The sequence below is a fragment of the Schistocerca serialis genome, chromosome 2 (assembly GCF_023864345.2).
Source record: "Schistocerca serialis cubense isolate TAMUIC-IGC-003099 chromosome 2, iqSchSeri2.2, whole genome shotgun sequence".
NCBI lineage: Eukaryota > Metazoa > Arthropoda > Insecta > Orthoptera > Acrididae > Schistocerca > Schistocerca serialis.
In genome coordinates, this window is record NC_064639.1 from 441913556 (window position 1) to 442057734 (window position 144179).

The window sequence follows — 144179 nt, forward strand, 5'->3', positions numbered from 1 at the left end:
ATGCTCTGTTGCCTGTGTCTATGTGCCTGTGGTTCTGTCAGTGTGATCATGTGATGTATCTGACCCCAGGAATGTGTCAATAAAGTTTCCCCTTCCTGGGACAATGAATTCACGGTGTTCTTATTTCAATTTCCAGGAGTGTAGTTAGAGACAATGATTAGATTTACTACTGGTATACAATACTTTTTTTACAAATAACATATTAGATAATGTAATGCCACACCGTTCACTCATATCTATCAGTCACTGCACACACTATGCACACATTGTTTCATAACACTTCACTCATTACACACACAAAAACATGAACAATATATATAATAGTTATGGGTGGCCTATCAAAAGACGAATGTAACAGGGTCTCACGTTGTTTTGTGGAACTGGAAGATATCTTCCCCCCCCCCCCCCCCCACTCTCTATTTATCGAACTATCCTATCATTTATTCCGTCGAACAGAGACCGCTGTTATTCTGATTTGCCAAACTTACTTTATTTAACTTTGAGGTCGGTTGTCCTTCCTGTAGCCACAGTGGTCACTTAATCTAAGGGAGGGAAGGCGCGTGCGCCTGCTGTCTGCGAACCGCGTGAACTATGCTCTTTGTGTTACCGTAACCGTTTTCTGCATTGTACTTTCATTAGCCAGAGACTGGAGAGCCACTCAGCTTGTGCCTAAACAAGCGGGTGCGCCAGACCAATCGTCGGTCATCCGGCGCGTGTTCGATGCGCGTGAGGCTCGCCTCACAGCCTTCCAAGCAGAGCGTGCAGTGCGTTTAAGCTGTGCGAGCAGCCGCGAGGGATTAGCCGGGGGTCTCGCCGGCACGGTAGCTCAGCGTGTTTGGTCAGAGAGCTGGTTGGCCTCTGTACGAACAAATTGGACAAAAACAAAAAAACAAAATAACAAAAGCGGTCTAAGGCGCCACAGTCGTGGACTGTGCGGCTGGTCCCGGCGGAGGTTCGAGTCCTCCCTCGGGCTTGGGTGTGTGTGTTTGTCCTTAGGATAATTTAGGTTAAGTGGTGTGTAAGCTTATGGGATGATGACCTTAGCAGTTAAGTCCCATAAGATTTCACACACATTTGAAAATTTTTTTCTGTGCGAGCAGCTCCTCAGAGGTCACAGGTCAGCAGTACAAGAAAATTCTAGTTTCCGCCTTACAGTGACCATAGTACAAACCAGTGTTCGTCAAACATTTTTATTGGAGAGTAAGTACTGACACTATGGGGCTGCATATGTACATACCTTATTATTAATTGGTAACCTACATTGCTAAGTGAGCCCCGATGGACTAATCATCGTAAGAGGGTGAGGAGTTGGTAGGTTGGTTGCCTGATGTTCAGCTACTTCCAGTCCCATCAGATTAGGGAAGGATGGGGAAGGAAATCGGCCGTGCCCTTTCAAAGGAACCATCCCGGCATTTGCCTGAAGCAATGTGGGGAAATTACGGAAAGCCTAAATCGGGATGGCCGGACGCAGGTTTGAGCCGTCGTCCTCCCGAATGCGAGTCCAGTGCACTAACCACTGCGCCACCTCGCTCGGTTGATAAGTTGGCCGCCGGTCCTCGAGTACTAGTCATCAAATGTCGGCCCCATTCGGAATACTTCCTGTCAACTGCTCTCTGTTTCAGATTGCTTCCAATCTCAGCGCCCCATAGTTGTGACACGGTAACTGCTTGTCGAAGTGTTGTTGGGTTGTCTGTCTGACTACCGGCCGGGGTGGCCGAGCGGTTCTAGGCGCTACAGTGTGGAACCGCGCGACGCTACGGTTGCAGGTTCGAATTCTGCCTCGGGCATGGATGTGTATGATGTCCTTAGGTTAGTTAGGTTTAATTAGTTCTAAGTTCGAGGGGACTGATGACCTCAGAAGTTAAGTCTCATAGTGCTCAGAGCCATTTTTTTTTGTCTGTCTGATTAATAACAATAATCGATTAAATGCATTATGGAATGTGAGGTACGATCAAAAATGTTTACTAAAAGTCTTGAATAACGTTGTTCTGCTCATTGCGTTGTGCTACAGCATCCTTAATTTAATTTCGTAATCCTTGCTTGTATCGCATTTAAGGATAGCCATCTCTATAATGATCCACGCTACCTCCGTTTGAAATTTATACTGTAGCAGCTGATCGATACGAGGTACACGATCCAACGAGTTTTATGCGCTGGCAGACAAACAACAAAACGTTTCCCCTTCTCACATCCTTTAATTCCGCAGAGGCTGCGCTACTTACCCCTCTGCCCTTGAGGTAAGCGACCAACTTTCTTAGCTCGTGGGCGAATTCACCAACGTCAATTAAAACCAAGCACATCTTAAAAGTGACTGTGTCTTTAGGTATTTGTATTTTTTACCGAGCAAGAAGATTACTGCCTTTGAGGTTCTTAACATCAGTTGACGTTTTTGGTTTCGGCTGTTAATTGCTGGATGCATATTATTATAGAAGAAAGGCTGAGAATCGGTTCGGCACCAGTACTTGATTAGGGCCGTTTGACGACAATCAGTGTAGACAGTGAAACAACAGAATTCACAGAGTATGTACATAAGCTCACCGGACGAAATGTTGACCATCCTCTTGAAAGAGCTTACTGGTCTCTTTGGACCGCTGTAGATGGCGTAGATCTGTACCAGTAAGCCATGTGACTCTCCAGCGTTGACGATGGTCATTGTAGAAGAATAGTGTATACGTGCCAGTCAGTTCTATGGTATCAGCACGGTGAGATGTGGGGACGCGACACAGTGGCAGAGAGCAGCTACTGTGTCAGAATGTGTCCATAACCATACTGTAGTGAAGTTGCTCCATTTGTTGATGTGTCAACACGGACTGTCGAACGTGTCCGCGAGGCACTGCTTACCACAGGGAGCCATGTAACGCGGCGTAAGAACAGCGGTCGATCTTACGCGACAGGGCCAGAGATGACTGTCGCTCCTGGCCAACGACAATCGTTTTCAAATCGGATAGGAATTCTTGCTGTCACTTGAAACAGATTCCGAGCGAACGTTGCGGAGAAACTGCAGGCAGTGGATATTTGGAGACGGGCACCTCGCAAAAGGACGTTGATGACAGCACAAAAACGGGTGCACAATGGTGCAACAAAAGTTTTTGATCACTTACCCAATGATACAAAAGTCTGATAGACAGCAAAGTAAAATTTCAAAATAAACTGAGAAATTTCCTTCTTAACAACTACTTCTGTTCCGTAGAAGAATTTCTATTATTATAATGTGTAGCCTAAAGGGTGATGGGTAGGAATCACTAACTACCGTTTGTACATTAAAAAATATAAAAAAACTTATAAATGTTCAAAATGTAGCCGTATTCACTAATTAATTTGCGGTGGAATGTAAAATGACTCGTTCCACATCATTACGATTATCGTGCGAAATGGTCCATGGAACATGAAACTAACAACACACAGACTGAACAGTAGCTGACTGGAGGCGTGTAATGTGATCCCATGAATCACGGTGTTGCTTCTTTTCAATTGATGCAAGGTGTCGAACGCACCACAGGACCTTTGAGGCGTGTAAGCTGCACTGGCGTAGTTGAGCCCGGAGATGGTCCCATGATGTTTTGAGGATGTTTACCGTACCACAACTTGGGCCCGCTCGTTTGTGTCGCTGTGAACGTGAACCAGGATATTTATTTCAACGTTCTCGGTCACCAAATGCTGCCCTATCTTCTGCATTTTAATGATGAGTATGCTGTAGACGCTGTCGTCTTCCAAGATACAGCCGCACTCGCAGGGCTGTATGCATACATTCTTGGTTTCACGAACTCTCGGACACCCTAACGCCCCGCGGTTGGTCCGATAATTTACCGGATCTTAAGGTTTGGAACAATTCGTAACAGAGGCTGGAACGCGACACCCGACATACCCGCAGTTTGGTAGATATGCTGGATTAATCATCTGTGAGTGGCTTCATATAAATGTGGCATACCCGGATAAACTTTGGGATTCTCTATCTCGCCGAATTGAGGTTCGTACCAAAATCAGAGGTGGTGTTACGCGGTATTCGCGTGATTTATCCTGGGGTCACTAGTTTTGTGTCCGGAATGCTCATGGCACACCTCACACAGGCGGTGGACGGAAGTTTGGAAACACCGTGAGGAAAGCGTGTTTGAACATAACTGTAGATGCTAGCCAAGCCTGCAGGTTGCGCTGTTGTATTTGAACACGAACTCGACCAGTGCAATGTCCTCAATACATTGCAAGCGTCAATCGTGGTCAGAACATTGTTATGTGCAGTTGCCAGTGCATTATGTCGGAGCTAAGTGAAGACGAACGTGGACAAACTTTGGTGCCCGTATAGTGAGTGCTTCCGTAATCAAGGTAGCCGAATTGTTTGGTGTTCCAGGAGGCACAGTATCGAAGATTTGTACAGCATACAGGGAGAACGGAAAAACATCATCTGCTTGGTCGCGATGCGGATGAAAGTGTGTGTTGAGTGATCGTGATAGACTGTCATTGAAGAGGATTGTGAGGAAACATTAGAGAACGACAACTGCAAAAGTCAGTGCAGAACTGAATGTCACACTCGTGAACCCTGTCAGCAGCAGAACAACACGAAGGGATCTCCTTAAGCAGGGAATTCAGGGAATTGCAGTACGAGCTATACCGCTCAACTGTTATGCAAATGTCCGTAACAGGAAAACGTGGTGCCGAAGCCATAAAACCTGAGCTATGGCACAATGGAAGTCTTGCTTCACAATGTTTCCCACTTCTGGCCCTGTTTACGTCTGACCTACGCCGTCCCAGTCCTGCGAAGCAGACTATTTGCTGCGAAGTGTGAAACATGCCGGGGTTCGGAGATGATTTGGGCAGCCACATCGCGGTATTCCGTGGGCTCCAAGGGTACTATGCAGGATCGCATTACTGCCAAGGATTATGTGACCATTTTGGCTGATCAGGTCCATCCCATCTACATCTACATGAATTCTCTGCAAATCACATTTAAGTGCCTGGCACAGATTTCACTGAACCACCTTCACGATAATTCTCATTTATTCCAATCTTGAACAGCGCACGGAAAAAACGAAAACCTATATGTTTCCGTCAGAGTTCTGATTTCCCTTATTTTATTACTATGATCGTTTCTCCCTATGAAGATCGGCGTCAACAAAATATTTTCGCATTTGGAGGACGAAGTTAGTGACTGAAATTTCGTGAGAAGATTCCGCCGCAACGTAAAACGACTTTGTTTTAATTACTGCCACCCCAAATCCTGTATCATTTCAGCGACACTCTCTCCCCTACTTTGCGATAATACAAAACGTGCTGCCCTTCTTTGAACTTTCTCGATGTACTCCGTTAATCCTACCTGGTAAGGATCCCACATCGCACAGCAGTACTCCAAAAGAGAATGGAAAAGCATAGTGTAGGCAGTCTCTTCAGCAGATCCGTTACATTTTCTATGTATGCTGCCAATAAAACGCAGTCTCTGGTTTGCCTTCCCCGCAACGTTTTCTGTGTCTTCTTTCCGATTTAAGTTGTTCGTAATTGTAATTCCTAGGTATTTAGTTGAATTTACGGCCTTTAGATTTGATTGATTTATCGTGTAACCGAAGTTTAATGGACTCCTTTTAGCACTCGTGTGGATGACCTCACACTTCTTGTTATTTATTCTCAATTGCTCATCTCTGCACCATACAGACATCTTTTCTAAATCGTTTTGCAATCTGTTTTGATCTTTTCACGACGTTAATAGACAATAAACGACAGCATCACCTGCAAACAACCTAAGACGGCTGCTCAGATTGTCTCCTAAATCGTTCGTCTAGATGAGGAACAGCAAAGGGCCTATAACACTACCTCGCGGAACGCGGAAATCACTTCTGTTTTACTCGATGACTTTCCGTCAATTACTGTGACCTCTTCGAGAGGAAATAACGAATCCAGTCACAGAAGATATTCCATAAGCACGGGATTTCACTACAAGTTGCTTTTGTGGTACAACCTCAAAAGCCTTTTGGAAATCTAGAAATACAGAATCAATTTGAAATCCGTTGTCAATAGCACTCAACACTTCGCATGGTAAAGAGTTAGTTGCGCTTCACAAGAACGATGGTTTCTAAATCAGTGTTGACTGTCTGTCAATAGACCTTTCTCTTCGAAGTAATTCGTAACTTTCTAAAACAATGTATGTTCCAAAATCCTGCTACGTATCGACGTTAATGTTATGGACCTGTAATTTAGTGAATTACTCCTGCTACCTTCCTTGAATATTGGTGTGACCTGTGCAACTCTCCAGTCCTTAGGTACGGATCTTTCGTCGAGCGAATGGTTGTATATGACTTAAGTATTAGCAGCATATTCTGAAAGGAACCTAACTGGTACACAATCAACACCAGGAGACTTGCTTTTATTAACTGATTTAAGTTGCTTCACTTCTCCGAGGATATCTACTTCTAAGTTACTCATGTTGGCAGCAGCTGTTCTTGATTCGAATTCTGGAATATATACTTCGTCTTCTTTAGTGAAGAAATTTCGGAGGGCTGTGTTTAGCAACTCTGCTTTGGCAGCACTGTTGTCGATAGTACTTCCATTGCTATCGTGCAGAGAAGGCATGGATTGTGTCTTGACGCTAGCGTACTTTCCATACGACCAGAGTCTCTTTGGCTTTTCTGCCAGGTTTCGTGACAAAGTCTTGTTGTTGAAACTATTATAACCATCTCGCATTGATGTCCGCGCTAAATTTCGAGCTTCTGTAATAGATCGCCGATCTTGGAGATTTTGCGCTCTCTTAAATTTGGCATGCTTTTTTCGCCGTTTCTAAAACAGTGTTCTCACTCGTTTTATGTACCAAGGAGGATCAGTTCCATCGTTTGTTAATTTATTTGGTATATCTCTCTCAATTGCTGTCGATACTGCTTCTTTCAACTCAAGCCACATCTGGTCTACACTTACATTGTTAATTTGGAACCAGAGGAGATTGTCTCTCAGGAAGGCGTCAAGTGAATTTTTATCTGATTTTTTGAATAGGTATATTTTTAGTTTATTTTTGGAGGATTTGGGAGTTACAATATTGTCTCGCTACGACAACCCTTTGGTCACTAATCTCTGCTTTTTATCACCTCAGGATTACTTGTTGCGAAGCGGTCATGGGTATTTTCACAACCGTTTACTATTCGCGTGGGCTCATGAACTAATTGCTCGAAATAGTTTCTGGAGAATGCGTTTATCACAATTTCGGATGATGTTTTATGCGTACTTGCGGATTTAAAGAATGGTTCAAATGGCTCTGAGCACCATGGGACTTAACATCTGTGGTCATCAGTCCCCTAGAACTTAGAACTACTTAAACCTAACTAACCTAAGGACATCACACACATCCATGCCCGAGGCAGGATTCGAACCTGCAACCGTAGCGGTCACGCTGTTCCAGACTGAAGCGCCCAGAACCGCACGGCCACACCGGCCGGCCCGGATTTAAACACGTATTTTCGCCAACATATCGAGGGTAAATTAAAGTCACAACCAACTATAATTGTATGAGTCGTGTTCGTGTTGAAATTAAACTCAGGTTTTCCTTGAACCTTTCAGTAATTGTATCATCTGAGTTGGGAGGTCGGTAAAAGGATCCAATTATTATTTTATGCCGGTTGCCAAGAATGACGTCTACCCATACTAACTCACAGAAAATATCTACTTTAGTTTCGCGATAAGGTAATCTACTTGTAACAGCAACAAACATGCCACCACCAACTATGTTTAGCCTATCCTTTCGGAACATCGTTACGTTCTTCGCAAAAATTTCGGCTGAACTTATCTCCGGCTATAGCTGGCTTTCAGTGCCTATAACGATTTGAGCATCACGGTTTTCTGTTAGCGCCTGGCCGGCCGGTGTGGCCGTGCGGTCTAGGCGCTTCAGTCTGGAACCGCGTGACCGCTCCGGTCGCAGGTTCGAATCCTGCCTCGGGCATGGATGTGTGTGATGTCCTTAGGTTAGTTAGGTTTAAGTAGTTCTAAGTTCTAGGGGACTGATGACCACAGATGTTAAGTCCCATGGTGCTCAGAGCCATTTGAACCATTTTTGTTAGCGCTTGGAGCTCTCGTACTTTCCCAATATAGCTACGACAGTTTACAACTGTTATACCGACGATTCCTGTATCTGCGTTCTTCCTGTGTTCGGCCTGCACCATTTGAGACTGAAGTCCTTTTTGTGTTTTCCTGAGACCCTCTAACCTAAAAAAGAGCCCAGTTCACTCCACACATCCCATGCTACCCGTGTAGCCGCCTCTTGCGTATGGTGGAATCCCATGGTACAGTGTGATGCTGTGTTGCAAGACGACACGACTGCTGTTCACACAGCTCGCATCATGGAGGACTGGTTTTGTGAGCACGAATATGAATTGTCGCACTTCCCATGGCCATCACAGTCATCCCATCTCAATGTTATGGTGTCCTTGTGGGTTATTTTGGAGAGAAGGATGCGTAATAGTTATCATCTCCATCGTCGTTACCTGAAATCACCACTATTTTGCAGGAAAAGTGGTTTAAGATTACCTTGAAAACCATGCAGGGTCTGTATTTATCCACTCCGAGACGACTGGGAGTTTTTTTGAAAGCCAATGATTTTCCTACACCCTATCTGTCATGGTATTGTGCTCTATTTCCATATTTTTGTCGACTACCTGTAACTGTAACGACAGTTTCCAATTACAGTATTATGAACTCAACGACTGTATTAAATATAAATAATTTTGTACTGATGTGCTGTCCCCAGCCTTAGGTGAATTTCTGTTTTCCTTAAATTGTCCAAAGTATGGTTTTATAACAGCACAGTATTCCAGTTTACCCATTTGAACGGAAAACACAGAACATGGCTGCTTTAAAAAGCCATACAAGCAAAACTATTCCACAAATTAAGTTGAGAATATTTACGTAATTTAATTGTCTAACAATGGCAACATATGTAAACGATCAAAGAAGAAAGAGCTGTGGATTTTTAGTCGGACACGGTTAACAGGATGGGGAAGTTGCTTTACGGGAGGGTGTGGATCGTGACGAGAAACAAAATGGAAGGAACTGATAAACTGGTAGCAGAGTGGGCAGGAGATGATAATTGAAGGCGAAGTGAATTGCGTGGTATACGTGGATATGTGAAGGGTGCTGGAATTTAGGGGTGAACTGTAATTCTAGCTTGGACAATCAGTGAACAATTTCGTAGTGAATGCCACCTTTCCCAGTACAAAAAATAGCCGCCGTGGATCCGGAACTGGATCGTTATTCCACTGTAGTGATGTGTTCGCACTGTCGGCAACACTGCAATTCACTTCCGCACTTTGCAAACAACAGATGCGGTCACTTCCTGCTGACCTGCTTCAGCAACACAACAGGCGAACAGCGCCACCTGCTCAGCTCGCGGGGTCTCGGACGAGGACACATCCATTACTCTATAATTTAAGGCATAGGCGGCACGTTCCAGGCGGCCTCTGCGCGCACGTTCTCTAACGTTACGAAAGACTGCCGCACAGTAATTATTTCTACACGAGAAATGGTAACGACAACGTTGTCTGGCTTAAAGCCTGTTGCACGCCTTAAGAGACGACATCAGTTCACCCTTAGCCTGTTCATGTCGTCGTTTATGTATTTCAGGCATCATCTTATTTGGCCTTACGACACCTAGAGCCAGGGCAACCTACTGACCAGGGCAACAGTCGAAAATCCTCTATATACAGGGTGGTCCATAGATCGTGACCGGGCAAAATATCTCACGAAATAAGCGTCAAACGAAAAAACTACAAAGAACGAAACTTGTCTAGCTTGAAGGGAGAAACCAGATGACGCTGCCATAGGTCAAACGGATATCAACTGCGTTTTTTAAAATAGCAAACCCCATTTTTAATTACATATTCGTGTAGTACTTAAAGAAATATGAATGTTTTAGTTGGACCACTTTTTTTCGCTTTGTGATAGATGGTGCTGTAATAGTCACAAACATATGGCTCACAATTTTAGACGAACAGTTGGTAACAGGTAGATTTTTTAAATTAAGATACAGAACGTAGGTTTCGGTTGTTCCAATGTGATACATGTATCTTTGTGAACCTATCATTTCTTAGAACGCATGCTGTTACAGCGTGATTACCTGTAAATACCACATTAATGCAATAAATGCTCAAAATGATTTCCGTCAACCTCAATGCATTTGGCAATACGTGTAACGACATTCCTCTCAACAGCCTTCCGTAATGTTCGCACATGCACTGACAATGCGCTGACGCAGACGTTGTCGGTGGATCACGATAGCAAATATCCTTCAATTTTCCGCACAGAAAGAAATCCGGGGACTTCGGATCCGGTGAACGTGCGGGCCATAGTATGGTGCTTCGACCACCAATCCACCTGTCATGAAATATGCTATTCAATACCGCTTCAACCGCACGCGAGCTATGTGCCGGACAACCATCACGTTGAAAGTACATCGCCATTCTGTCATGCAGTGAAACATCTTATTGTAACATCGGTTGAACATTCCGTAGGAAATCAGCATAAATTGCACCTTTTAGACTGTCATCGATAAAATGAGGGCCAATTATCCTTTATCCTTCCTCCCATAATACCGGAAGGTCACTGATGTTCCACTTGTCGCAGCCATCGTGGATTTTCCGTTGCCCAATAGTGCATATTATGCCGGTTTATGTTACCGCTGCTGGTGAATGACGCTTCGTCGCTAAATAGAACGCGTGCAAAAAATCTGTCATCGTCCCATAATTTCTCTCGTGCCCAGTGGCAGAACTGTACACGACGTTCAGAGTCGTCGCCATGCAATTCCTAGTGCATAGAAATATGGTACGGGTGCAATCGATGTTGATGTAGCATTCTCAACACCGATGTTTTTGAGATTCCCGTTTCTCGCGCAATTTGTCTGCTACTGACGTGCGGATTAGCCGCGACAGTAGCTAAAACACCTACTTGGGCATCATTATTTGTTGCAGGTCGTGGTTGACGTTTCACATGTGGCTGAACACTTCCTGTTTCCTTAAATAACGTAACTATCCGGCGAACGGCCCGGACACTTGGATGATGTCGTCCAGGATACCGAGCATCATACATAGCACACGCCCTTTGGGCATTTTGATCACAATAGCCATACATCAACACGACATCGACCTTTTCCGCAATTGGTAAACGGTCCATTTTAACACGGGTAATGTGTCACGAAGCAAATACCGTCCGCACTGGCGGAATGTTACGTGATACCACGTACTTATACGTTTGTGACTATTACAGCGCCATCTATCACAAAGCGAAAAAAGCGGTCCAACTAAAACATTCATATTTCTTTACGTACTACACGAATATGTAATAAAATAATGGGGGTTCCTGTTTTAAAAAAACGCAGTTGATATCCGTTTGACCTATGGCAGCGCCATCTAGCGGGCCAACCATAGCGCCATCTGGTTTCCCCCTTCAAGCTAGACGCGTTTCGTTCTTTGTAGTTTTTTCGTTTGATGCTTATTTCGTGAGATATTTGGCCCGGTCACTATCAATGGACCACCCTGTAGAGTTAGGTCATGACAGCATGGGCAACATGTGCTCTTGCGTTATCTTCTTGAAAGATAGCGTTACGAAGACCTCGAAGATAAGGTACGACCACCAGACTTCACACATCAGAAATGTGACGGCTGCTGTCCAAATTACCAGCTATGCGAACCAGAGGTGATGGAGATGGGTACCCAGGGGCACACCATACTTTCTACATCTACATCTGCAATCCGCAAGCCATCTTACGGAGTGTGGTGGAGGGTACTTTGCGTACCAGCGAAACTTCCCCGTTTTCTGTTCCAGTTGCGTATGGTTCGGTGGAAGAACGATTGCTGGTAAGCCTGCGTAACTATTTTCAAGGTCTTTTCGAGAGATGTACGTAGGAGGAGGCAGTACCTTGGTTGACGCTTCTAGGAACGTTCACTCGCGGAACTGCAAATGTGGACTATAAAGTGATGCGGAAGGCCTCTCTTGCAGCGTCTGCCACTGGAGTTGGCTGTGCACTTCCGTGAAAGCTTTCTTGCTAAATAAACCTGTAGCGAAACGTGCTGCTCTTCTTTGGATTTTCTGTTTCCTCTGTCAGTCCTATCTGGTACGGATCCCATATTGAGCAGTATTCAAGTGTTGGTCAAGAGTTGTGTTTCGTAAGCTACTTCCTGAGGATTTTTCCAAATAATCTCAATCTGATATCTGCCTTACACGCGATTAACTTTATGTGGTCGTTCCACTTCAAATCGGCCCGTACGCATACTCCTAGATATTTCATGGAAGTTACTGCTGTCCGCAGCTCGTGGTTGTGCGGTAGCGTTCTCGCTTCCCACGCCCGGGTTCCCGGGTTCGATTCCCGGCGGGGTCAGGGATTTTCTCTGCCTTGTGATGACTGGGTGTTGTGTGCTGTCCTTAGATTAGTTAGGTTTAAGTAGTTCTAAGTTCTAGGGGACTGATGACCATAGATGTTAAGTCCCATAGTGCTCAGAGCCATTTGAACCATTTGCCAGTTACTGCTTCCAGTGATTGCTCTGCAATCGTGTAATCATACAGTACGCTACATTTGTTTTTGTTGAGGGTTAATCGTCATTCCCTGCGCCAAGCGTCGATCCTCTTCAGGTTCAAATGGCTCTGAGCATTATGGGACTTAACTTCTGAGGTCATCAGTCCCCTAGAACTTAGAACTACTTAAACCTAACTAACCTAAGTACATCACACACATCCATGCCCGGGGCAGGTTTCGACCCTGCGACCGTAGCGGTAGCGCGGTTCCAGACTGTAGTGCCTCTTCAGGTCTTCCTGCATTTCGCTACAATTTTCTAGCGTCGCACTTCCCTGTGTACAATAGCATTATCCCCGAAAAGCCTCATGCAACTTCCCACGTTATCTACTAGGTCATTTATATATATTGTGAAAGGTAATGGTCGTATCATTCTCCTCTGGGGCACGGCCGAAGTTAATTTTAAGTCTGAAGACTTCTCTCCATTGAGAATGACGTTCTGTTTGGCAGAAACTCTTCAATCCGTTACACAGTTGGTCCGATATTCTGTTCACTCGTAAACTGTTCATTAGGCGATCGAGTGGAGCTGTAACGAATGCCTTTCGGAAGCCAGGAGCACCCTATCTACCTGGACGCGTGTATCTACGGCTTTCTGTGTCTCGTGGGCGAACAGAGCGAGCCGTGTGTCACCATCATTGTTTTCAGTGTCCAGAAATGTTATAATACGCGAGCATAAATAATGTTCCAAAATTCTACAACAGACCGACGTCAGTTTTTTGCGCCTACTCGACGACCCTTCTTGAAAAACGGTGCCAGGCCCGTATGACGGTGACGAATGCAATTTCCTCCAGAAATCTCCACACACGGATAAGTCAGTAGTGAGGCTTTACGCAGAATCAGAACTCGTCTGAGAAGACGACGTTGTGCCGCTTCTGCGTCCAGTCTTGTTGGGCGTACCGCTCTCTGCGTGCCTCTTTCTGCTGTCGTGTCAAGGGAAGCCGTAGCAAAGATCACCGTCCTTGACATCTTGCTGCAGGTAAGCCTATTTCCTGACTCAAGATATTCTGAGGTCACAAAGGCCATGGGATAATGATATACACATATACAGAAGGCGGTAGTACCGTGTCCATAAGGTATAAAAGGACAGTGCATTGGCGGAGCTGTCATTTGTACTCAGGTGATTCAGGTAAGAAGATTTCCGATGTCATTATGACCGCACAACGGGAATTAACAGACTTTGAATGCGGAATGGTGGCTGAAGCTAGACGCATGTGGCATTCCATTTCGGAAAACGTTAGGGAATTCAATATTTAGAGATCCATAGCGTCAAGAATCTGCCAGAATACCTAATTTCAGACATTACCTTTCACCACGGACAACGCAGTGGCCGACGGTCTTCACTTAACGACCGAAAGCAGAGATGTTTGCTTAGAGTTGTCAGTGCCAACAGACAAGCAGCGTTACGTGAAATAACTGCAGGGACCAATGAGGGACGTACGACGAACGTATGCGTAATGACAGTGAGGAGAAATTTGACATTAACGGGCTATGGTACCAGACGACTGACGCGAGTGCCTTTGTTAACAGCACGACATCGCCTGCAGCGTATCTCCTGGGCTCGTAACCATATCTATTGGACCCTACACCACGGGGAAACCGTAACCTGGTCAGATGGGTCCCGATTTCATTTGGCAAGAGCTGATGGTAGAATCCGTTGTGGCGCAGACCCCAAGAAGCTATGGACCCTACAATTTTGGTAAACATTTTTGGAATCCGTTGTGGCGCAGACCCCAAGAAGCTATGGACCCTACAATTTTGGTAAACATTTTTGGAATACAGTGATCAAAAGATTATTATATTTTGACTAAAGTTCAGTCTTGATCACACCATTTATGTTTCAGTGTCATAGGTAACCGGTTTCGGTTATTTTTACATAACCATCATCAGACCCATAGCTCCCTTAGGATGGTAGGCGGAGCTCTCCTCAGCTCAGTTGACTTCGTAGCAGCTGAGGAGAGCTCCGCCTACCATCCTAAGGGAGCTATGGGTCTGATGATGGTTATGTAAAAATAACCGAAACCGGTTACCTATGTCATTGAAACATAAATGGTGTGCTCAAGACTGAATTTTAGTCAAAATTAAAAAAAAAAAATATGGACCCTAGTTGTCCCCAAGGCACTGTGCAAGCTGGTGGTGGCTCCACAGTGATGTGGGCTGTGTTTACATGGAATCGACTGTGTCCTTTGGTCCAAATAAACCGATCATTGACTGAAAACGGTTATGTTCGGCTACTTGGAGACCATTTGCAACCTTTCAACGCCACAGTTGCTTTGAAGAACATTCTGGACAATTCGAGCGAATGATTTGGCCACCCAGGTCACCCGACGTAAATCTCACCGAACACTTACAGCGTGTATACGCGGACAAGGAAAGAAAATTCCCGAATTCTTCCCGGATTTCCAAGTTAAAAATACACTTTCTCCCGGGTGAGTTAAGTGACATACTTTCCCTCGGAACTATAAAACGTATCAGCCCTTTGAATGGTTTTGGTTTTATACACCAGGGTAGAATTTCCCGGCAATTTAAAAAGCGAAACTCAGACGACAGGCGTCACCGCGCTTGTGCAGTTACTATAACGTAGGAAGGCCGTATGTTCGTACGTGTAAAACATTAAGAGATCTGACATTATGTCACAAAAGAAACAAAATATCAGAGGATACCCCAACAGCATCGGAATTTCGTGAACCATACTAAAATGCATAATTCGGCGTAAAGTACACATCCGTATGTACTAATTCCCAATGAAGTAGGCCTCGACCTGATGTTAAGCTTTTCAGTGTGGTTTTCGGGATGTAAATTCTCTTGGAGTACCAATACTATATTATCTCATGTTTGATTCTTTATAATGGCGTAATGCCGTATGTGCAGGACGATGAAAACGTGCACTTGAAATGCAGCGAACAGTTGAAACTAGCCAATATGTGGAATTAAACACTTGGTTTCAAATACATTGACTGCCTCAGCGGAAAAGATTAACAGAAGCCTATTTCTTTAGCAAACCGACAAAAATAACTTCACTGTTCTGCAAGGCGATTAATGCTTGACTGTCAAAAAGGATGAAATAAAATAAAATCTGAAACTAATAACGTATTTTAGCCTTCCGTAATTTTGCGAATGTATTTTAATTCAATTGACAGCTGCCGGCCACAGACATCCGTTTTGTTTTCATTTGCCGGCCGGAGCGGCCAAGCGGTTCTAGGCGCTACAGTCTGGAACCGCGCGACCGCTACGGTCGCAGGTTCGAATCCTGCCTCGGGAATGGATGTGTGTGATGTCCTTAGGTTAGTTAGGTTTAAGTAGTTCTAAGTTCTAGGGGACTGATGACTTCAGAAATTAAGTCCCATAGTACTCAGAACCATTTGAACCAATTTTTTGTTTTCATTTGACGTGAGAGCTGTACACGAAGAGGAAACAGCAAAATCACTAACTGTCAACACGGGTCATGTGGAGACTACCTACCTCTCCACTATAACTCAGACTGCTCTGCGCATCAGCCCCGGATCTACGATATTTCCGAACCGGAGCGATATTAGATAGTGGCGCCCCCCTTCCTTGAGTGTTTAATGGTTCAAATGGCTCTGAGCACTATGTGACTTAACATTTGAGATCATCAGTCCCCTAGAACTTAGAACTACTTATACCTAACTAACCTAAGGACATCACACACATCCATGCCCGAGGCAGGATTCGAACCTGCGACCGTAGCAGTCGCGCGGTTCCGGACTGAAGCGCCTAGAACCGCTTGGCCACCGCGGCCGGCCGACCGTTTGAGATGGGACGTCAAAAATTTACAAAAATCGACTTTTCAAATATATGTTCATTTTGTAGCGCACATCTTTCTGAAGAGTCTGATACATAAAACATATATGTTCGATGAAATGTAAGACATGTTATTTGGTCTTAAGTGTGCCAACGTGCAGTGCCGCGCTTCTTCACACACCATTCTTCTACCGCATGTCACTGACAGGACAGTGGAAATTAAAATGTCGTGTGGTGCCTCTCCTGTTCCCAGTCTGCGGGTTTGACTTCCTGCCCTCTTAAAAAAACTTGCAATTAATACTGGGTTGGATAATTTGTAACTGGGAGAGCAAGAACTCTTCAGAAAGTTAGCACTCTTTATTACCTATTAGCTAATAACTTGCTGTTTTGTGTGACATAAATTAAATATAGGATACATAAAACCAGTGAAGATAAGAGACAAGCAACACAATACACATTTCTTCAATCCTTAGGTCCCAGAATTTTTTTCTCTCTAATCTTGCTACAGCTTTTCATGGTGTGCTTTCCTTTCTACCAAAGAATCAATTACAAAATCAAAATTCGTAAAACGTTTTCCAAATGAAAAATCGAAATGTTGTGGTCTACTACTAAAAAGGCTGTTAATAGAAATAGTACCCAAGACTGGTGTGGTTTCTCGATCTGATAACGTCTATTTTGTCACTGTCTGCTACATAAAACAAAATAGGCCTTTCTAATATTGCAGCGGTTATAACACACACACACACTAAATAAACGAGACTTTTGGCACAAAAGGTCATTTCTGTAATACGACGGAACATAACTCACAAAGTACCAATATCAAATGCCTATAAAGTCTACTATAAGCAAAAAGCTTCAAGTTAGAAAACAGTTTTACATTTTGTTCATATGCTCCCGTTTCTCAAGCATGAGATCGAAAAGAAGTATTATGAAATTTTTATATAAATTTGTGTGATGTCCCCGTTTCTTCTCCCTCCCCGTTCTAACAAACAATCTTGTCACCACTAATTCTGTAACTATTCCTGCCATTGTGAAAACTTATTCCCCGGTTAACTTCACTAACCATGCCAGAATCACCGTTAGGCGTTATTACGTGTTCGTACAACGCGTTTTCCGCGCTGCTCTCAGCATAGAACGTAAGCGGCTGCTAGCCGGGGACTGTACAACTGACCCTTACTAGTGTAGCGATCTGGCCAAAAATTTTTTGTCAAAATTTCATTTTCTTGGATACACGCAGAAGATAATACGTAATCTTTCTTACCTGTTATTCCTGTTAGTCGTTTATTTCCACTCTGATAGTCTGACTCTGTCGATTTCGTAAGTAATTATAAAAAATGCTGATCATTCGCAAACCCAGTCAACTACATAGACAAACAGCGATTGGCATTCATCCGTTCGGCTTTATTTCGCTCAGCTCGTATAGCCCCATCCCCTTTTGTCTGCAGAAAAGTTTATTTATAGATACGACGAGGATTCCCCTGACAGAGACATCAAGTACACTATGTACGCATTCAGAAATCAATTTAGAATGTATTCAAAAATGTTCAAAAACCAACAGGGATGCGTTTAAAATCATATGAATAATCGATAGACCAACGTGCACTAGATGCTACGCGAGCTCCCCCCCCCCCCCCCCCCCCCCCCCCCCCCGCTGCTCATGCGTGAATCTGGCAGCTTGGGCGCGCCAAATTTCGATAGCCAGAATTGGGAGAAGGTACTGCTCACACACAACTATGCATGAGCAGGATCCCGCTCGTAGCTTCTAAAACGAATCTAATGTAAACAGTTGTAACGTCACGCTCATGGAGCCAATTTGTTGTTATGAAGCATTGCATAGTCTTCCTAAAACCTTGACACATTTTGCTGTTGGCAGACACTTGTATGAGCAATGTGTTTTGTTGTTTTATATGGCACATTTCCTTTGCAATTTAACTTTTATTTTCGTTTTTTTCTATCGTTCATGTTTTATTGCTGCAGTATTATTCTGCAGTAACGGGATACAGTAATATCCTTTGTCTGAGTATCAGTTCTCACCAGTCAAAATTACAGAAATTTAACTGAAAACTAAAACATTGAAAAATTCCCGGAATTCTAAAAAATTCCCGGGTTTTTCCCGGTTTTCTCCCGTATGAAAAAACTCCTGGGTTTTTCTCGGATCTCCTGGGTCGTATACACCTTTTCATTTATTTATAGGAGATAATGGAGAGGTCAGTTCGTAAATAACATCCTGCACCGACAACGCTTTCGCAATTATGGACGGCTATAGAGGCAGCATTCAATATTTCTGCAGGGGACTTCCAAGGACGTGCCACGCCGAGCTGCTGCACTACGCCAGACAAACGGAGATAGCTCACGACTTTTATCACCTCAGAGTATGTGTCGTAGCTGTTAAGATCGTGCGCGGCTCAGTGAACATTTCTGTGCTCTCGGCTAGTCTCGCGAGGCGTCGAGTAAGGCCCTCCTGAACGCGTAGACTCCATCTTTGCCTGACAGTCATAGTATCCCATCTAGCACGAGCAGGCATACCGTGGAATGATATCCTGACGCTATTGAATTCCGACACGTGCTAGTGGACGTTGCTCGTTCTTGCACGAGGCTTAACACCGTCTTCTCACCGGTAACCAACATTCCAGTGCGATTACTGAATGAGAAACCGGCTGCGTAATCCTTCATTAAACAGAGAATATAGATACGTTACTCCTAGCTGCATTGTGCGGTTGTACTTAAATGCTAATCATTTGTGTACATGGCGGACAAAAATATGGAAACACCAAAAACAAACATTGGACATTCAAGACGGCCTTCAGTCGTCTCGGAACCGATACATTCAGTTTTCAAGGGAATCTTATATCATTCTTCCAGCAAATTAGTGGCAAACTCAGATAATGATGATCGAGGTGGATAGTGATCACGAATTCTTCTCTCCAAAGTAGACCGGAAGCGCTCAACAATATTGAGATCTGGTGACTGGTGGCCACGGGAAATGCGAAAATCAAACTCGTGCTCACAAAACCAATCTTGGTCAATGCAAGATGTGAGAGCAGGGGCCCTGTAGTCTTAGAGAACAACATTGCCATTGTGGAACAAAGGTTGTAGCATGAGAAGGACCTGATCAGCCAAAACAGTTGCATAACCTTGCCAGAAATGTGGCCTTGCAGAATAACCATAGGGCCCAAGGATTACCACGATACGGCTGCCCAAATTATTGCTGATACCCCGCCATGTTTCACTTTTGGCACGTAAATGCAGCCAGAACATGGCAATAATGTGAAACAAGGTCCATCCGACCAAGTTACTTTCTTCTATTGTTCCTTAATCTAGGTTTTATGATTTCGGCACCACGTTTTGTTGTTACGGACATTTGCATCCCTGATGAATGGTTCTGGAATTCCAGCTCGTTTTGCAGTTCCCTGCTTATGGAGCTCCATTTGTGTTATTTCGGTACTGACGTTCAGTTCTGCAGTGACTTTTACAGCCGTCGTCCTCTCAGTTTTCGTCACAATCTTCTTCAATGATCGTCAATTACGGTCACTGAACACACACTTTTGCCCTCGTTCTGACTTAGCGGATGATGTTTTCTTCTTTCCCTGTATGCAGTATGAATATTCGATACGGTACTTGATGAAACATCACACACTTCGGCTACCTTGGTTACGGAAGCCCCACCATACGAGCACCAACTCTTGGGTCCAACGTAATGCACCAATAACTGCACGGAACGCTGGCCTGACCACGTATTGAGGTGGTCGCACAGGTGCCGTTCGTGGTCAAATGCAACAGTGCAACCTGCAGACTTAGCTAGCATCTGCGTTTATCTTCAAAAATACATGTGTCGAGCTGTTTCCATATTTTCGTCCAATACTGCATGTCCATGCATTTAGTATATTTCATGGCAGTTTGACGGTTGTTGCATGTCGTCTTCCTGATATTGTAATTTTAGTAGTTAGCGGTGCACTTTTCAGCCTCCTGTAGTGAAGAGACACAAAGCTGGATTCTACTATACAAAACTGTTAATTGCCTGAGGTCGATACAATGCTACATAAAAAAGAAAACCTATTCGATTTTTCTCCCTCCCACTCCGTCCAAGAACTGATGCGGAAATATACATTTATCTGCGCTGCCAGTGAATACCAGCAGTAATGAAAACTAGAGATACTGCCATATTAGATAATTTATGCAGTTACTTCCTCGCCTGTTAGGTAGAGATGTCGTAAGATGGAGCCAGCACCTCGGAGAAGACTAGTCAGAAAGAGCTTGTTATTGAGGGTATGCATTGCCGTGTCTCCTGATCAAGTCAGAGTACGCCACTTTGGATAACCTCCCATGCTCATAGTCTCTTTTCAGCGATATGTAAGCGTTAAGTAAGAATTTCGCACATCTTTTTCGTCGTAGTATCTATTTCTTCAATCGAATGTCAAGAAAGAGCTGATCGTAAAAGAAAGTTTATCAGATCGAGGGGCGGAACGATGTTTGTGATCTGTTTTATGGCCTATTACATTTGTAGTCATCAACACAGTTTGTGCTTCTAAGCATCACCTACACGTAGAAGCTGATGTCCTGATAACATGTATAAGTAAAAACTGGAACTTGATTTAGCTGTGCGTACAAGTGGGAAAAAAATTGCTTATCATACAGAACGCCTCAAGTGCTGCAACTAAATAATATAACATTAGATGATAATGTGATGAAACATCACTGGTTCGCAGGTCGTTTTGGACGAAAGAAAGGAAAAAAAAAGTCTGAAAACCGGACACAAGTATCTACAGTATGTAGAAAAGAAATGCGTCGGGGCTGACAGCCTGTTAAAAAATCTTTGATAATGTTAAAACACAGTTACAGCAAGTCACTCTCCAAAGAGTTTCTAATTCAATAATGCAAGTTTTTAGTTGTAGCAATACGTTTATGCTACCTGCTGTTGAGAAATACAGCTCCACATTACATAACTGTCCTCGCGAAGAACCTACTGCGAAAATTAGGAACATCACTTCAGAATTTTTTGGATTTGTTTATAAAACTTTTTTTCTGTGACCAGTCATGAATTTCTTTTTAATTATATTTCACACGAGGCCTTTCGGGAAAAGATTCCCATTTTCAAGTGCATTTTTTTTTTTTTTTTTTTTTTTTTTGTACGCTGTGACATTTATTCGCGATGTTTTCGATGAGTGAGGAGCTGCATTGTTGTATAGGCTTTGCTTTAATGTATAAAAACTCGCAGTTTTTATTCAGTGATGGATTTTAATACACGCGAATGGGGAGAGAACTTCCGCTTTTCTTGTAATCCGCTTACGTAGAAACTCTAACATATTTAACACGACATACAATTTTCTGTGCACAGTACACAATGAAAATAGCAGACGTACAATAACTGCTTTGTGTTTGTCGTATAACCTGCTATTTTCGCCGTGTACTGTGCGCAGAAAATTGTGTTTTACGTTAAATATGTGTGAGTTTGCACAAATGGACCACAAGAAAATCGTAATTACTAGTTCTTTCCGACTTCGCCATTAACTCTACATAAAGATCGAGCATTAATTAAAAACAGGAAGTGTTTTATGCATTACAGTAAAGACAGCACAACAATGCACCATCGCACACTTCGAAAACATCACGAATGAACGGCAGGACACTTGAAAAACTCCCATGAAAATGGGAATCGTTTTCCGACACAAGTCGTGCAAAATGCGATATAATTAAAAATATAATCCATCTGATAGCAAAAACAAGTTGTTTTATGAGCAAATCCATTGTTTATACCCTCGAAAGCTTTCACCAATCATTTTTAGTGCATGAAATCAAAAGCAGCAATTTTTGGTTGCAATAAATTTTACGGATGAATAAAAAATTAAACTAATGACGGAATGGAAAAATTTCTCTAAGAATCCTGACAGATATCGTCTCTGAAGTGAATTAAATGCACTGGAATGAAATGAAAGTATCGGTGGGGACGAAATTAGTAAAGACGCAATGACATGAAACGCTATCAGTGCAAATCAGTCAGAAATCTGTTAAGTTCGTTCATATGCACAACCAAGAATGCGACAAATTCACCTTTTGATACGATCACGAGATGGCGCTATTGAGATATGACATCACTAGTATTTCTTTTTTTACGATTTTCGTAAACGCCTAGCTCAGTAACAATTGTTCTAATATCTTTGGTCAGCTTTTGGTGATGAATCACCTTCACAAAGATTATATACAATTGGTTTGCAAAATTCCACTATCGTCGTATTTGATCAGCTATGAATTTCGTGAAGGTCGGCGAAAATCCATTGCTTAAAGTAAACTTTGATGCTATGCGCAGCGTGGATGAAGACGATAAACATACGACTTACCGGTACCGGTAAACAAACGCACCTGCAGGTCTAAAGAAGACTACAGTACATTCGATTTTGCGTGAATGTTTGTCTGTGAAAAAGATATGTTCTCGACGGATCTCGCACAATTTGACAAAAGATCATAAGCAGGCTCGTGTCGGTTGGTACAAGAAAATGTTCGAAAAACTTGACCAAGGAAATGGAAAATCCGTTTACATCATTGCGACAGGAGACGGAACTTACTTAAGCTATGTTCGCACGAGCTGTAAACTAAGCAACAGTCAACTGTTTTGCTGTTGCAAGATGAACCGAAACTAACAAAAGTGGTTCGTTCACGAAGTACTTTCAAGCAAATGATTGCCTTTTTTCTTTCGTCACGAACGTTGCTTTGGAAGATCGAAGAAGATAATTGTGCATGGTATACCACAATGTTTGCTACAAGTCACGATGGAACCAAGGAAAATAACGCAAGACATCACAACATTGTCCCACATCATGCCAAACAATTTATTGGACGGAGAAAAACATCAAGTCACTCTCATTATTCTAGTAAAAATTTAAAATGTGACCCTTGCATAAGTGAAAGAGCAGCCTTTTGTTTATCAAAATATTTATCTTTTGAGCTAGCTGCAGTATTTTCGTGGTTTAAAGGGCCTTTTCACACCGAATTAGGGTCAATGTCATGTAACAATGAGACCAAATCCTTCTGACACGTCTTTCAATTCTGCTCTTTATAGACAACGTCCCTGATCTAGAAGGTATAATTTCACCACAGAGTATTTCGAGATTCAAAGTGTGAGAGGGTCTCACAGGCCAACTGAACTTACTGATTCGAAGTAGTTTCAGTTCAGGGCGCATCACCTGAGCCCGCTATACTAGAACTGGACATTTATACGAGGATCAGTCCCAGAATTCATGGCAACTACATTGTGCGAACGTGTGGCGTCACCGTAACCGCAGTAAATATACTCGAAAGCCCGTAGCAAACCTACTCAGCAGACCTCAGTTCACGCGACTTCGACTTCATTCCACACCTGCGGAAACCACTGCGTGGGAGGCGCTTTGCAAACCGGACGAATGTTCTCACGGCATTTCTGCGACAGGGGGCACACACTGATGGCAATGCCAGTGGCATTCAGCCCTTCCCCGTTGTTGGCAACGATGTGTGTATGCACTGGGTAGTTGATTTTGATTCATTTTTGTTCCATTTATACTCGTGCACAATAAATTTACACACAGTTTCAATGCGTGTGTTTCATTTCAGCCTTTACCGTGACGTCCTGTCTTGGAACTCTTTATTTTATGTTGGCACGGAAATACATACGTACTGCCGTACGGGTTCAGTGCAAACCGTTGAATTCTAATGTATTATCGCAAGATATACCACAGTTGCTATGACTTATGGAATGACCCTCGTATGTCATGCCTACCTTGTTCTGTGACCTCGTTTGCGTTTTTGACCTCTTCATTCTGATTCAACATTAATAACACATTTTTCGGTGATTGAGATGTCGAGGTTTTACCTAGCGATATGGCCCAGTTCTGAGCCAGATTTAGGTTTTACGTTGTTTCCCTATACCGGTAAGGCGAATGCTGGGAGGATTCCTTTCAAAGGGCACAGCCGAATTCCTTCCCTGTCCGCCTCAGATCTGTGCTCCGTCTCCAAATGGCCTCGTCATCGACGGGACGTTAAATCCCAATCTTCTTTCCTTACTTTCTCTCCCAGATGATTCCGCTGGACGTGATGCGTCATTACTGACATCGGCGCAGTGGTGAAGGCAGGTCCGTCTGATTTCCGGAAGTCCCAGTCACCGCTGGAGGCGCTGCCTTCTCAGCGGCCTCCCGCGTCCTTACCTCACTGTACACAGGCGTTTCTTTCTGTCCTTGACCTTGTTTACCGTTGCTTTCAAAGAACCACGTCCCCATATACGGCGGCAGCTATTATCTTTACTGGTAACCTGGGCCATTACTTCAGCTGTCGACTGCCACTCCCAAACAAAACGAAGTGTCTCTCAGAACCAGCATCACCAATATTTTAAGGAACACAACTTTCTGTGAAAGGAGATTAGATCTAGCGTCCTATCGATGATGTCAATACAGAAGAAGCAGATTTTACAAGAATCGGACAAAATATAAACCACGGCAGTTTTGTAGTTCCGGCTGCATGGGAATAAAATACAAGATTATTGACGTTTCTGTTCTGACTTACTGCCGAACTTCCTGTCAGCACATATTGTTATCCCCTTGTCGCCTGTTTATATGTCATTGTTGACTACAGCAGTGACTTATTGATCTGGTAATCAAAATTTATACACTGATCAGCCAGAACATTATGATCACTTATCTTATAGCCAGTTTATCTACCTTTGGCACGGATAACAGTAGCGAAACGGCGTGGCTTGGAAACAGTGAGGTCTTGGTAGGTCGCTGGAGGGTGTCGCCACTACATCTGCACACACACGTCACCTAATTCGCGAAAATTTCGGGGAATAGGACGGTGAGCTCTTACAACACATTTAGTCACGTCCCAGATGTGTTTGATAGGGTTCAGATCTGGCGAATTGCGGTCCCAGCACATCATCTGGAGCTCGCCAGTGTGTTCCTTAAACCACTCCATCACATTCCTGAGCTTGTGACATGGCGCAATATCTTGCTGAAAAATATCAGGACACATGACCGTCATAAAGGGATGTAAGTGGTCTGCAACCAGTGTACGATACTTCTTAGTCGTCATGGTGCCTTGCACAAGCTACACTAGATCCTTGGATGCCCACGTGAATGTTCCCCAGAGTAAATGGAGCCGCCGCCAGCTTATCGCTATCCTGCAGTACACGTGTCAAGAAGCTGTTCCCCTGGAAGACAGCACATTTTCACCCTCCCACTGGCACGATGAAGCAGGTATCAGGATTCATCAGACCAGGAAATGCTCTGCCACTGTGCCAACGTCCAGTGTTGATGGTCACATACTCATTTAAGCTGCAGTTGCCAATGTCATGGTGTCAACTTTGGCACGTGCACGGGTTGTTGGCTGCAGAGGTCCATCGTCAGGAGTGTTCAATGCACTGTGTGTTCAGACACACTTATGTCCTGCTCAGCATTAAAGTGTGATGTTAGTACCTCCACAGTTTGCTGGCTGTCCTGTTTTATCAGTCTGTCCAGCCTACAACATCTCTAATGAGGGATGGCCACCCAGTCACATGACATCTGCACGTGGCTTCACCATTTGTTGAAGACACTCACCACAGCACTCTTTGAACACCCGACAAGTTGTGCAGTTTCCAAAATGCTTGTGCCAGGCCTCCAAGACATGACAATCTGCCCTTGCAAATTGCACGCCTTTTCCATTTTACACATGGACAGCAGGCTCACTGATACCACATGCACCGTGCATGTGTCTGACCAGCAGTCGTTCCTCACCAAGTGACACTGCTATTGCCTGGATGGGTTTATATTGATAGTACATTGGTGGTCACAATGTTCTGGCTGATCAGTGTCTATACTGTGCATTTTTACACTTCAGGTTATACAAACCACTACATTTTCCTAATCTCTACCTACATAGTTACCAGTCTCTAGCACCCCTCTCAGCTTAGCACCACACATAGTTACGGACAACACATCCTCGTTGAAACCAGAATAAATATTTTAGTTTGCGATAGGATGTGCACTGCAGAATGAAGTATTCATTCTGGAAATATATCCTAGATTGTGGCTAATCGACTCACTGCCATATCCATTCGTTAAGGTCTGCTAGCCCAGCAAGGAATGTGGAACAGATGCTGACAGAATTGACACTTTGAATTCTTGGATGCTTAGCTGATAAAGGAATTGCAGTGAAAACTACGTCCGGCACACAGTTTTAACCTTCCAGAAACAGTCACTTTCTCACTGATAACCACCTCTTCAGCTTGATCTAAGATTGCAACTAATTCAACATTAACGTATTACATTAAAGCAATGATCATTTCACAATTACCTGGAGCATAACGAAAATTACTTCCATCTCTGTGGATAACTGTTCATCCATTCATCTCTAAATACATTCTATGTTGTGCTAGTCAGGAAATTTTCAATCCAATTCCAAGTCGAGATAAATAAGGATTCAAATGTATTTTCTTAAGCAGAATTCAGTGTTCCACTGAATTAAAAAATTTTCCAAACTGTGGAAATACCAAATCTATCTGCTTACATCTCCACGGGATATTAGGATATATGGTATAGGCACAGTTACTATCAATGTGTAGAAAGAGATTCACACAGTGAGAGCATGCTGTTCTTAGAGAAAAGGATCATCAGTATCCCAGATGTTCAAACACAGGCTGAATTCTCAATGTTGTTGTACTGTTTTATATATTCATCTCTGCCAGTGCTTTGTGCATGTAAATTATCTGTGGTGTATGGAAATTCAAAAAGTTAGAGGAAGGCAAGGACTTCCAGTCTCCTATACGACAATGCCTCATAAAGCATAGCAGTGTTCAAATCAACCTTCAGGTTGATGACAGGTTAGCTTTGCACCAGACATCCAGCAGCACATGTCTGCTCATTCAGTTGTATAGAAGGCCCAATTTAACTCTAATGTACACCATTGACACTGGACTCTGAAGACATGGATGGCAGTAAGTCATCTGCATTAGAAGTGTAGAGACATCCATCAAATAGAAAGGTAAATGGACACTGAGGAAAAGCAAAGACGGATGACTGATGGTTGCAGGGAGGCGGTAACAACAATTTCAAATGTGGCACCAGTCCTACCACCACGTGATGTCTCTCAGTCCCGCAGTGTGCCAGAATTGCCTCACTTGCTTTCCATGCATGTGTCACTTCGGCACCCTCCGAAATGTTACAGACACTACTATCACACTTATATAATCAGAACACTATGCCAGTCCCAGCAGTCAGTGACTTTAACTCTTGATGACAATGGCGGAGACATCTATCGAAAGCTCAAGTGTTTCATTCGAAGTGATGCAGTTTGTAAAAAGAAAAAAAAAAGTATTGAAGAAATGTAAATAAATTTCATCTAATCAGTTACAACCAATAGCTCTACAGTTGTGTGATGATCTATTTGATTATTTTTTAACTAAACTTTTTTCATTACATACCAAATAATTTTTTCACCACTCCTCAAAAAGTCTGTCACATTCCAGTCATTTTATTAATAAAATTTAAGCCCTCTCATGAACAGAAGTAATTCTGTAGACTAAGTGGGTTAAATTAAATTGCTCAATTAGGTAAGAAACTGGAGGATCAGTGGATGCAACTTAAAGCGTTGCATGGAAAACAGTATGTGCTGGGGACAAAACTTTTAGTGCGAAACTTGACATCAAGACATGAGCCAATGAAACATTTATGTTACAACTTACTTATATACATAATGAAGGCATGATAAAATTAAAGGAACTGTGATATAAACTGCAAATGCCCAGACAGGAATTGTTTTCAAATTCTGACCTGGATGAGAAGAATATGCCAATGATACTGTTATTTCATGTCATCTGTCACACCCCAAACAATGTTGCCAGTTTTCAACTTCCCTACAATCCTCCCCAAAAGGCTGAATCATTTATAGGTCATGTCATCGCTCTTTTGCAAGATTCTTATGGTACAGTTGTGGCAATGATCATAACTATTTAAATGAATTTCTATGAAACATCATCATTTTGCTGACAATCAGCAGCATTGTCTACATAGTGGGACAAGAATGTAGTGGGACGAGGATGTAGCAAAAGAGATATGGTAAAAGCATAAGGTCAATAATAATGTCAAAGATAGTTAATGTGTTTCACTGCACTTCTTCATGGGGCAGACAAGTTGATAATATTCTGGAATAATAAAATTATTTACCAATTTTGGGACAGAATATAATTATGGAAAGGTGATAATCGATATTATAACAAAACATATGTTGACGATATCTCACAGAACAAACACTACAGACTATGAAATGAGCCAGTGCAAACATTTCTAAATAGAAGAACATCTCTAATTAATGGACCAATATGACAGGGAAAGGGCATGGAATGCCAAAAAAGTTGTAAAAAAAGAAACTGGATAATTATTAAAGAACAAATTCAAAAACTTAACAAAATTAAACCAACAGAAAAATAATCAATACTAAAATAATAGTTAATGCTACTAATCAGGTGACACAGAAGTGGGAGAAGTGTGGTGCTGCAGTCACAATTAACATTACAGAAAATTTTGATAATATTTGGCGGCCTTCCAGATTTATGTCATTACCAGAAATTCTTGATCCTGCCACACTATCAACTGAAATAAATTCACTGAAATGAAATAAATGGTTGATGGAGATGAAATCAATATAAATGTAAAAAAAGGAAGATCTGAATCCCTATTTAATGAAAATTTGTGCCACACTGAAATCCAAAGCTGGATTTCATGCCATTTCGAGCAAAATCCTTACTCATTATGCTAGATTAGCACACTTTGAGATCTAATAAACTTCCATTGTCAATTATGTTTCCACCTATGATTTCTGAGAGGTACTATAAGAGGCTCTCCCACAGAAAATGTGCAAATAGCACCACCACTGAACTCATCAATGACTACAATCACTGCATAATAAATAAAAGTAAAAGATCTCATTCTGAATGGAATGCTTTTATAAATTCATGGTCAGCTTCTATCAGTGCAGCTGGTTTGGTGCAAGACATACCTTAATAACAAACACTGTGCGAATACAATAGAATTAATTCAAAATGAATAATTTTAAAAGACTTATTTGTTTAAGTAAAAACTAAGTATTTTTTAAAGGTATCTGCATATTTTATTAATTATGTACAATCAGTTTGGCCTTCGTTATGTGAGATTCCTTACAAACATAGAAAAAAATTACAAGCAGTGTTAAAATAATATTTAAGATGCAAAATATTTACAGAGGCCACAGCCTTTTTAACATAAAATGATACATTCAGAGTCCTTTGTATTCAGTTTGGGAAATACTGCATGTAACAAATTATATAAGTATGATGTGTGCTATATACATCTTTCTGTTCAACTTGTTCAACATTGGCATAAACCACTTGTTCAGTTATTGCTGATTTTGCAGTATAATTACATCAGTGATCCTTACACCTCACATTTTCATGCACTTCATGTAACACACATCTTATGAAATTGTGAAGCAGGTGTTCTTTCAACTGCACTGTTCTCAATCTTCGGGAACAAGCAAATTAATGTTTCCCTCAGTTTGATGTCCCAAGAAGACTTCCTCACCACCCCTCAAGCACAATGGGGTGGTAAGAGATGGACCACGTCTCTCCTGCAACAGAAAGTTCTTTGTGTTATGCACCATGTAGGACTATACTTACTCTTGATCTGACAGCTATAGATTTCTTAGATAGCAGCAACAGCAACAACATTCTACTGAACAAGACCCAGATATTGTGCAATTAAAAAAATTGCATATCAAATATAGTGTTCTTCACAGAGTTTAAGTTTACTAATGTAATGTGCACATTCAGTTAATTGCATCCCATATGCAAATTTTTAAAATGCTTGGTTTTCATATTATGACACACATTAACTTTTAAAACAGTTGTAAACCTTTTATCTTACATGATTTGTAACAAAATTCTTTCAACTTTTAGCAGTTTCATCTCATTTTTTAACTGTGTACCATTTCTCCTTACATGACATGTAACCTTTAAGATGTTCATTGTGTCACATTATGCAGTGCCCCTAGAGTGTCACGCATGACAATCACTCCAGAAAAGACTCTCTCTTTCAGTTCGTTAGTGACAATCATTTTTTGTCTGCCTCTTGACTTAAAAAATGCCTTTTGTTCATTATGTGTGGAATTTACTGTTCAGTCTATCATTGTTTAGAAACCTTTTGAAGTTTCACTAGATTGGATAGCTCACTGACAACTGTTACTCTCATAAGGACTGTTGCCGAGTGTCTCTCAGGACCTTCATTTCTGGAGTTCTATAAACCATGAATTAGTGCTCATTGCAGTCTCAGTGCGTGCAAATGGGTCACCATCCACATCACTGAGGATCTACCAGCTGGCATAGTGGGTCACTGTTACACCACATACAATCTGGGTACCAGAAGTAGAGACGGTCATTGAAGTGACACTGATGTCACTAGTCACAGAATGCGAACTTAGATAGACCTTGAGAACTGAGGAAAATACCCACGACCCTATGACAGAAGCATCAGGAGCAGAATAAATGAGATGTGCTACTGATGCAAACATTTAAGTGACACAGGATATAGATTCAGATGATTGGCAATACTAGCACTGATTCACACATACCACCACCACCACCACCACAACAAACAATTTAAGTCACAAGTGAGAAAAAGAAATTATTTTTTGAGTAATAACTTTTGCCCAAATGGATAAAAACACAGTACAGAGCACACAAGTGAGTAGTGGAGCCTTCAGTTAATATAACAACAAGTAAGGCACCTGAACAAAACATTATTAACCTTCAGGAGACATCACACTAATACCATGTAACACTGTTTCTAGCCTTGATAATGACATTAATTTGGCAAAGAAGAGAATCCATCTGAATTTACTCAGTGATTATTGATCATGTAGTGCTTCCGGAAATACTCTTCATGAATATGTAAAAGAAGGGGCAAGGCTTGGCCGCTGAGAATACTGAAGTCAACATCCTGGTTTGTATGTACAGTAAGCTGAAGTCATGGTACAAGAAATACCCCCTAAACATCACAGAATCAACTGTGGCGCGAATTGCACACTGCAGATTAAACACCTCATTGTATCATTTGAAACAAGGCAAAACTGTGACTCATTTGACCACACTACATGCCTCCAATCAGCTGCTGTCTGATTACTTTGTTGCTTTGGTCCACTGAAGACACGCAGGTTTATGTATCGCTATGAGCAAAGGCCTTTTGAGAGGTACTGCATGTCACCTTTGCTACATTTGCTCGGAAAATGGATGTCACAGACCTGGATTCACTGACAGCAGTAATTCCTCTAAAGTTGGAAACTAATTGTCATTGTCATTGACACACTTGTCATTGATCTTCATCAGTTAAGATATTTTTATGAGTACTTCACTTATTCTGCATTACACAGCTGCAAGTTGCACACTGTTCCCTTAGACACATCGCACACACCACACTGATACAACAATAAACAGGGCAACTTCATTCACAATGTACTCATGGGCATGTTCAAACACAATAAATCTTTTCTGCCACTCTGTAATGTCTCCTCATCTTACTGTAGTGATTCCATACAACTGACTGGCAAATAGTAACCACTTCACTGCTATGGCTTACACCAGCAATGGATAGTCACATGATTGCCTGGTACAAGTAGTACACCACCTGTAATGCTCTTAAGTGACCAGCTTGCTCATTAAGAGTGTCACTAATACTTCATTTGTTGAGCTTACTATTGCACTCTTGTATATAGTTGCACGTTTGTGTACACTTATAATGGGTCTTTCGCCAGCCATCATTCTCATTTTAATAGATGTCCAATTCTATTTCTTACCTTATTATTTTACCATTTAAACATATTAAAATGTCCCACCCACTTCTACAACATTCTGAAATAATTTTACATTCAATAACTTGAAAACATCAAGAAACAAACAACTTTTTCTTATTCAATCTCATTAGTACAACCACTGGAGCATTTTTCTGAAGCACTCTACACAACCGCCACCATGTGGCATTTCTCTCTAGTGGCCTTAATTCACTCTCCCAATTTTAAATTATTTTCCTACAGAAGTAGTCCATACTTATTTATATTGTGTGTATTTAAAACACACACAGAACTTTGGATGCCATTCTCTTACAGGAATACGTACTTAAACACGAACAGTGATATTTAATGGACACACACTTAAGGAGAATACTTTCACAAAATGGGAACATAATGCTGACTGTGAGAAATGCAGACACAGTAGCAAAAGCTATGAAATTTTAGAAACAACACTTTAAACATATATTGAAATGTTGATAGGCACATAAAAAGAAGACTGAAAACCTGCCTAAGCATCCAGACAACATACTCAGGATATATATGTGGTAAATGAGAAAAAATTCACAGATTTCCCAGTTAAAAATACACTTTTTTCCAGGTGATAATACACATTTTCTGTGCTAAGTGACAGTATATTTTCCCTCAGAACCGTAAAACTTATCAATCCTTTGAATGGTTAAGGTCTTATACACTGGCATAGAACTTCCCGCCACTTTAGAAAACAAACTCCAGCAAAGAAACGTATTTTGGAAAGATCTTTGATGTACAGCAACACGTACGCTGCATATTTTTGTATTATAATAGCCCACATATTTCTGTACTGTGAAAGTAAATATTCAAATTCCACCAAACACAGCATGTTAGCTTCCAAAGCATTGAAATTGAGGTTGCAATGTGCTTTTGTAAGTCAATCACAGCTCATGTCACATGATCTTGCAAGCCACTGATAGCAGATATTCAGAGCACAGGACACATGATGAAGTCAGCCAATAGTAACATCCCTGTTAAGTAGTACGAATACAAAAATAGGAAAAGTTAATGGGTTAAATTAAGATGCATAATGTATCTACAAGAAAAGCTAAGCTTTCACATATAATATTGGTCTTTTTTCTGTATGTGTTCCACTTTAAGATACATCAGACAAATGTGCTGGTAAAATTTTAAATGTATGGTCTTCTGGGCTCAAAATTCTTATAAGTGGCTGACCTCCGAAGTGTTAAGCTTGAAATAAGAATCAAATGCTCTGTGATTTAAGAAATTCAAATCACATTGACACACGTAACATAATTTATCTTGCGTAAAACGAAATTTACTTTGAAAGTAATGCTTTCAAACCACCATTCGTAGTACTTTCTTGTGACCTGTTAGAATTCACTTCAGCAGTTGTCAAGAGTGCGCCAGAAAACGCACATTACCGCCCGTGCACAGCTATGATGATGTAGGAAGCCCTTATGTTTGTATGTACATATACAGCATTAAGAGATCTTCTATTACATCATAAACGAAACAGGACATCAGAGAATATTCCAAGAGCATTGGAATTTTGTAAACCACACTAAAAATGTGTAATTCGCCTTAAAGTGCACATCCATATTTCCAGATTCACAAAGAATATAAACCCCCAGCTTGATATTAAGCTTTTCAGTATGGCTTTTGGGATGCAAATTTTCTTGAAGTAGCAGTACTGCATTATCTCATGTTTGGTTTTCTATTATGGCAGAAGAATAGCCCTCGAAATTCAGCAAACTGTTGACACTAGCCAACAGTGCTTCAAATAAATTGACTGTCTTTGCGGAAAAGATTAATAAAAGCCAAATTTCTTTTGCAAATTAACAAAAATAACTTCAGTGCTCTGCAAGTCAATAATGCCTGACTGCCAAAAACACTGAAATAAAATAAAATCAGAAAACTGAAACTAATAACATATTTTAGCCTTTCATAATTATGTGAATGTATTTTAATTCACTTGATAGTTCCCAGCCACAGAAATCCATTTTGTTTTCATTTGACGTGAGACATGTAAATGAAGAGGAAACAATAAAATCACTAAATGTAAACAGGGGTCACGCGAAAACTATCCCCCTCCCCGCTATAGCTCGGACAGGTTTGCACATGCATGAATCTGGCAGCTTGTGCACGCCAGAAATTTTTTTCCAGATAACATCCTGCTGCTCGTTGCTATTGCCAATACAGCTAACAGCCACACTTCAAGTACCCAGAATCAGGAGAAGGTATTGCTCATACGTTGCTCAACTATGGATGCACATGAGCCCACTGACAACTGCCCAAACAAACCTAATGTAAACTGTTGTGATGTCACGCTCTCCAGAAGCAGTATGTTGTTATGAGGTATTTCATAGTCTTCATCCTAAAGCCTTCGACACATTTTGCTGCTGGCAGATGCTTGTGTGTGCACTGTGTTTTGTTATTGTAAATGGCACATTTTCTTTGGAACTTAAGTTTCATCCCCCCCCCCCCCCCCTCAGTGCAGTGTTTTTCTGCAGCGGCGGCCTAAAGTAAAATTCTGTGTTGGAGTATTAGTTCTTACTAGTCAAAACAACAAAAAGTTAACAGAAAACTGGAACGAAAAATTCCCTGGGTTTTTTTCCAGATGAAAAAATTTCCAGATTTTTCCAGGATTTCCCAATGCGCATATACCCTGTATACTCCTCCAGAGCTATCACAGAATACACATGACTGGCGTCTGTGTCAGCTGACAACAATATACCAGCATTATAGTGCTAGCTCCATCAGAGATAGAACTCAAGCTCAGACAGGACAAGGATGAGAAACCAAACTAGCCATGTTCTTTCCATAGGAACTTTTCCAACATTCATCTTTTAGGGAATCTATCAAACCCTAAAACTAGATGGTCAGACAGATTTGAAACTAGTTCTTCCAAAGTGCGAGTCCAGTGGTCTGACTAATGTGTCGCTTTGCTGTTCTCTGATATGTGAAATGGCATGAACTGTCACCTTATAAGTATTGTCACCACGCATTATCACATCTTATTCAGTAAAGAGATTACATCTACTTCCAAAAATCGTATCTGAAACATGCATACTGTTTACTATTGAGATGAATCATAATTTTATTAAACAAATGTCAACTAACAGAAATCATTGTTGTCCTCTTCCATCGAGAGCCGTTACAGCGGCCACATGTCTGCGTGGGCACTAAGCTCAGACTGATAGTGCGATTGCCACAGTCTTTACACTTGAAGAATCGTTTGCAAGTCTCAACTACATACACCCGATGTCCTTGCGAACGACAAAATTCTGATGCCTGAAGTGCCAGGTACTTGCACTGGAACACAAAAAAATTAGTTTAAGTATTTAGAAATAAATTATTTTATTATGCTATTAACTTAAATCTACAGTGAAGGTAGATCACTCACCTGCAACAGACCCAAGTTCAACAATAGTGCTACTGCACAAAAAAGTAAGTGATACTAAAGTGAAACATAAAATGTGAGACACTTTAATGAGACAAAGGAGATTGATATGGCAGATACTGAAATGAGACTCAAAACCTTATTTTTATCTACATAAAAATAGTAACACACCAAAAAAGCCAGTAACCCGAAGACTAGTTTGAACACCAAGGTGTTTTACATAAGAAAGCCCTCATGGGAGGTAATGTTATCTCATTTGTTCTCCATCTGGCCACTGAACTACCCCATCCAAACCATTAGACAAAATGTGACTGGTGATGGGGAGAAGGGTGGAGGGGATCAACATTATAATTATGAATTCACACCACAGTCAAAATCTGTGTTTATTGCATGCAAAAATGATTGCACAATTGAAAGTCAAGTCAAGCAACAGAAAAAATTTTGTATCAACCAACAATCAGATGTGCAAAAAAAAAAAAAAGACCAGAGGAAAATATCAGTGAGGAGAAACTGTACTGATCCTTCATGTCTACCTCCTGAAGAAATACTATTGTTTCCTCTGTCTTAATGACAAATGAAGCACAATTTTACCATTTTTACTGATCTACACTGCAACACCATACATGACCCCAAACCTTCCAGATTTCTCAAAACATCTGAGCCCATCATGTTCACTAGCCAAAGATATTTTGTCATAAAGTAATTTACTGTAATAAAATGAAACAACATCAGAATTTTCCAATTATACAGCAAAGTATGGGATTTTACTTTAATAAAAATAACACTCGTGGCCACAAACAATTATTTGGATACTACTGTTATGAATGATATCCAGAAGAGACAGACGGATTGGCTGAATAGAAGGTCATACTGAAAGAGATCCACATTTCTGAGGAAGAAAGGAGGCAAAGATGGAGGATAAAGTATCAAAGATAATACATGAACTGTGCTAACTATTCCGCAAATGACTGATGACAGTGAGAAGCATAGAAGAAAATGGGGGGGGGGGGGGGGGGGGGGGCAGTGAATAGACAGAAAAATGAGAAGTGTTGCGAATAGTGTAAATTGGGGTTTGGTGGGCAGGGGGTGGGAGTGCACACCACTGTAAAAAATGAATAATAAAAAATAAAAAGAAATAACAATTTCATTAAATACAAAAATGGGTAGCATGCTAAGCCTTGGAGGGTGAGGGTGATAGCACATGCTGAAGAGGAGGTTCATATCAGCAGAGTTCAGGGAAAGTCATGCTAGGTTGGAGGATACAAATGGCTCTTGCAGTACAGCACACATTTGGATTTGGGTATCCTAGGCCATTCATCACGCTCAGCAACTACGTACTGGACATCCTCAAGACACAGACACTTCACCAGTGCCCACTAATGCATTCTACATGTTTTGCGGTTATTGTTCATATACAGAAAAATCACACAATGAACACACTTAAATTGGTAAATGTCATAAATAGTTTTTCACATTTGGACTGCCTTCCCTTTGGTGTTGCATTTTCTGAATGTGAGATGCTGGAGCAGGATGTAATTCGAGGTGTGGAAGGGAAAGGGGTTGTGTGCATTGGGGCAGATTTTACTCCAGGAACATTTCCAGAAATGGGCATCTTGGTGAACAGTTGGTGATTTGGAAATATCGTGAAGTTTTACATGCATATTGTGAGGGTTACAAGGCTAAAAGTATGCAACTCTGAATGTTATGGGGAGGATAGCAGGAAGTGATCTTATCAAAAGTCTTCACTGAAAAAGGTCATAGTCTTAATGAGCAATCTTTTGAAACATTCAACACTTACTTTATACTGAATAATGAATGGAGATTGCTCAAGAAATTTGGGTTTCAACAAGGTTAGTGGGATAGTCGCAGGAAAACAAGACTGGGTGTAGATCACTGGTGGTAAGTGCTGAGAGATTCATTTTTGAAGATTGTACCTTTCCCATGGATATCTAGAATGTTAGAAAGAGAGCATTAGACACAGACAGAGTGGAATCTGTTAAAATGGAGATGGTATTTTTTGTTGGATAGCTTTATGTGGGACACAGATGGGGGAGAAATACAAGACAAAAGTAGAGATAAATGGAAGAGCCATTTGGAAGAATGTCAGAGTAGCTACTACCACCAGCCATGAAGTAATTGTTGAAAGTGAAGGAGAAGAACAAGAAGATGATGATGATTAGAATTTGGATGCTAACCTCAACATCTTGAATATGTCAATATTCAGGATGGTGGCATGGGATTTGGAAAAGGTTGTGATCTGTTTGTGAATTTCATAAATTTCAGAAAACAATTTAAAAATTATACAATTTCATCTTAAGATGTATTTGTGCCAGCCAAACCAAAACAAAACATTAAAGTAAATAACACACTATTGAACAATGAAATACATGAAGTCAGCCAAAAGCAAATAATCCAATATGAAGGCCAACATACAGTGGTATGGTACACATGCTTGTGTGTGTGTGTGTGTGTGTGTGTGTGTGTGTGTGTGTGTGTGAGAGGGAGAGGGAGAGAGAGAGAGAGAGAGAGAGAGAGAGAGAGAGAGAGTCAACTCCACAGCATACTGAAAAGCATCTGGAATACACATGCATTGCTGAACTGCATGTTCGAATTGGATGTGCCACATAAAATTGATGTCAAGTGAGCCTGAAGAAGCAACTTGATACATGTCTAAGCTGTATCTCTGCTTAATCATCATAGACGATCACTGTCTTAAGTGACTATCCATCAAAACGGAAAGTACCATATATGGTGACAGAAATACACAGCAGCTATGAGTCAGTTTTTGTACACAGTTCTATTTATATGGTATCAAACTCTGGTGTCCCCTTATTCGCACTATGAATACAACAGTATTTGTATGGGAACACAATGTTTCATATATCAGTTAGAGCAAGCTATGGAGACAAGAATAAAGATAGCAAAGGATGTCACGAACAATGAAAAACTGGTAACTACAATCAACTAAATGCAGCAGCACTGTCATTACCAGTAGAATATCACTGGTCACAAAAATGAGAGGAGGCAGTACTTCGTCTAAATAATGTTCCTGTATCTATGCTTGTAAACAAGTTACCACAGTGTCTAAATGCCTGTATCAGCCCTCAAAGGAGAGCTGATCATGTGGCCTCTTGCATGTTGACAGCATACATTAAACCTCATCTTCAGCTTACATATGCTAATATGGCACTATAGCAGTTAATAGCTCATGAGAAATGCTAATGTCTCTTTTTCAGTCTGTGTTATAGCATCTTTGTGCTTCACAGGCTGGCAAAGAGTATCCTTTGCCTCTCTCATTGTTGTGATGTCATTTCAACTTCCATTTGACAATTTTACAACGAAATAATTAAATTTTGAACATCTAAGTAATACCCCAAAGATTCACTTTTACACCTGCTGTATGGCAGCACAGTAACTAGCAGTCTTCAATATCACCAGTCACTGTGTGTGGGATATAACCTTCAGTGACTACATGGAAGAGTTGCGACAAAGAATAAAGGCCAAATAAATAATAATTATATTTCTAGTGTTCACATTTATTGCAGTATACTTAAAGTTGTGTTATTATATAATGAAGTTTACATAATTCAGTGATCATTTTGTCACTGCAAACTAAACTGATCTATCTGGCAATGGGTGACTCCTTGTAGATGGAGGGATTTTTTCATCTGAAGCTGTAATTGCAGAAGCAACACAAGCAGTTGTGTCAGTTAACCCTATTTCTCAATATACAACCAAACAAAGCAGATGCAGCAAAACTCATCACATGCTCTCACCTTGGCATTATCACCAATAAAATTTACCTCATAGGATTAGCCAGCTAATAGATTACACAAGTCATAATCAACTAAGAATTCTTAGTGTATCCAAGCCAGTGAATTAAATTAATGCAGATCAAAATACACTGTGACACTGATACCTATTTTATCATGCAGGCTACTTGAGTTCTAATCTCCTTCAGATCGAAATTTGTCTACAAGCGTGGCCTTGTTGTCTAACACAAGAACAAGGTCAACTTGCACTAACCTGCCATTATCACCTTTTTTCATTCATCATTCTACCAATTTTAGTTCATTTCAATGCATTCACATTTCTTCAGATTTATTGAGTTTCCTACTTCTGTCTCTTTACTACATTTTGTGGCTTCCTTCACTGTGTATTGTTCTCTGTTTGAGGCCCATTATTTATTGCTTCTTTCCCCCTTTATAGTTGCATCAACTAGATGTCTACTTTCAAGTTATTGTTAACATATTTTAGTCTCATTTACTGACTTTGGTGGCATTTCATTGTTAATATTCCTCTCATCTTACACAGCTGTTTCTCATTCGCTTAATTGTGAAATGGCAATGTCCCTCAAAGTCATTTTCCTTTTCCAGATGGGGACCCTCTCTTTTTGTAGTCCAAAATAATTGATCTATGGTGAACATGGTATTTTCTATAAGTAATTTCAATTTGAAAGTGGGTACCCCTGAGAGATTAAAAGCAAGTTAACAAATTTAGAGCCTAATAGGTATTTTCTACATGCCATTAACATGAAGTGTCACTCAGTTCCACAAAGGGGGAGTTTTATTTTTAGTTTGTCCTCATTCCAGTCGGTGAAAATATTTTTTCAACAAATTTCCATTTTCATGACTCCATGTTATTTCTAAAATAAAAACAAGTACGCAAATAATAATGTAAAAATTGCCTCAGTCCTAGGTTAAGAAATTCAGAATACACCAAAATCAAAAATAACAATTATTCAACATTCAAGAATTGAAGACCAATACAAGGACACAAAGCTTCACACTGTATTCCCATTACAATTCATGATGATGAAGTACAGGTAAGTCTGTCTCTATAACTTTATAGGTTGAGCAATGAATTTTCTTACCTTGGGGCAGCGCACAGCCTTACAAGGCACCTTGTATGTAGTGAGCATCTTCTCTTCTAGTTGTTCCTTCTTTTCCAGGTTATTGAAGTATTCTGCTTCAGCTTCCAAATCCCTTGCTTCTATCAGTGTAGTATGTTTGGAACACACACCCATCAGCCGCCTAAATTTTTCCATTTGAGATACACGTTCCTTTTCGGACTCTTTTTCTGCAAAAGTTAAGCCTGTTAGAAGTGGAAGTGTGTGTATGTGAAGAAGAGGGGCATGGGGTGTAGGGGGGCAGAGGAGCAGGGGTGGAGTCGAGGGAGAGAGGGGGGAGAGAGAGAGAGAGAGAGAGAGAGAGAGAGAGAGAGAGAGTTTCCCTGAGTATTATCTAAATATTACTTCTAAGGAACTTTTAAAAATGTTTTTCCTGAGGAAATAAGTAACTATAGTAGGCAGTCAATGAAAGGAAATTGGGAGGAGGGGGGGGGGGGGGGGGCAGGAAATCATGAACAACATACACTGTGGTCATAGGAGTCTTGAGATAGCGATATGCACAGATATGGATGGCTGTAGTATCATGTACACAAGGTATAAAAGGGCAATATATTGACAGAGCCAAGATTAATACTCTGGTGATTCATGTAAAAAGATGTCTGACATGATTATGGCCGCACGACGAGAATTAACGGACTTTGATCAGGGAATGGTAGTTGGAGCTAGACAAATGGGACATTTCATTTGGGAAATTGTTTAGGAATTCAATATTCCAGGATCCACAGTGTCATGAGTGTGCAGAGAATACCAAATTTCAGGCACCACCTCTCAGCATGGACAATGCAGTGGCCGATGGCCTTCATTTAATGACAAAAAGTAGCATCCTTTGCATAGAGTTGTCATTGCTAACAGAAAAGCAATGCTGTGTGAAATAACCACATAAATCAATGTGTGACACAACAAATGTATCTGTTAGGATAGTGTGGTGAAATTTGGCATTAATGGGCTATTGCAGCAGACGACAACTAACAGCATGACATCACCTGCAGTGCCTTTCCTGGCTCATGACCATATTGGTTGGACCCTAAACCCTAGAAGACTGGATACCTGTGGCATGGTCAAATGAATTCCAATTTCAGTTGGTGAGAGCTGATGGTAGCATTCATTCAAGTTTGTCGCATACCTCATGAACCATGAACCAAGCTATGAACAAGGCAAGTGCAAGCTGGTGGTGGCTTTATAACAGTGTGGTCTGTATTTATTTTGAATGGACTGGGCCCTTTGGTCCAACTGAACCCATCATTGACTGGAAATGGTTATGTTTTGGTACTTGAGACCATTTGCAGCCATTCAACGTCAGAATTTTTATGGATGACAGAGTGCCATGACAATATCACCAGGACACAATTGTTCTCAAGATGATTTGGCCACCCAGATCGCCCGACACAAACCCCATCGAACATTTATGGGACATAACTGAGAGGTCAGTTTGTGCGTAACATCCTTTAATGTCAACACTTTTGCAATTATGGATGGCTATAAAGGCAGTATGGCTCAATATTTCTGCATGGTACTTCCAAGGACTTGTTGAGTCCATGCCACGTCAAGTTCCTGCCCTAAGCCAGGCAAAAGAAGGTCCGATAATCTGATATTAGGAGGTATCCCACGACTTTTGTCACCTTGATCTGCTAAAAATCCTCAGCAGCGGAGTGTGAGCGTTGGGGTTGGCTGGGGGTGGTATTCAAAGATCACTTGCTTAAATTTTTCTCAAATAACTCAAAAACTGCAGTCCTCTAGCGAAACTGTTTCCCAGTACAAAATTAAACTACATTCAATTTACTATAAAAAAATTCATATTCATTTTTCTAAAGGACTTACAATTTATGCATTGCAGAAGATGGAAAAATTGCAGATTATTAAAAATATTATTGTAACAGTACAAAGTTAATGTTTATCTATAAATGTAATGGTTAATAACAAATATGGAATGTGTATACAGCAACTAAGTGCAATAGAGTCATATTAAGGGATAAATTGCATTCCAGGGTGTTATCAGGATGGAGGGGGGAGATATGTGGGGTAGAAGCATGAGGGAAACTAGGTCACCAGATTGTGTTCACACACTTTGCTCCTTCATATGTTTGCAAACATAAGGTCAAGCAGGTACCTACTCTACCTGCCTCACTACATCACAAAAAGCATCAACAGGTTGTTCAAAAATTTACATGGACCATCCACAACACACTTCATGAATCACTTGCTACAAAGTGGACAAACATGCCCGGGAAGTGTTTATTTTGCACAAAATGAGTTAACACTACACAGAATGGACATATAAATTACTAGTAACAGTAATGCAATTAATGCATATGGACAGAACCTATATAAATTTCTGCTTGCTGTTCTACACTGCTAGAGGGGAAATTAATTCTTAGTCATCCTGTATGGCATCTGTAGTGTTATTCTGGGTAGGTAATTTCTCCACCATGAGTGCTGCTCCCTTTTCAGTTTACAGACAGATTACACCACACCAGCATTCCCTGTCCAATACTCTTAGGCGAGTAGACAAAATAGTTTCAGTGAGCTCGTGTTTATATTTATATAGTGGGGTATTTTCTATTTATTAAGTAAATACTTATTTGCAGCTGTTAAGTGAGGTATTACATAAAAAAAAGAGCTGTCAACCACACTGAAGAGCCTTTTTCAAGTGTAACATGCTGTCAATATACGTTTAACAGTGTCAGTTTCACTGTCTGGAATACTTTTCACAGCATAGGGGTATCAAATCCATCATCAAGTCTCAGCTCTCCTAAAATCTGAAGAGGCCCACAGACTTCAATTGTCTGCCTCTGCAACGGAAGTAGCTCACATAGGTGTTATAGAGCTTTAGATATTTCAACGTGAGTCAGGCAATTCATTGCAGCACATTACTATTCTTGACTTGAACATGATCAGCCACATTCCAACAGACTTACTCATACCTATCTTAGAAGATATACTGTGTATGTGTGATAAGTGGCCCCACTGCATGCAGCCCCCTCTACAAGTGCCAGCAATTCCTGAATGGAATTAAGATTTAAGCAGTCAACAAGGAATACAATTAATTGTGCGAGAGTGCAGTAACTTTCTGGTCATTCATTAATTCACCACCAAATGACTAAAACACCATTACATGGCTTGATAATATGCTGTCGACAACAGACAGCACGAGGGTCCCACATATACCAATCTGATACCTTTCCCACCAACACTAACTACATAGGTCACTGACAGCATCACACTTCCAAATTAAACACCTAAGAACATATTTTACATAAAAGCTCACTCAACAACTACAAATAAGTTGTCATTCCATAAATGGAAAATAACTCCACTATATAAACATGAGCTCAGTGACATTATTTTGTCTGCTCACATAAGAGAGTTAGGAAGTCCTGGGGAGATATAGCCTGTCTGCATATTGAAAAGCAAGCAGTACTCATAGTGGAGGAATTCATCTTTCCAAAAAGAGCATTTGCCGTACAGGGTGACTAAGAATCAATTTCCTCAATTTCCCCTCTAGCAGCGTAGAACAGTGTGCAGAGATTTGTGTAGATTCTGTTCGTATGCATTACTTGCATTAGTAACTTTATATCTGCATTCTATATAGTTTTAACACATTTTGTGCAAAATAAACACTCCCCAGGCATGACGACACACTACAACACCAGTGATTCGTTAGATGTGCTGTGGTTGGTCTGTATAACTTTGTGAAGCACCCTGTCATTGCTTCTTGTGATGTAGTGATGTAGACAGAGTGGTGAATCACCTGCTTGAATTTCATTTATTTACAAAAGAAAATCGTCAAACAGCCTTACATTCTGACAAGTTATTTTATTTAGACAACCGATTTCGACATCTTAATAATGCCATCTTCAAGCCCCATATGCGTTTTGTGTACAGACAGTCAGATCTATCAATATGTACAAACTGAAGCCATCAGTATCTGGATACCGTGAATTTGTGTTTTGAGAGTTTCCATCAACGACTTGATAACAAGCATTCAAAGGAAACACTCTAAGACTGAATTCACAGTATCCAAATACTGATGGTTCCTCAGAGTATCCAGATACTGATGGCTCAAATGTGCAAGTATTGACAGATCTGATTATCTATGAACAAGTGCACATGGAACCTGAAGATGGCATTACTTAAATACCGAAACTGGTTGTCTAAATAAAATAACTTCTCAAAATGTACAGCTGTTTGGGGATTTTCTTTGATAAATATTTGACCAGTCACTGTTCTGTGTCTACAATGGATCAACAGAGATTGCTTAACCTTCAGTTTACAGGGCTATGAAGGAGCGAAGTGCACAAACACAATCCTGTGACCTAATTTCCCTCACATTTCCTCCCCCCTCCAAATTGTTACACCTCTGGAACACAATTGTCCCTTAAAACATCCCTGCTACACTTAGAAGTGGTATACACATTTAATATTCGTTTTTAATCCACCTTATTTAAAGATAAACATTAATTTTATATAATTAGAACAATTTTTATAGTACTCTACAATTTTTCCATTCCCTACAATTCAAAAACTACTGGTCATAGAAAAAAATGATTGGGAATGTTTTCACTGTAAATTTAATGTAGTTTAATTTTGTACTGGTAAACATTATCACTAGAGGTTGGGGTTTTTGAGTTATTTGAGGAAGACATAGAAAGTGCTGTTTAAATGCCCCCCAAATGCTCACACCCCACCGGCCAGAATTTTTAGTATGTTGTTTAGGAAACTGCTTCCTAATGGTGTGCAAAAAGTTGCAACTATACTTTTTCCCCCGTCTTGCCTTTCTTGTCTTCACTGACTGGGCTAGTTTAATTAAATCCTTAAAACTAAGAGAGACAGAGAGGGGGGAGAGAGGAAGGGGGGAGGGAGGGAGGGGGAAAGAGAGAGAGAGAGAGAGAGAAAGAGAGAGAGAGAGAGAGAGAGAGAGAGGGGGGGGGGGAGGGAGGGAGTAAAGGACGGGTATGAGCCTTTAAACAAAAATCACGGTTATAGTAAATATCCGTTTGCACATCTCTTCTTAAAACTCTCTCACTCTCTCATGTAAGAAGGTAAGAAATTATTTACATTCTGCCAAAACTTTCCAATACCGTATATATGTATCTCTTAAATGGTTAGTTATAAAAGTGACTTACACATTGTTAGCAACAGAGTGTCTACAGTCACTTTACCTCTTGTTTTCTCACAGTCATGCAGCTGTTGCAGAATTCCTACTAGACTATGAGGACTGTTCAAAAATTTCCAGAACATTCGTAATTTTGCGCCAATGGTGTGATGGAGCGAAATGTGGTTGGCATCCCTGCACATGCCCGTATTTAATGTGTAATTGTTGTATTCTGTTAGTTATTGTTCAGAGCTGTATTGAGTAGAATGTTGTGTCTTACAGTTTGGGAATTTCGAGATGGTAGAATTAGAGGAGCATTTGTGTCTGCATTAAATTTTATGTGAAACTCAAGAAAACCTTTACAGAGACGCACCAAATGATGCATGAAGCCTACGGTGATGAGTGCTTTCACCATACTTGGTGCTACGAATCGTTCACATGGTTTAAAAATGGCTGGATGGAAGCCGAAGATGACCGTCGTTAAGAATGCCCTTCAACATCTACCTACGATGCTCATGTCAGGAATGTCAACGAAATTGTGTGTACCAATCAAAGACAGACTGACCAAGAGATTATAGAAGAATGTAACTTCTCAGTTGGATCATATCATGAAATCCTGATACAGTATCTTGGAAGGCACTGTGTTGCCGCCAAGTTCGTCCCACAGCTCACGAGTCGAGACCAGAAAGACCTTCACCTCCAATCTGTAAAGAGCTTTTGAATTGCGCAAATGAGAATGAGATATTCCTTAAGAGAATCATAACTTGTGATGAGATGTGGGTCTATGGTTATGAGGTTGAGACCAAGATTCAATCTTCACAATAGGTTGGGAAATGTTCTCCAAGACGGAAAAAAAAGCACGTCAGGTAAGGTCAAATGTCAAAGCCAAGTTGATACTTTTCTTTGACACTGAAGGATTAGTTCATCACGAACTGTTAATCGACAGTACTATCACGACATGTTGCAATACCTGTAAGAAAATCTGAGGAGGAATATGGCGAGACAATTCATGACTCTTGTATCATGACAACACACCCACACATCCATCTGTGTTGGTGCGTGACTATTGCACAAAACAGTGTGCTGCCTCACCCTCCACAATCTCCAGACCTGGTCCCTGTGGACTTTTTTTATTTCCAAAGTTGAAAACTCTGCTTAAAGGAAGAAGATTTGCAATGACAGACAAGACAAAAGAAAATTTGCAGATGACACTTCGTGTGATCCAGCAAGAGGTGTACCAAGACTGCTTCAGAAGTGGAAATGGCATTGGGAGCAGTGTTTCAATTGTGGAGGAGAGTAGTTTGAAGGAGACCATGCACAATAAGTAAAAGGTAAGTGTGGAAAAATTTTGTGGACAAAGTTCGGGAATTTTCTGAACCCACTTCGTAAAGTAACAGTTAGGTCACAAAATCAATACATATGAAACCAATTAGCATTAGTTAATAATAGTTAATGCTAACTGGTAACTTAACTACAGGGGCTATGAACATACCAGCACATACATGTGTAAACATCATACAGCACACAGATTTAGAGCATAGTACACAGTCAATGCGGATTTAAAAATACTATAATTGAATTTGGTTGGCAATCTTAATGCATGTTCACATAGACACATAAAATCACACACTCAGATGCTGTATAAGAACAATAAGAGCAGTAACAAAAAATTAATATAAGCAGCCATCAGAGCCAAACAGATGCAGATCATAACTGTTGTTCACAGTTAACCTCAACTCTGCATTGCAAAGACAATCAGTGATGTGGGCAATAGTACGGAAGTAACAACCCTACATTAAAATATTAAGACGTATTAGGTATGTTACTTGACAAGGGGGAAAAAAATTGAGGCCTATATTATATTTTTACAAAATACAGTGAATCACAAAATTGGGGAAAGATGTACAACGCACCACATAATCATGATACAGTACTTGCCTAAATTTGTCTAAAACTGCCCCATCTCTTTAAGGCCAGCCTGCTCACTGAAAAATCTGTCTGGATTTTTACTGAACGCATGGTAAATTTCAGTCTCTTCCAAGACACTCAGAGTCTGCCTTTACCTCTTTTAACTAAAAATTTAAGGTTGCCTACAATATTACCTTTAAGATGATTATTTGCATGAAGCTGGACAATCAAAGATTTGCTGCATTCACTCAAGTTTGTTCCAATACACTAAGGATTTACAGACATTGGCTGCGAGTGGGCATTGATAGACATTGATGGGGAAAGTAGAAAATTGTGCCAGACGGGGATCTGAATCTGGTTTCTTGCTTACTAGGCAGATCGTCTGACCACTAAGCCATCTGGACAGAGTGGTCATTGCAACCGCACAGACTACCCTAGCATTCCCCTCCCCCCCCCCCCCCCCCCAATGTGTCCTGATGGCTCAGTGGTCTGAGCATCCACCTAGTAAGCAGGGGACCCTGGTCCGAATCCCGGCTCGGCACAAATTTTCAACTTTCCCCATTGATTTCAATCAATGCCTGCTTGCAGCCAATGTCTGTAATTCCTTTGTGTCTTAATTCATACTGGCTACTGAATTTTTTTTAAAAAAAGTGGTGTCTGTTCTTTTGAACTTGTCCAAAAGAAGACACACCACAGATATTGATATATTCCTTGGATAACCTAGCGAAACATCTGCAAGTCTAGGGCACTTTAAACAGTCATGATTACCACACTTTAGGCCCACACATACACACCAAACAGCAAGTACAGCTGCACTTCTTGGGACTGCAGAACAACATATTTTACATTAGAATCCCAAAAATGGTGAACTATCTTTTCTGATGTATTACCAAAGTGAGGAAGGGGGCTACATGCATAATCCTCAACCTGACTTCTCCTACTTCTCCTTTCCTGTGTCCTGCTTTTTTGTTAGTAATTTACAACTTCCTTTTACAATATACCACTTATCACTTTGGTTTGAAGGCCATTTCCTACAGCTATACACACCAAAAAAAGAAAAAGGAAATCAACTTTGGAGGTGGGGAAAAGGGAGAAGTAAGAGAGCGAAACATGCAACCCTTCCTTACTACAGTACTATACTTAAAGAGAAATCTCACAATATGAGGATTCCAACGTAAGAATTGGTTTCGGCATCCCAACACACTGAACCCAAGTGTAAGACATCACGCACAAAATTTGCACCCATATTTGCAGTCTGGTGAGTAAGAGTAGACTGCGGTAATAGTGACAGGCTTCATGTGCGCTAAACAGGCAGATGTTTCACTGCACTGTTAAAAGAACATAAAATTTGGTTGGTAGCCCCTTGAACAGCAGAAACCTGGAACACAAGGACAAACCAACGTACCTGGGTGTCACGCTGGACAGACCGCTGATATACAAATATCACTGTGAGAAACCTCGCCAAAAGTTTGCCACCAGGAACAACATCTTAAGGTACCTAGTGAATTGTAGTGTCAGACCAACTATATTAAGAGCAAATGCCCACGCACTTTGCTTGCCATATGGTCCAGTCTGCACATGCCAGAAAAATCAATACTAGCCTAAATGACACACACAAGTTAACATGACGATGTATTAAAGCCACACCAGTTGCCCACCTATATAACGTGGCTAGATTCTCTGCATCTCACAGAATTCATACGAGCACACACAAAAATTTAAACAGAATTTCAATGAGCACCACCTGCTACACAGAACTTCATGAGGACCTGATTTAAATATCGCACAAGAATCATTAGGCCAAGCTAATAATTGATGTAGTGCCAGTCAAAACAAATCTAATTAAATCAGGCCTTAAAGGCAAAGCAGACGTCAAAGGTGACTCTGGTGAGGTCCAGGACATGGAACATCTTTTATAATGTCTCAACTGCCCCACGAGATGTATCCTAGAAAGAATCACTGATGTTGGGCTGAAAACGATAAAAGAAATTTCCAGACACAAAAAAGTAAAGAAAATGGAAATGAGTGTTTCTTGTGTTGAACTATGCAAAAACAGAATTCTATGTGGAATGTCAACTTGTATTCAGACGAAAATTTTCTGGTCTGTAAGTTCTCTGTGATTCAACAAGATGTAGATTAGTGAAGAAATTTCAAGATACTGGGCCCTTGTTAGACACACAACGGTGTAAAGGAAACAGTGTTTTAACAGAAAATAAATTAGACAAGGTAGGAGAGGCCTTGGAACGAAGTCTGAAAAAAAATCACTGAGCTGTTTGGCACTTCAGACTGGCTTGTCAGCAGCACCTGGTCACAGAGCCGTGCACAGACTCAGGCAGAAGCCACGCAAAGTAACGGTAGTGCAGTGACTGACAAACTTGGACACATGCTTCTATGACAATAACATGAATTTTTCTGATGAGAGCATAGTTGACTGGCTTCCTCATTCTCCAGATCTAAATTCATGTGACTTTTACCTTTAGGGAATGTGGAAATCTACGGTATATGCAAACTTTCCCCGTACACTCAAAGAGTTAGAAGACAGGGTTCAGCTAGTTATTTCCAAATTTCAGCAGCCAAGTGTTTGGTAATGTGTTCAGAAGATGTCAGACTGCTCTTGCCTCTGAGGGACATCATTCTAAGCACCTGTTGTAAATTAATGGTAAGTTTAATTTAGTCAGATTACACCACTGTTTACAATCCACTCAGCAGAAATCCAAGATTGAGTCCTGGTCCAACATAAACTTTCAAGTGTCACTAATGGGTAGCATATCTATACCTAACGTGTGTTGCCAAGATATTCGCAGTTTGAGAATTTAATTCAAATTAATTTCAGAATGCCCATCATTAATGTCTGTTCATCCCAAGTACATACTATGACAAGCTCTTCAGCTGTTCTATTTGTTTTAGAAATTTCCTGGATCTGAAAAAAATTCTGTTACCTCCTCTCCACATTAAACTGGGTCTGACAAAATTGTCTGTGAAAGTCTGTCCCCAAAATGGAGAATATATCCAATATTTCTGCAAGGTGTTTACATGTCTATCAGAAGCAAAATTTAAAGAGGGTAGCTTTTTTGGACCTGATATTCAAATAATTGGATTTGATCCAAACTTTGAATAAAAAATGTGAGTAGGATGGACATTCATCATTTGAGGTGGTTATCATCATGTTCTTGTGCAACAGAAAGAACCCACATTATACACTATTCGCCATTAAAATTGCTACACCACGAAGATGACGTGCTACAGACGCGAAATTTAACCGACAGGAAGAAGATGCTGTGATATGCAAATAATTAGCTTTTCAGAGCATTCACACAAGGTTGGCGCTGGTGGCGACACCTACAACGTGCTGACATGAGGAAAGTTACCAACCGATTTCTCATACACAAACCGGCGTTGACTGGTGAAATGTTGTTGTGATGCCTCGTGTAAGGAGGAGAAATGTGTACCATCACTTTTCCAGCTTTCATAAAGGTCGGATTGTAGCTTATAGCGATTGCGGTTTATCGTATCTTGACATTGCAGCTTGTGTTGGTCGAGATCCAATGACTGTTAGCAGAATATGGAATCAGTGGGGTCAGGGGGGTAATACCGAACGCCATGCTGGATCCCAACAGCCTCGTGTCACTAGCAGTCTAGATGACAGGCATCTTATCTGCATGGCTGTAACGGATCGTGCAGCCATGTCTCGATCCCTGAGTCAACAGATGGGGACATTTGCAAGACAATAACCACCTGCACGAACAGTTCGATGACGTTTGCAGCAGCATGGACTATTGGCTCGGAGACCATGGCTGCGGTTACCCTTGACGTTGCATCACAGACAGGAGCGCCTGCCATGGTGTACTCAACGACGAACCTGGGTGCACGAATGGCAAAACGTCATTTTTTTGGATGAATCCAGGTTCTGTTTACAGCATCATGATGGTTGCATCCTTGTTTGGCGACATCGTGGTGAACGCGCATTGGAAGCATGCATTCGTCATCACCATACTGGCATATCACCCGGTGTGATGGTATGGGGTGCCATTGGTTACACACCTCGGTCACCTCTTGTTTGCACTGACAGCACCTTGAACAGTGGACGTTACATTTCAGATGTGTTACGACCCGTGGCTCTACCCTTCATTCGATCCCTGCGAAACCCTACATTTTAGCAGGATAATGTAGGACCGCATATTGCAGGTCCTGTACGGTCCTTTCTGGATACAAAAAATGTTTGACTGCTGCCCTGGCCAGCACATTCTCCAGATCTCTCACCAATAGAAAATATCTGGTCAATGGTGGGTGAGCAACTGGCTTGTCACAATACGCCAGTCATTACTCTTGATGAACTGTGGTATCGTGTTGAAGCTGCATGGGCAGCTGTACCTGTACACGCCATCCAAGCTCTGTTTGACTCAATGCCCAGGCATATCAAGGCCGTTATTACGGCCAGAAGTGGTTGATCTGGGTATTGATTTCTCTGGATCTATGCACCCAAATTGTGTGAAAATGCAATCACATGTCAGTTCTAGTACAATATATTTGTCCAATGAATACCCATTTATCATCTGCATTTCTTCTTGATGTAGCAATTTTAATGGGCAGTAGTGTATTTCCACTGTAGCCAACATACTGGTGAAGTTCAAAAAGTTATGCTTTTTAATGAGGCTCATGATTCTGTTTCTGAACAGTCACTTTTATTTTTTCCCCAGAAAATTTGGGCGATATTACTGAAGAACGAGGTGAGTGACATCAAAGCAATGGAAAAACAGTTCAGGGCCGTTGGAATAACAAGTATACCACTGGTCGCTTCATCAAGGCATACCAACAAGCAATTCATCTGTGAAAAAGCTATATTAGATGGTTTATGGGGAAGAGGGTACGAAAATATAACCATATAATTCCTATATAAGGAGATGTTTTTATACTTCAATAAAACCTTCATTCATTTTGAGAAATTAAATTACTTTTCATTCTAATTATGTGTGTTTTGCTAATAGTTTATTGTGAAAAAACTGCATATGGTAGGAAAAAAAATAAAATATAATGAGATATAGGTTCAGTGTAGAAAAAATTATGAGATTAAACTGTTACCTATCAAAAAGAAACTCAAAATAATATTTTTTTCATTGGCCCGTGTTATCCACATACCTTTTGGTACATTCAGTTGTGATTAACATCTACACTGTGAGTATACTCTCTTTCATTTTACTTGATAAGAACAATATCAAAACTGGACAGAAGCAAATCAGTTTAAATCAAAATAGCAGCTGCAACTAGAAAATAATGACTGCTCTTTGTCTCACTTAATCCTCACAACAGGTTGGTCCACCTCATCCTGGGATCTGAGTGACTTGCCCTCCCTATAAACATTTCCCAACCTCTTTTTTCCCCCTATCTGCAAAAGGAACTATTAGCACCGAAAGCCAGATCAGTGTATGTATGTTTAAATGTGTTTATCAGCAGTACCTACATTTTACCTCCTGAAGGTAAATGATGACCAGCAACTCCATCTTATAATTTTCTCGTTATTAATAGTACAATAAAATTCTAAGACTGGATGATGCTCTTACCAGACTGATCTTCCAATTTCCGTTTGACAGCAGCCACTGATTTGCTGTTGTCTTTAGGTAGTGGTCCAACTTTCTTAATTATCTGTGCTGCCTTTGCCTTAAAAAAAAAAAAAAAGAGGAGAAAGTGTTATTCATGTTTGTAAACAACTTTTTTTCTATGGCAAGATAAAGACAGGTATTTATGGTATTTAACAAGTAGCAGTTTCACATCACACAGCCCATTAATGTTAGAAAAGCCACTAAGACCAGTATATTGTATTTCTTTTGTAATTGTACAGTGTAAGTGACTTGACAATTTACAGTATGAAGAGAATAGTTCAATTACAATACATAATAACCAGATAAACACAGCCAGCTGAGACTATGAAGTCCAGTTCCACTATAAAATGTGCCTCTGGTAAAACTGAACTTCTATATCATGTATGGCATAATCTTCTGGGGCAATCAATACAGCTAAAGTTAAGAAAGAAATTATTCTACAGAAGCATGCAGCAAACTAAGATTGTTAACTGAACATTGTGCAAAAGGGACCTCAGGATCTTACACATCTCAAATATATGTCAAAGATTTTATTTGACCACAAAATAAAAATCGTTTAAGATAAAAACTTTTTGCTTCTCAAATGAGCAAATACACCTGTTTTGTATAATCGTGATGTCTCCAAAATCTACTGGCTTATTTTTTTCATTACGGCAAATGATGCAAACACTGGTTGCTAATGCTGCCTTGTTACCATTTGACATCAGAACTGCCATTGTCAAAAACTTCAGTCAGTGTCCAACTTCAGTGTGGGTGTGCCAAATTCTGTGAGTTGTGTATTGAAATTTCTGTTCTGAAAGGCAGGTATTGTAATTTTTTTTTAATTTCTATTTTTTTATAGTCAATAGGAGAGAAATGAGGGTGAGAGTAAACTGAATTCCACTTAAAATGAAGCCGATTAAGGCAGCAGATGAAAAATATTGGCAGAAAATTAATCAACCCCCTCTCCCCTTTCAATCCCTCCCCAAGAATCATGGACTTTTTGGAAGTGGAGAGGCTTGTTCACCCACAATGATATTGACAGCAGTACCATAGGTGTAAGCACAACAAAGGGTATCTATGATGCAGATGTCTGACTAACATATGGTTCTGAAAGAGGGGCAGCAGCCATTTTGGTAGTTGCAAGACAACAGTCTGAATGAATGACTGATTTGGTCTTATAACATCTGCCAACATACCCTTGCTATATTATAACTGTGAAAGCTGAAAGCAAGGGGAGCCACAGCTGTTATATTTCAAGAGGGCGTGCAGCTCTATTGTATGACTTACTGATGCTGACATTTTCTTAGGAAAAATATTCCAGACATAACACAGCCCCCCATTCGAATGATCACCACCCATGAAACAAATGAGAGAACAAATTACACATGAGCGTATTTCAGAGGTAAAATAACCTCCATTCGAACAAGCACTATACATGAGACAAATGAGAGCACAAAATACACATCAATAAACTCAAAGCTCCAAAAGAGTGGGCTCAATTTATTTGGATGATAAGCAAGTTTTTGCTAGAGTGATCAGACTGGATTAAATTTTAAAAAAGTTACGTTTCTTTATTACACACATCAAACTGGGACTGAAGTTATGTATTAAAATCCTCCCCTCCGAAATCTTGGGTGTGATAATAACGTACTGATCTGTAGCGCAACCTGAGATCTAGGTTAGGTTGGAAGATGACAATCTGGTTGTGAGTTGGTGAAGCCAATGAATGTGGAAGCAAAAAATCTGGTTGTGGTTGCAAATTGATGGTGATAAAGCCTAACGTTTATGTCCATGAATATTGAAAAACGCAAGGGGGTACCCAATATGTAATTTTTAACCAAAATGGTGATTTTGATGAAAATGAGGTGGATGAAATATATTTTCAAGATCCAAATTCAGGACACATTACAAATTTTGATATTGCACAAAAAAGGTACATAATTTACGCTTTACTAGTATCTTCTAAGATGAAGAAATACTTCCAATATCATCCCACAAAGGTAAAACAATGTAACACTATGTAGCACACAATGCAATGTGTCAATTTCACATTTAGAGATAACATGATGGTAGGAACCAGCTTTGTGCCTTATGTGCAACATACATTGTGCTGATGATGCCAAAACCAACGAGATCTTATATTACAATGTGAGTGAGTACTCTTTGGCAGGAGTAGAACCTCTTTGTCAAACAGTTTCATCAACTTAACTAAAACTAATCATAAAATATATCAACACAAGGAAAATAATAATCTCATATGGGATAAATCGTTTTGTAATTGTCTAATCAGAGACATGTAGGTGACTGGTAGTACTGGTACCTTAATTTTTAGATGACACAATACTCAAATACTTTTCCTAGTATGATGAACACTTAAGCTCTGGACCTTTCTAAAAGAAGATAAACTACAAACAGCCTTTCAAACCTAATTCCTATTTCAAATATGCCATTACAAGAATCATAACAAAAAACACAGGAAGTTCCAAAGTCTCAATGCATCACATGTGTTCCAACTATCGCAAATTTTTCCAGCTATTTGTGGAAGGATTGAGTCCATGTCTCATTGATTAAAAAGTATAAAAGAATTCAATAAACTTGAGGGTTACCTTTATCAAGTCATATAAGAATAACTTATTTCAGTTTTTTTGTTCGATTACTATTTTTTTACTTGTTCAGTTGCTTACAGTCTACAGATTAATCCAGTACAAGATAAAAAATATATGGTTATGGAAAATTTTACAGTGACCCTTTTCAACAACATATCGGACTAAAAAGAGTAGAATTTATGAAATTTTAAATATACAACACTTGAATACAAAACAGAAAAATTTTATAATTTTGATACAGAAATGGTCACTTACTCGAGCCTGTTGCTTTCTTGGGTGAAGAACTGGTTTTGACAAAGAGCCTGCCGAGTTGACACCTATACATGCCTGAAATGTAAGAATAAGATGTAGTTAAAGAAACATTTATTTACATAACTGCACAGTGGAGGTTATGATACTTATTCTTAATCTACAAAGATATCTATTGTCACTTCTCTACAAAGTGTTAAAAGAATTATAATAATTAAGATCAAAATAGTCAAGTTAAGCCATTAATTTCTGTTCTATATGATTTGGTTCAGAACCTCTTCATTAGAAATTCATTCTACCCTTCATCTTCAGGATTCTTCTGTAGCATCACATTTCAAAAGTTTCTATTACCTTCCTGTCTGTACTACTTATTGCCCACATTTCACTTCCACACAAATACTTTCAGAAAAGACTTCTTAATCTCCCACATTTCCATTAGATTCTAAAATATTTATGTTTCTCTGAAATGTTTTTCTTGCTGTTGCCAGTCTGCATTTCATGTCCTCTTTAACTTCAGCCGTTATATTTAATTTTGCTGTCCACATAGCAAGGTTTTTCTATTACTTTTAGAATTGCATTTCTAAATATCATTTTCAGAGCATCGCCATATTACATTTGATTACAATCCACTACCCATGTTCTACTTTGTTTGATAATTTCTTTTCAAGACACTATCCATTCCGTTCCACAAACTTCCAACTCCTTTGCTATATCCGACAGAATAGAATTACTATGTCATCGACAAACCTTATAGATTTTTTTTTTCCTGAGCTTTTATTTCTTTTACAAATTTCTCTTTGGTCCATATCATTACAAATTATTGAGCAAACGATCCATGCAACATGAAGTCACTAACTAACATGATAGGATACAACCCTGTCTCACTTCCTTCCAAACTACTGCCTCCTATTCATCTCGTTCAACTCTTGTAACTGCAATTTGGTTTCTGTACAAGTTTCAGAAGCCCTTTCCCTCCCTGTATTTTAACACAACCACCTTAAGAATTTGAAAACGTTTATTTCAGTCAACATTGTCAAAAACTTTCTTCAAAACTCCAATTGCTATAACTGTAGGATGACAATATTTCAATCTATCTTCCAAGATAAGTAGTATTTTCAGCACTGCCTTGCACGTTCTTACATTTCTTCAGAACTCACAATCATATTGCACATGATCAGCTTCTATCAGGCTTTCTATTCTTCTACAGATAATTTGTGTTAGTAAGTAAGTGGTAACAATGTATTATTAAGCTAATGGTGCAGCAATATTCTCATCTGTCAGTACCCGTCATCTTTGGAATTACTAACTACATTCTTTTCAATGTTTGAGGGTATTTTGTGTGTCCCAGATATAATTAATACCAGGTGGAATAGTTTAGTCATGTTTAATACACACAGAAATCTCAGTAATTTTGAAGGACTATCATCTTCTCCGTATGCTTCATTTTGACTTAGGTCTTTCTGCACTAAGTACCATAGTTCCCTTTCTATCTGCTTCTTTTTTCATTTCCATGATATAGGGTTGGCCTAAATTATTCGTCAGGGTTCAAAGCAGTCTTTATTTACAAGTATACAATGTACAAAGACAGGTGATACATAAAAAAGTAAATACCCTCACCAAAGTTTCTGGAACATTCTGCAAATGTTCAATATGTTCACCCTTGGCCACTCAGCAAACAGTAATCCATTTCCATCCATATGTTTACTAGCATATTTCCTTCAATGTCCATCACTACAGCAGTGAAGCGTTCCTGCAGTTCTTGCAGCATTGTTGGCACTAGGGTTACATGCAGCATTGTTGGCTCTAGGGGGACATAAAATTTGCACTTAACATAATCCTACAGGAAGAAATCACATGGCATGAGATGGAGATTTGGGGGGCGGGGGGCACAGCAACAGGAGCAGAATGCCACACACACCATCATCCCCTATCCAGTGATGTGGCAGTTCTCTGTTTAAAAAGGCACAGACAATTGTGCTCCAATGAGGTGGAGATATGTCCTGTTGAAAGATAGAAGTCAAAGAGTCAGCAGTCAGAACCTGTCACTGTCTGCCTGATGAAGGAAAAGAGGCCATACACCTTTGTCTTGGATATAGCACAGAAAACATTCACTTTTGGTGAATCCGTTTCCAACTCCACATGGACCTGCAGCAATTCAGTACCTCACACAATCATATTGTGATGATACATGTTTCCCAACAAATGGCAAATTGTCATTTGACCGAAAATCAATGCCTCCACAAAGCAGTCATAATAATAATAATAATAATAATAATAATAATAATCATCTTCTTCCATCTTGCTGCACATGAGTACAAAACTCCAGTTGGTGGGCATAATCTTCTGGAATCAGCTGTTGTAACAGTTGCACATGGTAGCGTTTGAAATGCAAAATGCCGCAAAACATTACACACTGTTTTCTGCAGATTGCTCAGTACACAGCTCACAAGAACAGTTCATTTTTGCAGGCTTTGTACAAAGCTCTGTCTTATGCCCCTCTTGATTTTCTCTGAGACAACCCATAGTCTCATGATTTTTCCCTTTACAAAGACAACCCGTACAAAACTGGCGAAACCAATGCAAAATGCTCTGAAATCCCGGTGCAGCTTTTCTGTATTTGCATATAAATGCATGCTCAACACTCGTAACAGATGAACACTTTGCATAGTCTATCACACAAAAACTCTTCTCCTCCACTGCCATCATCTTTTAGAGTGCCAACACAGGACTGCCACCTAGTGTGCTCGCATGCCACAAGGTGAGCTTTTAAAATTTGGTGAGTGCATCTATCTTTCCATGTATCACCCTTCTTTGTATGTCATACTTGTCAATAAATAGTGCTTTGAAATCCAATGACTCATTCAGCTAACCCTGTACTGTCTTCAAGTTTCTTTCCTTTGTATAGCCCTTCTATATATTCCTTCCCTCTTTTGGCTTTCCTTTCTTTGTTTAGTATTGGCATGCCATTTGAGCTCTTGATATTCATACAGCTGTTTCTCTGTTCTCCAAAGGTCCCTCTAATTTGCCTACAGGTAACATCTATCTTTCCCATAGTCATGCCTACCTACACAATTTTGCATTTCTGATCTAGACATTTCTGTTCTACCATTTTGTTCTTTTCATCCATTTCATTTTTTAGACATCTTCATTTCCTTTTATCTGCTTCATTTGCTTAACTTTTATATTTTCTCTATTTGTCAGTTACATTCAGTATTTCACTTACTATTCAAGGAATGGTCTGCTGCTTTCAATATTTTATCACTCAAAACTACTCATTCAACATCTATTCTATTCTGTCCCCCTGTTTCAATCCATTGTTGCCTAATGCTCCCTTTGAAACATGTAACAACCTCTGGTTCATTCAACCTATCCAGGTTCATCTCCTTAATTCCCTACATTTTTGCCATTTCTTCAATTTTAATTTGCAGTTCATAACCATCATATTATGCTCAAAGTCCACATCTGCCCTGGAAACATTTGTGTTCATGTGACAAATAGTTTCTACTTTGGTTCCTGATGAATATTTTTATGCAATAAGCTGAAATTCCACTTAAATAATTTAGTTTAAAAGAGTAAATACTGAATAGATTGTATTTTGGAACAAGTATTTGTTGTTGTCAGTTTCAAGACCATTGTCAGGGGGAGGGAGGGAGGAAGGGAGGGAGGGAGACTCAATGAGGTGTTGCTGCAGTGTTTCACCAAAACACCAACTGTCCATAGTTTACCAGTATCTGTGCTATTGCTGTTGAACATATATTGTTGTCAATATTTTTGCTAGGCACTTAACTATTCTTTGTCACCAACAAACCTTTTGCATGTCAGCTGAATTTGAAAGACGATCCAGAGAGACTCTGGAATTTTGTTCTTCCTCCACTTCTAAATAATAAGCAGTTTTCTTACTGGCAGCTGTAGTCTTCTGCCCCATGCTTTGTTTTCCTGCGACATTTACATCATCTTTATGTACTGCAGAAGACTCAGGCTTGTGTGAAGGTTTATTTTTTTCTTTCTCTTCACCTTCACGGCTTGTCTTTTGCCTCATGACAAATGATGGAGTATTCTCTTGTGTCAAATCTCTCTTGTTGTCAGAAGAAGTTGTTGACAGTCTTGAAAAATAAATAAATAAAAAATCTGTAAGCTGCTGTCTACACCATTATAAAAATAAAATACAATTGAAATATCAGGGAAATACTGTAACATCTTATAAACAGTTTCAGTTTATTTATAATACTCTACATAATATTTACATTTTGTAACTTCGGGCAGGACAAGAAGGAAATTGGCTGTTCCCGTTTCAAAGGAACCATCCCAGCATTTGACTGGAGCAATTTACGGATATAATGGAAAAACCTAAATTTGGACAGCCGGACAGACGTTTGAAGTGCACCACCCTGCTCAATCATGATTTTCTGTTGCCTTTATTTATTCACTTTCTTATGGATTGTTCCTTCTGCAGAGGCAAAGAAGCTGGCTTAGACAGTGATAGACTTTTTTATTTTGAAGTAGTAGCTGCAGTAAGCTTGTGTGGGATGTAACAGGCAATGCAAGTGTAAAATAGAGCTTTTTAAGAGAATAACAATCATGATCATCAGTCCAATATCTTTAAGATGATTCATTTATGGTGCAGCTATTACCACAATTGTCTCTAGGTCTGACTTCTGTTATCAATGTGAGGCTGACATATAATCTAAATGAGTAAGATGAAGCCAAATTGAACAAAGGGCCAATATACTATTCTACAGTAGACAAATAAGGTGTTTTGCTGCAAAAATTATGATTCATAGTGTGTGTGTAGAGGAGAACAGTTGTGGTTCTCCAAGGTATTTTCGGCAGGCGATACTCTATCTCCAACCATGCTCAATTTAATGCACAACCCACATTAGCCATTTAAATTATGTCATAGACTTTACTTCCCCTTGTGGACTATGGGGCTCATTGGACGGATGTTTCATAATCTGTTAATACGAGGGGCAGCTTCAGATCCTTTTGTTGTTCCTCTTCACTGTCTGGCCAGAATACTATGGCACCATTTGAGACACAATAATGCAGGTGCGAGCACTGATTCTTTGTGAGTTTCCTTAAAGATGCTTGCTGCAACTGGTGAGAACATACATCCCAATAACTGCACCATCCATCGTCTGTGCAACTTTTCTTTCCACCTGGAGTGGGAGGTTGAAAAATAATGATGCGCAAGACCACAGCCGACAGGTGTCTATGGACCAACAGCACTTTCAAGAAAGCCCACTAGCAGTAAATATAATGACTGAAGGCACACAACGCATTTGTTATCTCAGCCACCACCAGGTAACACACAGAAGCAGGACTATGTTACTGTACTAGCTTACCTCTCATTTGTCAGTAATTGCCAACAGGAATTAAAACAAAACTGCTACTATTGGAGGACGTCAGTCACTCTGTTCCTACCTTGCCAATAAGTCAAAATGGAGTTAAATGAAAAATCCAAGATGAAATAATGACAATATCATGAAAACAAAAGACTGTTGCTCACCATATAGAGGAGATGTTAAGATGGAAACAGACCCAACAAATACTTCCATACATGTTGAGATTTTGGCCCCCCGTCCCTACCATGTCCCTGCAAGCTTTCACAAGCAGCACTTTACCTTCTCCCCCCTCCCCCCACCCTGCTATCCTTCACTCTCCCTGCCCCAGTCTCCTCTTTACTCCGACCTCCTAAACAGCTTCTCCCATTAAATGCATTTGCTCGCAACCTGGCTTCAGTGACCTGAGACAGTGGTCATGTCTGTGAGTCTTGCTTGTGTGAATGTGTGTGTATTGACTACTTTAGAAAATGGTCAGCATGTATGGCAGTCGTTTTGTCATGTGTCTGTTCATGACTCAACATCTCCTCTATATGGTGAGCTGCAATTTTTCACAATACTGTCATTAGAGTTCAATGAAGTTTTTGACAAGCTCATTGTGAATAGGATGAAAAAATGCTATATAGAATGCACAATGGCCCAATAGTAAGTATACCACTGGCGATGCCTACATGCTACAACGCCCAAAACACTATCAATACAACAACAAGACAATGCACGCGCCTATCCATAAAAAACTGACTGATGATGACAGCTGCAAAAGTCATGCTCACACGCAGTAAACTATTGTTTAGTCTGCAATTTTTCACAATACTGTCATTAGAGTTCAATGAAGTTTTTGACAAGCTCATTGTGAATAGGATGAAAAAATGCTATATAAAATGCACAATGGCCCAATAGTAAGTATACCGCTGGCGATGCCTACATGCTACAACGCTCAAAACACTATCAATACAACAACAAGACAATGCACGCACCTATCCATAAAAATCTGACTGATGATGACAGCTGCAAAAGTCATGCTCACACACAGTATACTATTGTTTATTCTGCTTGAATAATAATTTAACAACAGATGCTTAACAGTAAGTTTACTGGGAGACAACAATTGCATTACATTTAAACTGCTACAATTAATTTATTCATAAAAGAATACCTCATCCCTATGTGACTCACCTTTGGGTTATATCTGGTGATATGGATTCAGACACAGTTTTGCAAGTGCTCGGGTTGATAACTGATGACACTGACTTCTTATTAACACTGATGTGATTCTCCAAAACTGAGGCATTGCTAACTACCTGTCAGAGGAATAAAATAACACAAAATTACATGTCTGCCAGACAATAATGTGGGATGGTTGGCTTTGTGTCACTGTGTACAGCTTTATATTTTTGTGGTGTATTGACTGATCCACTAGATACCAGGTGTGCAGCCACAGAGACTCCATTTCTTCAACTGATATTATGGCCAACTTCCGAGTGAGCTGAAAGACAGAAACTATAGCATTCACATTTGTTATCTGAAACACAAGAGTGGCTCTCAAGTTTACAAAAATGAAATAGAGTGCTATAGCTTCAGTCCCATAGCTCACTCAGAAGATGGCCGAAAGATCAGTTGAAGAAATTGAATATCTGCTATATGCCAAAAATCTAATGGATCCCTATACCACTACATTTTTCTTTCCTATCACATTTGCAGATAGTGTGGATGAAAAACTGGTGATGGTATATCAAAACATGAACATAAATTTCATTAATTTTATTGTAATGGTTATTTCTCGACATGTGTGCAGACTGAGAGGAGTAACACCTGTTAATTTATTTTTCTCAATTTCAAAAAGTTTCATTACAGTTGGGCAGAGTGAAAAACAACTTGGATTCATACACTTGTCTTTTTTATGACATTTTTAGCAGACCAAACTAAATTTCCATAACTTTGTTGAAGATTCTGTAATCAGATTTCAAATCTCATGTCAAAATTACAGACATACCAATTGTAGAGTGCCGATCGAGCCTACACCTATAGTTCAGAAATTTCTCTGACAAACAGAACAATACATATCTTCATTGTTATAATATATTATACATAATCTCCTCAATGCCAAACAATTACAGCATTCAGGCATCCACAGACAGCTATCAGCAATTGATTCAGCACAGTCTTTTCAACCAACACATGGATATCATCAGAACTTTTTACCTTTCATGTTAAATGTTGGCTGATGTGATCAAATATACATTAAACTGTGAGGGATTTGACACTGGGATTGCTTTTGTGCTAGAAACTGTATCACAATTTCAACACTAACCGTATCATGTCTTGTGCGCAGAAACCTCTTTAACATATCTTAATGCTAAAATATATTTGTAGTTCCTGCACACGTACACTTTAGTAGCCATCATGAGATGACTGACTGTAAGCACTTAGGGCTGATGCACAAAAACTTACAGTAGATGTATTTTTTCTTACCGCTTTCCGATCTTCTTTTTTCGCAAGCTTGCAGTTTTTCTGTTTAGGAGAAACATTCTCTGTAATTTCTAAGTAAAATGGATCAGCGGCACTTTTCCGTTTTTGTTTGTGGTCCAGTGACTCAGCATCACTTATAATCATACAGTTTTGTTCCTTCAAAACTAAAGATGATGATCCTTTATCGCTGATTTTCTCCGAGTTTTTTTGTGAATTGCTCCTAATCCTTTCTTTCATCACAAAAGATGGAGTGTTTTCTTCAATTCTGCTGTTGTTTTCAGTTTTTTTATCATCCTTGACAGTCCTTGCAGAAGAAAGAATAAGTTAAGAAATACTATGGTTTTAAAAAGTGAGATTAATGAACACCAAACACAGAAAACATTTACAAAAACATTAAAAGTTATATCAACAAGTATTTATTATATATAATGAAAAATAGTCAACATACTTATTTTTTATCCAATTAGGTAGCTCACTTGAAGCTTTGTTCATACTGGAACCACTTGATGCAGACAAACGCTCTAAAATGTCATTGTCTTTCTTCGCTTGCGTATTTCGTAAGTGATTTGCAGTGACCGGGTTACGAATGGTTCCTGAAAACCTGGTAAAATGAAAATAAGGTAAGAGCCACAAAAATAACTCTGTTTCTTTAAACAATGGGAAATACACGATAGAAAAACACAATATGTAAACAGATTGCTGCTCACCACATAGATCTGGCGTTAGGTCGCAGACAGGCTCAACAAAAGGGAATACTAGAATTATTTTCAGTTCTTGGACAAACTGTTTCTTCTGAAGTAAAACTCTCACATATTCACAACAACAACAACAACAACTCTTTCTCCCCCCCTCCTACCTCTCCCCCCCTCCCCCCCCCCCCTCTCTCTCTCTCTCTCTCTCTCTCTCTCCCCCACTTGTGCGCTCAGACACCAAGGTCATTGCACAGTGATCAAGCAGGATATGCTGCAGGGGGAGTTACCACCTGCTCAATTCACAATATTGGTGGAAAGAATCCAGATGGCACAGGCTGTGAAGCAGTCATTAAAGTGAAGCACACTGGGCTAGGTGACGTATTTTGCAACTGGATGGTCCAGCTGTTCTATACCCACAGTTAGGTGGTGGTCATGCAAGTGGACTGGCAGCTTGTCAAGTTGTCAAGCACACAGAATGTAGCTCAGTGGTTGCAGTTAACTTTGTAGATCACATGGCCGCTTCCCATATGAACCTTTCTTTGATGGGCTAGGAGATGCCACTGACAGGGTTTGACTAGGGGGGCAGGTCTTGAGCAGGGGTGGGGTAGGGACAGACAACGATACTGTAGAGGTTGGCTGGGCAGCGAAATACCACAACAGAAGCACAGTTTGTGTTGTGGAGGAATATAGGAACACACAGTGCAATACACATCCTACAACCATCTTAGAAGATAGTTAGAAACAAGGAGAACCTATGTTTAATGAATTTGTACACAGAGAGGTACTGAAGGTAGCAGTGGTAACATACAGAGAGCCAAAGGTTATATAAAACTTGTACAGAAATCAAATACAAGTTATGACAGCCGAAGGGTATAAAAAGAAAGCAGTCATCGAGAAGGGAATGAATTAGGAATGTAGCCTGTCCCCAATGTTATTCAATTTGTGCACTGACCAAGCTATGAAGGAAACAAAGGAGAAAATTTGGAAGGCAATTACTGTTCAACAAACAGAAATAAGAACTATGAGGTTTGTTGATGATACTGTAATTCTCTCAGAAATGGCACTGCGCTTGGAAGAACAGTTAGACGGAAAGGATAGTGTCTCAAAAAGAGATTATAAGATGAACATCAACAAATGTAAAACATGCGTAATGTAATGTAGTAGAATTAAATCAGGTGATGCTGAGGGGATCAGAGTAGTAAGTGTGACACTAAAAGTAGTAGATGAGTTTTTCTATTTGGGTAGCAAAGTGATTGATGATCACGGAATAGTTAATATCAATTTCAGTATTAGGAAGTCTTTTCTGAGGGTATTTGTCTGGAGTGTAGCCTTGCATGGAAGTGAAATATAGACAACAAGCAGTTCAGAAGAGACCAGAAGCTTTTCAAATGTGGTTTAATAGAAGAATGTTGACGTAAACTGAATAACAAATGAGAAGGTACTGAACTGAGTTGGGGGGGAAAAACCATTTATGGTACAACTTGGCAAAAAGAAGGGGTGATTGATACGACCCATTATGAGGCATGAAGGCACTGTCAGTTTGGTAATGGAAGGAAGTGTGGAGGGTAAAAGGTGTAGGAGATCAAGGCTTGAGTAAAATAGGAAGGTTCAAATGGATGTACATTGTGGTATACCCGGGCCGCTGAAACATTGCACTTGGCGTTTGCGTATGAAGCTGGCAGCGTAACAGAGTAACAAGTGAAGAACGATAGGCGCTAGGCGTTCAGCGTGGGGCGCCAGCCAATCACAGCGCAGTGAGCACTGCTGTTGCTCACGTGCTGTGACATCAAAGTTCCCGCGTTGCCGGCTTTGTTTAGTGAATGTGTATACAACGTGAATTGTATGTTGTTTACCGCGTGTTTTCGTTGTACTGTGTGCTATATCATTGTGACTTTTGTTATGTTGTGAGTTTAAATACTTGGAAAATGCCATCGAAAAGACTTCGTTCACCTAGTGACAATCATTTGCATCGAGGGGTGCCGCTAAACAGCCAGGCACTGGGGTTACTATGCAGAACTCTTGAGTTTTACGAGCAGGAGAAAAACTACGTAAGCATTCATGGATAGCCATTAATTCCTGCCGACAAAGTGGTGGAACGTACGTCGAAAACTCTTGGTACTAGTGCAAGAACCGTAGTAAGTAAGGGAGTATTACTACAAAACTTGGAAGATACTGAAATGAGCCGTAATGATTCCGAGCTGTCTGGATCAAATAATACATTTTTATCAACCCCGGGAAAGAAGAAAAAGCGGCCTAGTCCTATCACAGATTTAGATTCTTTCCAGACTGATGCAGTTCGTAGGCATGTCTATGCTTACTACAGCAGAAAAGAGTATCCGACTGTAGCTAAGTTATTAATATCTTTAAAAGAAAGTGAACTCTTCAGGGGTGGTAAAACATTGCTAAAAATTGTGCTAAAAAATATGGGTATCCGTTACAAAACGCTAGACGGACGCAAAGTACTGTTAGAGAGGGCACATATTGTTACCGCTCGTAGCATTTTCTTGCACAAAATTGTGGGCAGAGACAGTCATTCCATAATTTGGCTAGACGAAAAGTGGGTTAATGCCGGGGAAGCTGTCAGTAAATGTTGGACGGATAACACACCCAGCAGCAACGGCCATCAGCCGACGGGAAGAGGAGCTAGATTAATTGTGGTCCATGCAGGCTCCTCCAGTGGTTTTGTCCCTGACACACTTTTAGTTTTTAGATCAAAAAAGACTGTTGATTACCATGAAGATATGGACCACACACGATTTGTTGAGTGGTTCAGGAACCTTTTAAAACAATTTCCTGTCCCTACAACAATTGTAATGGACAATGCTCCATATCATTCGGTGATACAGAACAAAGCCCCAACCACAAACGATTGGAAAGAAGTTATGGTGAAGTGGTTACAGGCTCGAAATATTGCAGCGGATATGAGTATGACAAAGGTTCTGTTATATTCTCTTGTTAAAGAAAATAAGCCTACGACACCTACATATGTAGTAGACGAAATTGCCAAGGAGCAGGGTCATACTGTAATAAGACTGCCACCATATCACTGCCATTTCAACCCTATTGAGTTAATAAGGAGTGATGTAAAAATGTATGTAAGGAACAACAACAAGTCCTTTACAATAACAGAAGTGGAAAAGCTGTTGCGTGAAGCTCTTGTGACTGTGGATGCAGCCTCATGGAGAAAAAAAGTAGAGCACGTCGAGAAGCTTATACGAGCAGCACAGACAATAGAAGGCATTATCAGTGGCCATGAACAATTAATGATTTGTCTTGCTGATGACGACGATGAAGACTGTTTTAGCGATGAATCGGACAACAGTGACGATGGTGAGCTGGATGGAATTGCGCCATTATCGCTGTAAATTGGTGAGCGAAAATTTACTAATATTGGTTATTTATTGCAATCTCGGTTATTATGTATTTTGTAAACTACGTACATTATTGATTTTAAAGTACCAGTCGTCAGATGCTTGTTTTTTGTATTTCTTTGCTCCGTTATCGAAAGGGTGCGCATTGTTATGTTTTTACATGCATTATTATATGGTTGTTTACTTCCTGTCATTGTAGTACAACTAAAAACGAGTTTTTATTCATTTACGAGACGGGACGGAAAACTGTATCGTCTGCTGTGTGTATAGAGGCTGCTATTGCAACATCACTATTACAGTATAGCCAACCTAACTAGACAAAAAGCGAACTGTCAAGTGCAACGTTTCGCCGGCGGGGGTATAGTTATGCAGACTGTAGTGTTCAAAAGGAGCTTTGAAACACTATGTGGTTATTTCCACTGGGTGATATCAGGCATGTTGTTACTGTTAGTTGTAATTGTCTTTACTTTCCATTTTGTTGTACTCAAGAAAGGTGTATTTGTTGTGTTTTGTTTCATGTTATACCCATGAGAGTGGAAAAGACATGCTGCCATCACGGCCCTGTCTGGAGCTGGCCAATATTGCAGTCCAGGACAGCTAGCCAATAGGAGGATCCCTTGGAAGATTTTTCCAATACTCTTATCACATTGTTAAAATGTCAAAATAAATGGTGAAACAATGTTATAACCACTTCAGTAGAGATGATCGTACCGTGAACAAGAAACTGTGAGTGTATCACTCAAATTGTGTTGATTTTTACTATTAGTAAAGAAAAAGCATTTACGATGATTTCTGAAGAATACTTGGAAGTTACTGAAATCTAAACTACAAAGTTCAATGATATGAGTCTGGGTTTTTAGGAGAGATTTTTTCTTCGAATTGATTGAAAGTTAATTCAACATAGGAAGAGAATTAGAGGCACAGGAAAGGAGAAGAATAGTTAATTAACATAAAAAATTGATTTTTTTGTTAAATATGGTAATATCTCTGACTATAAACAGTTTACTCAAAGGAGAAGTTAATAAGATTTTGCTTGTAATGTAAAATCATAAGCTGTACCTAAACTCTGAATTCTAAGGCAGAACGACAGAGAAGATCGAAATAACTCATGGCATTGCACTTTCAAGAGACATTTCATGTGCTTCTATTAAAAATTACATTACCGAGCAGTACTTCCTGCAAGTGTTAACTGAGAATAATGTGCAATGGACTTCACTGGTAATTCTGTAATCTCTAAAGACTTTTCAGTAATTGTGCGATACATTATGTGAAGTTAATTTTTTTTTAACCAATTTAGAAAAGAATATTACATGTAGATACTGGAATTCTATGGATTAATATCTCTGGCTATGATTCATTATTAAGGGAAGTTATGATTGCAGATGAACTGAATCACATCAAGAGATATGTTAATCAAAGATGTTTATTTAAAATTTGGAAGATGAATTATCCAGCTATGATTATCCAGAGTTGTGAGGACAGTGTACTAAAGAGTTACTGATACCAGAGAGTACATTTAAAGATTGATATAATAGCGGTGGCATTTTGTTTCAAGAAAATTGCAACTTTTGGGACAAACCTGGTATAACATGACCAGCAGTACAAAGATTCTGTGTTTTCTTTATTTGAAGGAAAAGGATCTGCAAGACTGAATTGAATCCATTATTTGAAGATGTTACATTGTTGCAAAGACCAATTTTTTTTTGTGTGTTGGGCTCGTTTCTGAGATGCGGAGACACACACACTTCTACAGCTGGCAGACCACGATCTAATAAAGAGATAACAAATATACACAAATCCTCATCCATTTCGAACATCACTGCTGTGGAAGATTTTATGTTCACCTTTTTGTAATGAAGAAATGAGGACCGAGTCATACATCTCATTTGAAAATTCATGTCTACGACTAGCACACTGCACACTGGTTGGGCAAGTATTGACATGCCTGGTAAAATGTTTGGCAAAGAAAGCTGAAGAGGCTAATAGGGCATAAACTACCATGGAGAGCTGTGTCGAACCTGTTGTTGGACTGGAGACGACGACGGCAACAGCCACCACATTCTAGTCAAAAGGTAGATCGTAAATTTTTGGTTAATATTTTTGTACTCCATTGTTGTGAGTTCAACTGGAATTGACTGATGTTTCAATGGTCTCTGTGTAATTTTAGTGGGAGACATAACACTGGTTAGCGCATTATAGTGGAAGGAAGAAGCAAACTAAACTCACTTATTTTTTCCGTAGGGGGACAAAATGCATTGTACAAAGAGTTTTCTTTAAGTTACCTCATATCCGTCCTGTATCATTTGTCAAATAGAATAATAGTTCAATAACAACAATGTCTACTTCATTTTGGATGCTTTCTTTAAATCACAACAAAAACTGCTGATTTTACAGGCAATTTAAATGTGAAAACTTGCTGAATTCACGTTGATCTACACTTTAGTTTCCAGCACACGCAAGTTGTAATTATTGAATACTATATCAACAAAAATTTTGAAATAACTTTCTGGTTACCTGATTCATATAAATGAGGTGAACCATTTAGGGAAAAGTCCCAGTTAATTAAGTGAATATTGAAGTAATTGGTGATTTGTTAAAGGTTTTTCTGTAACAACATCTGACTACCCTATCACATGCTCGCTCACACAAACACAAATTGTGTGCCACCCACTTCTACATACAACACAAACATTATGAAGTGCACATGCACAAAGAGATTTATTACAAGTGCAGGTACCTCACAACATGAGTTCACAAGGTTCTTGGTTACCCTGCAGCCTAAGCCTGTAAGACATACGCTTAAGGCAAGAAAACTACCTTCATATTCAAGAGACAGACTTAAGGAGAACACCAGCATGCGTGACATCACGTGATTCAAAATAAATGATTTTTGATAATTAACATTTTTATGTTGGTTTCAAAACTGTTCTCAGGATGACAGTGAAATTATTTCATTTTATGTTATAAGAATTTTAGTGTGGTAGCAAATGCCCTCTCTCTGTCAGATTCCTTCTTTGGGGAGGACAGAAGAATTTGTTTGCGAAGATTGGACAAGAAAGGGAGCAGGGACGTGCACGAGAGGGCTGAGTGAGATGTGAGGTTGGGTATGTCATTCAGAATACAACCATCTTGTATGAGGATCTGTAGCACGAATGAAGGAAAATGTGACCCAGTGTGGCAGATTGCAAACAGTACATTAGTAAGAACTGTGCCACATTCAGTTCAGAGATTACAGAAGGGAACAATAAAATAAAAACTAAGGGATGGATTAGATGAATATGACAAGGTAGGTGGAAAAGATAATAGCAAAAATGCATATAGCAAAAAAGAGAGAGGAAGAAATAATACAGAGGGAACAAAACAGTGAAAAAATATAAAACAGAAAACAAAAATGGACAGGCTTCTGTGGGATACCATGAGAATAAATTAAAATAAAATAAGGTAGAATTCAAGACTGCGGGTAATCTCACTGTGGGGCATGACTTGATGAGTCTATTGAGAACCATTCAAGGTCTGGGTTATGCCAGATAATGAAGGCAGTTCTTCTGAATCTTTCTGAAAGTAGGAGCTATACTTGAAAGTACTGGTAGGAGTGGGTGCATAGTGATAGAGGATGCCCATCATAATTAATGTTGGATAAGGTTAGTCAGTTACTTCACCGTAGATATCAAGGCTTTAAGGAAGGCAGTGTCCGACATGGAAAGGGTGGTAGCTGTCAAACTGAATATTTTGTAGTTTGTTTTTTAGTGTGATTTGTATTTAAGTTTGGATGCAAACTTCAATGGCTTACTGGTCAACGTCCAAAAGGTAGCTTGGAGGAGAACTTTGTGAATTGCTAATTACAAAATGAACTGAAAACCACTGGGCACAACACTGGCTGTCAAATTGGTGTTCCTGCATTATAATTGTCCCCTGTGGTATTCACAGACATCTTATAAATAGCTGTAACTTTGAAAAGGGGAAACTTTCAAAATGGCAAAAAGTATAGATTTGAACCACATATACTAGCTATTTTCATGTACAATTTCAGGTTCATCAGTTCAGCAGTTTGACTGTGATTAGCAGAACACATACATACACCTCATACCTATAGACAGCTGAACATTTATGTATCCTTCCACTTCAGATGCTCCATATGTTCTTTTTTTTCCTCTCGAGATCTATTACATTTTTCCCTCTCCATTTATCAATTTGTATTATTCTTTCAATTATATATTTTGTCAACTTTGTCTACTCTATCCTTACTTCTCAGTCACCTAATTGCCTATATCTTCCTTCCATCATCTCTGAGCAGAAGCTTAACAGTGCTCACCAATGAAATATTTTTTACCATTTTTGAAATATCTTCTACCATTTTCTTTGGCATGTTTCCTTCATCATCAGTTCTCCTCACCCTCATACAACACTGGTTCCAAGTAAACTGACTTATTACTAATCCTCCTCAAATCAATCTCTCACCTTCCCTGAATAAGAAACCAGTGATTCTACTAACTAGGAATGGTATTCTGGAACATATTACGCGTGTTATTTCATAGCAGTAGTGAAACAGAGAAAATTATGTAACTGTGAGTACGACATACTGAATTAGAAATGTAAAGTGCCTTACCCCATAGCTTGCATACTGCCAGATGCCTTACTGCCTATGCCACATCCTGGACCAGCTGCTGGACTGAGTCGTGACAATACAAGTTTGTCATGGGCCAACTGCTTCTGACTTGGTTTCGCAGGTGTTTTCACATAGCTTTTGCCTCCATAAAAGATCTAGAAGTTAAGCATACAAGAAAAAATATTACAAAAAAAGATTAAATGTACCAAAAGGAAAATTCACTAGAGAAACCTATCTAATTATGAGACAGAATAGCTGGTCATTATTTACAGTCATGCAACATAATATCAGTACTGTTGATAGGAACATATTTTTTACACACACTGTCCAAGCTTTCAGCATTATTATGGATGAGAAGAGGGGATATGTCGAGGGAAGGTTAAAAAGGAGGGGCAAGTCACTCAGATGCCTGAATGAGTGGGACACAGTCGTTTTTGCAAGTACCTAGCAGCAGTACAAAATAATAATATGCAGATTTGGTATTTAAGTGCAATAACAAGATAAATATTTATAACAACCAGAAGGTTTGTATTCATAATGCAGGTCAAAACATGGTAATTATCATCGCAGATGTGGAACGTTGTTTCCGTTGCTCGAAAATCTGAAAGATAAAGATTTATGCCTGAGTATTACTTGAATGACATTCAGAAGGTTTACCAGAACAGAAACTACTCACGATTTAGGATGCCACACATCCCTCCAAAATGCAGTGACTAAATCACTATCCAATATTTTATTTCTCACAATAATGAATGTTCGTGTTCATTGCTGAATAGTTACGAAATATTATGGAAAACTTATCCAACAAACATCTTATTTTGAAATTTTATTTTATACACTATTTCTTTCAGCATTGTAGTATCATATTATCAAATGCAAACAAAACCCATATGTTCTACAACCAAACTCAGTCATGTGGAACAATCATTATAACATTAGTATAGAACAGGTATGACTATTGGTTTCATATTCACGGAAAGTTTAATCCATGTTTGGTGTACAAGAATCAGAGACCCCATTCATTCATAATGTTTTGAAAATCTTTCCAAGAAGAGTTTCAGCAATGTGTAACAAGTCAAGGTACACAAAACAGAAGCAACCTTACAAATTTCATTTGTACATTACATTAACAAGAAACTATAATTACACTGCTCGTTAAAATTTTTCCTAATACTAACCGTAACCTAATAGAATTAGTACGAAATCCACTACTTTAAAGTAAACTGCTCCTTCTTTGCGCTTTCTAATACCAAGCGTAACTCAACAGAATTAGCAGAAAATTCACTACTTTAAAAAAACTTCTCCTTCCTCAATTATATTAAATAATGGCTGTTTATCACTACTGGTAGCTTAATATTTAAATTAATACATCCTAATCTTACAAACAGAATTGTTTACTGTGAATGGATAGATATTTCTAATTTCTTGCTTTATGTTAGATGTGAGTTTGGTGAAGACCTTTGCACAAGTAACGTAATTCCACTATGAACTATAGAAAAGGAGGCAGTGACTAAATGAAAATTATTTTTGTGTTATGTACCAGAATTTTACAAATTTTAACTGAAACTGATTTTTACTATCAGCAACAAAAAACATTAAAGAGTGTAATAAATCCAAGATCCTTCTATAGATATCTGCGAGATATGTAATCATTTGTTTTACACAGTACTGTTGCTGTTTGTTTGTTTTCGCTTTAGGTGCACTGCCTCAGAAGTACCTTCATAAGGCAACAAGGAGTATTTTCTAGTCTCTTCCAACAATTTTACAACACACACCTTTCCACTGCTCAAGAAGCAACCCTCACTTTTTGAATGGTTTTTGTGATATCCAATCTCACAATGCCACAAGTCAAAGCTCACAATACAGATGGGTATAAACATTTCCATTTCAAATATGTCAGAATACTTGTTCTAAAAATTCTATTTAGTTTATCAAAAGCACTTTTCAGACATTTCTACTCTCGTGTTTACTTCATGTGTTATACATACAGTCACCTCTACATATAAGAATATAGCAAATGGTATTATGGGATCTATCTTGTACAATTTTCTTTTCCATGTGTTGATTATCTATGATTTTCTGCCCAACATCTAACTTGCTCTGATTGTCTTCTATATGTTGTTGAAGTGCACCTCCATCAGAACCAAATAGTACAATGTCAACGCAAATAAAGGGTTGTTTAGTTATGTTCCATTATCGCTTACTCCTTCATTTCTCCAGATTAAGGATATGGAAAAGTCCTCCCGGATGGTGAAAAAAGCTTTACTGACACAGAATCTTCTTCTATGTTCCAATTCTAAATGTTCCACATTTCTAATGTATAGAACATGAAAAATTTCACATAAACTATAAGGTAATAAACAATGTGAACTCTGCAGTTTTTAAAATCATATTGTGAAAGCAAAATTTTCAGTTAAAGCTGGCATTTTTTCCACCCCCACATAAAAAAATATTATTAATCCGAGGGCAGGAGTCTACTAACATTGGTAACTACTACCATTGGTAACTCACAGTTATTTGATGCTGAAATTGGGTCTTGGCTTTTTCCTGAAGGCTGATGTTCCAGTACAAACTTAAAATGATTGTTCATTAGTGATTTGAATAACTGATGCTCTAGATGTGACATCTGATGACGTGTTGCAAGACTGAGCGGAAAATAGTGGACTTTGACTGTGACTTTGGCAGCTTTAATCAATGAATAAATGGATTCTACTATTGTGTACAAGTTTATTAGATTGTGATGATAATCAGGAATCGATCAGACTACAATGCCATTTTCCACCTTCTTACGTGTGTACAGACTTTTTCAAATCATCGTGACTGAAGTATACAGCTATTTTGGTGATGGTTTCAGACTGCTTGATTATTTATGAGTGTGCAGCTACCAAATTCTGAGCCTGAAGAATGTTGGCAGACATTAGGTCACTAGCATGATTGCATCATATTACTGTCCGACGATTCAAACTAGATATTGCAGACTGCAATGGAACATCTAAACATTCCATAATGAGTTTCAAATGGTTGCATTCACACAAACTGTCAATGTAATGTCACCGACAACATATGTTGCGAAGTAAGTTTTGATGTTGACATCATTTGTTATCTTTGGATGTTAACATATTATTGCTGCACATGATGTTAAGAATATCTGTACTAGACGATAAGTATTAGATTTTATGCTATTGTTTTCATTATGACTTATTTTATTATTTGCTTTGTTTCCATGACATACTGCAAAGGATACTTGAGGACTTCACACTTTTTCTTCAACAGTTCTCCCAGAGAAGACTTAATACCACAAAGCAAAAAATTATTTCAGTTTGACAACATCTGGGTAAATAAAAAGCCTGCACTGTACATAAATAAGAACACAGTTTTGTAATGAAAATTGCTTCAACAGTCATCTTTACTGAGAGAGACAAATTCTTCTTCTTCTCCAGCCTCTAGATATGCACTCATGGACATACGCCTCTTCCAAAGATTTACATGTCACTCTTTGCTGGGCAATCCGAATCCAGTTTTTTCCTGCATGTCATTGGCTGATCAGAGGATATTCGACACTACTCTTTGACTCCCTCAGATGTCACTGCATCGGTGTTTTGGCCCATGTGTAAAACTATATCTGGCCATGTGTTCTGCCCAAAACCACTTCAGTCTCTTGATAGTGTCATAGACTTCCATTCTTTTCCTTCTCTCTTCGTTCTTGATCCTTTCTCTCAAACTCACTCCAAGTATGCTCTCTCTATACCCCTTTGACAGATTCAGAGACAAATTGCATTCCTTGCAAGTGTGTTTCGAGCCCTTATGTTGTCCCTAGCAGGAATCATAAACCTTCCTTTTTAAATTTATAGGGAAAGTCAGTTTATAGAGAATCCAAACAAGTTTCCCAAATGCCATCCACATGAGGCTGATTTTCCAGGTGATCTCTGCTGTCCATTTATCTTCCCCGAGCTGGGTTTTATGTCCCAGATAAATGTATTCGTTTATTACATCTACAGCATGGTCTTCGATGAAGACCATGATACTGACAGAGCTCATGACTCATCCTATGAAGGTTAATTTTGAGTCCTACAGCGTGGGAAGCTTCTTTATGAAGCTGAGAGAGGGCCAACGTAAATACTTTTGGATTAAAGGAGGTTACTCACTGAAAAGCAGATGCGTTAAGTTGTTGCCAGGCACACACGACGAGATAGAGGGGGCAGGGGAGGGGGGGGGGGGGGTGGTGGTTGTTAGCAGGGAACGATGGGATGTGGGGTGGGGAGTAGAAAGAAGAAGAGCCACACACACATGCCTGTGTTCCTACATGACGCCAGCAGGACTCACAGCCTTTTTTGTCGTTCTTTGGTAATAACAAAAAAAGGATACATAGTCGTTAACAAAAAATTATATCTACTGACAAACAAATATTGTTTGTTATATCTGTAAGCACCCGCTTCTGTAGCTGAAAAACTAGCACACGCCAGAGCAGTTTGGTCAACTTGGAAGTAGATGGTTTGAATTCTGGAGGTAGAAGAAATTTTCATCACTAGTACTTGGACACAGAGGGGATAAAAGGTGGCGGTATAAAGTTCCTAACCAGTAGACTTTCTGTCAATGTCCCACGTTAAATTTCAAACCTCACAGCAATGTCTCATGGAGTGAAGGCATGTGACACTACAATGGTGATCTGCTTGTCAGATGGGGCTGTTAGGTTTGGAGGTTCCCTTGGTGTGGTATGAGAGAAATAAGTTATGTGCCAGCAACAGGTTACAATCTCCCCCTTTTCTTCATTTATAACAACACAGTCACAGCACTACACAGTCACAGCACTACACTACAAGCACTCATCAGTCACCCACTTGACACAGATACATATTTGACACTTCATAAGAGGTCGGAGGAAGGGCAACAAGGTATCACCTCAACCATTATCCATTTCATAATGATTGACCTGAGTTTAGAGCTCATATTCTGGTCACATCACCTGACAAACATCGACGTGTTATACCTTGCCGGAATCGTGGAAATGTCTACTTTTATTTGGTGTATGAATATTACATTTTAGTTGAAAACACATGTGCTCATGTGTGTTATGTTGCCAGATCTCTGAACAGTATTTCCACTTCAGTGTTCACTGTTGCAGTGTTTGCATTGCTTCCCATCAGATAGGAAACAATCATGCTCCCATTTGTTGTTGTTTATTCGTGTGAGACAGTGCTCATAACATAGTTAATTCCTTTGTACTTGTGTGAAATGATGAGTCATTTATGGAGTTGTGAAAAGTCTATGGTGATCAGTTATTGTGCTTACTTCAAGGCCAAAAAAGATCAGGGTATGAGCAGTAAAGCCAGTAAAGAGAACTTCTGAATGCCTCAGGGTTAATGAAAGTACAGTGAAGTGAATTTCAAGAGAATATAGAGTAACTTTATGTCCTGTGTCAACAAATAAGAGTTCTGGCAGGCAACAGAAGTTTATATTGGACGAGCTTACAGAGGGAGTCATAAGAAGAAAAATCCATGACGTCTATGTGTAAAAGCAGTTTCCAACAGTGGCACCAATGTTGGAAAATTTGAATACAGAAGTGGAAGATTTTCCTAATATGAGTGAAACAACCCTTTGCTGTGCTATTTGAAAATTGGGCTTCAGATCAAAAAGTTCAGCAAAAAACTGTGCTGATGGAAAAATAACAAAATAGCGTGAAAAAGAGATGAGTTCTTGCAGGACGTAAGACACTTGTGCAATGCTGGATGGGCTATTTATTACACTGATGAGAGTTGGTGTGGTGCAAATTATTCCACGTGGTTTGGCCGGCAGGAACAAAAAATGCCTTATGCATCAGAAAATGTATATGATTATCACAGAGTTAGAGTTCACAAGTGGAACAGCTGGAAAGGGGAAATTCAAACACCATCTGGTTCTAGGAAAAGGATTATAATGTGCCACATAGGGAACGAAGATGGGTTCATGCAAACTGCTGGCTTATGTTTTATTGGCCAAAAGGAGGTGATGATTATCATTCTGAAATGAATGACACACACTATGAAGAGTGGTTTAGTAGTGTTCTTGAAAAATTACCAAACAGATCTGCAGTTGTTTTGATCAAGCTCCATATCACACAACGATATATCATAAAATCCACCTTTGAAATGGAGAAGGACTCTATTGTTGAATGGATGGAAAGCAATAACGTAGAGCTTCAATCAAATGCCATGTCATACAAAAACACGCTGACCACAGTTCAGGGTGCAGGAGTACCTTTTGGAAAGTATACTGCGATCAGTGGACAAGGAAATTAAATTTCTGTGGTTGCTTGTAACACACTTCGAATTGAGTGTCATTTTACTTATCTGGGCATTTTTCAAGAACAAGGTAGCAATGGAGAACAGGAATTTTAAAATAAATAGTACTTTACAGTTGTGTTTTCCAAGTATCTGGAGGATTTCAGTGAGTCACATACACAAACTTCAAGAGTCCACTGTCTTGACATAGCAATAAAACTATTGCTAATCCAAACAGATCATTGCAATGACAGCAGCAAGACCTCAGACAGCAGCAAGATCTCAGCCAGCAGCAAAACCGATTAGTGCAGGTATTATTTCAGTCATCATTCTTTACTGCAAAATTTATTCGAGCTAGTCAACTTTTCCATTTATTGTTGAAACGTGCTGTACAAATGTTCAATTATTTGAGCTGCTTGCATATTGAGCATTCATTTGCAATTTCCTGTATTATTTCCATCTACTCACAACAAAACAAAAACTGAACATGCCAATGCTGTACTGGAAAGCCATTATGAATCTGCGTTCTTTGCTGATGAACAGACACATATGGTGCATTACAACAGTGGCGGTGCCCTGGTGTGATAACTACACTCCACCACAACCTCACATATACTGCAGCTACTAACACAATTGATTTACAAACTCTTAACTAACAAACATGAAAGTATTGATTAGCAAAGGCATATCGTGTAAACCATAATAGTTCAAGATTAACACCAGTTCCTTCTTAGTCATAATAACTACAATGGTAAGCTCAATGGCAGCATCCTACATTTGACATTATAGCATTAAAACGAGTTATTAAAATAAATACATAAAAATCTCCCTGTAAATAGAAAAATGTTGTATCTTTAACCTGGTCAAGGAAATTTTTCTCCTAAGCATGCTCCGATTTTTGTGTGTCCCTAAAGTTGATACTCACTGAAAAAACAAAAAAAGCAGTTTCTCTTATATATTAACACGTATATCGTCCCATTTCTTCTAAGATTTAATATTCAGAGACAAAATATTTTTGTTGTTGTGGTCTTCAGTCCAGAGGCTGGTTTGATGTAGCTCTCCAGGCTACTCTATCCTGTGCAAGATTCTTCATCTCCCAGGACCTATTGCAACCTACATCCTTCTTAATCTGTTTAGTGTATTCATCTCTTGGTCTCCCTCTACAATTTTTACCCTCTATGCTGCCCTCCAATACTAAACTGGTGATCCCTTGATGCCTTAGAATATGCCCTACCAACTGATCCCTTCTTCTAGTCAACTTGTGCCACAAATTTCTCTTCTCTCCAATTCTATTCAATACCTCCTCATTAGTTATGTGATCTACCCATCTAATCTTCAGCATTCTTCTGTAGCACCACATTTCAAAAGCTTCTATTCTCTTCTTGTCCAAACTAGTTATCGTCCATGTTTCACTTCCATACATGGCTACACTCCACACAAATACTTTCAGAAACGACTTCCTGACACTTAAATCTATACTCGATGTTAACAAATTTCTCTTCTTTAGAAATGCTTTCCTTGCCATTGCCAGTCTACATTTTATATCCTCTTTATTTCGAGCATCATCAGTTATTTTACTCCCCAAATTGCAAAACTCATTTACTACTTTAAGCCTCTCATTTCCTAATCTAATTCCTGCATCATCATCAGATTTAATTAAGAGACAAAATAAAAGTAGATAGTTCCACAATTCTGACAAGGTATAACATATTGATGTTCATAATGCAATGCGATCAGAATAGGAGCTCAAAGTCAGGGGCCAATCATTTTGAAATGGATAATAGGACCTTGTGCAGACAGGCAACATGAGATTCCAACATCTGCTCCCCACACTCATTCCCAGAGTGCAGGACTGACTTTGTTTAGTGTATGTATGTATATATATTCTCACTCAAATAAATGTTATTGTTAAATCCTTTCAGTTTCTCTGCAGAGTGTAGAATTTAGATATGTGCAAACTCATTCATCCTTGGGAACTAGTTCACTGCTGATCGTTATTTTTTGGGAACCGTTCATTTTTATTCGTTCACCGTTCATTTGTGCTTGGTATATGGTTCTTATGAAAAACTGAAAACTAGTAGTGTTGGTGACTGAAGGATGGAGGGCACCAAGAGGGGGCACTTGCCTCCCCCCTGGAGTACAGAATTTTTATTCATTACAGAATTCTTACAAACTTTTAGAAGTAATTTCTGTGATTCTGCAGAACCTGTCGTTTAGCCACCCATAGCCTTGTGTGGAGAAATAATATAGGGTGGCGCACGGAAAACCGGCTCCGAGTACAGACGGCTCGCCAATTACGGATGATGTGTTGCCTATTACGAGAAGATACAACAAACAGACAAACATGTAATAATTAGGCAGTGAAGAAATAACAAGCTAATGCAAGCAACAATTGCGAAACAATCGATGACGATGTGTAGAGAGCTGGAGAAGAGAACACGAAAATCTCACGCGACGTGCATGGGCTATAGCTGATGTAGTCTTGTAAACCTGTTGGTGGCTGTTTCCCACTTAATAGACCACAAGTGTCTTGTATAAAATTCTTCGTTTCGACTTCCACTATATAGCTATGCTACGTTGTAAACAATAATCGTTCACACCCTATATATACTCCATGTTGTCTCTGAGTTCGTAGGTGAAGTAGAGACTTTATGGAAGCATAAAATAAAATGTGGTTTTCTAATACTTGCGTCGCACGCTTAGTAAAAATTAGGTTTTTATCTTGCACTATTAACATTAATGCAGCAATAATAATAATAATTAAGTGTGCAGTAATAAAGTTTTTGGTTTGAAAGCTCCTTCTGAACAAATGTTTTGAGGTAATAAGTATATATGATTTTATGGCAAATCTATGTCTTTTCAAATGGAGAGGCACCGCTTTTCCTACTGAGCCAAAATGACTCACAACCCACTTTTCTTTTCTTTTTTTCCCCCCAGAGAAACCAAACTAGCAGGTAATGCAAATTGGAAACAACCAAACTTAAAAATAATTAGAGCCTTCCTAAATGTAACATTTTGTATATGAAAGATACACAAAAATCGTTTTATATGAATTTTCTTACACTAAAAATTAAGCAAATTATTAAAAGTTAGCTGCTAAATAAAGTCGATGAAACCAAAAAATATACGAATAACAAAAAAAGCTTGCCTTGCTAAATAAAGTCGATGAAACCAAAAAATATACGAATAACAAAAAAAGCTTGTCTTGTTATAAGTATGTCGTCTACTGTTCATCGATATACTGAAGTGAGCTGATATGCCCTCTTGTTACCTGAAAAGACGTACCTATTACATAAAATGCAATTTTTATGTAATTTACATAACTATAACATACTTTTTGATTGCCGGTCGTGGACACTGAATAGCCAGAACCAAGTGCAAGAACAGTTTGGAACACAACACACGTAAAATAGGTGAGCGCAGTGAACGAAACTAACAACTGGATACTGAACTAGCTAGGAGCAGTTGGCAGTGGAACTGAGACAGGTGGTCATGCGATGAACGACGAGTGCGGCCGAGGGAGACCGAGACTGAGACGAGCACGTGACCGAGGCTGGAACGAGAACTGCCGAAGTGACCGCCGCGACCGAAGTGAACTAGTGAACTATGAACTGATCGTTCCTCGTTCCCAGGAACTATAAGTGACCGCCGCAACCGAAGTGAACTATGAACCGATCGTTCCTTGGAATTCGTTCCTCGGTCCTTTCGTTCATCTTGGTGAACCGTTCCTTTACACCCGTTCGTTCGCGAACTACCCATCTCTAGTAGAATTTACCAAACTATTTTTGTCATGAGTACCAATTGATTATTTTTTTTTTTTTGCAAGTAATAAATCCCACTACCACTGTTAATTTCTTCACACTGACACTAAATTTTAACTGTTGGATTTTACAGTATTGGTAAGAGCCATACTGTGTCATACTGATGTTCTGTCTAGTGTTAACACAGTACCTACTGATGGTGACATTCTTTTCCAGTAAGTTCAGTGGAAATACAGAAACAAATGGCCCAGCTTTTAAATAAATAAATACACATGGAAATCATGTAAGCCATGTTCATAGATAGGAACCGAATATAATTGCAATTGCTCCCCCCCCCCCCCCTCCTCCGCACCCTCCCACTCCACAGAAACTTCTGAAGTTACACAAGCAATAATTAACTGTAAACAGTGCTTTCTTGAACGCAATAAAATGGAAACATTTGTATCAGCAGGTTTTGAAGCAGATGGAGAGAGATTCAAAGAGTTTAGGTTTTTCCTCTTTCCGTGCTAACACAATGGAATTTTTGGCTTTCCACAACCACTTAAACGGCCAGAATATTCTGAATAAATAGTAGATTTCTTTCACAGTGATGACAGCCAAACATTAACTCTGGCATTGATTGTGTCAATTAACTTGCTAATGATGAAATAAATTCAATTCTTGTGGAGATTATGTTTGTTAAAGAATTTATTTATTTATTTATTGTCCTCTGAATCAGTACTGTACATGACATGCACATGGTGATGCGCAAACATACATTTGATGTCGGACATTATGATAATTTGCTGGCATGGAGTAATATGCCAAAAGCTTACACAAACATGAGCTTACATACATATTTTCTGAGAAGTTGTAAACACACAAATTACATACTCAGTTACACATTTGTATTTTAGTGCTTTATTCCTCTACATCTACATCAACATCAACATTTATACTCCGCAAGCCACCCAACGGTGTGTGGCGGAGGGCACTTAACGTGCCACTGTCATTACCTCCCTTTTCTGTTCCAGTCGCGTATGGTTCGCGGGAAGAACGACTGTCTGAAAGCCTCCGTGCGCGCTCGAATCTCTCTAATTTTACATTCGTGATCTCCTCAGGAGGTATAAGTAGGAGGAAGCAATATATTCGATACCTCATCCAGAAACGCACCCTCTCGAAATCTGGCGAGCAAGCTACACCGCGACGCAGAGCGCCTCTCTTGCAGAGTCTGCCACTTGAGTTTGCTAAACATCTCCGTAACGCTATCACAGTTACCAAATACCCCTGTGATGAAACGCACCGCTCTTCTTTGGATCATCTCTATCTCCTCTATCAACCCGATCTGGTACGGATCCCACACTGATGAGCAATACTCAAGTATAGGTCGAACGAGTGTTTTGTAAGCCACCTTCTTTGTTGATGGACTACATTTTCTAAGGACTCTCCCAATGAATCTCAACCTCGTACCCGCCTTACCAACAATTAATTTTATATGATCATTCCACTTCAAATCGTTCCGCACGCATACTCCCAGATATTTTACAGAAGTAACTGCTACCAGTGTTTGTTCCGCTATCATATAATCATACAATAAAGGATCCTTCTTTCTATGTATTCGCAATACATGACATTTGTCTATGTTAAGGGTCAGTTGCCACTCCCCGCACCAAGTGCCTATCCGCTGCAGATCATCCTGCATTTCGCTACAATTTTCCAATGCTGCAACTTCTCTGTATGCTACAGCATCATCCGCGATCTAACACATATACACAACAGTACCTGGTTGGATATTCTATCTGCACTTAATTTGATCAGTAGCAGATAATATAGATGCAAGATTTTTGTACATACTTGCATTAATGTTTTACTCTTTACAAAATTCTTTGCTGCAATTTGTTTCATGTTTCTTTCCACGCACGTGGAGCAGAAATTCGCTTGCACTGTAGAAGCAATGATCAAGTAGGAATGATTTTAATTTTTTATTAAATACAGTCAGGGACTTACTGTTTTTTATTTCTGAGGGCAGGCTATTGTATATTTTAATGCCTTCGTTGAAGAGAAAGTTTTTAAAGGCAGAGGTGCGCATTTCTTTAACATGGAGTTTCATTTTCTGTCTAGTACCACAGTCATGGACATTTACATTTTTATTAAATTTTGTAATATTACTTTTTATAAATTTGCATAGTTCTAGTATACACAGGCTGACAAGGGGTAGGATGAGCAACTTTTGGAAGAGAGGTCTGCAGCTATCAGTCGGCTTTGCCTTGTTCATTATTCTTATAGCTCTCTTTTGGGTGAGGAGAATGTTTGGGCTATATGTAGAGTCTCCCCAGAGTATAATACCATACTGCATTACACTGTGGAATTGTGCATAGTAGGCTGTGTGAACAGTTTCTGGGCTTGTGCAGTATGCAGGACCATCTCTGTTAGCGAAAAACTTTTACATTTTTGAAAAGACACTTATAGGTCTACAGTTATCTCGTCTGTCTCTCTTTTTTGAGAGTTAGAACAACTATAGCAGCATTCAGGAATGCAAATCAGATAACAGATTGATTGATGATGTAGCTTATGGTGCCAGGTATGTCACTCTAAAGCTGTTACGCTGGTGGGCCTCTGTTCAGGAGATATCATCCTCAAAAAGCACACGAGATGAATTTACCAGCATTTGAAAAGGCATCACTTACAAAGCAGTGTGGTAACCAAGTGTGTAGCATCCGGTAACAAAACGGATGACAAAATGCTAAAATACAATCATGCACAAACTAGGTGTGCTGGCTAAGGTCAATACTGTGGCTATCCTGTAGCTAAAATTATTTTTTTGCAATACAATGAAAAGGATAGTTGCTACTCACCATACAGTGGAGATACTGAGTTGCAGAAAGGCACAACAAAAGATTGTCGGAAAGTTAACTTTTGGCCAACAAGGCCTTTGTCAAAAACAGACAAAAACACACACACACACACACACACACACACACACACACACACTCACTCACTCACTCACTCACAATCACCGTCTCTGGCAGCTGGAGCCAAATTAAAATTATTCTGTTGCATTTTTAAGCCTCCAGACATACAAATAGTTTCATTACCAGTTTTGACTCCTTAGCTTGTCATCAGAATACATTACATAGTAACCTGTCAACTGCACAGGCCAGGACTGATTTCATATTTCATATTTTGTAGGTGCATACAATTTTTTATTACACATTTTATAGTTTTTAGAACGGTACTTGTCACAGAAACATTGGTAACAAACTATTCGCACATCATGGTTATTGTGTGAAGGACATCTTAACACAGCAGCATTTAGTTTTCAATAAATCTAATGGGAAATTTACTTCATTAACATTCTGCAATATTCACTTTTCATATGTTAATTTTGATGTATAAACTAGAGGCAGTGCAACCTACTCTCTTATTTACCATCACATACAGCAACACATTTCAACGCTCAAGAAAATTACAAATTATATTGCATGGCTTGTATGAAGTCCAACAACTCAACTGTGTCTGTCTAAAATCTTATGTGATCAGCTAAACCACCACTACGAAAGCAGGTGCCATTTTAATGGATAGTACATTCATCTTGTCTATTTATAACGATATGTCCTACATGGTGGGCAAACAGCATTAGAGCGAGATAATTGGGACCTTAAACTATACCTATATTCACACTAATGCTGTGCTTTCAGTGTTCAACCAAGTAGTTGTTTCTACTTCATTCATACTATGTTGATAACCGATCTATATGTCTTCTGAGGAGCTGTACTCTTACAATAATATTTTGAGTGTATGCTATTATCATCTCCCCTACATGTTTCTTGCATGTAAAAATGATGATGTCACCACCCTGGCCAGTTCTTCAATTTGCTTTGTACAATGTATCAGTTTCACTGCACTGATAAGCTTGATCTCTCTACCACCAGCAGTATTTCTGAGCTTCCTCCAACACACACTTTGCCCTTAATGTTCAGTTGATCTTAATTTATGGTAGTCGCCCTCCCTCCTTGCTCCTGCCTCCTTCCCTCTACTTTTGTATTTAACTTTTTACATTACCATTCTCTTTGTCTTCTTTTGCAAAAGTTTCCTTTGTGTTAGTTTCTTTCAGATTTTTTATTTTATTTTACAATTAATTCTTCTTAATTATTAAGCCTCCTACTCTGGATTACCTACTTTTCTAATGACTTTGGTAATACTTACTGAAGTGTTTCGTGGTTAGTCTGTGAATTCACTCCATGTAAGAATGACACCCTGTGTGTGTGTGTGTGTGTGTGTGTGTGTGTGTGTGTGTGCCAACTTTAACTCGTACGTAATTTCTGGTCGCCATACTCAAATTACTTCCATAGTCATGCTATTCAGTACGATGGTGCCATGCTGCTAGACTACTACTACTCCTTGTTGCCATGTACGAGTGCTGGAAGAGAACTTTAATCTGTTCAAGCTACTAAATGATGATGGTGAACATATCTCTTAGCTTGTGACAGCCTATTACAACATACATCCATATTCCTTGGGCTTTAGCAATTGAACAAGTGAGTTACACTTCTTAAAAACGATTTTTCAGTTGTTTTGCGCATTTACATTCTAGTGTGCATCTTTCTGCTCCTTGGCTCAAAGGCACAGCCAAGCCGTGATGTCTGAAGAACAAATACTCTGCCCCAGCAGGTGGAGAGTTTTAAACACTGTCACACCTTGCCGATATCCGAAACTGACGTGACTTCTAAAAACGAGAGTGCACACTGTGAGATGTTTTCCACATTTTCAGCTCTCATGAACACCTTTCATTGGTCTAAGAGGGTAAGAGTGGAACATGTTATTCCGTAGAATCCTACGTTACATCAGATTATTTATAATTCATTTCAAATTACTCATTATTATTGCTTTGACATTTAAGGCTAATCTTTGCCTTACTGATTACCAATAGCTCAGTCTTCATAGTACTAAAGGGGATATTATACAACGATCCGGCACAAACAGTAAAGGTGTAGCGCAACAGTCACCTGCCATTAGAACAGATGGAACTAAGAGAATTAGTGCACACATTCTCTGTGCTTGGAAACAGAAAGCAGTTATAAACTCCTGTGAACTGTGCATGTGCAATAGACAACAGTAAATCGCGCATGCGCTCAAGGGAGTGCTTGAAGCATGCTTTCTGCATGTAACTGTTATGGAGGAGAAGATTAGTGTTTAACGTCCCATCAACAACGTGGTCATTAGAGACAGAGCACAAGCTCTGATCAGGGAAGGATGCGGAAGGAAAGCAGCAGCGTTCTTTCGAAAGAACTATCTTGGCATTTGCCTGATGCTATTTAGGGAAATCACGGAAAACCTAAATCCGGATCACTGGATGCGGGTTTGAACCGTTGTCCTAGCGAATGCTAGTCCAGTGTGCTAACCATTGCCCCACCTCACTCGGTTACTGTTTATGGTTTAAACATTTTGACATTTGTGACCAGCAGCTAACTTCAGTTTTCATACTGGAGATTTTATGAATTTTTTCAATGATTAAACTTTCATCACTGCAGCAATTAAACAAAGGCAATATTTTTCATCAGCAAACATTCTATTACACAAGATGTTTGTGAAAAGATACTTCATACTAACTGCTTTGTATTCTGGACATGGAATGGACAAAGCAAGCATTAAGCATCCTAATTCAGGCATGCAATGAGTAAGGGTATCTGTATGACCATCATTACCTGCAGTATCATAATAAGATATACTGGAAATCAGTCACTTCTGAATAAATATGCATATACTTTATGATTTTCCTTTTATATAAATAGTGCCATAATTGAAGAAAGGTCATGTTTGATTTTTTGCATCTTTTGATTTATTTCAACAAGGAGAAAATGGCAGTAGTTGACAAGATAGGCCAATCACAAAATGAATAAACAAATGGTTTCATTCACACTGCCGACTACATGAAACTGCCTCCTATATTACTCTGTCACCTGTGCTCATTCCTTCCTTTATCATAGACAGCAGCTTATCGAAATAAGCCACATCCATTCTCAGAAAGTTCTAAATTCCTGTGGATGTTCAGGCCTCAATTTCTTCCTTAGCAGGGAATTACTTAGTAAATAAGAATAATAACAAAAATAAAAGAATTACCTAATGAATAGGAACCTTGAACATAGACTCACACCAGAACTATCCCACATGCATCGTGTAAGTGGGTGACCAAAACCAGTTTGCAATTCCAAACATGTACGCTAGAAGCACTGCTGCAGGGGTGTACACATTAGGTGCATCACGTAATAGGGGCTTAGGAGTGTGTAACTCCACAGCATTGTCTTTAATCTTTGCTAGGTTCAGTCAATATTTTCCTTCTTCCAAAAAAAAAAAATGAAGTTTAAGCAAGAACATCTCTCATCGTGGCACAGTTAATTACATTAAGGAAACTATTATGACTTACTAACAATAGTGAGATATTAGTTTTAAAATATTGATTATGGACATAGTTGGTAGAAAATGTCAATGGAAGCCTGTTGTCAACAACCATCCCACAATTTGCCTGAATGATTTGGGGGGAAAAAAAGTGTGATCCAAAACCCAAATTAGGATGGCTGGACTTGGTTAATAATCAACAGAAAACAATACACCATAAACTCCATTAATTCTGGAATTATTGGTCAAATGAGCCATAGGCAATACTGCAGAGAATCTCATTTTCAATCTCTGTATGAGCCTATTTGCTATCCATAATGAAAAAATTTAACTGACGGCATAAATTATTAACACTGACTGATTGTTACCTCATTTTTCCCTAAAATCTTGTTTTGGAGGTTGATGCGAGATGTACTTGGAGAGATAAAATTACGTGATGTCTTCTTGTACTCACTGACGAGGTGATGAACACATACTTTGCTATCATGAGCATTTACAAAAGCTGTACAAGGGGTTCCATCCTTTTTCCTGAAGCAAAGAAAATTAACTGAAGAGATTACCTAAGTAATAACAATAATCAAATTTGCATTACAAGTCAACTAAATGTTCAAGCATACGAATTTGTTAATTGCAGTGTTTCATTTTGGCTGCTAACAGTGAACTAAAATAATTCTTGGTATCTGTATGCCATTAAAAAAAAAATTACACAAAACTGTAACAGTAGTTATGTTTAAAGATAAGGCAAATGAGGGGATAATCAAAACTCTAGCATATTTTCGGTAGTATTAGTAAACTGAAATTTATAGTGCATTTTTGGGGAGGGAGAGAGGGAGGGGGGAGGGGGGGGGGGAGAGAGGGAGGGAGAGAGAGGAAGAGAGAGAGAGAGAGAGAGAGAGAGAGAGAGAGAGAGAGAGAGAGGAGTGCCGGGGGGGGGGGGGGGGGGGGGTAGAATAACAAAGGTCTTTCTTTATCTGGTGTTTTATCTCTAATGCCAACATGTAGAATATTTATCAAAAAGGTAATGACTAATTATCATGAAAACAACAACAAATATTTGTTCCAAATTACAATATATTCTTTACTTACTCTTCGACACAATGTTATTTATTTCAGCTTATTACATAAAAATATTACAAAGTAGAAATTGTTTTTCATATAAATATTAAACCAAGCAATCTGCAACAAATTCATATGGGTTCGTGGGCTCCATTACGAAGTAAATTTAAAATAATTCCCTACAAATGACAGTCAGTTGCTTTTTTTGTCACATCAAGGCATCAACTTAGAAAACATAAATGTGCTCTTGTCAAAATGAAGCACAGGGCTTGGATGTTAGAAATTTCAATGAAAAACAACAACAATTCTAGGTAATATGTGGCACCAAAAGAAAATATATCTACATTATGGTTCAAACCTATGAAGTACTCAAACATCTATGCCAGCTTCTATTACCTTAACTAAAAATAAACCACGGCACAATCCAAATGGAATATAAACACTAATTTCAGAACAGAAGAGGTATTGACCAGCATTTGTTAGGTTGCTGAAGAAAGACTGCAACCTAAAGTTCAGACAATAGTCTTTTCCTACATAGCTGCCTGCTGCCCAATAACTTTTTCAGTATAGTGAGTAATGGGGTTACTTAATGACCATGATCATTATAATAAGATAATCTCGAAAGCAAACTGCGACTACAATGATACTCTCCCTGAACCAGTCGGTCATGCTAACGTATTCCCTGCTGAATCAACCCCCAAACCAGGCATTACTTATTTCACAGGAATGTTCAGTCCTGGATAGGCAGCCATTTGTAATTGAGCTCCCATTTCCACTTCCGATAGATACAAAGTTCATAAAGGTATCTAGCTTTTAATGCAAAATGCATTAAATCGGTTGATCACAAATTGATTGGAGGTTTCAGAAAGCTATCAAAACACCTGCAAGTTGTGTAGAGAGTTACAACTGGTCATAAACTGAACGAATCACATGAGATGATCTCTGAATTTTGGGTCCTGAGATTTCACAAAGCACCATTCACACAATTTTGAAAAATTGAGCAACAGAGAGTGAGTGCAAGCTGGTCCTCATAATATTTACAGCCAACTACCAACAGGAAATATGTTGATTCTTCATACACATTTCTTCAACCATAAGCAGTTGAGGACACATCTTTTAAAAATTATATTGTTACAAATGATGAACCTCACACATTCTGCTTCATGCCTGAGACCAAACACCTATTACTACCCAGAAATCAATTCAGAACTGGAAAAAGAGGGATTTAAGCAAGGGTGTAAGTGCTGTCCAAGACAATACTCGCCCACACATCATCAAATTGTCACTTTCCTACAATACTATGCATGAGTCATAACCACGCAGCAACCCTATCCTCCAAATGTGGAACAAAGTAAATAGCACTTGTTTACCCACCAGAGAGAACTTTCTCTGAAAGGTGCTTAAGCAATGACAAAGAGGAGAAGCATGACATCGAATGATTTCTCGACTACAATATGGTATGCGAGTGTAACTCAGGCAAGCAAAACTGCCCTACTGTCTGCAAAAAAAGTGTTGACCAAAATGACAATAACGCAACAAAAGAAAGAAATATCCAAATGGTGTATCAATTTCTGAAAATAAATATTTCTTCCTATTTCTCAAAATAGGAAGTTATATGCGGTCACTCACAAAAAAGAAATAGGCAAAAACATTCTAAAGAGTTTCTCTTCTCTTTATAAATCGAAACCTTCCTTCAGCAAGTAACAGACTGTTTGCATTATATAAATGTATTTTTTGAGTTTCCAAAATGTACACTAGGAGTGTCACACTAATACAACAAATGGACATATACATAGACTTACTGCACCAGAACTAATCATGAATTCCTTACACTATTGTTGTTTAAAACTATTAAACAATGTCTTTTGATTCTTTTAAACTTTCTTGTTTAACAAAGCTCCTTCTCTTCTGCAATTCATCATTATTTGTCAGTACCAGCGGTTAAAAATTTCATTCACATTATATCTTCAGATTTGTTTTATTTCTCCCATACTGATGAAAAATTCCTTTAGCATACCTATCTTTGAGTGGAGGTATATAGATCATAGCTTTCAAGCATTGTGAGCAACTCTGGCATTTTAACAATTTCTTAGATTGAAGTTCAGGAATCTAGTGTTTCGGTGTAACAACAAAGTGAGAGAGGAGTTATAGTACCACTGACAATGAGGTGGTTAAGACAACAAAATAAGACCAACACAAAATAAATGTCACAGCACATACCTTGCTTGACAAAGAGCGTAGTCCTTTGCTGTCCCAACAACTAACAATTTGTCTGACTGGTTTACAGAAAGTGATGTCTCATTGTCCGAGTAGCCTTCCCTGCAAACAAAGTGTTTACTTAATGACACATATAAGTATTTGACAAATAAAATGTAAGCACTGAATGAATCAGAAGCAATGGACAAATGGGCTCAAATACAATTTGTTACTATAGCTGTTACTTATTGTGCCGGCCGAAGTGGCCGTGCAGTTAAAGGCGCTGCAGTCTGGAACCGCAAGACCGCTACGGTCGCAGGTTCGAATCCTGCTTCGGGCATGGATGTTTGTGATGTCCTTAGGTTAGTTAGGTTTAACTAGTTCTAAGTTCTAGGGGACTAATGACCTCAGCAGTTGAGTCCCATAGTGCTCAGAGCCATTTGAACCATTTGTTACTTATTGTAAGAAGATATGTTGTTCAGTTTTACTATCTCTGAAAATTGATTTGGATGCAGAACCCACTGAGGCAGAGAAGTTGTGGGTTCTTTTCCCACATGTCTCACATAAGTGCCAGTGGCATGCTTCAGCACCACTTGAGAGTTTGACCCCTCATGACTGTGGCCTGGAGACAGGGAGTGTAGCAAACCTCGTTGAGGTATACTGCAAACACTATACTCACTTCTGCTGCTAATGTTAATCCTATGATGAGCTATGCACACTTCTTCTATCTTCTATATCACCTGACCACTTCATGGCGGCACATACTATGGTGGCATCAACAATTTTGTATAGATCATCAAAATATTTATGTTATTTTAGTTTTGTTCTCTATGGTACTAACTACATTTATTCACTAAACAGATGTCTCATCAGTCACAAAAATTACCATGCATTATATCCTTTGAAATTTTTTCCCAACTATGTTGGCTAATCAATGTGTATACGTGAGGGGAGGGAGAGGGGGGAGAATGGATTTCCCGGTTAAAAATATACTTTATCCTGTGTGAAAATACATTATTTCCATATTAAGTGACAGTATACTTTCCCTTGGAGCTGTAAAACTTATCAATCCTTTGAAACGTAATGGTTTTATACACTGGTGTAGAACTTCCCAGCATTTTAGAGAATGGAACAAAGCAAAAAAACAATGTATTTTGGAAAGACCTTTGAGGCACAGAAACATGCACACTGCCTCTTTTCTTATTACGAAAGTATAAATACAGATTCCACCAAATACAGCACATTAGTTTCCAAAGCACTGAAATTGAGATTGCGATGCACTTTTGTTAGCCAATCATAGCTCATGTTACGTGATCTCCCCAGCCAATGACAGCAGATTTTCAAAGCATAGGACACGTGATGCAGTCAGCCAATAGCAAGATTACTGTTAAGTAGTGTGAACAAACAAACAGGAATAATTGATTGTTTAAATTAATGAATGTATAATATAGCTACAAGCAAAGCTAAGCTTTCACATGTAATATTGGCCCTTTTTGCATGTGCTACCCTTTAAGATGTACCACACACAAATGTGCCAGTAAAACTTTAAATGACATAAATGGCTGGTGTTCGGGCCCAAAATTTTTCTAAGTGGCGGGTTCTCAAAGTGTTAAGTTTTGAACACTCTGTGATTTAAGAAATTCATTGTACATTCTTACGTGTAACTTACTTCATCTTGTCTAAAAGGAAATTTACTTTGAAAGTAATGCCTCTCAAACCACCATTCGCAATATTTTCCCATGACCTGTCAGAAATAGGTTGCCAGAGAGCACCAGAAAACAGGCATTACTGCGCACGTGCAGCTACGATGATGTAGGAAATCCATGTGTGGTGCTTTCTCTGCTCAAGTGCCTTTTGTCGCATTTCTGTTCGGAATTTCGTGCATAGTGGGCCATAATGTGACCATAAGCACTACTGCAGTATATTGTTTGGAGAGGATATATGGAGTTATTGGAGTTAAGGCAATTGTTTTATCATACGCTATGCAGATATGCAAAAAAGAAAGCAATCCTTGGCACAACATTCATTTCTAAACTAGACTGTACAACTCACAGTACATAGATCTTTTTATTCATCCTCTGAAATACTGTCATCTAGCATTTCTTATCAGGTTTGCATCCACGGAGCACTGCAAAACGCTAGTAGGAAGGAAAACAAATTTCTTGAAAAAATAAAAACCTGTTCTCTGTATTACCGAAACTAAGGACAATAAGTTTTTCATCACTTTTGCAAATGGTTTAAAAAATTGTGTGTGAAGCCTGGAAACTGTACAACTGGCAATTTATATTCTACTCCTGGAGTAAATAAAAAGACTTGAAGGGAGTTACAGTGATAAAATACGGTAGTGTTGCCAGTTTATAATTTACCAAAGAATGGCATTCTATAAATATAAGATGTAAACAACACAAATTAACAAATAACATCAAGCCTACAGGAGGTACCCGACAAGTGTTGAAATGTCCTATGATTTAAAAAAAAATAAAAAATAAATAAAAAAAAAAATAAAAAAAATTGTGCTTCATGGAAGACAGGTCTGTAAAATTCTGCTAAAGCTGTCAATATATTTGAAACAGCATTTTATTCAATACTACAGACCAAATTTGATTGCTTAGCCACCTTCAAGTGAACATTTACATGTGTTTGTATGCATATAGGTCATACATTATATCATAAAATAAACAGGTCATCAGAATACTCCAAGAAAGAGTATTGTAAACCATACTGAGATGCAAAATTCACTTAAAGTGCACATGTCTAGACTCAAGTACATCTAGACTGACACTGATGTAGGCCCCAAACTGATATTAAACTTTTCAGTGTGGTTTTCAGGATATCAAGTTTTTGGAGTACAGGTACTGCATTAGCTCATGTGGCATTATGCCATAAATACCAGAAGATGAGAACATGTGCCTGAAATTCAGTGAATGGTGGAAACCAGCCAATAGTGTTTCAAATAAATTGGCTGCCTCTGTGGAAAAGAGTAATAAAAGCCAAATTTTTTGGCAAGCCAACAAAACTAACTTCATTGTTCTGCATGATGATTAATGGTTGATTACCAATAACATGGAAATAAAATAAAATCAGAAAATGAAACTAATATCATATTTAGTCTTCTGTAGTTTTGTGAATTACACCTCACAGCCACAGAAATTGATGTGAGAGCTGTAAACGAAGAGCAAACAGCAAACTCATGAAACAAACACAGGTCATGTGCAGACTTCCCCCTCCCCTACAACTCAGACTGCTCTGCGCATGCACAAATCTGGCAGCTTGGGAGTCCTAGAAAAGTTTTTGTGGCTAACACATGGCTGCTTGTTGCTACTGCTTAGATAACTGATAGCCACACTTCAAGTAGCTAGAGGCAAGAGAAAGTTCTGCTCACATGCAACTTCACCTCTGTGCTTGCACACGAACCTGCTGGCACCTGATCAAATGAAACTAATGTAAACCGTTGTGGCATCATACTCATCCAAAGCTGTTTGTTCTTACAAAGAATTGCGTAGTTTTCACTGCAAAGCCTTTCACACATTTTGCTGCCAGCAGAAGTCAGTGTGTGCTCTGCATTTTGTTGTAAATGGTGCATTTTCTTTGAAATTTAAGTTTCATTTTGGTGTTTTTCTCTCATTTATGTTTTATTCCTGGGCTAAAGTACAATTCTTTGTTAGAGTTTTAGTTCTTGTCAATCAAAATTACAAAAATTTAAATTAAAACTACAACAATGAAAAATTCCCAGAAATCTAAAAAGTTTCTGGGTTTTCCTTGTTTCCTCCCAGATGAAAAAATTCCCAGATTTTTCTCGGATTTCCCAAGGTGTACACACCCTGCTAGTATACCCTCGAAACCCCCTACCTAATTTCAATTACATGCAGACAGCAGAGCATCACAGTGTGATGTGAAATTGATGTGTAGCGTACTAAGACGTCAAATATGCTGAACTAGGCAAATTCTGCAATGTCACAATTTACCAATTATCTGCAAGCACAACAATGGCCATCTCCAATGGTGTATTGTGGTTTACTGCTTCGCAGAATGTCTACCCATCATTCAGCAAAGTAACGGAACTGGTTCTTACACTACATGAAACAATACCTATCATTTTCTGGTATGATATCTGCATATGGACAGCCAAAACTGAAGACAGTAAATGGCATCCATCAGCTCCCCTTTTTTTGTTAACCCAAACCCTCTATCCACGTTACTCTAAAAATGGCAGGAATAGATTGGGAAATTTTTAGTAAATATAACAATTTATGATATCCAATTTCTTAGAATGGCTTATTTCATTGGTAGACAGTCCCCTGCAGTAAAAACTACAGGGCTGACTTGGTTGCTTATGGCGCATGAATAACATATTTGTGTTTTCCTATAAAACAAAAATTTCAGTTGGGTGTGTTAAAGGGAGGCTAAAAGTTACCAATACACTCGCAGAATTCATGCAGCTCATCTCTGAAGTTTTAGAAACCAGAGAATGTTTGTTTCATCTCTAAAACTGTCTCATTGTAAGTGAAGATCCTAATAATGTGTTCTATGCAGATGAAATTGCTGTCACTAGGCTTTTCTAGTAATCTTCAGCTACTTCTGATAACACTGTGTTTAAAAATGAGAATTTAAATATATACATAATTTAAATTAATAAATACCATTAATAATACAGTATAAGAATGAAACACAATTATTGTCATACCTGTTAAATTTTATTTAATGATTCATCTATTTTGACTGAGATTTTGTAATGTACCAGGAAACAGGTCAGGTTGTCAAAATGAACAGTTTGGTACCAGTTGGCAAAATGAACAGTTTGATACCACGTTTGTTTGGTACTATTTGATGCAGTGTCAGACTTTTAATTCACAATATATTTTTAATGATGAATCACTTGATACATCTGGAACATTGCTGTTGCAGCATTACCTTCAAGTCAAGAGAATTTTCTTCAGTTGTGATTTTTATGTAACATACAGTACAAACTTAATATTTCACCAGCAGAAAAATGCCTCTGTCAGAGCACAAAACAAGCAAATATGTTCCTCTTTAAAAAGACTGGCTGAAAAGTGGGGAACCAGCTCCCTTAATCATCATTCTGCCCTCTCCTCACCAAAAATTTTGATGTGCGAACATTTTTGTGCTCTTTTAACACAGAACATTCTAAATCCTTTTACCCAATCTCTCTTGGTAGTTAAGCCTTCATACTAAGCATCTATCTCTCACTGCCACTATCTATATACGTCTCTCAACCAGTGTCTCCTTTTTCTCCCATTTACTTACAGCAGATCCTCACTCATTTACACTGTCTCCTTCTGTCTTTCTTTCCCACTGCCAATGTTTCAGGTGTTCAAAATTCTGGGCAAAAATGCACCGTCCCCTATATCTACAGTTATGACTCGTCTGTATTTATCATTTCCTCCAAGCCTATGTACGGCATCCACCCATCTGTATTTCCACAGTCCGTCCTCTTTTTCTCCTGCGGCTTCATTCTCCAGCCATCTCTTTTTCTTTTACTGCAATTGTCACTCACTGACCATCTCCTTTCTCTCCATCCCCACTGCTGTTGTCTTCCTTCATCTCTCTTTCTCTTTCACTGCCACTTTCTCACTCCAACTTTCACTGTCTCCTCTCTCTTTATGTTTATTGTCTCCTCTATCTTCCACTGTCACTGTCTCTCTGCTACTCTCTCTCAGCACTAAAAATAGTGAATCTGATCGATTGCTAATATTTGGTGAGGAAGGCAGAATGAAGATTGAGGCAGTTGGCTTCCCATTTTTCTGTCAGAGTCTTCTAAAGAGGAACATATTTGCCTTTTTGTGCTCTGAAAGGAGCATTTTTCTGCTGGTTCCCTTCTTTTCCTGGTACAGCAGGGAGTGGTGCTTATACAAAACGAATTCTACGGGCCAGTAAAGTTTTGACAGTTTATTTACACACTTCAAAACATTTATGTACTTTAACACATATAAAGCTGGCCGGATTGGCCGGGCGGTTCTAGGCGCTACAGTCTGGAACCGAGCGACCGCTACGGTCACAGGTTCGAATCCTACCTCAGGCATGGATGTGTGTGATGTCCTTAGGTTAGTTAGGTTTAAGCAGTTTTAAGTTCTAGGGGACTGATGACCTCAGAAGTTAAGTCCCATAGTGCTCAGAGCCATTTGAACACATATAAACAAGTAAGTATGCTTAGTATAAGGTTACCACAAAATCGTTTCCTTTACATTTTTCTGGATACTCCGCCCGTTAGTCACTGAAAAATTCCCTGGCTATGACTTGTGTCTTAAAAAAATAAAACTGTTATCAGAAATAATATGCTTCCTCTAGTTTAAAGGGAGCACAAGACTCCCATCCAATGCAACTTACCTTTACACTACTTTGCATAAAAATGCACAACATTTTTGGCTACACCAAAGGTATACCAAAAGATGCGGTGTTTGATTTGCAAGTACACAGAATTTTGTTTGACAAAATAATTTTTTTAATAGGTGCTTACACCACCAGGTGACACCATCTAATAATTTTCATGTCAAGACAGCCTGTATTGATGAGAAGTGCTCATTATACAGAGACAGCGTGGCATGAAGTGTTATTGGGGAAAAAATGCTGACTAAAAACATAGTTTTGGTGACCTTATAACCCTTGCAATGACTAGAAACTTTGCCATCTGTTCACTACATGTCAGACAAGCGCCAAAGAAACTGGTATTGGCATGCATATTCAAATACAGAGATACGTAAACAGGCAGAATGTGATGCTGCGGTTGGCAATGCCTATATAAGATGTTACGTGTCTGGCACAGTTGTTAGATTGGTTACTCCTGCTACAATGGCACGTCATCAAGGTTTAAGAGAGTTTGAACGAAGTGTTATACTCGGTGCACAAGCAATGGGACACAGCATCTCCGAGGATGTGATAAAGTGGGGATTTTCCTGTACGACCATTTCACTAGTGTACCGTGAATATCATGAATCCGGTAAAACATCAAATCTCCAACATCGCTGTGGCCGGAAAAAGATCCTGCAAGAATGGGACCAACGAAGACTGAAGAGAATTGTTCAATGTGACAGAAGTGCAACACTTCCACAAATTGCTGCAAATTTCAATGCTGGGCCACCAACAAGTGTCAGTGTGTAAAGCATTCAATGAAACGTAATCGATATGGGCCTTTGGAGCCGAAGGACCACTCATGTACCCTTGATGACTGCACGATACAAAGCTTTACGCCTCACCTGTGCCCATCAACACCGACATTGGACTGTTGATGACCGGAAACATGTTGCCTGGTTGGACGAGTCTCATTTCAAATTGTATCTAGCGGAGTGATGTGTATGGGTACGGAGACAATCTCACAAATTCATGGACCCTGCATGTCAGCAGGAAACTGTTCAAGCTGGTGCAGGCTCTGTAATACTGTGGGGCGTGTACAGTTGGAGTGATATGGGACCCCCGATACGTCTAGATATGGCTGGCAGGTGACACGTACATAAGCATCCTGTCTGATCACCTGCATCCATTTACGTCCAATGTGATTTCCGATGGACTTGGGCAATGCCAGCAGGATAGTACGACACCCAACACATCCAGAATTGCTACAGAATGACTCCAGGAACACACTTCTGAGTTTAAACATTTCTGCTGGCCACCAAACTCCCCAGACATGAACATTATTTAGCATATCTGGGATGTCTTGCAACATGCTGTTCAGAAGAGACCTACATCCCCTCGTATTCTTACAGATTTATGGACAGCCCTGCAGGATTCATGGTGTCAGTTCCCTCCAGCATTATTTCAGACATTAGTCGAGTCCATGCCACATTGTGTTGCAGCACTTCTGTGCGCTCGCAGAGACCCTGCATGATATTAGGCAGTTTCTTTGGCTCTTCAGTGTATATGCATAAGTACAGTAACTTTGAACCTCTGGATCTCATTAACAGGTAATGATACCGAAACAAGTTTCCAGGTTTCCCTAGACCATCATCTTAAGAACATACGGTAAAAGTTTTGACAGTATGTCATGAACCGAAATTACAAAAGTGGTCATCTCCAGAACTGGTACTTTTCGTACCCAAAAATTCTGGGTTTTTGTCATTTTAACAAGAACTGCCCACAAGTAAATAGTGGCTTTATGAGCCACCTAAGATCTATGCTAGACCACACATAATGAAAAAAAAAAACCAACCTCTCTGCTTGATGCACCTGAGCTGGAGCAACTGTATAACATTAGAATTTTGTCCATGTGTTGTAGGATGGCTACAGTATGTCTTTTCTTCTGATAAATCTACAAATGGTTGCTAGGCCACGAGTTATCCAAAATACTTGACCCCTTATCTATGTGATTAATAGAAATGAGATATGACCCTCCTGAAAAATCTCATTTTCACATGGGGTTTTTTTGGAACATACTGGTACAGAGAGCTGTTGTGCACAGATCAATAATGAAAGGCCGTCATTCTACCTTTTAATTTTTGAAGAAACCAACAACAGGGATAAATAGGCCCCAATTATGTTGGTTTTTGTTTTACTTTTTACGGAATATGCACCGAAAAATCTGAATTCACCCAGAAGAATTGAAGCTCTCTCTCTCTCTCTCTCTCTCTCTCTCTCCCTCTCTCTCTCTCTCTCTCTATCTATCTATCTATCTATCTGAGACCTTCACGAAAGAACCAGAGGTTGTAGAGAGTTTTAGGGAGAGCAATAGGGAACGATTGTCAAGAATGGGGGAAAGAGATACAGTAGAAGAATGGGTAGCTTTGAGAGATGAAATAGTGAAGGCAGCAGAGGATCACGTAGGTAAAAAGATGAGGGCTGGTAGAAATCCTTGGGTAAAGAAGAGATACTGAATTTAATTGAGGAAAGGAGAAAATATAAAAATGCAGTAAATGAAGCAGGCACAAAGGAATACAAATGTGTCAAAAATGAGATAGACCGGAAGTGCAAAATGGCTAAGCAGGGATGGCTAGAGAACAAATGTAAGGATGTAGAGACGCATATCACTAGGGGTAAGGTAGAGACTGCCTACAGGAAAATTAAAGAGACCTTTGGAGAAAAGAGAACCACTTGCATGAATATCAAGAGCTCAAATGGAAACCCAGTTCTAAGCAAAGAAGGGAAAGCAGAAGGGTGGAAGGAGTATATAGAGGGTCTATACAAGGGCAATGTTCTTGAGGACAATATTATAGAAATGGAAGAGAATGTAGATGAAGATGAAATGGGAGATAAGATACTGCTTGAAGAGTTTGACAGAGCACTGCTAGACCTAAGTTGAAACAAGGTCCCGGGAGTAGACAACATTCCATTAGAACTACTGACAGCCTTGGGAGAGCCAGGCCTAACAAAACTTTACCATCTAATGAGCAAGATGTATAAGACAGGCGAAATACCCTCAGACTTCAAGAAGAATATAATAATTCCAATCCCAAAGAAAAAAGATGTAGACAGATGTGAAAATTACCAAACAATTAGTTTAATAAGCCATGGCTGCAAAATACTAACGTGAATTCTTTACAGACGAATGGAGAAACTGGCAGAAGTCGACCTCGGGGAAGATCAGTTTGGATTCCGCAGAAATGTTGGAACACGTGAGGCAATACTGACCCTACGACTTATCTTAGAAAATAGGTTAAGGAAAGGCAAACCTACCTTTCTAGCATTTGTAGACTTAGAGAAAGCTTTTGACAATGTTGACTGGAATACTCTCTTTCAAATTCTGAAGGTGGCAGGGGTAAAATACAGGGAGCGAAAGGCTATTTACAGTTTGTAAAGAAACCAGATGGCAGTTATAAGAGTCGAGGGACATGAAAGGGAAGCAGTGGTTGGGGAGGGAGTGAGACAGGGTTGTAGCCTATCCCCTATGATATTCAATCTGTATATTGAGCAAGCATTAAAGGAAACAAAAGAAAAATTAAGAGTAGGAATTAAAATCCATGGAGAAGAAATAAAAACTGTAAGTTTTGCCGATGACATTGTAATTCTGTCAGAGACAGCAAAAGACCTGGAAGAGCAGCTGAACGGAATGGACAGTGTCTTGGAAGGACAATATAAGATGAACATCAACAAAAGCAAAACGAGGATAATGGAATGTAGTTGAATTAAATCGGGTGATGCTGAGAGAATTAGATTAGGAAATGAGAAACTTAAAGTAGTTTAGGAATTCTGCTATTTGGGGAGCAAAATAACTGATGATGGTCGAAGTAGAGAGGATATAAAATGTAGACTGGCAATGGCAAGGAAAGCGTTTCTGAAGAAGAGAAATTTGTTAACATCGAGTATAGATTTAAGTGGCAGGAAGTCATTTCTGAAAGTATTTGTATGGAGTGTAGCCATGTATGGAAGTGAAATGTGGACGATAAATAGTTTAGACAAGAAGATAATAGAAGCTTTCAAAATGTGGTGCTACAGAAGAATGCTGAACATTAGATGGGTAGATCACATAACTAATGAGGAGGTATTGAATAGAATTGGAGAGAAGAGAGATTTGTGGCACAACTTGACTAGAAGAAGGGATAGCTTGGCAGGGCATATTCTGAGGCAACAATTGGAGGGCAGTGTGGAGGTAAAAATTGTAGAGGGAGACCAAGAGATGAATACACAAAACAGATTCAGAAGGATGTAGGTTGCAATAGGTTCTGGGAGATGAAGAACCTTGCACAGGATAGAGTAGCATGGAGAGCTGTATCAAACCAGTCTCAGGACTGAAGACTACAACAACAACAACAACAACAACAACCTTCACTCAATGAAGAACTGAATTTCTTTCCTTTACCTATCATATTTACTACACTGCACTGAATTAAGTAGAACATTGCACATAAATTTTTAAGGACCTGAGTTAAAAATGCATTGCTTAAGCTTCATGTAAGATTGATTTTAACTTATACATTGCAATGAATGAACTGTAGATAACATATCAAAATTTTATTTAAAATATCTCATTTTTATTCCCATGTTATTGGGTTTTATAACTGAAGGATGATTGTGCATGAGGCACCCATTCATGTCCTTGCGCATCACAAATCTTGTGGTTATAACAATCACTATATCTCATAAATAATTCAAGATATCGAAATATGGTTTTTCACAAATGATACCACGCAACAAGGAACATATGTTATATGAGAAATACTCAAAAACTTTTTTTATTCATAGAGATACGAAAGTAACTCGTCCACAGCAGTGAGAGGTCGCCAGCTCAGGATGCATTCAGGCCGCTAAAGCGCAGTAGGTAAAACCAAGAGACACGTGCATACACATCCACAACACCTGAGGAATGGTGTAGCTGGATGTGTGTACTCACCCACAGCAGCAAAGGGTTGAACGCTGATGCTAACGATTCCTGAGGTCCAAAAACAGAACATTTGTATGTCTACATTCAACGATGTTGAAAATATTCTATATTAGCCTCAAGGACTGAGAAGTGGAAGAATTCCTATAAGTGGAAACATACTGCAAGAGAAGGCTCATGAAATCGTTCTATAGACTGGCACTGAAAATTGCAGTACATTCAACGACTGGTTAAGTTGTTTTAAAAAACATCATAACCTGTCATTTCAAAGTGTAAGTAGAGAAAATTGGGCTCTTCTCACAGAAAGTGGGAACTATGAAAAGAACATTACAGCACCATGGTTGATACACATTATAAGCACTGAACACTGATGAAACTGGTGTCTTTTGTAATTTACTTCCTGCAAAATGCCATGGAGGTAGAAATAAAGGACAACAATGTTACTGTATGTAAAAAGTGATGAAAGTGAAATGTTGCTTCCAATGTTAATTCCCAGGTGTTTCCAAAACATAAAAATGCTACTCTGTACTTATGATTACAACAGCACGCCCTGGGGTGTCAAAAACCTTAACAACTTTTTCGGACATTTAGATGCTAAGAGGGGTGCAGCAGAAAAGAAAACTGTACTTCTTATTGACATATGCCTTGTACATCCTAAGGAAACATAATTTCAGAAGAATGTAAATGATGTGTTCCTTACTCCAAACTGCCCAAGTCATCTGCAGCCTCTGAACCAGGGCTGAAGACACTCTGTCGAAGTCAAGTACAGAGTAGCAATAGTATAGAGGTCAATTTTGTTCTTGAAGAGGAAGAAAGTGATGAGGCTCAGAACTGTACAAATGATGCATATGTTTGTTACTGCCTGTTATTCTATAACAAAGCAAGATGCGTTTAACTTTTTCACAAAGTCTGGTTGTGATAAATCAGTTGCTGTTGACAACATTCTTCCAGAAGAAGAGAGTAGCAAAACTGTCATTTCTGAAAATGCAACACTCCAGGGTGTTACTGTGATGATGACATCCTGATTTCCATATCCTAGATTCATGCAAATGAAATGCTTATGAAGGAATACAGGTAGGAGCTGGCAGTGACACTGACAAAGAAGATGAAAAAAGGAGGGTGTTGCGTCAAGTTCCGCTGCTGCTGTGCAAGGAATTGATGCTGTCAGGAATTTCCTTAACAACTTCTTTTACTATAATATGCTGGATGGACCAAATATACCAGCTCTATTGATTTAAAATAAAATCACATGTGTATTGTGAGAAGTGTAACAATTTTATATTTGCTGCATTTAAATCTGTACCACAGCAGAGTGCCAATTTTGTAATGAAACGGCACTTATAACACCTAAAAATGCCTGATTTATGATTCTTGGTCACCCCTTCCATGTACTCTGGCAAAACCTCCATTAAGAAACACCCACATTTAAAGGGAAAAAAATATTTGGGTCCCCAGAAATTTGTTAAAAAGGAGTTTTACTGTAAATGGAATACCATGAAACCAGTGTTTAATTTCGCACAGTGGGAGCTTCTAAACTGAAATTAGCATGAAGGAGCCAGCAAAGATCTTCATAACAGCATTACTGAAGCTAAGCACCAAATCTTATTAACATCATGTCACTCTCCTTTTTCCAGTTTGTTTACTTGTGCTAAAATAGCTATAAATAAAGCTAAACAGAACTAACAGGATTAGATAAATGTGTGATATTTGAAAAGTTGACCTTACTATTTGTTTACTAAGCCAGTAATTCATATTTTGGTTACAAACTGGAAATGCAGTTGAATTTAAGGCCTAATCCATTTCACAACATGTTATCATGTGAACAATCCATTAAATAAGCAACTGGTCAACTATGTAACTAGTAATGTTTGAAGAGAAAAACTAACAAAAAATATAAAATACTATTTCCTTGTGGCACTATAATAATTGTTACATACCTCCCAGCCATCAATTTTGGATTCAAGATGCCCACAACAGTACCAAGGGCATGCTTCCAATGCGTGGAGTACGCGGCACCAAACAAAAAGATTGATACTGTTAGTAGAGAGGACTTCAAATCAGAAATCCGCCACACAGTGTAGCTTGAACCCTGAAAACAAAACAAAACAAATGCACGTGTACAAGGCAGAGTAGCAATAACACTGCCAAACAATAATCTGCATTCAGTCAACCATGTATTATAATTTTACATGCATGGAACACGCAGAATACAGGCAATTAAGCATGACTATTTGAAATGTAATGGTAAATGTCTTCTGCGAACTTGCTGGTTAGCATGATGGGGTGGGGGAAGATAGGCAGACAACGGATGTTCAAGAAAATATTGAACCCTTCGCAACAAATAATAAACTCACATATTAGTCATCAACAACCATTTCAGCATAGTGCTGACACTTTTCACGCTCCCATTGGAGCACTGTGGCTAATTATGCATAACATACGCACGATAGTTGGCTGCCTTTTGTGAAATTAGTACAACTCTGGAATCTCCATCAGCATTGTTTGCCACAAACGTTTGACATCCCTCAGCTTACATATTTTACTTATGGTACCTTTGAAACTGTTAATAAGTGTGGTTTCGAAATTTTACTTTTCTTCAATTATAAACGTTTGCTCTACATGTGAGTTTTATCAATGAGGTATTTAACAGAAATCGCAACTCTCATTTCTCTAGTTCTACTGGTGAGCTTGCTGTTTCCTTTTTCTACTTTTCCAGTTAAAACATACCATAGGAATCTCTCACAGGAAATAATGTGATACTTGGGTAATCATCCATACACCTTCCTCACATATGATGCAAATGTGCAGTTTGTAGTAGATAGATTAATGGAATATTCATATATGAGCAATAACAGAAGCATCATGTTCCTCGACGAGATTGTAATACATGGATAGAATGGTTGATCATATAGTTTTGTACTGTTGTCGCCACAGCTACCAATATGACTCTCGTTGAACAATGACAGCCACTGTTAAAATTCTCCTCCACTCTACAGTTTCCTTGTGCTGAGGATCAAACAGTTCTGGTCAAAGATCCCCATCATATTTTGTAACCTTGTAGGTAAGAGGGCATTGGAGAGGTATGGGGTTCAGGACACAATTTTGCAATTTGGATGGCACACAATTAGCAAGAAGAAGAAGAGTAGGAATGCATGACATACAGCATTAAAATCACAAACTGATTTTGCAGAAAATACAATATCTTTGATCATTCTGTGACCTCTTCCTTAACAAAATACTTTAGTTCACTATTTGGATTTCCCAGCAGGTATTTGTCAAAATGGGGTCAATTCACAAAAAATATGTGATTCAATATGTGAAATCCTGCAAAATATATATAAAAGCTATGTAGAAAAAATTTTAAGAGCATTTTTACATCTACATCGATATTCTGCAAATCACAATTAAGAGCCTGGCAGAGGGTTCATCGAACCACCTTGACAATAATTCTCTATTATTCCAATCTTGAACAGTGAGTGGAAAAAACGAACACCTATATATTTCCATGTAAACTCTGATTTCCCTCATTTTATTATGAATTCATGCAGATATCTGCATGTAACGATTTGTGGGGATATAAAATGGAGTGACCACATGAGTCAAGTCACAGGTAAAGCAAGTGGCTGACTTTAGTTCATTGGTAGTATACTGGGAAAATGCACTCAGTTTACAAACTTCATTATTAACAAAACACTTGTGTTACTCAGTTTCACTGCTCTGTAGCATAGTTTGACGTAGCTTACTAGCAGTCCACTGCTTTTCAAATTTTAATGTGTTTACGAATTTTCTATTCAAACATAACTCCAAGAATATATGATAATACTATCGGCCACACTTTTCATAGATTCTCAACAAAAGGAATCACATGGAACCATTTGTAACAAAATCTACACTTTATCTGCCTTTGATCTTTCAGTCATACTTACTGCAGCATATACTGTAGCATACAGAAGTAACATATGTGTAGTTATGTACAATTCAGCTTTTAATGGATGTCTTACACCTCCCATCCCAGACAAAGGGAACTCTGGTACAAAGTGCTGCAAAAATATTTGGCTCTTTCTCCTTTAAGGAGTGTTAGAATAAAACCTTTCCCTCATCCTACCACTGTCATACAAAAAAACAGGCATGCCACTAAGTACTTCAGAAATCACGGACTAAATTTTTTTATGGAGAAACATGACATGGCCACATTTTTTCCAAACATTATGCAAATTCTCTGAAAATTGTATTTAACACCTACAAAACAAAAATCACTATTAACAAAGAGTAGGAAATGAAAGATGAAAATTGCTTATTGGAAAGAACTGTAAGTGAAATTTATCAACATTACTGTAAACAATGGAAAATGTCAATGCTGCTTTAGAAGATTTTTATTCTTCCAGGATCTCCCTTCCCAAAATAATACTTGCAATTGTGTTTCTGAACTTGTTACACATTATCCACCATTTTTTATCAATTAGTAGAAGAGAGTTCCACAATAAGAGAGAACAATGAGAGGCACTAATCCGTTACAGAAACAGTGGTCCCAAAAGTCAATTAGGAAGCTAGGAGAATATTTGTGTTACATCAAACTGATAAGTCACCCACAGTTTATTTCAAATACAAAATGAGAACATTCAGCACAGATCTGACAAATGTAGAACAATTGTACTTAAATGTAAAAGACATTAAAACTGCAGTCTAGATAAATAAGTACCAAGCAAAGTAATAGAAGATGACAAAGAACCACTTGGCTCCCATGGTACCATTCAGAGAATGTTGTGAAAATGGAGCCTACTACACTCTTACTACAGAAGAAACAGCAGAGAAATGGACAGAGAAAAGTCAGTAGCAATTTGTGCATTTGTAAAGGTATGTGTCAAGCCTACCATAATCTACACAGCCAGATCCTGGCGACAGACCTATCAAAAAATCCTACGAAGTTTTGATTATACATAAGGTCAATGAACAATGTTTGACCACCACACAGAGTCACATGTGAAAGACACCCTGTAATCAATGGCAACACACTTTCAATGTGGGTATAAGCAAGACAGTCCATAACAAGATAAAAATGTGATAGTGTCCATTTATAAATTTAGTGGTGAACATCTTCAGCACAACACATCATCTAAATATTTTGGAACAAGAAAATATTAAAAAGCAATATGAAATGAGATGATCATGCAAAATCAGTATTAGGGAAGAGTTCTGAGAAAATGCAAGGCATTTATAAAGGAAACTGCACACAAGAACATTAGTATGACAACTCCTTCAGACAAATGTTTAGAACTTGTATCAATTTTTTTCATATTTGATGTGCCATTAGACAATTTATAACGCATGACTTCACTCACTGACTGCTACAAAGTTATAAATGCACTGTTATGGTTGCATAAAAATTATGATATATGCCAAGCAAACATCATAATACTACACCATGACCATTAACTTTTGAGTTTTAAGATTTTACACACCAGTACCTGCTTTACACAAATATCACATCTAGAGGTTAATAACAGATAGTTTCAAAAATATATTGGCAACAGGTCTTTCAATGGGCACAAGAGAAAAACTTACAGATTTTGATGTTCGTGGTTGTGATTTGTTCACTATGGCTCCAACAACCACCCAGTCAATTGATGGCTCTTTGTCTGCTTTCATCTGTTTAGCTTGTGCAATTGACACAAATTTCCTGCCTTGCATAAGTTGCTCAACAGTACGCGATGATATCATTGGATTACTGGAACATGACAAGATATATGTTGGAACTAAGTAAATAAACGTCTTGAGGTTTAAGCTTACAAATAAATTTGTTTTTGGATGAACCCCCCCCCTCCCCCCCAACAGCAAGCACAATTTATTCTTCCTTTACCCAGACATGCTTTGCTGAAGTTACACAGTCATTTTTTTTAAATTTTCTTTCTGTTAAACAATGGGAAAATGTTAAACACCAATAAAAGGATCATTTTATCTATAAATACATAAATTTCATTTTTAATAAAATATTCACAACACTCGCCCAGATAGCTGCACATGTTAGCATGGCGTTTCCATGATTTGGGCGCATGCACCAGCCCCAGATCAAATCCAGCAGTGGATTAATGGCATCGGCCAGTGTGCTGGACAGCCTGGATGTGGGTTTTAGGTTGTTTTCACATATAACTAGGCGAATACCAGACTGGTATACATATTCCATGATTCACAAACATTTAGAAAACACATGAATGCAACGTCTTGCAGCAATATGAATTAATAAAATATCTCATGCTTTCAGCTGTGCCAAGTGGTTAAAATCCCATCAGTTGGACAGCATGGAGATGGCAAGTCTTTTAGCTCCATCAAAGAAAACCTTTTTATGAAGAAATTTGAAGACATCACCCTTGACACAGCTCCAGCTGTGGAAAGTCGCTTTTATCATTACGTCGATGACACTCTTACCGTCTGATCCCATGGACATGAAAAACTGGGACAACTCTTAGAACATCCGAACAGCATTCATGACCACATTAAATTTACATTGTATCTCGACTAGATAGATGGTGCAGTGTCCTTCCTTGACACCTCCCAATCACCGAAAAACAAAAAGGCACCTCACCCACAACGTCTTCAGGAAACCAACACACTTGTATCTGAATGCTCTCAGCCACCACCATCTGGAAAAAAAATGTGGCACTCTGAACAGCCTCATTCACTGTGCTAAAGTCATCTCAGAAGCCAAAAACCTATCATCAGAAATAAGTCACCTCTGAAAGGTCTTCAGGAAAAACTACTACATTCACTCCCAGATACCACAGGTAATTTCTGGCGAGACACACAGGAAAACCACCACTGAAGAAATGAACAAGAAACTTGCATTTTTGCCTCTCTGTGGCAGAGTGTTATGAAATATTAGCCGGCTCTTGAATACATAATGTTTCATCAGTCTTCACACTCCTAGCAAAAATACAACAGCTCACCAAGCCTGTGAAGGACAATCTAGGGATCACAATGCCTGGAGATTACAAGATACCACGTCAAAGTGACTGCTACTACATCGGCAAACAGTATGCACTGTGGAGCAATGCTGCACAGAAAACGGGATGCTTATGCCTACACTGTCCCGTGCGCTAGGTGTCCCTTACATTTTTGTTTTAATTTTGTGATTCAGTATGTCTCTTATCTATAGTTCACTTTTGTGGTTGTCTTCACCAAGGGAGTTTTATTCAACTTGTAGAGAATGTATTGGTAAATGGCTTTTTTGTGCATAATCGCATGGTTTGAGTTTACTGTATGGTTATGCTGGTGGTGGTGATTCTCCTGCATATGGAGAACTGGTGTTGGTTGTTGTGGTCAAGGAAAATTAATTTTAGACTATTTCATTTTCTTTTTCTACATAAAAACTAAAAATGACATAGTCTAAGTTAATTCACCATATGGTGAATTTTATTTTTGGGTGGATAGTGTTTGTGTCACTGTGGAGTAGTTGGTAACTGGATGTTTCATCTAGAAGGCATATGAGGTTATCTACTTAGCCAATATACTACCGTGTATTATTTGGATGATACTATGGTTTAAAATATATTGTCCTCAAGAAAGATGTAGGCCAGATGTCCACTGATTGGTGACCTAACCTTGTTGTGAGAAGAACTGGTTGTCAAATAGGAAACAAGTATTGCCTACGATTAGTTTGAATATTTTTGTTGTTTCTTTTAAGTGGGGTTTGGTAATGTCTTTCTGTTGTTCTAACTGCTGTTGGTGATGGTGGTGGTTACTGTGGTTGGGATATTGGTGTACATGTATGAGATGTCAAATGATGTGTGTGTGGCTGTTGAGGGTATGTTGATATGTTTGATCTTTTGTATCAGCTCTTTGGTGTTGTGTGTTCTTATGTTGTTGTGAATGTATGATGTTTCTATATATACCTGTGTCATTCTCTGGCTAGGTGATATGCAGGTGCATTCTGAAATTTACAACTGTGCATATTGGTATATCCTGCTTGTGGATTTTTTGGTAGGCCGTTTAGTGTGGGTGCCTTGATGTTCTGTTGTTGAAGCCATTTCACTTTCTGTTTTGTGAATAAGTCTGAGATGTTTTTTTTTTACAAGTATCTGTGTGTATTTTTCTGGTATCTACCTGCGGGGTCACTTGTTATTTTACTATGCTGTTATCTTCTAGAAATTTTAGGGTTTTTGTAGAAGTTTTATCATTATTTTTTCAAATTTTTTCTTCACTTCTTGTTCCCATCAGTATGTTATTTTGGTTTTACTGTAATGCAAAACATAAAAATCTGCAAAAACCACAACAATCAGTAACAATGTATACATAAAAAAATATCAATTGCTTTTAAATTTGTGAATGCTTTCCTCAAAACTCAAGTTTTTATATGTGCAGATAGCAAAGCACATATAAATAAAGTACACATTTATACCTAATTCAACAGAAATACAAAAAACTTCGCTAGCTTTTTGATGAATTCCTTTAAAAGCTACACTCTCTCTCTAGCTACACTGTAATGGCTGAATACAGCTACACAATGTAGCTGTACAGAGGTGTGTGTGTGTGTGTGTGTGTGTGTGTGTGTGTGTGTGTGTGTGTGTGTGTGTGTGTGGGCGCACGCGCACCCTCTGGCTATTCAAGATTTGTCCCAAATTTACCCAAGTTTGATTCTTTTTTGTGTGCCTGTCAGCAACTTGATGCTTCTACTATTCAGTGAGTTTTTACTTTTACTCCTAAATTATTTACATCCTGCCAGAGCTTCAATAGCATTTGTAATTCAACAGAAAGCTATAGATTCTTTACATCAGTTACTTAGTTGCTACATTAAGAGTGCTACAGGGACAACAAGCATTTGCCGAAGTTTAACATTCATTAGAGACAAAAATTAACTCAGTCTGAAAAATTTTAGGTAAGAATTAATCTCAGCTATCATAAAGAGACCATGCTAACAGGTTTTTCTCATTACTTATGCCACTATAAAGTCTTCTCTGTAGAGTTCTCTGTCAACCCACAGCTAGAGGCCCATGTGGATATCTGCAGTAATAATTATTTTAAGAGTGAAAGCCTGTGTTAATGCAGCTAACCAGAAAGATAAATGTTTTATCGTTAAAAGTTAACTGGTTCGATTTTAAAATACAATCTACATTTCTTTGCAACAAAGGCAATCAATGTTCATGGGCTGGATGAAAAGGCACCACTCATGACAGCAATAAAGGCTGAATATTTATTTTGAACATATTCTAGTAGCATTTGCAAAGACCAGGATTTTTTTTCTTTTCTTTAACACATTTAAGACTTCCTAAAAATACTTTATGTTTTTAGCACTCCCAACAACAACATCAATCAATCTCAAATCATACACAACAAATACTACAAAAAATATATGATGGTAACTGATTATATGCCCACACAAACTTTTAAAGTACATTTTAATTGACTTCAAATGGTTTTTGGAAATCTTACTTTAGAATGTAAATAAGGTAGAAGTAAAGGCAAGGTGAACCACTGAGGTGTTGATATGTATATAAAGACTGAAAATACTACTAACTTGTGAAGAGTGTGTTCCTTTAGAGTTAACTATTACAGAATTTGTTCCAGTGTAACGACAAGCACCAGCACAAAGGTCAACAACATAACAGCAGAGAAGGCTGTGAGATAACATCAGCCAATATTACGCTGACTAGGACCATACCACGACAGGAGCGGCCTCTATCCGAAGAGAATATAAGTGCTGCTCCTGCCAGCCTTGGGGACGGTAGACTCGGCGATAGAAGAGAGGACTAGAAGAGTCATGACTTGTGATCCATATGAACTTGTTTGATTAATTAGCATGGACATTGTATATAGCAAAGGATATTGATTATTTTCATGTCGCCAACTGCTTGCGACAAGTCATTGTAAATCAAAGTTAAGTATTGTCAATTCAATTTCTGTAATAAACACCATTAATACGATTTTCTTGTATGTTGCCTAGCTATACAAGAAAGCAGTTCCCAAGGCACCATACAAGAGACGAAGGGAGGGGGCAGGACCCCACAGAATTCACATACACATGCACAGCTACCAACTAGCCATGCATGTGACTGTTTTCTGTCCTAGTTGTCAATAGTTCACCACCTGAACTACATGGTAGGTTGTTAGTTACTGCCCAGTACTTCAACTGTGCAATCATTTCTTAACTTCACGGCATCCATTATTCATATTCTATCCAGGATTTTACATTTTATATTATAACATGCAATTTAATGTGTCGAATGCCATAAGTTGTTTGCAGAATGAGAGCTTAATTAAATACCAAATGCATTGTGCCCTGCAGAAAGATAGCCCTTGCACTGGCTCATCCACAGCTAATAAGTGACAGTGGGCATAATCATGCCAGAATTGTTATCTTCAGTAATGTGTGACCATGCCTCCATTACTTACAGCTATATTGTTAACACATGCATGGGTTAAAGAGTGCGACATTTCCTCTTTTCTGATTTACTTTTCATATTTACAGGTATAGTTTGACAAGGATAGGACACGTTCAGCATGTCAAACAGACTGAACTGATTTACAAATTTTTACTATGCTTGTGTATGGATCGAAGACTTGTAGATGATGTTTCAGATCAGAGACCAGCAAACAACTCGCAGCATAACTTAGGCTATGCTGGTCAAGTACATCCATGAATGAATACAAAAGATGATGTCTAGTTTGTACACAACTTCCTGAATGAGAGCTTCCTAGCTCTGGATCAGCTGAAGCCACTTCAAGCCACAAGTGTTCAATATCTGGCCACTGCCAACATTGGGGATCTAAAAATATAGTACTTATATTCAGCACTCACAAAATGATTGTCATCAGGTGGCAAAGCAATAAGCAAATGTGTAGTAGCAGTGCTGCATAAGGAAAGTGCAGCTTGTTTGCCCTGCACTGCAACTCTCCCCACAGCTGCCAACATATCGACCTTTGGTAAGCAGGGCTTCTGTCCTATTTTCTCGACTTAAAACTCTGTCAAGACATCGTGCTCAAACTATAGGAACTTTAGTTGCTTTACATGTTAAATTGACCTGTTTTCCCCTCTAATATGTGCCCACAAGAAAAAGAAAAGGAAATCTATTTTATATCAAAATGTCTTCGCCCCCTCCCCCCCATACCACAGTTCCAACATTTCTGCTTGTTTCTTCTTTGATGACTTCTGTTAGGCGTTTCATTTAACTTCTAACAGTAAAAATTAAATCTGTTCATAAATTTTTGTCAGTTGTTTTCAGTGTTCATTGCAAAATGTACAAACCCTACTACCTCCTGCACACTATTATTGCACATCCAGAATGTTTCATCCACTCAGGTTATTATTTCCCCTCCTTTCCCCAGTTGTTCTCAAAATTACACTTTTAGATATGAAGAATTGTGTAAAGTGAACTAAATTTTTGTATATACACGGAGGAATATTAGAGACTATTATGAAAATGGATGACTGATTCACTTATTTGTACGATTTAAAAATAAGTTGGGAGAGGACACACTGTGTGTGTGTGTGTGTGTGTGTGTGTGTGTGTGAGAGAGAGAGAGAGAGAGAGAGAGAGAGAGAGAGAGCACAAAATATGTGAACCTGGTGACAAACAGTCAGAGTCCAAGATATCCAAGAAAAATATAAGGTGTTATAGCACAAAAAATTACTAAACGTAGCAAGCAGACTAATAAATCTTACGCAATACGCATTCCGAACATCGTGTCAACACTTGCATGCTTGGCAACTGCCTGCTGTGAAGAAGGTGCAGAAAGTGTTCGGCTCTTCCAGGATGATTTTTTCTCTGGAGCAAATGAAGCACGACTCTCTGCATAATGGTTGCCACTACTACTGCCAAATACTTGTCCATCTTCATCACCATCAGCGTCCTCATCAGGGCACGCGCCACTCACTTCCCTTATAAATTTCAGCGATTTGCGATAGGAGTGAATATCATCACCACCTGTGCTTTCCTAAAATGCAAAAATTTATATAAATTAGTAACTTTCTACAGTCACTCATTAAACATTATGGATGTAACTAACATACACACCTACTGAAAAAATGCAACTTCAATAAAGTCACACAATGAAGAGTAATGTGTTGTGATTAATAAGAATTTTGTATTAATCTTTAGTAAAACCTAAAAAAGGGCAACTGTATTGCACATCAGAAGTAATGCTTGCTTCCTCCTAAACACTGCTCTCCTTAATACATCTGTGTGTAGGATGTAACATTGCCTCTGACCATTAAAACTGCAACACCATGAAGACACCGTATGACAAATGTTGCATTGGCATGAAGTGTACAACAGTTAAGAATAAGCAAACGATTAGCATTTCAGTACAACAGTTCAAAGTAGGTAGTAGAGATAGGCAAGACTACACAGTTGATTGCCCATACAGAAAGCACTTCTGAATAACAGTTGTTTGTGGAGAAGAGTGTGTTATGTTCCACGCACTAAAAAGAAACACCTACCAGTATGTGATGGAATTCATCAGCACCAGAATCACGGTCTATTGAAACTACAGTTTATCATTCCACAAAATTGCTGCTCACGGGGGTCAGGACCCGTGACTATTATCCAAATACGGAATCTGTCAGATTAGCGGGTCCACACTCAACATCATGCAGGATCTCAATCAAACCCATGTGACTACCATCCAAGCGGACAGACACTATTCACTCAGCCATGCAGGATCATACAGCCACACCACATTTCTTGACTCAGGAATTGGGCTTTATGCAGAGAGACAAGTACCCACGCAGATAGTGCAACTATGTCATAGCACTAGAGATAGTCAGCTTGGCGACCATTGTTGTGGCTTTCCTCGAAATGGCAGAGCAAAGAGAGGTGCACCAACATTGGAATGCCCAACAGTAACAAAGGACTCAAGAGAGGCACCATATCGGCCTTTCAGATGTGTCACAGTTCTGTGTACAGCATCACCTCTACTAACATAGCCAGTAATTTGAACACTGGGTGTTACACTTCCATGTATTAGCGTTATGCCTATACCCTTGTCAGTTGCCAAGGTGCTAGCATCGTGAGTAGCTGCATGCTAGATCCTTGGCAACTGACAAGGGCATAGGCATAACCACGATTTTTGAACTGTGGCATACAGTTGAAGCAGCATGGAATGATGCATCCAGATCTTTTATCCGAGGTCAGTTCAATTCATGACCCAGCCAAATCAGAGCCATTGTTATTGACAGAGGTGGCAACTCTCTATACTGAATTTCATACCTGCATCATATCCCTAAAGCATTTACAAATTTAACAGAGTATTCTTCCTATTATGGACCTACTGTATATGCAGAATAAGTAGAATTTTGTTATTTGCTATCCTTCTTGGTTTTGCAATGTTAATCAATAGAACTGTAGCTTCTACTGCTCCTCACAAACCCATCATGGGCCATGAAACAATGTACAGACACTAAAAGCAAAACGTGGAGGATTGTGTGTTTCTAATGGTGCAGGAGGGTAACAAAAAATGCATCATAAAAGATAACGAAGGACTATCTGAGGTACTCTGAAGCAAAGGTTGTAACGACAGTCACAAGAAATCATGAGAATTAAGATGGTTTACCAGCAGCTGATTTTTAGCAGCCAATAATGTGTTAATTAGATGATTTTTTCATGAAAAATCAATATCAGTTTCTAATGTGATGACAATGTCAAATTACTAGCAGTTAAAATTGCAGTCAACTAATATTGCCAGGAAAAAATGTGTTACTAACTGCAAGAATAAGTTAAATACATAGTAAATTAGTTAAAACAGAATTTGTGGACAGCACACAGGAATCTCTAGTGAGTGCAGTTAAGCAGTTCACATCTTCAGCTACTCGATACTCTTTGCTTCACTAACTAATCAAGATGATATATTTCAGGCAGAACTATTAATAAAAGTTTCAGCATAACAAGTGCAGAGGTACAGTATACCTGTAAATATAACAAAATGCTGGTGCAAGGCACATGCAGAAAATGAAGGAAAGGTCATCTATATAATGTCTAGCTTCAATCATATGGACATAACCTACCTGGTTACAAGATTGTCACTGTTTACTGTATACCATCCCCTCACTGGCTGCCTCCAGTATGACACAAGAGTACATTGCTAACTGGTGTTTGATGCTTTTTTGTGGTAAGTGTGGGGAAGGGGGGGGGGAGAAGTGCATGCTAACTCTCGTTTGTCACAGAATATTGTTGTTTCTAAATAAACAACATACAAATAAAATTACACAAATGAGTATATAACAAACACTAGTTGTTTAACAGCTTGTGCTTCTGTTACCTGCACAGGTTCAGGCTTCTCCATAATGTCGATAAAAGTGTATGTTTTGCTTTGTTTCTGACAAAGAGAACTGCCATTATCAACAGGATTATTGACACCATTTTCTGATAAATCATCAAGAACATCTGCCAACAAGTCAATAGCACAACTGCTGCTTGCACCTGTAATAATAAGCACAAATAAAAACTTAATAAGTGCAAATATTCTTGCACTGCCAAAACTTGTCTTGGCAGTAATTATAGCAGTGATAAGATATGAAGTATTGAATGCGGGTGTTGATTTGGAAGTTAGACATAAAACATTTCTTTTATTAGTATATGCATTGTAATTAACTGAAATCTTTCACAACAATGGCTTGCAGAGAATGGGTGCAGGCACATACATATTCCCCACTAACTCTCCCTCTCTCTGCACAACACATATCTCCTCACAATAGGGCAAGGGCAAATAGGTTACATGAAATACAGCACATAACAGTGGCATCACCAGCTTGGTTGCTTTTCCTGATGAGGAATCTGTAAGCAGTCAGTTGGGATGAAAATTACTAAGGCATACTTACCCAACAGGAAGTTTGACATAAAAAACAATACTTTTGTAGCAATGCACCATCACCCATTTCTGTATAGCTTTCATGAAATATATTAAGCGGACACAGTGTATTGTTGGCAAAGTATCATAACTGGTTATACAGTCACCCCCATGATTAGAAACACAATCTGGTGGAGAGGCAAAAAAAGGAAAAGAAGAAGGAACGATTAAAGTCGCATGGAGAGATGGGGAAGAAAATGGGATTTAATGGGACTTCCAACTTCATATTTTCAAAAGAATCACTACGACACCCACATAAATTTAACCACTGGGAAAAAATATAGATTATCATACTTGGATATGAATGCTCTTTCTCTTGAATGCAAGTCCGGTGAACTGACCAATGATGCTTAATAAAGGATGAACAAAAACAGCGAGTCAGCTGACTTACTTGGCTTGGTTTGAATAATTATTTAAACACAGAGGTATCAACAGTACAGAAAACAAGATACAGTGTTCACAACAACAACGAGGGTAAAACAATGCATTAAACTATATAAAGAGACTCACTGAATGAAACATGTTTGGCTATCAATAGAACAATGTGTTAAGACTCCAAATGCCCTTTCACAAAAGCCCACGAAACTCTGGTTGTACATAAATTATTTTTCAGTCCCTAGTGAATAAGACAAATTTTCACGTACTAAGGAAAATCCAGGAGAATTGCTACAATTTAATTCTTATACCAAAGAAAAGATGAGGGAAATAAATATTAGCATCAGTGGCATTGGGAAACGACTGAAATCGTTAAAACTGAACAAATTTCCATGGCCCAATGGAACTATTATTAGACACTATACTGCATTTGGTGCTGAGTTAACCCTTTTTATAACTATAATCTATCATAGATCCCTCAAACAAAAACTGTGCCCAGTGGTTGGAAGAAAGGGCAGCTCGCACCCGTCTACAAGGAGGATAGTAGAAGTGAACAACGAAACTACCATCCATTATCCTTGACATTGATTTCTTGTAGAATCTTAGAACATATTCTGAGCTCAAACATAATGAGGTATCTTGCACAGAATGACCTCCTCGAAGCCAACCAGCATGGATTTCAAAAATATTGATCATGTGAAATCCAACTTGCACTTTTCTCACACGAGATACTGAAAGTTCTGGATCAAGACGACCAGGTAGATGCAGTATTTCTTGATTTCCGTAAAGCATTTGACTCAGTACTGTGCCTATGTTTATCGTCAGAAGTCTGATCATATGGGGTATCAAGTGAACTTTGTGACTGAATTAAGGACTTTTTTTGTTGGAAGGACAATGCGTGTTATCTTGGGTGGAGAGACATCGTCAGATGTAGATATAACTTTGGGTGTGCCTCAGGGAAGTATTATATATTAATGACTTTGGAGACAATATTAACAGTAAAATCAAGTGTTTTGCAGATTATGCAATTATCTGTAATGAAGTACTACCTGAAAGAAAGCTGCATAAATATTCAGTCAGATATTGATAAGATTTCAATGTGGTGCAGAGATTGGCAACTTGCTCTAAGTGTTCAGAAATGCAAAATTTCTAAATTCACGAAACTAAAAGCAGTAGCCAATGAATAGAATTCAACGAGTAACTGTTGGAATCTGCCAACTCATAGAAATAACTGGGTGTAACACTCTGCAGGGATATGAAATGGAATGATCACATAGGCTCAGTCAAGGATAAAGCAGGTGGTAGATTTCAGTTTGTTGGTAGAACACTGGGGAACTGCAATCCGTCTACAAAGTGTATTGCTTACAAGTATCTCGTGCGACCAGTTCTAGAATATTGCTCACGAGTGTGGGGCCCGTACTAGATAGGACTAACAGGAGATATTGAAAGTATACAGAGATGGACAGCACAAATGGTCACAAGTCTGTTTAATCCGTGGGAGAGTCACAGAAATACTGACGAAACTGAAAGCAGACAACTGAGGACAGACGTAAAGTACCCTGAGAAAGTCTACTAACATATTTCCAAGAGCCGACTTTAAACGAAGACCCCGGAAAATACTACAACCCTCTACGTATCGCTCACATAGGGATCGTGAAAGCAAGATTAGATTAATTAAGTCAAGCACAGAGGCATTCAATCATTTTTCTCGCGCTCCATACGTCAATGGGATGGGAAGAAACCCTACTAACTGGTACAATGTGACGTACCTTCTGCAATGCACTTCACGGTGGTTTGCGTACCGGTATATGAAGAACTAGTGTTGAGGCTAAATTATTAAATTCTATAGTAACTATCAAAACAAACTCAATTAAGCATCATTACCTCCATTCACTAAATTCATTTTCACTCTTCGATCGTTGCAGATTCAAATTTAAAAAATTACGTCAGTAGTTACCAGTTGAGCAAACTGTTTATGTTTTTTCGCGCGCAAATTCACGTCACTAGCAATCGATAAAGTACCTATCGATTAACAAGAAAGGGTCTGAAAATCGATCGTTATCAGAAGCGCTTTACTACAGTGACAGTGGCTCTACGGAAAATCGTATGTAGACGAAAGCGGTGTTCTTTGTCGTTTTGTTAATAGCATCAATCGTTATGGTCTTAGTTCTATTCCCAACATGAATCAGTGTCTCCTTCCGAACATCATATTAGATACACGTATCAAGAATCTTTATCCGCCAATGATCATTCACAGGCTTTGTTATTTAAATTGCGCACTTAATTTAATCTGAAACAGTTCTAAAAACATAGGTTGAAGTATAGATGGTAATTTATTAAAGATTTTTATGAAGCTTATTCCGGGTGAATGGCTAGTTTTTATCAACCTACATCGCCATCTACGTCCATACCACATGCAAACCACAGTGAAATGAATGGCAGAAAATGCATCCCACTGCACCAGCTATTAGGACTTCTTTCCCCTTCAATTTACGTATGAAACGTGGGAGCAATGGTTGTTTAAATGTCTTTGTAGACACACACACACACACACATCAACAATATTCTAGGATGGGTCGCACAATTGCTTTGCATGCAGTCTTCTTTGTAGACAGATTTCATTTCCCCATTATTTTACCAAGGAACTGCTGTCTGGCACCTGTTTCCCCTATGATTATAACTAAGCGATCTTTCCGTTTCATATCTCTAGTGATTATTACATTCAGATATTTGCATGAGTTGTCTGGTTCCAACGGTGACTCATCGATGTTATTGTCACAGGATACTACGTTTTTTCGTTTTGTGAAGTGCACAATTTAACATTCCTGAACATTAAAAGCGAGATTCCAGTATCTGCACCATTTTGAGATATTATTAAGATTTGACTGAAGATTTATGCAGCTTCTTTCAGACAGCACTTAAGCTTAGATAACGGCATCACCTGCAAAAAGTCTAAGGTTAGTATTAATATTGCCAGCAAGGTCATTAACATATAATAGGAACAGCAAGGGACGCAACACACTTCCCTGAGGCCCAAGTAAAGTTGCTTCTATATCTGATGATGACCCTCCATTCAAGATAACTTGCTGCGTCCTTCCACCCAAAAAAAATACTCAATCCAATAGTAAATTTCGTTTTATACCCCATACGATCGCACTTTTGACAATAAGTGCAGATCTAGCAACAGATTTTCGGTAATTATGAAATACTACTTCTCCCTGACTGCCTGGATCCACACTTTCAGTATACAGTGTGTCCCATTTATCTTGACCACCCTAAATAATTGTTTGTCCAGATGCAAATTACAAAATGTTTCAAGCAAATGCTCTTTAGCTGTCAGGGGGACATCAATCGGCATGATTGCCTTCGTTGTAGCTTTGTTTTTTTACAAAGATATGAACAGCAGTATGATTTTTTTAAATGGCACCCTGTATTTTTTATTCTGTATTCATTTCCTCTCCTAAAGACCTATTCAAAAATGCATCACAGTGTACCATTCACTGAAACACAACTTTATTAATTACATAACACAACACTGAATTTGAGCCTGGGATCACGAACTCGTCCACTTGCTGGAGTTGTCAGAAAAGAAATGAAAATCAAGTAAAAACATAAGACAAAATTGACTTTGACTCTCCTGTACCATTGTGCAGGAGTAGAACATTCAAAGGTGCTCAAAGTGGTGACCCAGGACGCCGATACACTGGTGCACTCGTTGAATGAAAGAATTATTTACTGCTTCCAGTGTTGCCTGTTGAAGAGAATTACAAGCAAACATGATACGTTCCTGCATGTGCTCTGGAATTGTTGGAATATCGCGATAGACAACGTCTTTAATGCATCCCAAAAGAAAAAAGTCCAGAGGATTTAAATCAGGAGACCTAGCAGGTCAAGTAACTGTTCCTCCTCGACCAACCCATCTAGCAGGATACCTTCGGTCCAGAACACGACGTGCACACAAGGAATTATGTTCTGCACATCCATTGTGTTGATACCACACAAGCATTCTGGTTCTTAATGGCACTTCATCCAGAAGAGGAGGAAGAATTCGTCTGAGGAAGTTGGCATAAGCTGTGCTGTTTAGACTCCCATTGATGAAATAAGGGCCAATAATTGTAGTACCAAGCATCCCACATCAGACGTTAACTCTCCATTGGCGCTGATGTTCCCCTGTCTAAGCCATTGTGGGTTGTCGCTGGACCAATAATGTATGTCCCTTGTATCTACCTGTCCTTTGTTTGAGGAGGAACATTCATGGGTAAATAGAACATTAGAGAAGAAGTTCGGGTTGGCGCGGATTTGCTGCTGTGCCCACTGACAGAACTGTACACGATTTCGGAAATCATTCCCGTGCAACTCTTTATGTAAATGTACATGGAAAGGATGGAACCGGTGACGTGTAAGAATACGATGTACACTGGTTTTAGGAATGCCAGACTCGTGTTCAATCTATCTTGTGTTCACATGTGGATTCATTGCAACGGAAGCGAGAACAGTAACTTGGGCAGCTTCGTCTGTGGGAGTCCTATGACGATTGCGTTGTCGTGGGTTGAAACTTCCAGTTTCATGAAGCATCGCAACAAGACGAGAAAACATCCGTCGGGAAGGTGGGTTCTTGTCAGGATATCGCTCTCTGTACAGTTCCGCTGCCTGCGTAGCATTTCACCTACCTTCAACAACAACAATAAAAGAAACGTCATGTCGATGCAGTTTGTAGGAAGGACAGCCTTTACTGTATGCCTACTCTACACAACAATGTTTAAAAGGACTAAACTACTGTACTAAACATACCCGTACATATGAAAACAGTATTCCAATAACTATTCTGCAAACTTAACATTCCCCATAGATGAGTAGCATTTCTACCTTCTCTTCGTTGGTGTACATTCTATTCACACAACTCTTCAACTGACGATGGTTGACGGAATGACGGGTGTGCATTCTACTTATGTTTACATTTGTCCTCTGTCGCCGTCAGCACATGGATGTGTTCCATTACCCCGAGTACTTGCACTAAGCGCTGGGAGCATCAAAGTCAATGTTGTGTTATGTACTTAACAACATTGTGTTTCAGTGAATGGTACACTGTGATACATTTGTGAATAGGCATTTAGGAGAGAAAATGAATTACCAAATAAAAAATACAGGGTGCCATTTAAAAAAGTCACACTGCTGTTCATATATTTGTAAAAAAAAAAATAATAATATAAAGCTACAACGAAGGCAATCATACTGATTGATGTCCCCCTGAGGGCTAAAGAACATTTGCTTGAAACATTTTGTAATTTACATCTGGACAAACAGTTATTTAGGGTGGTCAAGATAAATGGGACACTCTGTATATCATGAGAAAAACATGAGTTGATTTCACATGATCACTGTTTCCAGAAACGATGCTGGTTGGCATAAGGAGGTCATACTGTGTCTCATTGCTTTGAGCTCAGATTCTACCGCAAATGAGCGTCAAGGATATTGGATGGTAAGGGGTACGGTTTTCTGTTTGAGGGATCTACAGAGGTGCTAATTCAGACGAACATTGGGTATAGAATCTGATTGTGATTCCATCAGGTCCTCGTGCTTTGTTCCATGTTAATGATTTCAGCTATGATTTCAGCTGTTTCTCTATGCCAATGACATTAATACCTGTTTCGCTCATTTTTCACTGGAACAAGAATTAAACTGGGGCAATTCTCCTGGGTTTGCATTTGTAAGGGAACATTTGAAAATGGTGTCGAGCCTTTCAATTTTTTCTTTGCTATCTTCAATTTTAGTTACTATCTTACCAGATTTTCCTTGGTTTTTGTGAAAGATCTTTCGACAATATTCTGTTACTGCAGTCATTGAAGGTTTCACACATTGCCCACTTGACAGCCAAATGTGTTTCATTCAGCATATCTTTATCTATAACCCTACAGAATGAGATTTTCACTCTGCAGTGGAATGTACGCTGATATGAAACTTCCTGGCAAATTAAAACTGTGTGCCGGACCGAGACTCGAACTCGGGACCTTTGCCTTTCGCGGGCAAGTGCTCTACCAACTGAGCTACCCAAGCACAACTCACGCCACGTCCTCGCAGCTTTACTTCTGCCAGTTCTGCAAGGTTCGCAGGAGAGCTTCTGTTAAGTTTGTAAGGTAGCGATGAGAGTCGCTTCTGCCTTGGTGCCAATGATGGTCGTATGCGTGTTTGGCGCCGTGCAGGTGAGCGCCACAATCAGGACTGCATACGACCGAGGAGCGATCTCCTACACTGGCCGTACACCACTGGTGATCGTCGAGGGGACACTGAATAGTGCACGGTACGTCCAAACCGTCATCGAACCCATCGTTCTACCATTCCTAGACCGGCAAGGGAACTTGCTGTTCCAACAGGACAATGCACGTCCGCATGTATCCCGTGCCACCCAACGTGCTCTAGAAGGTGTAAGTCAACTACCCTGGCCAGCAAGATCTCCGGATCTGTCCCCCATTGAGCATGTTTGGGGCTGGATGAAGCGTCGTCTCACGCAGTCTGCACGTCCAGCACGAACGCTGGTCCAACTGAGGCGCCAGGTGGAAATGGCATGGCAAGCCGTTCCACAGGACTACATCCAGCATCTCTACGATCGTCTCCATGGGAGAATAGCAGCCTGCATTGCTGCGAAAGGTGGATATACACTGTACTAGTGCCGGCATTGTGCATGCTCTGTTGCCTGTGTCTATGTGCCTGTGGTTCTGTCAGTGTGATCATGTGATGTATCTGACCCCAGGAATGTGTCAATAAAGTTCCCCCTTCCTGGGACAATGAATTCACGGTGTTCTTATTTCAATTTCCAGGAGTGTATATTCGATCATACAACACACACATTGCATCAGTAGTGTGGACAACAATGACAGTGTGCATGCTGTGCAGTTTCCAAAATGGCTCATCCAACGGCATGCCAATGTGAAGCTGAACCAAACCCAACCAATTATCACTGACTCTGACGTCTCTGTACATGTTCGGAGCAACAATCCTCACGTGACATCGACAAACTCCAGCTTCGCCGCCATCTATGGCACTCTGACATAGAATACTGCTAAATGCGCCCATTCCTGCACAGAGCATCACCAACCACTTCGCCAACCTGCATAGCTGCATCACCTGGCCGATCACACTGCACATGAGCAGAACACCTTCTGCTGGTATTGTACAACATATGATGCCGCTGCTCACAACTGCAGCCAACCATGGAGTTTCCCATACTAGTCGCTCGATTTGCTGGAGGTGCACCTGACCATGCTGGAAATTTTCGTCGCCTTGACACTAAAAGAGTCAATAACGGATTGCACATGTCCTGCTTACTTCATGATAACAGACTTTTTGTGTATGACAGCACATGCAGACATTTATACCAGTTTCTGAGATCTGCATTACACCACCTTATTCACCAGATACATTAACAGACTATATGCCTGTTCAACACCTTGTGGCGAATGACATGTCATTTCAGGTTTATGGCTCACAAGTTCACACGCTCTACCGTGTCACACAAAGCAATTCACCTGGATATTTCTCGTTACAGACATGCCAGAATCAGTTATTGGCGCCAGTTTCCTAAAACACTTCAACTTGATCCAAGGCCTATCCAATGACAGGCTCTTCCAGCTGACCAGTGGTCATTTCATTTATGTCATCTTCGACCATGCCTGTTCATTGGCACAGTCCTCTCTGCCCCATGACCTTCATTACCTGAGGACAGTCCCGACAACCATCAGATACTTCAGGGGTGCATCAGTATTATGGAGCAGTTGCAACACGTTCACCAGCTTCATTCTGACATGCGTGAAGCGAATCTTCGATTACATCATAACATTCACGCCATCAGGAACAAGATTAAAGATGTCAAGTATGAACTTCTTGAGATAGTGCAGCTCTTTGACCATCTATGGCAGTCCCTCCACTCATCACCTCCCACTGGCTGCCACGCCCATAATACGCCAATGCAGTACCTCTATCAATATTAACGGACATGCACATAACATTGCTTCCAGCGAATACTCCAAGAGTTAGTGCAGCATTACTCACTAGCTCAGTTCATACAGAGTTTCTGTGTGATCCTTCGCAAATGTGTGCTAAACAGTGGGCCATTACAAACCAAATTGTCCATAAGATCATTACCACACCGGATACCCTGGTAAGTCACTGACCACGCTGAATGCCATCTGACCTACTAAGGGCTGACAAAGCATCTGCAGATGAGCTGTCACAAAGAGGCATAGTCCCCCCCCCCCCCCTCTTCCTCTGACAGTTCATGGGCTTCACCCATAAAACTGGTTCCAAACGGAGATGGCTCTGTCAGGTTATGCAGCGAGCACAGAATCCTTAACGCTCACTCCATCACAGACAACTGCCCCATTTCAAGTGTGGAGGACTTCACTCTGGCAAATCCTTCCAGTTTTCATTGTAAAATGTCATATTTGCAAATACCTATACACACTGATGACATTCCAGAAAGAGCCATAATCATGCCATGTGTCCTCTTCGAATGTATGTTCATGCAGACTGAGAAATGCAACCCAAACATCACAACACTTTATCGGCGGACTACTCTTCAAGCTCCCATTTTCTTATCTCTAGTTAGATGACATCCTAATTTTTTCACCTGATGAGGACTCACACAAAATTACCTCAGATAAGTTTTGGACGCCATCAGCTACAATAGTGTAATAATAAATAAAGGCAAATGGGGACTTCGCCACAAAGAAATTGTCTTCCTCAGACCCATCAAAAATGCATCAGGAATTACACCCACATCATAACATGTTGAGATCAGCCATCAACTGTCCCCGCCACAAGACTACGAGAAATTATGCAGATTTATAGGAATGATAAACTTTTAAGGAGACATTTTGCACAAGCAGCAGCCTTACAAGCACCCCTAAAACAAGCTCTGATTGCCGAAGATACTACTGATGAATGTAAATCCGTATGGATGGACAAGATGCAGATAGTGTTTGAGCCCATCAAAGACTGCCTCACACAAGTTGTCACACTTGCAAACCCTCTCCATGACACACAACTCATCATAACAGCAGACATGAGCGACTCCAATATCAGCGCTGGGTTGAAGGTGTCCCATAGCCACCCCAGTTCTTCTCCCGCAAATTCACATAGTCCCAAAACAAGTGGTGGCATGGATGTGTGTGATGTCCTTAGGTTAGTTAGGTTTAAGTAGTTCTGAGTTCTAGGAGACTGATGACCTCAGCAGTTAAGTCCCATAGTGCTCAGAGCCATTTGAACCACTTGAACTGTATCTGCAACCCTCCCAAAGATGTTTGTCCTTGATGGTATCAACACATGGACGATGCAGCACAGCTTACAACAGATGTCAACGTCCTCAAAAGCACAGAGAATGTTGCAGAAGATTATTTTTCTCAACTCATCACCCTGTCATCCACTGTTGATTTTGCGCCAAGGCACAAAATGACATGCAGTTACAACCACTCACCCACGTCCCAGACACGAACCTCAGAACTGAACCTTGCTGTATCCCAGATGAGACCTAGCCTATAGTATGTGATACTTCTCAAAACAGGGTACACCACATGCACCAGGACGCTCTTGTTGAGATACCTTCGAACGTTTTCACAATCTGGCTCTTTGTCATGGACACATTTGTTTGGTCTAGAGTTAAGAAAGACTGTAAACTCTGGGCTCATGCATGCATACCACGTCAAAAAAGAAAACCTTTGAGCCATGCACAACCAACTTTAGGTGAGTTCGACATTCCTAAAGAACGCTTCCAGCACAGTCACTTTGACCCTGTCGACCCACTGCCAGCCTCCAACAGTTACTGATACATCCTCTTGGTCAACTACTGAATCACATGACAGCTTGAGGCGAAACCAATTTAAGAAATTACAGCCAAACCCACCACCAAAGCGTTCATTGAAACATGGATATCAATATTTGGCTGACCCATGCAGATCACAACTGCTCAAGGCAGACAGTTTGAGTCAGCACTCATCTCTGAACCACACAACTGAACTACCACACAATTCAGAACCACAACATATCGCCCACAAAGTAATGGGCTACTTGAACGATGGCGCCACATATTAAAAGCCACCCTCATTTGCCACGGGAGGCGTTGGTCACAAGCATTCCTTTGATCCTTCACAGAGTCTATGCAGCATACAGACATGACTTTGTGCATTGTTGGCTGTACTTCTATAAGGCGAGACACTGTGTCTCCCAGTGGACTTTGTACTTCAAGACTTGACAACCATGTTCACTGATCTATTAGAATTAGTAATGTGCATTAAAAAAATATAGCGCACCTTTGAATAACGCTGCCTCATCCACACTCATTACCAAAAGTGTTTGTCCAGAAAACTCTTGTTGATTGTGAGTTCATCATGTTGACAGACGACACACTATGTTCTGCACCACACAGGACCTGACAAAGTCGAACATTTGTCATCCACCACAATGAAAAAAACCAATTACCATGTCCATTATCAGACTGAAACCTGCTTGGACATTAAACAAGTTCGTAGGAGATGACAAAACTTGCCAACCACACTCACGCCCAACACTCAATGGCTTTAGGGCGTCCAACACCACACAGTCAACCACCAAGCTCAGATTAGACGTTAGTGACCCCCTTCCAGAGGATCTCACCACCAAAACTACAGACGACGATTTTATCATTGAAGGATTGTTCACAGACTGCCAGACTACAGATGGCTCCATCAAACTCCACTTTCGTAAAACCGTCGCACTACCACGTGACATTGATGCCGCCACGCTCACTTCCCACTATTCTACTGACGGCAGTCTCTCTTTCATGGTACCACACCTGGATCCCACTCCACCCTCAACACTACCTACACTGCACAACACACCACCTACACATCCTAGTTCCAACATGTCCCCACACTCACACCAAGGCTGTCCCCACCATATGCTGACCCAATTCCAAGTTTTTCGTGTATACACCACTCATTGTACTTCACTGCCTGACGTACTTGGCATGGAAAAAGACAGCGCACCTGGGAGGCCTACCCATCTCCGTGCAGTCTATCTTGCTGTGCTCCGCACTTGGGGTTCAAATGGCTCTGACCACTATGGGACTTAACTGCTCAGGTCATCAGTCCCCTAAAACTTAAAACTACTTAAACCTAACTAACCCAAGGACATCACACACAACCATTCCCGAGGCAGGATTCGAACCTGCGACCGTAGCGGTCACGCAGTTCCAGTCTGTAGCGCCTAGAACCACTCGGTCACTTCGGCCGGCTCCACACTTGGGGGCAAGATGGGGGCGTGTGGGAACACTTATGAATGTATGCCCTTATTGGTAATAAATATTGTTCCACAGTGCATTAGGACTGGCTGTTCATCGTAATCCCCTCCTATACTTTGTGGATCTACAAGACAATAACGTTCATTTATGATAAATACAGACAATATGCACTTCTGTTAAAAGAGAAAACTAATGTGACAATCTATTTAGTTATTTACAGTAATGCCTATCTATTGTGAAATGGTACACGCACAATGTTTGTTCTACATATAAATCTACACTAATATTTTGCAAATTATTTTGATGTTCATGACAGAGGGCATGCCCCATTGTACAGTTATTAGGGTTTCTTCCTGTTCTGTTCACACATTGAACACATAAGGAATGGTTATTTAAGTGCCTCTCTGTGTGATGTAATTAATCTAATCTATTTAATCCAATGGGACAGAAATGTAGGGCACTATAGTATGTTCCAGCATTTAAAGCTGTTTCTTGAAACTTTGTAAGTAGGCTATCTCGGGATACTTTATGTCCATCTTCAAGAGCCTGCTAGTTCAGGTTCTTCAACATCTCTGTGACGTCCTTCTATAGATTAAACATACATGTGACAATTTGTGCTGCCCTTTTCTGTATACATTCAATATCTCCCAGTTAGTCCTACTTGGTTTGGGTCCCACACATACGAGTAATATTCTAGGATGAGTCACAAAAGAGAATTGTAACCAATCTCCTTTGTAGGGTAATTGCATTTCACCACTGTTCTACCAATAAATCGAAACATACCATATGCTTTACCCATGACTGAGAATTTGTGCTATTTCGTTTCATATCCCTACAAAGTGTTACACCCAGTTATTTGCAGGAATTAACCGATTCCAACAATCCACATTGATATTGTAGTTATAGGATACTATGTTTTTCCATTTTGCGAAGCACACAGTTTTTACTGAATTTCTGAACATTGAAAGCGTCTTTCCAAATTTTTGCACCACTTTGAAATCTTATCAAGATGTGGCTGAACATTCATGCAGCTTCTTTCATACAGTTGTTCATTACAGATAACTGTATTATCTGCAAAAACTCCGAGGATGCTATTAATATTGGCAGAAACAGCATGGTACTCAACATATTTCCCCGGGGTGCACCCGAAATTACTTCTACATCTTTTGATGAATCTCTATCCCAGGTAATTTGCTGCGTCCTCCCTACCAAAAAATCTTCAGTCTAGTCACAAATTTCGCTTGATACCCAACACAATCGTAGCTTTGATAATAAACATAGATGGGGTAAAGAGTAAAATGCTTTTCGGAAATCGAGAAACATTGCAGCCGTGTGACTGCCTTAATCCAAAGCTATCAGTACGAAATGAGGGAAAAGTTCGAGTTGGGTTTCACATGATTGATGTTTTCAGATTACAAGCTAGTTGGCACTAAGGAAACCATTCTGTTCGAGATACCTCAATATGTTCGAGCTCAGAATATGTTCTAAGATTCTACAACAAATCGATGTCGATAATATTGATAACGATAATATTGATCACGTCTACTACCCTTTCTGTAAATGGGAGTGATCTGTGCTTTCCTCCAACTACTGGGCATATTTTTTGTTCGAGGGACCTACGATAGATTATGGTTGTCAGAGGACTTAACTCAGCCGATAATTCAGTGTAGAATCTTATGGGGATACCATCGGGTCCTGGAGCTTTGTTCATTTTAACAATTTCCGCTGTTTCTCAGCACCGCTGACATTAACACTTACTTCATATGCTGTTCGGTAGTATGAAGATTAAATTGGGGAAAATTCTCCTGAGTTTTTCTTCGTAAACCAATATTTGAAAACTGAGTTAAGCATTTCTGCATTCGCTTTGTTACCCTCCTCTTCAGTTTGTCTCACCCACGTGTGACTGGACGCTAACTTTGGTGCCACTAGCCTTCACATATGACCAGAATTTCTATGAGTTTTGTGAAAGATCATTTGAAAATATTCTGCCACAGTAGTCACTGAGAGCTTTAGACATTGCTCTCTTCACAGCCAACAGCGTTTCATTTCTATCTATAATGCTATGCTTTTTGTTTTACACATATTTTGCAGTAGTCTCTGTTTCTATGGAAGTTGTTTTATGGTGTCTGTATACCATGGAGGTTCCCGCACTTTATGAACTGTTCTACTGGGATCACAGTTGTCTAGTGCAGTGGTTCCCAACCTTCCTTAGACCACTACCCTTGAGAGCAATCTGATATTTTTAGTACCCCCCACCCTTTTCTTTGAAAACTTTTGTTTTTAAAATGATGAAAGATGAATAATATTTAGTTTGCACATTTCTGTTTGTGTATGTACGTGTGTGTGTGTGTGTGTGTGTGTGTGTGTGTGTGTGTGTGTGTGTGTGTGTATGTGCTATAATGAATCATGATAGCTAACTATCCACAGTGAGGGTAGACACATGTTCCAAAAGTGCCTTCTCTGCACTATTCCTCTCCCTAGTAGCATTTGCTTCACCCACACCATGCGACCCCATTTAAAATCCAGCTCGTTAAAATGTGTACACTATAGTTACTGTTAGTAAATCACTTAAGTGCTAGACTCCTAATACTTCTGAAGTGGGAGATATTGCGAGACATCAGGCTGTTAACACTTCGTGTCTGACCACCTTAACAACAAAAATGATGATGATAATTCTGTGTACAGCACTATAGTGCTAACATGCCAATTAATCCATATATCTATTTGAAAGTAAATAATGAAGCAATTTATGCCCTATTGGAGGAACTATCTACAACTTGCATAGATATTTTCAAGAGGGATTTAGCATTTGTAACTTATGTCTTACTTTTACTCTCATGTATGTACTATTTAAAGTACAAAGTATATGTGTATTCAGTGGCCTATCTGAGGTGCCTGTGACCTCCACCGCATGGTGTCATGTGTTAATGCTAATAACTAATTATTGATAACCTATTTAATCAGTATTAAAGTCTTCCAAAATTGTGGTAGTACTAATGATGTTTTAAAAGTAATTTAGTTTCATGACTGCCACACACTCACACCCTTTTGGTTTTCTACCTCTTAGAAAATTTCTTTTCACCCCTCAGAGGGTAATTACCCTGATGTTGGCAGCAACTTATCTAGTGTGTGTTCAACTATTCCTTTAAACTCGTTCCAAGTTCCTCTACATGCTCCTGTAATGTGAGAAAAGCTCCAAGTTCCTCGCTGAGAATTGCACTTCTGTTTTTTAATATAGTTTGTTGAATACATATATCTTTCTATTAGTTTTAGTTGGCCTTTGTACTTTGGAAATCATTGTTGCCACAACTGCTTCGCACCAGTTTCGATGCAGACATCCTCAAAGAGGTCAGGTCTGTTTGTTGCTATTTGACCTAATTTATTTCCATCACGAGTGAGGTTCCAAATTTCTAAGTAGTTTTCAGAGAGGGCATTTAATAATATTTCACAGGATGTCATGCCTTGCCCACCACTAACAGAACTGTAACTTTCCCAATTGACTTTTGGGTGATTAAAGCCTTCACCTTTTATTACACTATGATGGAGAAACTTACGTACAAGCAAAATGAGGCTTTCTGTAATGTTTTTGGTTAGATCAGGAGATGAGTCTGGTGGTTGATAGAAGAATCAAACTATAATTTTATATCCAATGCTAATACTGATCCTTGACCAAACAATCTCGCATGCAGATTCAAGAAGTAAGCTTGTAAGGCATTCTTGAACAAAAAAATGGTTCAAGTGGCTCTGAGCACTATGAGACTTAACTTCTGAGGTCACCAGTCCCCTAGAACTTAGAACTACTTAAACCTAACTAACCTAAGGACATCACACACATCCATGCCCGAGGCAGGATTCGAACCTGCGACCGTAGCGGTCGCGCGGTTCCAGACTGTACAGTCTTGAACAATGTACATAACTATTCATCCTTTTTAGGGCTGAAAAACTTCTGTCAACTGAGGCCCTGGATGCAGGAATAGTTAAAATATTTTTAAAAGTTTTACAATTTCACAGTATGCTGTCCAGAGTTCTTTTGACTTAATAGACTAAGGCACTCCACACACAGAGCTACTCAAAAGAGAATGGCTGATGACGCAAAACACTAAAGAGTCCGCTGTGAGTCATTAACTATATACTAGTTACTAGCCAGTCAGTAACCCATAATAATCAGTCACAAGCTGCTCAACGTGTTGACTCGGAAGTAATTAAAATCACTCAGTTTCTGGGTCTCATCCATTGCAACAGTGCTCCATTCCATTAATAAAACTGAACAATCAACCGGTAAACGTAAAGTTTGTGTGGTAAGTGGGAAAACATCCCACATTGTACAATTATAAACTTCTGGAATACTCGAGAAAGGATGAGACTGAAAAGGTATGGAGTGAAGGGGACAAAGATGTTAATACGCCAGGTATGAAATGTTTTTTTTTATTTGAAAGTAAAATGAACACAATTTAAAATACTTTATACAGTGTGATCTCCCCTTTTCGGCCCTCTTCCCTTTTCTTCTCCTCTTCCTTCTTCCTTCGTCGTACAGTGGCAATATCTTAGGGTCTTCAACATAAAAAGGGACGATAATGGGGGCACGTGTGTGTGGTTGTTCACGATGATGTAGTGCTATGTGTGTCATCCTTATCTCTGTTTTGAGAATATTGCTAACTGAAGCAGAAACATTCCTCTAAAAGAAAAAGGTAAGTGCTCTCTTTTTGAAGAAAAGTAAATAGTAGTGTAGACTACAATGTCTATCGCTCTACCAAACTGAAGGAACACGACACAGTTTGTGAAGTTTAAACTTCAGACGAAGTTTATTGATCCCAAGAAGCTGAAACAAAACTCATCCGTTCCAAATGTCAATCACAACGAGAGTAGTTAGTTTTCTGGTGTGTGTGTGTGTAGTGGTTACTAATGATTGAAATGATCGTTTCAGTAATTCTATCACAATCTGTTTATAGGTTGCTAAGCAACGTATCAACTAGCTGACTATTCCGTGATTAATATCCGTCGTATTCAAACAGTAAATCAACTCACACTTGCGTTAAGCATCAAGAACACTTACTATCCCTTCCGATAATTCTTTGATACTTATTATTAAGTTAATGTCAATAAATCACGGTCAGTGTCACTTAATCCTTCACGCGACTATAACGGGCGATAGCCTATCGCGTACCTCAAACTTCGCGCCGATATTTCAAAGTCCGCGCGCGATTTGTTTGTAACAAAGTTTGGCTGTGATTCCCTAGAATATTTTCTAAACCAACTCCGGGGTGTGAATTATCAGTTCTATGTCCATTCAGTAAAAATTACAGAGGACCCGCACTCGCTTCCGATTTGTCCACGCACTCGAGCAACTCAGAAGGTATTATCCTTCTCAAAGCTCAAAGAGAAAAAATATCACACATAACGCAGCATTGTGGTCCGCTATGTCAAAATACATTTATATCCATCTCATAAAGACTCATTACTCATTGATGCTAAAACATATTGAACTTAATTAAATTCTTTACTCCATAAATAACTAATAAAATTTAGAAATTATTAACATGTATACTGTGTCAATCACTCAGCAAAGATTTCACAACAACAACAAAAAAAATCCTGACTTGAGATGACGTCATGGGTTACTTACTACCTGTTTTGACTCTCCTACTCTCACGTGACACAAGGTATATCCGACGGCAATGGACATCCCCAAAAGATTATTTCTTAAAGATTTCGAGGACTACTCGGACGATTACCCGTGTAATGCTACAACAGTTTCAGTTAGACAGTAGCATATTTCCTAAATCTTCAAGTTTTCCCAGCGGCCTGCTCACACATTGAGGTGTCAGATCCTCTGCCGGATATCTGTCTTCCATGCACAGTATTTCGACAAAGTGACTCGTTCTCTTCGTCAGGTGCTACTTGAGATTGCTAGTTGAATTTTTTTCCCCTCCTCTTATCAAGGATGGCGGACTGTTTGAAGAGATCATGTTTGTCCTTTTCTGGCTTCGAGGCATGAGTTTGCTCTTTGCATCTCTACATTTTTCTGTGATGTTTTGTGGGTTCTTTCTCATTTTGGGATTTAGTTATTCATTTATTGAGAGGGTGTTGTGGAACAGTTCTGGCATTTGCCTTACAGCCAACGAAAACCTCCTAATACCCCGGTTAGAACTGAGGGTATCTATACTGGCACCTTGTTTTGTCACCAGATGTTTCTCCCTTGGTGTGTGGATTTGATGTCAGCTTTGTCAATACATGTCTTCTTTTTGCAGGAATGGGGGACAGTCTTTCACTGCTTGTGAGGAGGCGACTCCGTTCACTACTTCATCAGTCTGTGCTTCTGGCTTGTTCAACACTGGGCGAGCTGCTGGAGTGGTTAGCACACTGAACTTGCATTCAGGAGGACAAATCTGAAACCCGCATCCGGCCATCCAGATTCAAGTTTTTCGTGATTTCCTTAAATTGCTCCAGGAAAATGCCGGGATGGTTCCTTTGAAAGAGTACGGCCGATTTCTCCTTAACGCAATCCGAGCTTGCGCTCTGTCTCTAATGACCTTGATATCGACTGAAAATTAAACCCAATCTCTCTTGCTTCCTTTGCTTGATCAGAAAATGTTTTACTCCTCTGATGACTTTTGTCCCCTATACTGCCTCGTTTGTCACTATCGTCCTTGTTCGTGGCTTTAGGTCACATGTCTGTGTCCCCTGTTGTTGAGGCCATTCTTCAGTTTGAGTTGGCGCCATCGCGCACTTATGTAGGCTTGTCTGCTCTTCTCACGATTCTATCAGGCGCTATCAATGGAATGTTTCCTTTAGTCAGAGACAGGCGGCCTCCATTTCTGCATGGAGTGTCACTCTACCTCTCAATTCAGGCTTCAGAAGGAGAGCATCGACCACGATTCGCCAGACATCTTCTTTGTAGCTGGTTTTTGGACTGTCTTCTGCCACTATGGTGACTTGTGCTTCTCTGTGTGTCAGCGCTGAGTGAATGCATCCTGCATCTCACTGCCAAATTCCCCTCCCACCACTCTCTTTGGGATGGGGAGCAGATGTTGGAGCAACAAGTGGCGTGGAAGGCGAGTACTGTGCTCTGTAAGCAAGGCTGAGGTATTGCCATGCTTGCATATCCATCGCTGCCTCTTCTTGGTTTCCTCGGCTCCAGCCAAGCTCGCCTGGTTAGTCTTCTTCTTTTGCTTTGTCTCACTTACGTTACTGTGGCCTGGAAAAGCTGGGCAGGCACACCAGTTTGCAATGTGTGGTTCTCTCCAGCAAGCATACGCCGGTGTTTCTTCCTTGCCTCTGCTACAGGTGCGACTGTCATGCTCGTCAAAGTACTTTACACACCTGATGGTGCCATGGTAGTGCTTTGACACGTGGCCTTCACCCTGCCAACAGGACTACTGAGGCCAACAGTCTATGCTGCGTGGTAAACTTCCACTGTGTTGGGGAAGCAAGGGAGTTTCCATAGCTCGAAGATGCTACTGAACCCGTCCACAGTTCACATAGCGACGACGAACAACAGAGATCTCTTCTTTCTTGTCTGGTACGCAGATTTAATGCTACGTTCCTGAAGCTAGCACGTAGCAGACCTTCATGGCTGCCTCATCGTCTTAAATTCAAGAAAACCCCTTGAGGAGCACCTTGGTTGTCTTCTCTTGCTGCTTCGATGGCACCTTTTCCTTTGTGGGCACTTCGTCGATGTGGGCAGCCACAGCGCTCTTCAGTTCCCGGAAGTCTCTATCGGGGCATCTATCTGCACACTCGACGCCATGTTCGAGCTCGCGGCAGTCAACCATTACGTCATACAACTCTATCCGTTCTGTGCTTTTTTAGTGAATGTACAGAGGCGGGTCAGATGTACAGTCATTGGCAGACTCTTTGAGATGCATGACTGACGTCCCCTCCGCTGAGTCAGTTTTCTTCAATTGGTTTCGTTTGCCCATGTTGTGGCGCGAAAACACGACAGATTTGCACATATCGTAAGGACGACACAACGACAATTTTTCGGCCCAGTGCCATAACAGAGATCTGGGGTTCTGTTCTCGGTATGGTGCACCTTGTGTGGGGTTCGATTTCTATGTCAACATTTTCCACTCTTTTTGTTGAGTTTTGCTGTTGCGGCCGTTGCAACTCCAGTTCAGGATCCCTGACTTTGCTGAGTTGGTACCTACTGTCACGATTCATGAGTATTTCTGACACCTTGGTCTCTGTTAGCTCTCTTATAACGTGTCCTAGTATCTGGTGGTCTGTACTAGAACCATTTACATTTAAAATGATGGTCCATCACCTAGCCAACTGAAAGGACCTTATTTTTGTATTACTTTTTTTTACGAATTCTACAGAAGATATTTTTATTGTAACCTAGTTTATAACAAGTGTTTTACAAGCAAATAAAAATAAAATATAAGGTTAGTCTGAGAAATTAAAAGAATTTAATTTAAGATTATTTGATTAGGAAGGAAAAAAAAGAAGACAGAACAGAAATTTTAAGATTCCACCACTGGTGCCATTCCAGGTGCAGGAACTCAGTAGTACACTTCAAACCACTCACTTCTGAGTGGCTTATTGATTTATAATTCTAGTGATTTCTAATCCTAGTGGAGTCGCTCCCATAAATCGTACTTCTGCTTGCGACAGTAACATTATAATAGCTGTGTGTAGCCATTTCACATTCCTCCCATGACGTAATGAGCCCAATAGATTTCATATTTGCTACTGTAATGTCAATCGTTGAATTTGCTACTGCCCTTTTGCTCGATATGTGGGGTTGACCCTTCATTATTAACTAGGTGTCGGTTGATAGTGCGTATCTCGTTATTAATATAGCATCCCCACGTATCTGTTCATGATGAGTGCTACAGTGTTGAATAAACATTGATATCTGCAGTGATCATTAACTTCTGGTAAAAATGGTGTTATGTCTGTTGTACAGTTCTCTCTATTGAGTCTCTGTATAGACGGATCTCATCAGAAAACTGCACATAAACTGATGGAATTACCTCTGCATCATTCCCTTTACATTCAGTGAGGGACAAATAAAAGTGGCCTGGACGAGTGGAAACGATTGGACGTGAATGTATGCAAATAAGCACACCCTGTGACGCACACACCACCTCTACACCTGCCACGTGATACGCACTGGTTCAGAGCATAGCGTTGGCTGTGTCAATGTGAATGGTGCAGTGCAAAGGGGACGATGGTCCTCAAGTAGAGCAGCAGGTGTTGGTTGCAGGAAGTTATGTGAAAACAAAGTCGTGGAAACGGTGTGGTCAGTTGTTTGCTGAGAATTTAAGTGGTGTCACAGTACCAGCAAAGAGTGCTATGCAGCGCTTAGTCTAAAAATGGTGTCAGAAAGTATATGTTTTGATCAAGTCAAAAAACATTCCGAAATGTGCCCAAAAGTTCCAAGAGACGAATAGTGCCCACTTTCTACATCTGCTGTAGTTACGCTAGTACTGTAATTCCTTTCCTCTGCTGTGTTTCTTTGTACCCTGGAACTCTGTTCTCTGGGCCACTTTCATTTGCCCCACCCTGTATTTCTACTGTAACTACATGGTCACAGAATAGTTGTGACATCTTTTTTATAGCCCACTGCCCGTTCACTAATATGATTTTATCTTTTGGTTTGCTTCCTCTGTGATTACTGTTGTGTCGTTTGCGAGATCAATTAGTTGTCCATTCCTTGTACATGGCTCCCTCAAGCACACTACATGTTTCTTTGTCCACGACCGTTTCTAACTCCACGTTCATGACAGTAATCCAAAGAATATTTAGTTTGAACAGCTTCGCAGGTGCTTGGTGAACAGAAAACATTTCAAGTCCGTCCTATGAAACGCTGAGCAGTTTGAAAGCTATCTCCCCGTTCAGTCTGTTTTTGTGCAATGTCTCCTCTAAGGTCCCATAGTCACAGAAGCCATTTTCTTGGATTTTACGACTGTCTCCTTGTTATGTTTTTGTGCCAGACCCCTCGGTTTTTCAAATGTTGAAACTAATTAAGATTCTAAACTTGTTAACAGGAAACTGTGTGTGTCAAAACCTCTCGCTAGTAACGTGAAAGCAGTTTCTTTTAAGTACCCAATGGTTATATTGGAAGATGCAGAAAACGCATCTACTGAATTTAAATGAAGTTTTACTAAATATTGTTCCTAAGTTTTTCTGTAAATGTTCATTTAGGCCCCACAATAGATTCTTAGATTTTCAAGAGATAACTCGGCCCTACTCTGTAAGCACACTGCAAAAATATGAAGGATTGAACTGCATGTACCGGAAATAAATCACTGCGTGGCAAATTGCATTATCTTACTTTATTTTACCTATCAGGCCGCATGAGCAAACTGAACTTCTGTTCTCTTTCAAAAAATATGCTTCGCTGTCCACACAATAGTGCAAGGCGTGACAGTGCAGATTTGGCCAACTCTATCTTTCATCTGATAGTGGGGATAATCTTTGTGAAACATTTATAAATGACAAAAGGAAAGTATTCTTCAATGATATTGAATCCTTTTAATGAAACAAAAATGACTCAAACTAAAATGAACAGTGACACTTTTTTAACATTATCATACATAATAAAAATTTATTTTCAATTGTAATGGTTAACCTATATAAAATTTATACTTTTCTTTCATGGTGTTGTTGTGTTCTTCAGTCCAGAGACTGGTTTGAAGCAGCTCTCCACGCTACTCTATCCTGTGCAAGCTTCTTCATCTCCCAGTACCCACTGCAATATACGTATTTGTGCATTTTGTCAAATGCTTGTCATCATTTTTTTTTCAAACTGTACAACGGCACACATATCGTGGAAGAACAATGTATGCATTGAATTAGTGCGTTCTGTAAACAACAAATGATAATCTTAAAAAATATTTTACTGTACTATTCTTTAACACACTGCATTTTAATCAGAATATATGTTTTAGTTTCGCCTACAAGCATTCTCATTCATTACACATTTCACTCCAATATATTAATTTAAAAAACAGTTTCAAAGATTGAAACTAATTAAGATTTTACACTTGTTATCAGGAAACTGTGTGTGTCAGAACCTCTCGCTAGTAACGTGAAAGCAAGTTCTTTTAAGTACACAAAGGCTAACTGTTATATAGTGAAGGTGTACTTTGCTAGAAAAAACGCATCTTCTGAATTTATATGAAGTTTTACTAAATGAATATTGTTTGTTTGTCAGTCTGTTGGTCGTAATATTTTGAGACAGTGAACATCCTGTGCAGCCTGAAATGCCATGGAGACGCCAGCCGTGGAAGCAAATCTCTTGAGAATAGCAATTCCAGCTGCATTTTCAGCATGGGGTATTGGTTCATGTCTTCACGTTTCCCCTCAGAAGAAGACAGAAATATTACTGTATCATTGTCTTCTGCATCATCAGCAGAATTGATGACTGGTTCTTCAGTAGCACAGGTATTGTCTTCTGACCAGGACCCTTCTTACATATTGACAGTACAAGACGGCACCAACCAGGTGTAAGCATGTAGAATAGCAGCATCAGAATCCAAAGTTGTATCTGCATTATGAGTAAGTTCAGATGTTGGATAAACAGTTTCCTCTTTAGTTTCAGCAGCGTTCTGAGATGCTGTCCAGGCCTTCTTAAAAAGTTAATAGTAGTGTGTGTAGCAACTTCATCCCAAAAAGGTATTCGCTTTATGAGTAAGGTCAGATGGTGGATCATCAGTTTCCTCTTTAGTTTCAGCGGCGTCCTCAGGTGCTGTCCAGGCCTTCTTTAAAAAGTTAGCAATGGTGTCTGTTGCATGTTAATCGCAAGCAGCAGATACCTTACAGTATATTCCAATATCGAACTGTTTCTTGTAGTTCGACTGTACAGATCGGCGTCTGTAATAACGCTTCATTGAGACGATTATTCCCTTATCCAGTGACTGCAGACGCTAGGTGGTGTTAGCTGGTGAGAAGGCAACTCCTGTGTTCGGAAGTTCCAGGTCATCGAACGATGTGCCGAGCAGTGATACGAAGTTAGCAAAATATTTTTTTCCCCGTAGCCAATTTGTTGTTGAACCTTCAAGAATGAGCTACGGAAGAGAGATCTGGTCATCCAACTTTTATTGTTACTCTCGTAGCGGCATGGCAGTTTGACAGATTGAATAGGTTGACAAAGTGGACTTTTGTATTTTACAATCACCAACGTTTGAGCTTCTCAGAAACATTGGGCTTAACATCAGAAGACCACCGTCAGTCTGTTCTTGCTGCGTTTTCCTCCTTGGCACTTTTCGCCCTTGACATGTAGTGCTTTTTCAGGCGTCAGGTTACATGAAACGCTGGCGTCATCCAAATTAAACATATCTCTTGGGCAATAGTTGTATTAGAGCTTGGACTGAAATTCTCGCGCCGACTCATTGGCACCTTCCTGTTTCACACTGTCTCTCATGACAGACATCGACGGCACAGATTTTATGGCTCTTCTGAAACCAGGATAATCATCCTCAGAACGCGCAAACCCAGAAAATTCACTTTTTCTGGTCGATTTCACGAATCTTTTCTTTGACCATGGAGCCAGGCAGCGGAATTTGCTGTGAGGGCATGTGCTGGAACCATTCAAACAGCGAATACTCAACTTCTTCATGTTTGGCTGCCCTCATGCGGTTGCCATTGCAGCTAAACAAACAGCTTACCAGACTTGCCTCTATTTCCTGCCTCGAACTTATTATCCTGTGTTTTATTCCTCTCTCCACTGTAGAATTTACTGTGTTTGTTTTAGTTTCAGAGCATTACGAGCTCGTTTTTGTTTCGGCGGCTTATTGCGGGTGATGAAGCGAAAGAAAAAAAAAAAAGAAAACTTTAACTGCACACTAACAGAGACCGAGAGGTCTACGTGTCCCTCGTTGTGCGCGATCTATAGCCAACATCTCTCTTTCCCCACCCCTGCGTCTTGCGCTGTGGAAGTCATCAGGCCATTGTTGCAAAATTACAGTACAGCACATTACTGAGAAAATGTGTGTAAAATGCATTATTAATAACAAATACCCACACCCTGATCCCTAACAAACCTGAACCTTGGTCTATGATGCACAAATCTCAAATGAAGAGACCTTTGCAGTTGCTCTGATTATAAATGATGAGGGATTCCCTGGGGGTGGGGAGGAGGGGGAATGGGGGCTAAACTTGAATATAACTCATATAATTGTCTCATGAACGTGGTGACTCTTTGTGGGGGAATGGAGCGTGAAGTGGGAAGTTGCCTTGTATATAACTAGTCCATTTTCTCAGTATTCAACCTGACACCAGATGTGTCACCTGATACGCAAGTTCAAGGTCTTCTCATACATACACTGCTATCTTCTACTTACCAGTTACAGCATTATCTTACTAGTGGTCCTCTCTTGAGTATTGTTGGTGTGTTTGTGTATCCAGAACATACACTACATGTCTACCCTAATCTGGTCTCCCTTTCACCAGCAGCTTCAGAAATGACAGCGGACCAACTTTCTCCAGTTCTATGGTGGACTTTATATCTGGGTGGCATGAGTTAAGATGATCTAAAAGTTCCATAAGCCTTTCCCTACCATAACGACAGATCACAAAGGTATCATCCAACTATCTGAAGAAACATGTGGATATCTTTCTAGCTGTCTCTAATGCTTCCTCCTCAAATTTCTCTATGAATTGATTGGCAACCATTGGAGTCATGGGGCTTCCTATAGCTACTCTTTCTGTCTGCTCATAGTATTGGACCACCGTACAGAACACATATTGAAGTCAATATACACCTGAACGTGTTCATCAGAGCACCATCAAATTTCTGTGCAGTCAGTTCTAGTTAGTCTTTTTATAGTACATTGGTAAACAGGGAGACCACATCAAAACTGATCATGATGTGTAGTTGCTTGAGACGTTGTATCAAGTCCTCCAAGTTGCAGATGTGGTGGATAAGCTTCTCCACAAGTGGGAACAGCAGTTCCTTCAAATACTTAGCAGCTTGGTATGTTGATGTGCAAATGTTGTTGATACTGGGGGTGGTGGCACACCCTTTTTGTCTATATTAAGGAGTCGATACAGCCTAGGTGGAACTGGCATTCTTGATAATAGTTGTTTGATGAACTTTTCAGGCATGCCTGTTGAGTTCAAGAGAGCTCTGGTCTTCTTGTCCACTTTCCAGGTGTCTGTATGCTGGGTCCATTGGAAGTTGACGAGCATTCTCATCATAATCAGTCTGATGCATGATGACTTGAGAAGTCCCTTTATTTGCTGACAAAACCACGCTGCTGCTGTCTTTCTGAAGCTTCTTGAGTGCCAGCCTCTCGTCACTGAAAATATTCGATTTTAGACGTTTCGTCTTGGTGAACCCTGTAGGTCTTGCGGCGGTTTTTTTTTAACACATTTTTTGGAATAGTGTTGGCTACTTGCTCCACTGGACTGATGAAACTTAAAATAGGCACATTTCTAGGAGTAGTTGTGAAATTGAGGCTCCAGTAAGTACCTTCAAGGTGGTGTGACCAGCTGTTTGCCACTTGAGTTAACGTGTGAGTATCTTCCATCTA

At 39.6% G+C, this 144179-nt stretch overlaps 1 protein-coding gene across 1 annotated transcript; it reads right to left on the reverse strand.

Annotated features, from left to right (window-relative positions):
• Positions 1–29403: 29403 nt before the first annotated feature.
• On the reverse strand, positions 29404–120430 carry LOC126457317 (protein MCM10 homolog). The gene is made up of 17 exons (XM_050093511.1): positions 120315–120430; positions 117468–117628; positions 114874–115145; positions 108783–108945; positions 105158–105309; positions 91982–92080; positions 89074–89233; positions 72313–72467; positions 64092–64244; positions 63647–63947; positions 62351–62475; positions 59644–59938; positions 55842–55913; positions 52960–53056; positions 40366–40571; positions 35213–35404; positions 29404–29884 (listed from the first exon to the last, which is right to left on the reverse strand). The coding sequence occupies exons 1-17, from the start codon at positions 120331–120333 to the stop codon at positions 29774–29776; spliced, it is 2733 nt and encodes a 910-aa protein (XP_049949468.1). The 5' UTR covers positions 120334–120430; the 3' UTR covers positions 29404–29773.
• Between the last annotated feature and the right edge of the window lie 23749 nt (positions 120431–144179).

Excerpts from the sequence above, each read along its gene's own strand:
- LOC126457317 (XM_050093511.1), bottom strand. Across the intron at positions 63,948-64,091 it reads CCTAATTGGATAAAAAATAA|GACTGTCAAGGATGATAAAA; the intron begins GTATGTTGACTA and ends TTCTTCTGCAAG. Across the intron at positions 35,405-40,365 it reads AGGCTGTGCGCTGCCCCAAG|TGCAAGTACCTGGCACTTCA; the intron begins GTAAGAAAATTC and ends TTTGTGTTCCAG.